Genomic DNA, 144,179 nt, shown 5'->3' on the forward strand with positions numbered 1-144,179 from the left:
GTAGATCCTTTGACTTTCCAAGGGAGTTCACATCAGTTGTTCTAATCGTAGTGTATGTGTTGCCGCGAGTTAATGCTAAGGTAGCCATGGAAACACTACAGCACTCTATTAACCAACAACAAATGGCGCACCTGGACTGTGTTATAGTCGTGGCAGGTGTGTGACCCTTTAGTAAAACTACAGGTGTCACCAGGTGTGACACAGAAGCTGTAAAACTAATGGGAGTAGGGATGGGAATTAACAATATCACTTATTGATTCGGTTATTATTCATACAGTATGTCACTAACATTATTACAATCAACATGACCTGGAAGTTTTACGTTACAATGCTATCAAGTTTTGAATGCAGGTAAGAGTGAAGCGTGCACATGACGCCATCACACAAATGCGTCAGACGTTAGCAGAACCTTTAAACGGGATCGTTAAGCAGGCGGATTCACGATTCCGCGGAATCAAACTACTAGGAGCCGTTCTTGATTCCCATCCCTAAATGGGAGTGAACAAAAGAACAGGGTCTACCAAAATAATACAGCAGATATCAAGACAACGCATAGACACAGTGGTTGGAGGTCCTTTTCAGTGCTCTCCTGGAGTGTTCACATGTATGCTTGTCAGCAGTATTTTCAATCACATGAACCCGTTCTATAGCTGTCAAGATCTGATGATTGTTGAATACTGTGCAAGCAAGTTGTTACAAGTGACTTTTTAGAATTTTACAACATACCAAATGAGAAAGCCAGGCCCTACATGGATTGTTGTCTACAGGAACAGAGACTCCGGTAAGTAGAGAGGAGGGGGGTTATGCTTTTACATCCACAATACTGGTGCACCAACACCCAAATCACTGACACTCACTGTTCCCCTGATTTAGACCACCTGACAATTAAATGCAGGCCCTTTTACCTCTCATCCTCTGTGGTGATGGTCACTGATGCTTATGTAACACAGGATGTTAATGTTAACACACATGGCATTATTAGTATGCAGCTTAATAAATACCATGATGAAGTTCTCATTGTTTCTTCTAATTTTAACCACAAATGTACACAACACATTAAGTAGGGAAGAAAACACATTTGACAAAGCATAATTTAACATCACAAGAGGCTTAAGGTCAATATCATGACCACACTTAGGCCAGTCAGACCTCCTATACATTCTCTTCACTTCAACCTATATCCACCTCAGAAAAGAAATTTAAGCCACCGTAAAGACAAAAGTTGTGGCCTGAAGATGCCTTCTTGCAGCTGTGGGATTGCGTCAAAAGGACCAACTTCGACATCTTTTGAGAAGAAGGACCTGGAGGCAAACACCCTCATGATACTCTTTTACATAAACACTTGTATTGACAATGTCACAGTCAGTAAACAGATTTGTATATACCTAAACTAGAAGCCCTGGATGACTGAAGAGGTCCAATCAAGGAGTGCAACACTGCCTTCTGTCACATTGATTGTTTTTTTTTTTTTTAAAAACTCTTTATTTATAGATAATTTTCATCTTATTAGTAAAACAAAAAACAAATAGAGAACATTTAACAATTACACATATTCAAGGTCCGAGGGTGACCAGTAAATACAAAAGACAAGTATCAAACCGAGTACGTGCATACAATCTCACTCATTGGCCAAATAGGCTTGCCATTTCTGCCATCGTTTTTCACCTAGATCTTCTTGTCTGACTGAGTCTGACTGAGTAAGTCATTTGCTCTGGTACATGTAATTTTTTTTTACAATATTAACAAAATAATCTACAGTGGGAGCATTTTTCTGGAGCCAGCATTTTGTGATGGCCTTTTTACTTGCAGACAGCAGGACCCTAAGTAGGTATATATCAGCTTTACTCAACCCATCTGGCAAATTCCCAAGATAGGGATCTCGGGAATGAGATCCTTCCCCAAGTGGAGGAGTTCAAGTATCTCCGGGTCTTGTTCACGAGTGAGGGACGAATGGAGCGGGAGATTGACAGGCGGATTGGTGCTGCGTCTGCAGTGTTGCGGGCTCTGCACCGACCCGTCGTTGTGAAGAAGGAGCTGAGCCAGAAGGCGAAACTCTCTATTTACTGGTCAATCTACGTTCCCATCCTCATCTATGGTCACGAGCTGTGGGTAGTGACCGAAAGAACGAGATCGCGAATACAAGCGACCGAAATGGGTTTCCTCCGCAGGGTGTCTGGGCCTCCCTTAGAGATAGGGTGAGAAGCTCAGTCATCCGAGAGGGGCTCGGAGTAGAACCGCTGCTCCTCCGCATCGAGAGGAGCCAGATGAGGTGGCATCTGGTTAGGATGCCCCCTGGGCGCCTCCCTGGGGAGGTGTTCCGGGCACGTCCCACTGGGAGGAGACCCTAGGACACGTTGGAGAGACTATGTCTCTCGGCTGGCCTGGGAACGCCTCGGGGTCCCCCTGGAAGAGCTGGAGGAAGTGGCTGGGGACAGGGACGTCTGGGTTTCTCTGCTCAAGCTGCTGCCCCTGCGACCCGACCCCCGGATAAGCGGCAGATGATGGATGGATGGATGGATGGAGAGTTGTGAATATTACATTCATATTAAAGCATAGAACCTTTGAAATAATTTTTGCCACTTCTCTCCAGAAAGACTGGATGGAGAGGCAAGACCACAAACTATGGGCATGATCAGCAAAGACCTCTCTGCATTCTCTCCAGCAGGCCAGTTGTATACCTGTTTGGACTTCTGCTTGGGAGTTATAAAAAACTAATCAAGCTTTTCCAACAGAAGTCTCTTCAAGTCCAGGAGTTGGTGGAGCATGACTGAGTTTCCCAAGCGTTCAGCCACATGTCCTCTGTTATCACAATGTTCAAGGTTTTGAGGTTACCTGGGCGGAGTCTGGTGGCTGCCTGCTGACACACGTGTGGCGCATCTACCAAAATTAAGAGCCCTTCTTAAGGAGCATCAGGAGCACCAGTCTTCGCCAGATCGTTTTGCCATCTCTGCGGTAACTTGGCCTGCTTAAGCCTGAGTGTTTCCAGTTCTAAAGGAAAATATTGTTAACCTTACCTTGTCTCCTAGTCCCAGCCTCAGTTCTGCCTCGTCTTCCTGAGTCTTACGGATTCCCTGGTTCTCTTCGCATTCCTCATATCTCTCGGCCTTCTGGATCTGCCTCACCCCCTGCCTGCTCACCCACCGCTACTCTGGATTACACCCTCCAGCCTGTCAGTCGCTACCTCTCCCTCGTGCCGCGGTTTCCTCAGACCAAAGTAAGGCAATCTCACCATTACGGTGTACATTTTAGGACATCCTCAGGATCAGGCAATTCAGCGTCATACCTCAGATGAAAAGGTGTCACACTCGCACCAAAAGGCTTCATAAAAAAACTTTTCACAATGAACGGCCTCAGAAAAACAAATGTCAGACTCAACGGCTTCAGCTCAAACGTTGTCATTTAAAACGGCTTCAGCTCAAAAGTTCTCATTTAAAATGGCATCAACTCAAACGGTGTCATTTCAAACGGCATCAGCTCAAAAGTTCTCATATAAAAGGGCATCAGCTCAAAAGTTCTCATTTAAAACGGCATCAACTCAAACGGTGTCATTTAAAACGGCATCAGCTCAAAAGTTCTCATATAAAAGGGCATCAGCTCAAACGTTGTCATTTAAAATGGCATCAGCTCAAAAACAACAAAAAAGTGTTTTGACAAGTAATTTAATCGTAACTGTCTGTGCAGTTTATTGAGGTATCAATAACTTGTGTTAGTCTGTCTTTTTTTTTTGTGAAAGTAACGCACGCCACAGTTTATGGAGGTGCTGGTGAAGGAGCAAACATGGATAAAGGGAGGACGCCGCACACTCAACTCCAAATGCAAAGAGTTTTATTTGACGTTTCGGACTGCAACAAGGCCATTGTCAAGTCATGCATGCTCATATAGCCAATATGAGGAGGTGCACTGTGTGCAATGCCACTAATTGCATGCAAGGCAAGGTGAAAGGAAAAAAAAAGGGAAAAACAAATTGACTCAGAACAAGTCCTAACTGCAAAATGAGAAATAAAGCAAACCAATGATAATATACTGACAACACACTGGAAAATCAATAAAACAAATGTTTGTACATAAGTCTTATTCAGAAACAGTAAGTTTACACATTTCAGCATTGTGGATACTTCTTTCTGTCGGGGCTGACATCTTCAAAGAGTGTCTGAAAAAGATGTACAACAAGCAAAATGTTATTGCTCAACCACAGTGCGACATTTTTAAATAAAATTGGGTGCATGCCAATTAGGAGAGTGGGTAAGATTCACTTTTCATTATCAAGATCACTAAATCAACACAGTTATATTATCTTTTAATTAAATTGCGTCTGTTTTTGGGGAAAGTATTTGTTTTAATCATAAACATATTTAATTGTGATGTAATAATTACGACATACACAGTGTCCCCTTTGATATCTTCCAGCATGTATGTGTGAGTCCGCAGGTTTCTGTCTTTGACTGTGTACACTGTTTCATTCCATTTGTCAGCTAGTTTTTTCTTTCCCCTCTCACTTTTGTTTGCGATGAGTACTTTGTCTCCTACATTCAAGTGAGTTCCTTTTACTCTTCTGTTATAGCCCTTTGCTTGTTTGTCTTGTTCTTTGACTGCATGTGCTTGTGCAATCCTGGCTGCTTCGTGGAGATGTGACATGAGTGTTCTTACATAACTCGTGTGATCAACGACCACCGGATCCTGCAGCACTTGCTTGAACATCACATCCACAGGAAGCCTCGGAATCCGACCAAACATGAGCTGAAATGGTGCATATCCTGTGGTCTCGTGTACTGTGGCATTATACGCAAGGTCAGAGTTTGGATCTGTTGAGGCCATTTGTGTTTCTCTTTGAGAGGAAGAGACCGTAACATGTTCCCAAGTGTTCGGTTGAACTTCTCAGTTCCTCCATTTCCCATGGGGTGATAGGCTGTAGTGTGTGATTTTGAAACTCCAGCAAGTGTCAGCAGCTCTGCTATGAGATCACTCTCGAAATTTGGCCCCTGATCAGAATGGACACGTTCAGGGAACCCATACACACAGAAAACGTGATCCCATAGCTTTTTAGCTACGAGTTTTGCAGTCTGGTTTGTGCATGGAAAAGCATGAACTAACTTTGTGAAGTGGTCTGTTACTGCTTACTGTCCTCCGCACTCCAGAAGTCCAGACACACTAACTCCATGGGTGAAGAAGTCCTGATGCTTTCAAGTGGGGCTCGAGCTGAAGGCTCTGGTGTCTTGGCTAAAATGCACCTTTGACAGCACTTGACATACTCTTTCACATCAGACTCAGTCTCTGGCCAAACGAACTGCTGTCTTGCCAGGTGCAATGTCCTTGCCTGCCCTTGGTGTCCAGCAACATCATGGATGCCACGTAATGCTTTTTCTTTGAGGCTGATGGGAAGAACATACTGGTGTCTCTTTTGTCTGCTGATGTGATCTTTAGTGACTCTATAAAGGACTCCATTTTGAACTCTGAGTCTCTCCCACTGTTTGATGTATACCATAGCTTTTCCATCAAGTTTTGCTCTTTCACGCCTGGAAGGGCGCCTCATTCGGATGACAAATGGCATGATGCTTGAAATGGTGGGATCAAGCTCCTCACTACACTGGAGTTCCTTTAGCGTGAACACAGGAAGCAAATCTTGTCCTGGTGGCAATAGGTTCTGAACAGACTGGACTAGCTCCACAGCCCTTGTTTCACTAGCAGCCTCCCACTGGTCATGAACATCAAGCAAAGCTTTAACAGCTACAGCATCACAGTGACACTTAAGAGAATCAACCTGAGACTTGACATTGCCACGAGCTGTTCTTTTCACCTGGTGGCACTGGACCTTTAGCTGGAAGGTATCCTGGATGCCATCCTGACTCACAGCCTCAGCTTCAGCGAGAAGGTGACTGTATTGCTCTGTAATAAGCCTATTACTGACTGTTTTTGCAAAGGGATCTCTGCTGAGTGCATCAGCCACTGTGATTTTGGTGCCAGGTATGTGTTTCAGGCCAAAGTTGTAAGGCGCAAGCTTGGACACCCAACGCTGTTCACACGCATTCGACTTTGGTTTTGTCATTATATAGGTTAGAGGATTGTTATCAGTCAATACCGTGAAAGGATGACCTCTTAACCAATGACTAAATTTCTCGCACACACTCCATTTCAAGGCTAAGAATTCAAGCTGCTCTTACTGGCAAAAGCAATGGGGCGTGCTTTTGCTTCACCAGCTGGTATTTGTGACAGTACAGCTCCGAGCCCATCTAGTGAGGCATCAATGGATAAGATGAGCGGCCGTGAAAAATCTGGATGCGAGAGGACAACACAGTTCAGGAGACTCTCTTTCAAGTCACACATGGCTGCATCACATTCATCTGTCCAATTAGAAGGTTTGAGCTTCCTTTATGAACCAGCATTGGAGTTTTCTCTGACTTTACCACGTTTCTTCTGCCTAGCAGTGAGAGCGAATAACAGCTTGGCCACAGCGGAAACAATTAGGGATAAAGTGCTGGTAATAAAATACCATCCCTAAAAAGGATTTTATCCTCCTGACTGATGGTGTGCAGCCATCTTCCTCCATGAGATCCGCTTTTGACATCTTGGATATGACCTCAATTTTTTCTGGGTCCACCGCCACACCACTGCCATCTATAATATGCCCCAAAAACTTGACTGAGGATCTCATTAGATGACATTTCTTGGGACTCAGTTTGAGGTTGTGGAGTTTAAGCCACTGAAAAACAGTCTCTAGCCTCTCCAAAGCCTCATGTTCTGTTGGAGCAAAGACAAGCAGATCATCCAGATAGCACAACAGACTACTGAAATTCAAGTCTCCAAATATGCTCAGCATCATCCGCATGAATGAAGCAGGACTGTTACAGAGACCTTGTGGCATCCTGTTGTACTCATATAATCCCATGGGGGTTGTGAATGCAGTGTATTTCTTGTCCTCATTTGCCATCGGTATATTGTAGAAACCCGAGGTCAAGTCCATAGTGCTGAAATAGGTGTTCCCACCCAGCGAAGCCAGACAGTCTGATTGGTGTGGCAGTGGGTGAGCATCTTTGAGAGTCCTCGCATTGAGCCACCTGAAATCAGTGCAAAGCCTCAAACTCCCGTCTTTTTTCCACACAAGTACGAGAGGAGAGGCATATTCACTCACTGATTTCTTTATGATCTCCTGTTCTTCCATTTCAGACAGAACCTGTCGCAGCTTTTGGTAATGGGCTGGTGGTACCCGCCGGTAGGGGAGGCGGAACGGTCTTTCATCAGAAGCTGCTAACTTCTGTTTCCCCTCGGGACTAGTATGGCATTTGTCAATATTAATATCAGTAAGCCCAACCTGCTGTAGTTGCTGTTTGAGGTCTGTATGCTTGTCACCATCATGCTTTCCTTCCTGTTTGACTATTTCAGGTTGACTGGCACCCTGAAAAATCTCAAAATCTTCCACAGTTAAACAAGGAGATACATCTGCCAGCTTACTGTTTCTCTTCAAGGTGATGGGTTCGTCTGAAAGGTTAGTAACTTTCATTGGAATCCACCTATCAGCCCACAACGGTGTGATCACACGACCGATCATGATGTTACGAGGCATGGACTTGGATGAGGTAGACTCGACAATCACTGTGCTGCCTGGTGACATTGGAATATTTGGTAATTTACCCCAGACTAGATGTTCTTGTCTTGCCAACAAGGTGACCGACTGCTGGAGCCTAACAGTACCGACCCTGTCTGGGAGCTCTTCACCTCTCCACCGGGATGAGTTCGCCATGAGGTCAAGGAACTGCTCACACTGTGGGAGAAGACTGCCGCTGGAGACAAGACGCCAATAGTCACTGGTTACTTTCAGTTGATGCATAAGGAACCTGATGACATTTGTGCCTATGATTAAATCATCACGTTGGCCAGGCACTACGAGGATTGGCACAATACATGTCTCTCCATACAGGTTCATTTCAATCTCATACATGCACTTAGGTTTGGTCAATGTCCCTCCACATCCCACTAGAACAACCTCTTGAGTCAGGGAAATAGGTTCTGAGAGTACATTTTCATTCAACATCTTTTGCTCTGTCTGCTCGCTGAGTGTACAAGCCATGGAACCTGAGTCAATCATCCCCTGCACCTGAAACATGTTCATGCTGACAGGGGTGTAAAACAGTTCATCATGAGGACCCAGTCTCTGTATGTTTTGGATGATTACTTTAGCACCGGCTGGTGCTGCTGCGCAAGCTTTTACGTAATGTTGCTCATCCACACCACTGTTGAGGGTTTCTTCTTCTCTACCCGCACATCCCCTCACCAAATGCAGGCCAGCTAGTTTAAAGACTGAGTATTTTGTGGTGGAGAGACACCCTGAACTCTGTTAGGCTGACGGTTAGGACAGTTTCTCTTGATGTGATTTGGCTCAAAGCATGCTAGGCATAAGCGTTTCTGTCTGCAATGTGCAAGGGTGGAATGCTCCATTGACTGACAAACCCTGCAGGAGCTATGCAGAAACTGGTCAGAGGGAACTGGTCTTTGTACAGCATGGCTCTTCTGTGAAAGAGCATTTTCAAAGAGGCTGACTAAAACTTTCAGGCAATTATCATTACAAGGGGGTTTGGATGTTGCACTACTCTCACTCTGAACAGGTGACTATTGGCAACTTCTCCCTAAATCGTCAGGCGCAGGAGCTTGCATCTGGACTGTCACTGGCTTCAGATACTTTGATTTGGAGAGAGCCTGTTTTTTCATGTCAGTTTGATAGTGATCAATGTGCTCTTGAATTTCACTGGCTGACCATTTATCTGATGCTTTAAACTTAAAGATAGCAGCGAGGGAGTGATCTGGGCAGTATTTAACAAACATCATAGCTGCCTCCTGACAAGGATCTTCCATATGTCTACCCAACCTCTTCAAACCTTCTTCTGCTGCATCAACTGCCTTGTTCAGACGAAGCCAGTAATCTACAGGGTTCTCTCCCGCCACTGGAACTGTGCTGTAGAAATCAGCCATGGGCATACATGAATAAGTCACCTCACTAAAATGTTGTCTGAGGATGTCGTAGATTCTCTTGAGGCCTCATAGATGGGCTGCTTCTCAGAGTTATCCTTACTATGTCTTTAGCCTTGCCCATTAGTTTAGACATTATTTCTGCATACTGCTCTTTCAGGGGCGAGGCTCGTTTCCTGAGGTACACATCCATCAACTCTTCCCACTCACATACCGTGTTCTTGTCAGACCCATCTCCTCTGAAGACCGGAGGCTCTTTCACATCTGAATGTAGGACTAACTTTGCACCAGTCAAGTTGAGGTAAGTAGAATCACTGGGTGTCTGACCTGTACTGCTCTGAGCTTGTGTGCCTCCAACATCTCTTTCTTCACACTCAGCTCTCAACTGGTCTCTTATAGTCTGTCCTACCTGCTGAGCAATATGCGTTATCAAATTACTTAACATTGGATCAGTTGTGTCTGGAAGGCCTGAAAGTGTGACACCCTGATGGGGGCTAGGTGCTGCACTGCCAGGTATACGTGTAGAGCAGAGGGCTGGTGAACCAACATTAACCACACCTCTGATTGGAGTACTATGTAACTCACTAATAACTCTTCCCCTTCCAACAGCAAAACTAAAGCTGTCAGCTGAAACTTTGCCCTGATCAAGATTCCCAGTTGAGTGTGCCATTTTAAACCTCTTGCATAATGCTTAACTCTGCACAATGAGACATACTAAACACATTTACCCTCAGAACAGGAATTATAAAACAGCTGCTGAACAGAAAACAATCAATATTTTTTTTCTATTTAACACTTTTCAATACAAAAAGATACATAAACATTGATGGACAAGGTGGAGCAACCCCGATTGACCAAGCTGGTGTTGATCCACAGCTCCAGGAATAATGATGAACCAGTCTGAAGCAGTGTGGATCCGGGTCACGGCACCGCTGTAGCCGGACCCTGGCTAAAGTGTTCCTCCCTGCGTTGTGTCGTGAAGAAAGGAAATAAGGACAACCTCTGCTTGGTTTATTCTGTCTGTATGTAAAGATATTAAAAGTACAGCCACTTCACTGTCTCTCACACACACCTTTAAAAGAGATGGGAAGACAGCAGCGGTTTGAGAGGCTACATACGTGCAGTTAGCTAAGCTCACTCTTAACTAACAAACTGCGAAGTGCTATACACACATATCCTAATACATACAAACACTAATATACAGCTCGCTAATGAAAGAATAAACACTTATGACCTAAGCACAGTAACATTAACATCTCAATTTATCACTCCTAACTTATTTCAACAACTTATGTACAGAACCACTTTGTCATCTCACCATTCCTCAGCAATCACAGAGACCAACTGAGAAGATCGGCGCAAATTGACAGGAAGTGACATCACCAGTAAGTCACCAGTAAACCACCTCGGTTTAGCAAAACTGCGCAAAAGTGACTGGACTTTCATAGTTCCCCTTTGGTTCACACTAAATAGCAAATTTTAGAGACAGTTTTGCGTTGTGAAAGAAAGAAAAATAAAATAAAACTTACGTTCGTGTCCTGTTCCAAATATGTCTAGGATCTTTCTGTTTGGAGTTGTTGCCATTGCAGATTCGGTCACAACTTGATGGCGAAGTTGTCTCTGGCCGACATAATTTATTTCCGCGATCAAACCATGGATTATATTACATCCATGGGTTAAACCCAGACCAAAGACTATCATTGCCTAGACTTTGCACCTGTGACATTTTTTCCCGGTGCCGTTTTACAACCTTTTAGCTGATGCCTTTCAGTCTGACGTTTTTTTTCCTGATGACGTTTGAGCTGATGCCGTTTTATATGACAACTTTTGAGCTGAAGCCGTTTTAAATGACAATGTTTGAGCTGAAGCCGTTGAGTCTGACATTTGTTTTTCTGAGGACGTTCATTGTGAAAAGTTTTTTTATGAAGCCTTTTGATGCGAGTGTGACACCTTTTCATCAGAGGTATGACGCTGAATTGCCTGATCCTGAGGATGTCCTAAAATGTACACCGTACACCATACTGTTTGAGACATTTTTCCACTTGGATTTTCAGACTCATTAACCTGTCGTCACCCAGTGCTCCAACCACTCCAGACCCTTGTGATACCTGTTTTCTCCAGCGTTTCCCCAGGACATCCTTGTGATACCCGTCTTCTCCAGCGTTTCCCCAGGACACAGATTCAGCACCTTTTCTAGTCTCCCTTTGTGTAAAATAAAGTCTCTTTGAATTTGAATCTGCTATTGAATCCTACCTGTGTTTTGGCAGTCACCTCGTGACACATAGTCTGTAGAATCCTTCTTATATGAGGTAATGCTGTGGTATAGCTTGCTTATATAAGCTTGCTTATATTCCCAGAGTTGTATGCATCCATAAGTATATGAATAATCACTGGTGGCTCTGCTGAGTTACAACCTTTCACCTTTTTACAAAAATAATCACGGAGCTCTAAGTACTTGTAAAAGTCATGCCCACCTTGTCCATACATTTGGCATAAATTATTAAAGCTGTTAAGCTCCCATTTAAAAAAAAAATTGCATACAGCAGTAACACCATAATAGGTCCATTGTTTATCTCTATGATCTAGTAATGCTGGTGTGCATTCAGGGTCATACGCTGGCCATCTAAGTAATTTTATCTGTTTCTGGAGTTCAATTTTTTAACCATCTTGCCCCATACCTTGAAAGAGCAGTTCACCCATTGACTCTCTGTTTGTAATATTTTTTCTCCATTCCCACACAACCAAGCAGTGATTGTATTGGTGAATCTGTTAATGATAACTCTATGGTTTTCCATAAGAAGAATTACACCAATATGTTAACGGTCTCAGTTGGGCTGCTAAATAATAGTCCCTTAAAGATGGGGGGGGGGCCTTACCACCCCTCTCCTCCGGAAGCTGAAGGGTGGAAATTTTAACCCTTGGTCTCTGTTTATTCCAGATGAATCGTGAAATGTGTTTATTCCACTCTCTAAATTGTTTCAGGGGAATTTCCACTGGCAATTATAGGAAGAGATATAATAACCTAGGGAGGGTATTCATTTTTATTTATCTAATTCTGCTACCAAAGTCAAGAGGCAATAGGCTCCACCCATCAAGGTCATTATATATATTTTTTGTTAATACAGTTATAGTTAATATTGAACAACTGTGACATGTCTTTAGGCAAACTTACTCCCAGATACTTAATAAAGGGTGCGTTCCAATTAAAACTGTACATTACGTTGAGTTCTTCTGTAGGTGTGTAATTAAATATCATAACCTGTGTTTTATGTATATTTAGGGCATATCCTTAATATTCCCCATATGTTTCCAGCATTTTCATTAATAGAGGCAGGCCTGAATTAGGATTTTTTTATTGTGATCAATACATCGTCCGCATACAGACTTATTTTGTATTCCTCTCCTCCCATAGATATACCTTCCAATTCTGTTTCCTGACATATTGCTTGGGCTAAAGGTTCGATGAACAAATTAAATAGGTTGGGGCTGAGGGGGCAGCACTGCCTGCAACCACGTTGTAAAGTTAGTGAATCAGACAGACTGTCATTAACTTTAATTCTCGCAGTGGGGGAGTTGTTATGTGCCTGGATACAGTGTATAAAATCATTACTAAAGTTCAATCTCTTCATAACTAAATACAGAAATTTTCATCCAACTGAATCAAAAGCTTTTTCTGCATCTAAACTAAGAATGATGGCACTAATTTGGTCTTTGTAAATCTGTTCGATGGTATGTAAGGCTCTTCTTATGTTGTCCTGAGTCTGTCTATTCTTTATGAATCCTGTTTGGTACTTATCTATTAGCAAGAGCATTACAGATTCCATTCTATTTGCTATAATGGTGGCATGCAATTTATAGTCTGAATTTAAAACACTAATAGGTCTATACCCTTTACAGTCCACTCTGTCCTTACCTTCTTTGGGGATCACAGATATGAAGGTTTCTCTCCAGGAGAGAGGGAGAAAACCTCCTTTTAGAATATAATTAAAACTGGACTCCAAATAAGGGAGTAGGTGATCTTTCATTGACTTATACCACTCTGGAGGAAAGCCATCCGTGCCAGGTGATTTGTTAGCATTTAAACTTGAGATATCTTTACTTATTTCCTCCTTTGCTTTTGGTGAGATAAGTTTATCATTAGCTTCTCTACTTAGCGTGGGAAGGTCTAAGGAGCTCAGAAATTCAGCAGCTGAGTGGTTATTAACCTGTTCTGATAGAGAATATAAAGATTTATAATATCTTTCAAATGCTTTTTGTATGCCGTCCAAATTCTTAGTAATTTTATTTGTAATAGGGTCTCTAATCTTGTGGATAATGTTTTCTGGCTGTTGTTTTTTGATCCTCCAAGCCAACAAATTTGCAGCCCTAGGGCCAGCTTCATAATATCTTTGTTTCATGAATCTTATATTTTTCTCCACCTCCTCATCTAATATTTTATCCATTTCCTGTTTAGTGTGTCGGATTTGTTGTATAATCGAGGGCTCTTTATTTGTTATATGTATTAGTTCAATGTCTCAATTTTTCCTGTAAACCAATTCATTTTTGGGGTTTCACCTTTTTAAGTGCAGCTGTCCTAGCTATAATATTCCCCCCGAGAACAGCTTTAGCTGCATCCCATAATATACTAGGGTTCACTTCTCCATTATTATTGTCCTGCATGTATAATGCTAAGTCGTTCTCCATTGAATTTCTAAAGGTATGGTTATTTAGCAAACCAGCATTAAGTCGCCACAAAGTTTTTCGCCGTCTACCATCTAAATGTAAAGTTAAAAAAAATCCCTGAGTGGTCTGAAAGATCCCTCTGACATATTCTGCAATATTTCAGCCTACATAAATCTTTGTTATACTTGAAAAAAAAATAGTCAATCCTTGAGTGGACCATGTGTCTTGCAGAATAAAAAATATATATATCCTGGTGTTGAACCATTCAGAGCCCGCCATACATCAATAAGTCCCAAGTCTTTAAGTACCTTGGGTATGTGTTTTTCAATCAAATTCCTTCTTCTTATACTATCAGTTGTATCTAGAGAGGGGTTCAGAAGTATATGAAAATCACCTGTACATATAAGAGTCCCATATGTTTGTGATGTAATTAGTTCAAATATCCTTCGGAAAAAGGTTATATTGCTCCCAGGGGGAGCGTAGACATTAAATAATGTTACTTCTTTCTGATCTATTTTTCCTTTTACCAAGACAAATCTACCTTCGCTATCACTGATTTGAGATAATAATTCGAATTTGACAGCATTAGAAATCAATATAGCTTCTCCCTTCTTTTTGCCCCGTTCTTATGTGTGTAGCGGCACGAGGCGTGGGGTCTGCCTTTTAAGCCAGTATTGATAAATGTAATTGCTGCCAGACAACGCCACCCTGGGAATTTCACCCAGAGAATTTATTTTCTAAGTGGACTAACCCAACTGGAAGAAGGCACTGAGGTCCGTTATGCAAACAGGCAGAGACGGTAGTTTGATTAGTACAAAAATACTTTATTTATACAAGTACCTAGTTAAAACGAATGTTAAAATTATTACTCACTGATGGGGGAAATAAAGGGGACCAATCAGTACTGGGACCTACTGTGAAAGACTGCATCCAAAGGGCAGGGGGATCCTAGGGACACCACACGTGAGGGAAGCCGAACAAACGGGTGAGGCGATCTAAGGTCGAGTTTAACTTGGCTGATACTGGTATAGCTGTGCCATAAACCTGAAGCTGCGGCACTTTACCCGAGCTGCTCCGCTCCGTGCTAACTGCATAACTGTTGCGACGGCACCCTGGTAAGGTATCTTCCCCATTCATTAAAAAGTTATTTCATTGTGGAGTCGTGCGTGATTGACAATTGTGTATTTTCAGACACCGCCGGAACAGGCGGCCCCCGCACAGCCTGCTCGGACTTCACCATAGACTGCTGCTTTGTTTTAGTTAAGTTGCTTTTTTTTTGGTTTTGTTACTTTATTCTGTTTTTCTGACTTTGCTTTGTCTTAGTTTACGTACTGCTTTGCACCGTTTTGTTTTGGTTCGGTTTTGTTGTTTTTTGTGCGTCATTTCCTTTTCAGTCTTTGAATTTTTGTTTATTAATTGGCACCAGGTTAACTTTTAATTTAATAGATTAGGTTGGCTGTTTGCTCCCCGTACTTTCCTCCTATTAAACACACCCCTCGGCGTGGTGTGACGCACCATTCGCGCATACCTGGATGTGGTGATTTCCCTATAAATTGATTTGCGTTGCATTTGGTTTGATTTCTCTGTAGTTGCGTTATTTGTATTACTTTGGGTTTATCTACAGGGATTGTATGTTTTCTTTTATTATTTGGGAAATCCCCTATTGTAGGTGTTTGTATTGTCTAACCATTACCTGTGTAAGTCAATTCAGTGCGGTCTGTCGGAGGACGCACAACCAGTTATTTGTGTTATGGTTTCTTATTTTACCAGTATTAAAAATAATTGAATAAACTTATTTTTATACTGAAATCACGTCTGCCTAGTGTACTACTCGAACCTGTGTGACCTTGAAACTCCCTTGGTGGAGTTCCTGGGGTTTATTTTATTGTCGTATGTTGTTGTTGTATTTTAGATTTCTTCCAGCTATTTGGGTGTTAGGAGGAACCAACAAATAGGATTTTTAAATATGTGCATATTTCCATATATTTTTTATATTATAGATATTTCATTATATAACGTAGATAAAAAAAATATCATTTTAAATAAAACAATCTCTTCTGACACCATCAGATAGCTGTGTAAGTGTCAACAGGTTCCAGTTTTAACAGATTTCAGTTTTATGGTGCAGACAAAAAAGTGACCACTGCGTCTCAGGTTGTTATACTACATAATTATAATAATAACCCAGTTATTCCAATTGAGTTCTCTTATCTCAAAAAGCATTGAATGTAATGATGCAGTCTAATTTACATAGAATTAACTTAATATGACATGGGCTTCCTTATCAATTCCAGAGCTAATGTCATTTGGGTATATTTAATTGGCTCTTTTAAAATTGTACTGGCCTTAGATGTATGCAGAAATGTACCCCACCCTCCTTTAACATGAAATAGTGATTGTGTACAGACTTTGCTTGTTCACAATAATGAAGATAACTTATTTTTTCCCTTTTCCAGTCATTCATGTAAGCAACTGAAATAAATGAAACAGAGCAATTAAAATCTTTATTCAAAAAAGTTTACATAAGACTGCAGCAGCACATCTATAATTTGGAAAAAATATTGTTCTTCAAATATAAGATATTAAAAGATAAGATTAATAAGATTCCCTTTGTTCATCCCACAATGGGGAAATTTTCAGTGTTGCGACGGCAAAGTATACCGAGCAGAGTTTAAATTTAAAAAAAAAAAAGTAAAATATACAATAGTAAAAAAATAAACAAAATATATACTAAAAAAAACGTATATTTACAAATGTACAAACACACAGTTCCATGATGGAGGCCTAATCCTCACTGTTTGTGTCTGGACAGTCATCATCATCTCTCTCTAGCTCTCTCACATTCTTGCATTTGGTACACTGGCATAGATCTGTGCAAGAGTCCTGCTGAGAAACAGGAGCACCTGGCAGTCTCACAGGCACTTTCCTTACAGCCACAGTGGATGGCATGTAAAACGCTGTCTGGGGCAGGTTTTTGTGTCATCCATGTGACATTTAAAGTTTTGTCATCAAAGTGCCACCCATGTCCACCTGGTGATGGAGCACACATTTTTGGCTTGAGTGAGGATCTCATCATGGCAGCTTGGTAATTTGCTCTTTTACAATGCTGCTTGAGGGCATCAATGGTAGGGGGAATAGATCATTCTGGCAGAGCTGATGACATCATGCAAAATGTGTATCTTGCCTCATTTGCATTTGCTGCAGATGGCTGATCATACAGATCACAAACAAATTGGCAGAGACATTCAAACGTTTTGGTGTCAAAGTCATAAAAAATTTGAAAAAATGTCTTTCTCGCCACATCTCTCCTCTCAGCCTCCCGTGCGAGCCTTCTGCCTGCCTTTGAGATTGCATTTTTGTCCGTATATCTGCTTTAGCATGTCGGGTGATAAGCGGCAACCACAGGGATGTTTACAAAGTTGATATCCAGGCAGTTTTGGTAAGTGTTAGCAACATCCCTATAGACACCATCCAAAGAAAGCCAACTTTTGAGGCAATTTTTGTAGGCATTCCACCCTGTCTCCGAGAAAACATTTAAATTTTTGCCCTTCACTGATGCTACATGCATATAGCACTTTTTTTCTTTTACCCGTTTTTTCGAACTTTCAGCAACTTCTTCGCCACTGCCCGTTGTGGAGGGCGCCATCTTCTCATCTGTGTTGATGAAAAGCTGAGGCCGTATTGGTCCAGTTGGTCTTTACGTCACACCACGGAACTGCCGATAAACCTACGCTCTAATTTTGCGCTGAAAATATCAATACGCAGTCATGAAGCTAGTGCGACAGAAACGGCTTCACTACACGCCTCATGTGGGGTTACATGCGCCGAACAACTTATTCTCCTACATTATGCATATTATCATGTGGCTCCTGGTTCTGTTCTGCATTACTCCTTCAGCTTCTCCCGAATCTGCTTCTGGAACCAATGCTTTTCTCTGCCGGATCGGGCCTTCGTTGTCTGCCAGTGTGGAAGCCGAGCCAGCGTCTCCTCCGAGATGTCTTTGCTCCTGGTCCTGCCGCCGGGGATCTCGCCCACCGTGTAGCCTCTCCTCCGCAGGTCTTCTGCTGCGTGTGCAGCGCTGTTGTACGTTACAGTGCCCGTGTCAAAGACAGCACGCATTCTTGTCAGTGAGGTCTGGAAACGTACGCCTTTATTGCGTAGTATTTCCTTGATGGGTATACATTCCTTCCTTTTGTTCTGCACCTTCGATGCATAATCATGGTCAAAATACACCCGTTTGTTTTGGAAACAGAGCTCTTTTTTTTCCAGGCGGCATGAAGGATATTTTCTTTGACAGAGAACTGGAGGAAACAAACCACCATGGAGCGTGGAGGGGCACTTGGTGGCGGTTTTGGTGCCATGGCGCGGTGCACGCGCTCAATCCCCAGTTCACGGCCGAGTTCGCTCCCCAGCTCCGTCTCAATGAGGTTTTCGATAAAAGTCACTGCTGACTGGCCTTCGGCGTCCTCGGGGACACCATAGGTCCTGATATTATTGCGCCTAGAGCGCCCCTGCAGATCGGTCACTTTTTCCTCTGGGTGAGAGTATCTTTAACTCCGATGTCCCATCTTTCCATGACGAGCATGTTTTCCTCCATCTGGCCTACGCGTTCCCCTGCCCCTTCAATTTGGCCTGTCATATCTTGTATTTTCCGGTTTACTTCTGATATAAATTCGTCCGTTTGTTTTTTAATATGCACGTTAGGTAGGTCTTTTTTCAGTTCGGCCTGAAGAGCTGCCATTCCCATACTCATAACTTCACTCACCACTGCACGTATTGAATCCCAATCCCAAGTTTCGATCGCTCTGCGGCCTCCATCTTGTTTTGGAGTTTTGCTAGCATCAGTCTCAGGTTCTCTTTCAGAGTTACTGCGGAGTTCATAGCCTCCTTTCTTGCCTTTGTCCACATCCATCATCAAATCAAAATGTAATTTGTTTGTTTTTGTGTAGTATTACTCAGTAAAGATAATTGAATTTGAGGCTGTGATGGTAAATTTTATGTCTCAGGACTGACAGACCCTCCAATCCACATTAACCATTTGTATCACCCAGACACGCTAATTGTTCATATACTTCTTAATTAACATTCAGACAAGATAATTGTTTTAACCTCCTGTTTCTTAATCATCAAGACTGCATCCTACCCCCCCTGGAGGTGTGGTTACACACCTAAAGAACAAAGCCCCCCTCCTCAGGTATAAATGCTCTGTATTGCTTTTGTTTGTATCTTTTCATACCATTGCCGCTGAATGGTGTGGACTGATCTTTTTCCTTGCAACGAAGAATAAAAACTTAGCCGGCCGGCAGAAAAAGTAAGTTTCTCTATTTCATTGCTCATCAGAGGTATTAGGAAGGAAGCGATTGAAAACTTCCATAACAAGGCTGATGCCCGGAGCTCAGTTACTATGCAGCCATGCCGTGTAGTGTGCCACTGGAAGTCACAGCGGTTGGTTTTGTTATGTTTTAGTTCTTGGTTTTGTCATGTTTTAGTTCTTGGTTTCGTCATGTTTTAGTTTGGTTTCCTTTGCCCTGTGATTAAGTTCACTCACTTCACCTGTGTTTCCCCCTCAGCTGCACTCCATCACTAATCACCTCCCTTCAGTATTTAGGTTCCAGGTTCCCCCATGTACCATGCGAAATCCTCACTGTCATTCATGTTTCAGGTTTGTCATTGGTTTTCTCGGTCATGTAATGTAATGGTCACAGTCAGGTTTTGTTTGTTTTTTACTCGACAGTTTAGGTTTTTTGTAATCCAGCTCAGCCGCAATTTTTTTGTTTGTTTAAATAAATCAAGTTTTTACTTTAAAATATCTGCATTCGGGTCCTAAATCTCCACCACGTCATGTACACCCACCAAACTTGACACCTTCATGTCCAAATCCACTGTCCCACCATGTCTAAAATCTGCTACAATAATTCCCAAGCCCAAGAAACCTGCCATTAGACTATCACCCTTGGGCTCACTCTTTCATAACCATGTACTTCAAGAGGTTGGTCCAACTGCACATAATCAGCCTTCCACCCATCTTTGACCCACACCAGTTGGCCTACAGATGGAACAGGTCCTCAAAAGATGCCATCATCACTGCTCTCCACAATGCACTGTCCCACATTGAACACCAGAGGAGCTATACAAGGACGGTCTTCATAGACTTCAGCTCTGCATTTAATACAATCATTCCCAGCAGACTGTTTACCAAACTCACTGACTTGGCACTCTCCACATCCATTTGTCAAAGGATCATGGACTTCCTGACCAACCAACCCTAGAATGTCAGAATAGGCCCATACATCTCCTCTCAGCTCACAGTCAGCACTGGCCTCCCTCGGGGCTGTGTGCCGATTCATCTCCTCCACTCCTTTATACATGCAACTACACCCTCTCCTATCCTACCAACACCATCTTCAGTTATGCAGATGATACTACTGTGGTGGATCTCATGTCAGGTGGAGATGAGTCATCCTACTGGGAGAGGGTTTGGATAATGGCTGAGTGGTGCATGGACAATAATCTTATCCTGAACACATCCGAAACAAAATAACTCTTTGACTGTTATAATTGGCTTTGTTCTTAGACATTATGTATTAATATTCTGTATTTTTCTAAACAATCTACATTCCTATTTTGTACTTGTCCACTCTGCTCATACTACACAATGCATGTCATTAAATGGTCCAAGACTTTAAGATAGCATGACTGGACTAAATAAATGGTAAATGGACTTGTAGTTGTATAGCGCTTTTCTAACTGACCACTCAAAGCGCTTCACTACATGCCGCATTCACCCCACTCACACAGCACGTCTTAAGATACTTAACTACGTGCTTTTTCTAATCATTCATACACATTCATACCCCAGTGATACACTGGGAGGCAACGTGGGGTTCAGTGTCTTGCCCAAGGACGCTTCGACATGTCAAGCCAGAGTCAAACCACCGACCTTCCGATTGGTGGGTGACTGCTCTTCCTTCATCTGACCCAAATAACTGGGTCAGATGAAGCTTCTCTATCTTGTCAGTAGGGCTGCCACGATTAGTCGACTAGTCATGATTATGTGGACTATTAAATTAATCGACGACTAATTTAATAGTCGATGAGTCGTTTTTTTTTTTCAAACTGAGTTTTTCTCTCAAAACTGCTGTGGCAATTTCCACTGCTGCGTCTGCCTTTCTGTTCTTGACACACATGCGCAGTAGTGGTAACCGGTGGTCAGCCGTAATGTCACAGGAAGTTAAACCAGACGGGCTCTGGTATCATGGCTACCCGGCAACAGAGCTCAAAAGTGTGGGAGCATTTTAAGAAAACTAAAGACAAATGTGTGCAATGGTATATCTGTAAGGCAGAACTTGCCTTCCATGGCAGCACAACGACAATGCACGAGCACCTGAAAAGGAAGCATGTTGTTGTGGCTGATTGTGAAGAGGGACCGTCATCTTGGTAAGCTAACTGGCTAGTTAGCTGCTAAAATTAGCGTAAACAGAGAGTTAACTTACTACTTACTCTATTAATAGCTGTAAACGTTAACATTAGCGATGACAATTTGATTAATTAGCCTTAGCACACATATTTCATGTGTTTTCTGTAACGTTATAACAGTGATGAGTTTGAATAGAAATGCTAATGTTTTCTAACATTACGTTTCAGTGCTAAAAAAGTATGTTCATCTTCAATGGACGGCTTTGTTACAAAGCTAGCTACATGCACACCTCAGCAAGAAAATGTCCTGACTGAGTCCATACTGAACTTGTTGGTGTTATAGTTGAGTCAGTGAGACCAAAACTTTTTGTGAATAATTAGTATTATATTGTGTATAATTAGTATTAGTTTCAGGTGCCTACCTCATTTGATTTAAATGCAGCTATGTTTGATGCCAGAGACAAATGATGGAAAGAAAAACCTAAAAAAAAAAAAACCCAAAAAACGTAAATATTTATTTTTGTGTGTTTGCTACACAGTTAAATAATTGTTTGTTGCAACAAGCTGCATATTTCATCAAAGGGTTCATGAACTATGATATTAATTGTCTTTTTGTTTTAGTTAGCATATACCTTAAACACTCCAAGCTGAAAGCTAATGATGGTTATATAAGAGCAGCTGCATCTTGGTGCATACAGGAACATACAGTTTTACATTCAATATACGTATGATTCGATTAGTCAACTAATTGAAAAAAATAATCAGTGATTAGTCGACTATTGAAATAATCGTTTGTGGCTGCCCCTACTTGTCAGATAAGTTACATTAAAACAACACGCACACACACGTTGTTTATCACACCCAAAGAACATGACGTGGACGGTTGTTGGCCTGGTCATGTCATTAATAACTGGCCAATTATACTCAGTCACATGTAAGTACTGCCTCTGTGAGATAAATGTGAAGAAGATAAATATGAACTATTTCTGGATATCGGGGCTCGGGCTTTGTTCAATTTAAGATTTCTCCAGCTTGTTCGTGGACTTCCAATGAAAGAATCAGGCTAACAATTTGGTGACGTGACCTGGATTGGCTGACTCTGAGACTGTGTCCGATTGAGGACTGCCGGAGTCGATTGGAGGATACCCTTTTTCAGACAATTCAAGGGGCCTAAAACACAAGATGAGCAGAAAACCTCTTGAATATGTGAAATTTCTGCACATTTGACATGCTAAATTAAATTGTCTGATTAACGATCGATCACAGCATTCTGTTACAGAGACTTGAACATGTTATTGGGATTAAAGGAACTGCATTAGGCTGGTTTAAGTCATATTTATCTGATAAGATTCCAGTTTGTTCTTGTAAATGAAGAATCTTCCTCACGCATTGGAGTAAGTCATTGAGTTCCTCAGGGTTCTGTGCTTGAACCGATTCTTTTTACTTTATACATGCTTCCATTAGGTAACATTATTAGACAGCATGGCATAAATTTCCATTGTTATGCTGATGATACTCAACTGTACCTATCTATGAAACCAGATGAAACCAATAGGTTGGTCAGGCTACAAGCCTGTCTTAAAGACATGGATGACTCAGAACTGTCTGCTTTTAAATTCAGACAAAACTGAAGTTGTTCTCTTTGGACCTGAGCGCTTCAGGGAGAAATTGTCTAGTTATATAGTTATTTTAGATGGTATTTCCTTGGCTTCTAGTTCTACAGTGAGGAACCTTGGAGTTATTTTTGACCAGAATTTATCATTTGACGCACATATAAAACTGGTTTCTAGGACTGCCTTCTTTCACCTTCGTAATATTGCTAGAATCAGGAACATCCTGTCTCAGGGTGATGCAGAGAAACTAGTCCATGCATTTGTTACTTCAAGATTGGACTACTGTAATTCCTTATTATTGGGCTGTCCCACATATTCTCTGAAAAGCCTCCAGCTGATCCAAAATGCTGCAGCCAGAGTTCTGATGAGAACTAACAGCAGAGATCATGTTTCTCCAGTTTTAGCTTCTCTTCATTGGCTCCCTGTTAAATTCAGAATAGAATTTAAGATTCTTCTTCTCACATATAAAGCTCTTAATGACCGAGCTCCATCATATCTTAAAGATCTCATTGTAAGATATTTTCCTAACAGAGCACTTTGCTCCCAAACTGCAGGTTTACTTGTTGTTCCCAGAGTTTCTAAAAGTAGAATGGGAGGCAGAGCCTTCAGTTATCAGGTCCCTCTCTTGTGGAATAAGCTGCCACTAAATGTCCGGGAAGCAGACACCCTTTCCACTTTTAAGATTAGGCTTAAAACTTTCCTTTTTGATAAGCTTATAGTTAGGGAAGGCTCATGTAATCCTGAAACATCCCATAGTAAAGCTGCTATAGGCTTAGACTGCTGGGGGACCTCATCTGTCACACCTTTCCTCACTTTGCTCTCTTTTTCCCCCTGTTTAATTTCTCAAATGATATTATGTACATGTGACATTATTGTGGTTATTAACTTGTGTTTCCCTGTTCCAACAGATATCCTTTGAATGGCGTTATGGTGTTTTTCCCCCCTCTTTTCCCTCTTTTCCGTCTTCTCAAACCCCAGCTGGTCGAGGCAGATGGCCACCCTTCCTGGTTCTGGTTCTGCCAGAGGTTTCTTCCTGTTAAAAGGGAGTCGTTCCTTTCCACAGTCGCCACAGGCACGCTCAGGACGGGAGATTGGACTGAAGACAGGTTTCGGTGCAATCTGTTGGTTTCCTTAGTTAGGATATTATTTTTTGAATTGGCTCTATATGAATTAATTGGATTATGATTACAATGAATTGAATTCCAATTGGCTTGAATTGGACTATATTACTTAAGTGCCTTGAGATGACAATTGTTGTAATCTGGCGCTATATAAATAAAATTTAATTCAATTGAATTCAATTACAAGACCGTTTCCAATTAAATTTTGACTGTGCTTTGAGTGTTTACTGTGACCCTGTAAATATATTGAGTAACCTGAGCAGGATGCAAAGCATAACATATAACCTGTTACAAGGATTTCCAGTAATAGAGCTGTAGTAACTATATCTAACTACTTAAAAAGGCCATACGATGGCATTTGATTAATAATATTATTTTTGCACAAGTCTATAAACTAATGCCTCTTATTTTCTCTAGCAAAATTAAGTTTGAATGTAAATGTCATCAGTACTAAAATATCTTTATGCATCCATTCTAATGTAGACAAATTAGTCTGCTATGGATTTAGATTTATTGACGTTATACATATATTTATCCCACAATTTTTCCAAAAAGATGGCAACTACTGTTTTAAATAACCAATAGTCACCTGGAGAGAGACGCTGAAGCTGCTTCTCACTAGTAGCAGATGCTCTGCTGCTGCTTGCTGCATGAGTAGATGCTGCTGTGTAGAACACAAAACCAATGACATATAAACACAGTTTTCTTAAGGTTCCTCTCATACATACTCTCATACATTCCTCGTGTTTAGGCTCTATTCTGAAACTTTTAGCCTCTATTTACTGCACAAGTTCAGACAATGTCAGCTTGGCAGCCGTTTGCAAGACATTTACAATAGTATATTGTAAATGTATAGTAGAGTATAATAGCTAGGGAACCTGTCTGTGAGAAGTAACTTTAGTTGTAGCAACGACAGGATAGTACTGCTATTTAACACAGCTAGCTTAGCTTTGCACTTGCTGTTAGCCAAAATGAAGAAATCAACACCTAATGCTTTAAAAGTTAATTAACGTTACATACCTCTGCTTTGGGCCAGTTTTTCCTCCTCCTCCTTCCTCCTCTTTCTAAATGCAGCACCTGACGGCTTGGGTGCCCTTTTCATCATTAAAGATGAAAAAATAAAAATAAAAATAGCGCGACAGCATACTTGTTTATTAACTGAAGAAGCTGGGATGTGCTGCCCCTCCCCCACCTCCCCTTCCACTAGAGTCAAGTTCAGGGCGCATGTCAGCCGGTCAGCAAATAGATTTTTCATATTGAGCTTTTCTGTTCTTTTTATCATTTATTTAAAAGAAAAAGTGTCAAGAAATTTGAAGGATGGGTTGAATTTTATTATTTGTATCTTCAAGTACAATTTTTTATTTATTTAGATTTTTTTTCCACTTTGAGAATTCAATTTTTGCGCCCCTCCAGCAGATGGCGCCCCAGGCGACCGCCTGGTTCGCCTATGCCCAGAGCCGGCCCTGCTTTCCAACCATATCTTGTGCTGCATACCAGTGCTGTTCTGACCTGATTTGAATTGTTTTATGTTGGTGGGCGCGCCCTTAAGCTGCGTCCGCGTTCCCGTTTAATGGACATGATCAAACAGCCCGCCCTGCCCCCTGATAATAGCCCTCACTGCTTTCTCCACACAGCCACTTGATTATAAAACACTCATTTCACATCTGTAGTCTGTCAATAACAATGCGGGACAACATCCCAATTTGCGGGATGTGTGAAAAGTAATGAAAATATGTGACTGTCCCTCACAAAGTGGTACATGTGGTCACCGTAAAACAGGTGTTCCGTCGAACCGCGTTTCCCCGTCAGATACGGTTTCCCCTGCGTCTCCTCGCCGCTCCGCGCTAAGATGGCTCTATTTGACCCATCAGATACCGTTCCCCCACTTTAACACAGGGGGAACCGTATCTGATGGGTGTTATTTGGTCATCAGTATGCGGTCCCTCACATTAACACAGGGGGAACAGTATCTGACGGGTGTTATTTGGCCATCAGTATGCGTTCCCTCACATTAACACAGGGGGAACAGTATCTGAGGGGTGTTATTTGGCCATCAGTATGCGTTCCCTCACATTAACACAGGGGGAACAGTATCTGAGGGGTGTTATTTGGCCATCAGTATGTCTTCCCTCACATTAACACAGGGGGAACAGTATCTGAGGGGTGTTATTTGGCCATCAGTATGTCTTCCCTCACATTAACACAGGGGGAACAGTATCTGAGGGGTGTTATTTGGTCATCAGTATGTCTTCCCTCACATTAACACAGGGGGAACAGTATCTGAGGGGTGTTATTTGGCCATCAGATACCGTTCCCCCACTTTAACACAGGGGGAACAGTATCTGAGGGGTGTTATTTGGCCATCAGTATGCGGTCCCTCACATTAACACAGGGGGAGCAGTATCTGAGGGGTGTTATTTGGTCATCAGTATGCCTTCCCTCACATTAACACAGGGGGAACAGTATCTGAGGGGTGTTATTTGGCCATCACCATCAGTATGCGTTCCCTCACATTAACACAGGGGGAACAGTATCTGAGGGGTGTTATTTGGCCATCAGTATGTGTTCCCTCACATTAACACAGGGGGAACAGTATCTGAGGGGTGTTATTTGGCCATCAGTATGCCGTCCCTCACATTAACACAGGGGGAACAGTATCTGAGGGGTGTTATTTGGTCATCAGTATGCCTTCCCTCACATTAACACAGGGGGAACAGTATCTGATGGGTGTTATTTGGCCATCAGTATGCGGTCCCTCACATTAACACAGGGGGAACAGTATCTGAGGGGTGTTATTTGGCCATCAGTATGTCTTCCCTCACATTAACACAGGGGGAACAGTATCTGATGGGTGTTATTTGGCCATCAGTATGCGGTCCCTCACATTAACACAGGGGGAACAGTATCTGACGGGTGTTATTTGGCCATCAGTATGTCTTCCCTCACATTAACACAGTGGGAACAGTATCTGAGGGGTGTTATTTGGTCATCAGTATGTGTTCCCTCACATTAACACAGGGGGAACAGTATCTGAGGGGTGTTATTTGGCCATCAGTATGCGTTCCCTCACATTAACACAGGGGGAACAGTATCTGAGGGGTGAAATAGAGCCATCAGATACCGTTCCCCCACTTTAACACAGGGGGAACAGTATCTGAGGGGTGTTATTTGGCCATCAGTATGCGGTCCCTCACATTAACACAGGGGGAACAGTATCTGAGGGGTGTTATTTGGCCATCAGTATGCGTTCCCTCACATTAACACAGTGGGAACAGTATCTGAGGGGTGTTATTTGGCCATCAGTATGCGTTCCCTCACATTAACACAGGGGGAACAGTATCTGAGGGGTGTTATTTGGCCATCAGTATGCGTTCCCTCACATTAACACAGGGGGAACAGTATCTGAGGGGTGTTATTTGGTCATCAGTATGCCTTCCCTCACATTAACACAGGGGGAACAGTATCTGAGGGGTGTTATTTGGCCATCACCATCAGTATGCGTTCCCTCACATTAACACAGGGGGAACAGTATCTGAGGGGTGTTATTTGGCCATCAGTATGTGTTCCCTCACATTAACACAGGGGGAACAGTATCTGAGGGGTGTTATTTGGCCATCAGTATGCCGTCCCTCACATTAACACAGGGGGAACAGTATCTGAGGGGTGTTATTTGGTCATCAGTATGCCTTCCCTCACATTAACACAGGGGGAACAGTATCTGATGGGTGTTATTTGGCCATCAGTATGCGGTCCCTCACATTAACACAGGGGGAACAGTATCTGAGGGGTGTTATTTGGCCATCAGTATGTCTTCCCTCACATTAACACAGGGGGAACAGTATCTGATGGGTGTTATTTGGCCATCAGTATGCGGTCCCTCACATTAACACAGACAGTATCTGACGGGTGTTATTTGGCCATCAGTATGTCTTCCCTCACATTAACACAGTGGGAACAGTATCTGAGGGGTGTTATTTGGTCATCAGTATGTGTTCCCTCACATTAACACAGGGGGAACAGTATCTGAGGGGTGTTATTTGGCCATCAGTATGCGTTCCCTCACATTAACACAGGGGGAACAGTATCTGAGGGGTGAAATAGAGCCATCAGATACCGTTCCCCCACTTTAACACAGGGGGAACAGTATCTGAGGGGTGTTATTTGGCCATCAGTATGCGGTCCCTCACATTAACACAGGGGGAACAGTATCTGAGGGGTGTTATTTGGCCATCAGTATGCGTTCCCTCACATTAACACAGTGGGAACAGTATCTGAGGGGTGTTATTTGGCCATCAGTATGCGTTCCCTCACATTAACACAGGGGGAACAGTATCTGAGGGGTGTTATTTGGCCATCAGTATGCGTTCCCTCACATTAACACAGGGGGAACAGTATCTGAGGGGTGTTATTTGGTCATCAGTATGCCTTCCCTCACATTAACACAGGGGGAACAGTATCTGAGGGGTGTTATTTGGCCATCAGTATGCCGTCCCTCACATTAACACAGGGGGAACAGTATCTGAGGGGTGTTATTTGGCCATCAGTATGCCGTCCCTCACATTAACACAGGGAGAACAGTATCTGACGGTTGTTATTTGGTCATCTATCTATCTATCTATCTATCTATCTATCTATCTATCTATCTATCTATCTATCTATCTATCTATCTATCTATCTATCTATCTATCTATCTATCTATCTATCTATCTATCTATCTATCTATCTATCTATCTATCTATCTATCTATCTATCTATCTATCTATCTATCTATCTATCTATCTATCTATCTATCGTTCTATCTATCTATCGTTCTATCGTTCTATCGTTCTATCGTTCTATCTATACACACATATGAACACTAACCACCTGCACCAAAATTTTTCAATCATGAGCAGTTCCAGCAGAAACCAGTCAAAGGGGTGCTGAGAGGTACTAATGGAAAGCAACAAGGCTATGAAGCTTAAGCTACTTGACCTCGAGAGCGGCTCGGGCCGCTCAAACATTAAAATTACGGGCTTACCAGAAAAGGTCAAAAAGCGAAATCCAATGCAGTTTTTGCCACAACTCCTCGGATCCAACAAGTTCCCCAGCGGTCTTAAGGTGGGTCGTGCTCATCGGATAGGCGCACAATCTTCACTGACTCGCCCTCGCACCTTGATCGCGAAAATCCATCAGTTTTCCGAGAAGGAGAAAATCCTCAAACTCGCCCATCTACAGTCTCCTCTGTCCTTCAACTGAGCCCGGATCAGCATATACCCCGACTTCCCTCTTGAGATATCGGAAAAAATGTCTAGCCTATGATGGAGTAAAAAAGAAACCGAGGGAGGCGGGTATGAGGCACGGTCCCCTCTTCCCTGTGCGCCTGATCTTCACCTTTGATGCTGAACAGAAAATCTTCCAGAATCCCGCAGACGCCGAAGAGAATTCGTCGACAGGTTTGCTCCAGCTGTCTTCTTTTACCCCACCTGTATAAAGTGCTCAGTCTTATTTTGTTCATATATTAGCAGGTGATAAAAACGAGGGTGGGTGTGGCTCCTGGGTGAGATCATCGTGAAGCACGTTACGCCATGTTCATTTCACGTACCTACAAAGTTACTCTATACAGACAAGTTTTTGTAGTGTTAAGCCGTTTCCTAAAGCTTATGAGGGTATTCATGCTGTTTCATTTGGGGAAGTAGATGGGGGAGGGTTTAATGTTAAATGTTTTTTTTTTCTGTTTTGAGTTGTTTTGTTCTATTCTGTTTTCTCTTGCTCTCTTGCTTCCCTGCTCTTATATTCAACACCACTGTCATCATCTCTGCCACTATGGTTACTAGTTGTTCCCCTGTCTCTTCACAAATTTACCAATCCACATGTTCTTTTAAGGCTAGGGGTGTGGCAGTTTTATATCATTGGACCATCCCATTTGAACATAGCTCAACCATCTCTGACCCAAATGGTCACTATCTAATCGTAAAAGAGCACATTTGCTCACATCATGTAACTTTCTTGAATATATATGCACCCAATTACGACGATCCCGCTTTTTTCAGGAAAATTTTCAACCTTATCCCACATTCTTTTACTACTCACTTAATTGCTGGTGGAGATTTAACGTTGTATTAGACTGTTATACCGATAGGCTCTCCACCCTCCCAACCACTCCTTCTAACTTCACCATCACTTTAAACAATCTTATTGGTTCTATGAATCTTGTTGATATCTGGAGGCTTTAACACCCAACCGATCAAGACTTGTCTTTTTTCTCCCATGTGCATAAATCTTATACAAGAATTGACAATTTCTTAACAGACGCCAAATTGACCACTAATATAATTTTTACCAAATATCACAACATTTTAATCTCTTATCACAGTCCTGTTTAACTAATAAACAATCTTGGGCAGAGCTAAACCCACATTTGATGTTTCAACCCATTATTACTCAGTGATTTGCACTTCCGCCAACAAATGGCTAGCTGGATCACAGACAATCTATCACACAACAACACACCTGATGTAACAGATTCCACCGTCTGGGAAGCCTTCGAAGCTGTTATGTGTGGCCATATCATAGCCTACGATACCAAAGTGAAAAAGGACAGACTAAAGGAAATCTCAGAAATTACTGCGCAGCAGTCAGCTCTTGAAAAGGACCACGGAACGTCTCTGTCACCTTCTAAACTGAATGACATACTGACGCTTAAATACAAATATAACATGATTCTTTCCAACCGAGTGAGTCCAAAAGGTAAACCAAAAACATTAGCACATAGGCTAAGCGTGCGATTCATAAAATTAAGACTGAATCAGGCAAAATTTCCACCGACCCAAAAGAGATTAACAAATTTTTTTGCAAATTCCATGTGGACCTTTACACTTCAAAGACTACTGCAGACACCCACACAAATCTCTGACTTTCTCCACTCTCTTCACCTCCCCAAACTGAATCCGACAGCACAATCAGAATTACATGCAGTTATAACGCCAGAGGAAGTTGCGAGGGCGATACGTTCTTTCCCCAATGGGAAAGCAGCTTGCCCACACAATTTTAATATTGAATTTTATAAAGCATACATAGACACAGTTACTCCTATCATGTTAAGGATATTCAATCACTCTATTGCTACTGGATGACTCCCTGACACTTTATATTTGGCTAACATCTCTCTGATATAGAAAAAAGACGAGACTGACCCTGCTTCATACCGGCCTATTGCTCTCCTTATATGTGACCTTAAGGTGTTTACTAAAATTCTTGCCAATAAGACTTGATAAATGCATAGCAAGTGTAATTCACCACGACCAAACTTTTATCCCAGGAAGATTCTCCTTTTTTAATGTTAGACGATTGATGAATATAATGTACTCCAGGTACGATAAAGATTCAAAAATCACCATCCTTACCCTTGATGCAAGGAAAGCCTTTGATCAGGTTGAATGGAAGTACATTATAACAATGATAAAAGAGTGTTCTATAAAAAAAAGTTCTATGCTTGTCCATCTGCTTCAGTTATTACCAATAAATAACAAATAACAAATCACCCACTTATCCATTGCAACGCTTCTGTCTTCAAGACTGCCTTTTAGCCTGTTACTTTTTGGATGGCGATAGAGCCCCTTGCTGTCATTATAATTTTGGGCAAAGTATCTTGCTCTATGCGGATGACGTGGCTTTGTTTCTTTCCCTCCCGAAAGAATCCTTGCACCCTACGTTAGAACTCATCAATAAATTATTATTATTAAAATAAACTATCTGGCTATACCATAAATTGGGATAAGCGAATTTATGCCTCTTAAAGGTTTATTAAACCCAAACTTTATTGAAAATCTAACTTTTCACATTGTTACTGACAAAAATAGATATCTAGGGGTGGTTATTCCCAAAACCCCAAACTGATTTATGATTTGATCTCTTTGAATTTAATTGAAAAACTGAAATCGAACATTGAGCTGGAGACTGCTACCTTTGTCTATGACAGGTCACGTGAATGCGATTGAAATGATGGCACTCCCCAGGTTTCTTTACCATTTTCAAAATCGACCTATATTTATACCCCTTTTTTTAAAAACTGGATTCCGTTATTCTTGCTTTTGTGTGGGGTTTTAAAGCACATCGCATCTCTAAAAAACATCTAACTAAGCCTAAATCCGCAGGAGGGCTCAGAATGCGTCATTTCCGATACTATTACTGGGAAAATGCCAGAGCGTTGATGTACTGGCAGAATGCATATCCCGATACAGTCTCCGATTCCACCCCATCTTTGCTTGCGATTGAACAAGACCTCCTCAAACCTTCTTTTCCTGCCCTTCTTTTCTCGCCAATCACTTCCTCCAAAACTGTCATAGGTAACAACTTCATGGTTTCCAATTCCTTGAAAATCTGGTGTCAATTAAAGAAGGTTTTTAATCTACCTGACACCTTAGTTTACACACATGTTTGCTATAACCACAACTTCACCCCTGCATTTACAGACAACACTTTTCTGCTCTGGTGAACTAAAGGTCTCTCCACTATAGCAGATATATTGATAAGACCTTAGCCAGCTTCTCCAAACTACAGGAAAAGTATACACTTCCACCTTCACATCACTTCCGTTTCCTCCAAATTAGGAATTACATCCGCACAAACACATCAAATTTCGAACATTTCACCCTCCCCCTGTATTGTACACCTTAATGAAGCAGGCTCCTGATGCTAGAGGATGTGTCTCTCGCTTTGTTAACATTTTTTCTGCACAGCATACTGCCTCCACACAGTATCTAAACGAGGCTTGGGAGGAAGATCTTGGTGTCACAATAGGTGCTGATAATTGGGAATCCTGCCTCACTGCCATCCACGGTTGCTCTGTTAACTCTCTACATCAAATTAAACACTTTAAAGTGACTCATAGACTGCATTACTCCTGCACTAAACTGCACTCCTTTTACCTATCTGTCTCTCCAATTTTGACCTTGATGGCAATTTGTAAGTCAGCAGAAGGCACTTTGGGACACCTTTTCTGGTCTTGCCCCAAACTACACATATTTTGGACAGATATTTTCAAGTGCCTCTCAAAAATACATGACTGGGTATCAATAAAAAAATTTACCAGTACGGTTCCTAAACAATACTTTTTTCTATACCAATTTTATAATATCAATTCTAACAAAAAGGAAACAGAAAAAATTTATAACAAATTATTTCCATTTCAAAACAGTTGCAAAAAGGTGACAGGTTGGTGTCTAATACTATCATACATACTGAGGATACTTTTCACTTAGCAGTTTTTCTTCAGAAAAGTCAAAATGTCTGCTTTCTGCAAGTATTAAGTTGCAGTAACATTGAGATTTTGGCCGGATTTCGCTGAACGTTAATTTACCTGTTAAAAATGAACGTTGAAATTAACCGGGGCGGCTGTAGCTCAGGAGGAAGAGCAGTCACCCACCAATCGGAAGGTCGGTGGTTTGACTCTGGCTTCCCCAGGATACATGTCAAAGCGTCCTTGGGCAAGACACTGAACCCCACGTTGCTCCCCCAGTGTATCATTGGGAGTATGAATGTGGTATGAAGCGGAGTCCAGTGGTGGAGATTTTGAATTATGCCACTCGGGCTCTGTAGCATCCACAGACTGACTTGAATGCTGAGAGACGGATGGTTGCGGTCCGGCCTTCTTGCAGTCAAACACGAAGCAAGTTTCTGCTCTTAAATTGATTTTGTGCACGGTCAAATAATTAATAAAATTAGTCGTGTTACTGGCCTTAGCAGCAATGACTTTTTGGCATATATTGCATCGCACACTATTGGCATCAATCTTGATGAAATGGAGCCACGCTTTTGACCTTGATGGCATTGTTTAACCGGTTCGACGACACGCACACAACAACATGTGAACCCTGTGTGTGAGCGTAACCATTTTCCTGCATGCTACAAAGTGTAACATTAATACAGCCAATCGAAGATAGCATGATCAGTTTTTGATCACGTGATTAATCTCTGGGTACCGAAACTTGGCAACGAAAGACGAGGCATGTTTTGATACTCGATACTACCGAAGCATTTTGGTCGGTGCCTTAAAAGAACCGAAGTTTGGTACCCAGCCCTATACATGACTGTGTTATTACACCAGATCCATACACTTCTATACTGGGTGGGTCCCTAGGTCTTTCAGCTCTAACCTATCCCCAACTAAGGATTATACAATACTGCATGATCATTGCGAAAAGGAACATTCTAACCCTTTGGAAAAATGAGGATGTCCCTTCTTTTAAGACCTGGCTGACAGAAGTCACTAACTTATTGCATCTGGAGAAAATACAACCTCCGCAGTTTTTGACAAAATGTGGCAACCTTTCTTATCATATATGTCGACAATGACCTGAGTAACTATACATGTAACTACTAGACAGACCTAGAGTATTCAGATCTCACTCATTTAGTTGACAGTGTGGACCCTTATTTTGAGGTTGGTACTGAACAATTGAACACTAAATGGTATTTTCTAGGAGCAGGTTTATGTGTGTATTTGTGTAATTTTTATTTGTATATATTTTTTGCTTTGTTTTTGTTTTGTGGGTGGGGGATGGGGGCTATGTTTGCAGCTGTATTATTGTATTCCTGTCTTTGTTAAACTGAAAAATGTATAAATAGAATATTGAAAAAAGAAATCTAATATTATTTTCCTCCATACTCCACAGCTCTTTCCAACTAAGCTTTTTTTTCTTTACACCTTCCCAATTCAACGTCTGTCCCTGCTTAGCCTGAGCCACTGCCTTTGAACCTGCTCAACAACTAGCTTTCTCTTCTCCTTGGGACCTGCTCTACTCCACACCGGTTTGCCAGGGCCAAGCCCCAAGCCTCCCCGGCCTATTTGAACATTACCCATAATCTCTAAGAGTTGCTTATAACTCCTGAGCTGCCATTCTTGCATTCCATTTCCTCCCCTTGGTTGGGTTTGGAACCACCTTACTAACTACCACATCTTTACTCCCAGCTAACAGGAGCTCTGTTCTAACTTTAGTACATTTAAACTCTTCTACTAGATACTGGGAACTTGAGTATGCTTTTCCCATACAGTGGCACGGTACTTAAACACCTAGGAACAGCTAGCCACTTCCTAATGTAAAAGCTAACTAATCTTTCCATTTTTTTCTGCAACAGATAATGGAATCTCATACACAGACAGTGGCCAGATCAACTGAGGAAACAATCCAAATTGCAGACACCACAGCTTTAACTTTCCTAGAAGCCCTGATTTATGTATTCTATCCAGTCCTTCAGCAACATCTTTCCGAAACTGCCCTGCCTTCTCTCCATCATTTAGGTCTGCCTGGTACCACCTACCTAAACTTTATTGGAATTTTCTCTTCATTTATTACACACTTACTATCAATTAATTTCCCTCTACTTATTTAGATACCTCTAGACTTAATAGGTTTGATTTTCATACCAGCCCACTTCAAATTTTTATTAAGTCTCTCAATTATTCTCTTCCTACATGACACTGTTGTAGTCACCAGCGTCATATCATCCATGTAGGCCCTAACTGGTGTAAGGCGCATGTCATTCTGACATCGCTCCACCTACAACCCACTTAGAAGCTCTAATAATTATCTCCATCGCCATTGTAAATGCTAATGGTGAAATTGTACACCCTGCCATAATGCCTGTTTCTAGCCTCTGCCAACCTGTTGTGAAAACTGCTGTGCTTAGGCACAGTCTAATATCCTCGAAATATGCTCTTATTAAGTTAACAAGAACTACAGGTACTGTAAAATAATCAAACGCTTTCCAAATAAGGCTATGTGGCAATGAACCAAATGCATTTGCTAAATCCAGAAATGTAACATGCAAGTCTTTTTTCTCACTCTTGGCTGTCTGCATCGGATGCCAAATCATGCTAGTGTGCTCTAAACACCCTGTGAAACCTGGTATTCCTGCCTTCTACACAGTAGTATTACAGTAGGACAGTAGTTGAAGATGAAGCGACTAATCTGTGGCCACAGCATGAGCCAGATTTGCTTCAGATGTTGTCTTGCTCCCCCTTAAGATATGCTGTCCACTGCTTTGACCTTATTTTGCTCAAATTTACTCTCATCATTTAGACCTGCTACTCTTTCAGATCATCAGTTTTCAGTATCCCCCACAAAATCTTTTCATGGTGATGATCTGGGTTCAAACCAGTATGCAATTTGAGTCTTGAAAGGTTTTGAGTAAAATCTAGTAGTTGAAGAAACAATTAGCTTTGCGCTGTTTCACATAGAATTTAGGCACATCTTGAAATTGATTGCAGTAATATATTTTCAATTGTTTGCATTTTTACCATGCAAGATCAAAAATGGCGCAGCATTAGTGGCAGCCTGCTGCAGTAGCTCTGAACATATTTCTTTTATATCTTCTAATGAGCTTTTTCCTTGAAAAACACTTTCTTTTCTTATTTTTTTCTGTGCTGGTTTGGATGCCGTGCTGCTGGAATGATTTTTGCTAGACGATTTACATATGTTTTGATGCTCAACCACGGCAAAAGAAAATTGCTTGTATCTTAGCACAATTGACTGACCTTTCTAAAGCCCCAGAACCAGTCTCATAAGTAAGACTCCTAAATTCAGCTGTGTTGTAGAGAATACATCTGGAAGGCAGTGCAGAAACAAAATGAGGAGAAAGTCTAAACCATTAATTCCCTTGATCACCATGGACAATGTGACATTACCGGTGCAAAAATAGGACGAATATGGAGTGCCGATGAAGATGCAGCAGGTTTATTAGGAGGAGAATATTTTTTTCCAGGAACAGGTCTAATACGTCTCTACTCAGCCTTAAGACTATATGGACATATGTCACGGGGGGAAAAGGAGGGGGGTGGTCGTCGGTGGTCGTTCTCCAGACATAATCGCAAACCACCCCTCTCCACCGATTGCAGCTCCTTCCTTATAGCTACGATGGTGAGCGGTACTGATGAGCCACAGCTTAGATGCACAATTAAAAACATTTATTATAAAAAAAAAACAATGTCCTTAAAAAGAGCTGGGATCCCTCTGTTAAAATAAAAACACAATTAAAAACTTTACTAAAATTGCAGTCCGTGCGCCACGACCATTGTCCTTGCGACTCCTCCACCACGCCAGCCAATCCCGTCTCCTGGCTATTCAGCTCAGCTGGTCCCCGGTGCTCTCCAGTGGTCCCAGCAACGGACGTGGATCTAAAAAAAAGAGAACATGGGCGGCAGACAACTATGCGGACAGGAGGGTCACTCGCTCTCCTCCAGAGTGGGCCTGACCCTACAGCTAATTGTTCCGGCGTCTCTGGCCAGCCCACAAATCCCTCCTGCTGCCGCCGCCTCTCGCTTGCCACCGACCAAACACTCATTCTCGTGTATTTTTTCCCCTCATTCCGGCTACCTGGCCTCCTTAAAAACAAGCTAGGCGCCAGTCCCAGGACCTGATTGGCTGGCGCCGCAGTCAGCCAACAGGTGGATCCACTTACTTGTTAACATAGAAAAAAACAATACATGCAAGAACTCAAATCATAATAAACACAATTGTAACAAAAACACAAAATATAAATAAACATGCATCTTAAACCAAATACACAACGCATAAGAGAACCAAAATATAACAAGCAGTGGATCACACTCGTGACACATACAGAGACTACAGATAGTAAAGGAGAAGGGATTACAGCACTTGTTAACAACAGATAATGTAATCCTGGACATGTCACTGAGAAGGGCTGTCTCTCCACCTCAGATGTCGACTATGAGTTTCTATGCATGTTGTCTACAGAGATCGTTCAGCTGTGTTAACAGACAATGCTGTGTGTGACATCAGCAGCTAAGTTGTTGCCAAGCTACAGAAACAACCCCCCAATCCATTTATGTCGATCTCTGAAAAGGTCTTGAAGTGTCTGATATTTACCAACTGTGCAAAGGAGTTTTGTGAAACGATAAGAAACATCCTATGATGTGTAGGGGAGTTTTGGGCTAAATTAGGATATTTTGAGAATAACACACTCTCTAGTTAGTGTGTCCAAAAGAGGCTCAATAGATACACACCATATCCGGGCTTTGTGCCTGTTGATGGGAACAGGCAACATCTTCAAGGTCACCAAAAACAGGCAGATCCTACTTAATGAAAAGCACACCCACAGTGAGGCAGAGACACTGCGGGGATTCGGGATTGAAACATCTCTCCAGACTTGATGCATCATTTTGTAATTCTGATACGGACCTGGTTGACAATAAAAGTTTCTGTGTTCGACTAAGTCTGTGTCAGCAGAGTTCTTCCTGCATCATCTACACATAGGCTGTTTGAAGATGACCATCCCCAATACACCACAGTCTCTAAATGTTTGTCCATTGATTTTACATTTTTTTATTTAATTTTGCTATTTATATTCAACAATACAATATCTTAGATAACATTTATACTGCAAAAATATAATTTCCCCTTGCGAATTAATAAAGTAATAATTAAGTGAATGAGACATTTTGCCATCGTGACATTCCTCACTTTGAACATGAGATATGTTTTCTATGTTCTGTTGTGGATGAAATATGAGACTTGTGAATCATTTAACTCTGTTATTATTAACAGTGCCCAATTGTTGTTGTTTTGTACACCTGTATTACAGGGTATGTGGGGAGGGTATCTATCCCCGTAATAGATGTGCTGTTTTACTCTGATATCTTTCAGATGGCTTGCAATGATAATCAGTTCCATCTGATTTCTGAATCTACAGCAGCGGTAATCGTTGCTGAATCACAGTCTGTAGGTAAGGGAAAGCTGGCATGACAGACATGGCCCTTTGGAAACCATGGCCCTTTGTTATGTTTTTCCTGGATTCTGCAGAACACTGGTGCGACACCAGTGTGTTCAGAACAAGCAGACACGCAAGGATAGAATAAGCAGGGAATGTTCTTTGTGGTGTTACAGTGCAGTATCTGTCTGCTAAGAACCAGAGTTATTGTTATTCTCTGACTTCATGTAGCATTTTACTTTGTTAATTCAGTTTTATTTTGTTGGGAGGATTGGGTTGCATTGTTATGCAAAGCAAGGATTTCAGAGTGAGGTTTATTTTTTTCAGAGATAAAAAGATAAAATTTTTGAGGAGAGATGGAAAATGATGTCAGTGGAGGGAAAATTATGAAGCTAATGCAGTATTGTTGTCTATGAAGTTTTCACAGGTTGGATTGGGTTAAGAAGTTAGGCAAACAAAAGATTTTAAGTGTTGCAATTTTTTTTTCTTAGAAAAAACATGGTTTAAAATGGCAGTGGTAGGAAAAGGTGGAACAGGTAAAATGGTGGCAGCGGGATACAGTTTATGCATTGGGACAGAGTCTGAAGCTAAGATATAATTGCTGTTAACTATATGTGTCATAGCTAGTTTATCACGGCTGCATCCTGCATAGGTTTATTGTGTCATTTGTGCATGTCCCCAGAAATTAACGATACACGTTTGCAAGCTGCAATATGTAGGTGTCTGTAAGGGGTGTATAAGCTTACTTTTAATATTTTGCTGTTTTGTATGTTAGTGCAATTTCTCGCACTATGCTCGGTTCAGGGGCCTCACATACCATCTATGATATCGGCGCTGTTGCTTTTTCTATCGCGATCTTCAGGTCAACAAAATGCTAACCTTTTCTATTCACTCCATGTTTACAGGGTTTTGGACTCAAAATGCAGAACTTCCAGAGGGATGGGGCAAAGACGGACAGTTAAATGACTAAGGATTTATTTGAATCAAGGGAAAGGTGCTGCAAAGGCAGGACAGAAAACAAAAAAACAAAGCAATAAAACTGGACTATCCATCCATCTATTTCCTATACCCGCTTAATCCAATTTAGGTAAGAGGCAGGGTACACCCTGGACAGGTTGCGAGTCTCTCACAGGGCCTCACAGAGACAAACAAGACAAACAACCATGCACAATCACTCCTAAGGTCAATTTTTAGAGTCACCAATTAACCTAACATGCATATTTTTGTACCCAGAGAGAACTCATGCAAACACAGGGAGAATATGTAAACTCTACACAGAAAAGGTACTAGTTGGGAATTGAACCTGGAATCTTTTTACTGTGAGATGACATTGCCAACAACCACACCACCGCACAGCCGAAGGGTACTAGTGGAGTGATTAACAGATGGAAGGAACAAACTAACTGACAGCTACAAAGCCATTGATGAACTGGCAAGGGGCAAAATAAAATCAGGAGGATATATACTGAGTGAGTGACTACAAAACAAAAGAGGCAATCAGGCAATCCGCAATAGAAACCAGGTGTGACAAGTAAGCTGTAAAACTAACAGAAGGGAACAAAAGAACAGGATCTACCAAAATAAAACAGGAAACAATGAGACATAACCCAAAAATAAACCTGAACATTGGAAAAAACACACACACACAAAAAAACATGAACGATGATAATATGACATTTGTGAAGTAACAAAAATTTAACAAGAATTGATCAAGAGATATTGGAAGATAAATTTGTCAGGCCTGGGTCCTGTTGCATCCACAGGTTGGCTCCTCAGCAAGTCATTCAATGCAAATTTGTAGGGTAGTGGCAGTCTGAAGGGTTTCAATCTTTTGTTAAATTAGGGCTAGTTTAGATTATCACTGTGTATGGTGCACGATGTGCTGGTGTGTGGTTAAGATTGTTCCTCGTACAAGATGAGCTGCAGTTAAGACTCTAATGCCACTGGTTCCACAATTTTGTCCTATGGGTGGAACAGACCACAATAAACTAATTCTGCTGCTAGGGTTAGAATTAGGGGGTAGCGTCTGGGATTAGTGGGCATGGAACCTAAGGTGACAAGAAACTTGACTTGAATGTGGGTGGAGTTGGATAGTGCAACAGCACATTCTCACGGGTTGCAGCAAGAGGCTACTTGTTTCCTTTTGCAACACTGTCTTTGTCTGTGTATTGCCACCAGCTGGTGTAGCTAATATCTGCCTCTCACTTTTGTAAGTTCATTTGTGAAAACTGACGAGTTGTGATACAGAAAAGAGTAAAACCTTTCTTTTTTTGTACAACCTTTTATATTTTTCACGTGAAATAAAGCTATTTATGTACAAAGCAAGTTATACATATTTGTAAATTACTATTTTTGTGGATATGGTTGTACACAAAAGCACATATTTCTTTCTTAGAGATACTTGTGGGCCATTGAACATATTTGTGGGTTCTCTCGTGCCGATTGCAAATATCATCACCTGGACAAGCATCAACTGGACAAAAACCTGCAAACAAACAGCACTTATCTACAAAGGACTGAAATGGATGTACTAATGTGCAAAACCATTCAAATCATTCCATTATTTTTGTGCATATGATTGTACATAACATGGATGAAAAAACAAACAAACATAACATAAACACAAACATATTTCTCAACAGCGAAGTATTGTATCTATGGATCATGGAAAACATTTGTGGATTGTCTTGTCGAAGTTACCACTAATAATAATAATTACTGTGACAACAAATAAAGTTGGTGTTAGGCCTGATGGCAAGTTTCAGATTTCGTTTCACCTAAATGGCCATTTAGAGACTTAGTTATGAACCATAACGCTGAGAAAGTTTGTTTCAAAATTAATATTTGTATTGCATGCATTCGCCCTTGAAATTATGTGATAAAGTGGTAAAGACTTAGAAGATATCGCGAGATTACCTGAGTATAACGAATGGGAGACTGAGACAATACGGAAAGTCCCGAACTACCTACATGCTGTATCGACCCCCTCCCCTCCTTTTTCAACATGGCTGCCGTGTCTACTCTCAAGTAACGCACAGATTGGTGACTGAATAATTCTACCTTTCAGTGCCTCTTATCAATTTGCATACATCATCTTCGTTTGGATGCAAATCACGTTCTTCTTGACCTGTTTCCCCAGGTTTCATAAAGTGGAATAACCTAAATAAATCTCTCTCGGTATTGGGCCTTTTTAAACCTTCAAAACAACTACCAGCCACCAACAGTTTCTATTGCAATGATTTGAGTAGCACTCTGCAATCTTCTTCATGAACAATGTGTGAGAACTGCGCCGAGCTGATTCAGGTTTTAAATGAAAGTAAGTATACAAATAATTTTATTCCCTTTTGATAACGCTGAACTAGCTGCTTGATGTTAGCTTCGTTGCCCACTGAAGCTTAATGGAAACATGTTAGCTTGGTGGCAAGCTATATATAACTTGTTTTTTTTCTTTTTTTTTTTTTTTTTATTCGCTCGCCTCTCCATACAGAGTCTTCATCCATGAAACTACTAAGATACTATTGTGGCGGTGTGTTTTGCAGTCGGTGACATTTAGGTTTTCGTATCGGACTGTGTTTTATATAAATGATGATACCACTTTCCTTTCCAAATTTGCAGTCAGCTTGAGGCCTTACTATGAAGCACACCTCACTCAAATCTAGCCCCTAAATGGACCAAAACGTTCTCAGTAGCCCCTCCAGTTTTATGCGTGACATTCCAGTTGTTAGTTCAAATAAATAAGCTCCGTTTAGCGGTGGGCACAGAAAAGAACGTAAAAGATACAGATGTCGTTAAAACGCGACTTGCATGGATTTGGAAGTTAGCAAGCTAAGTTAGCTAGTTGAGCCAGTGAGCAGGCTGACTTTGTTTGATGTGTTTGTCAGGTCAGTCTGTCCCCTTTGCAATCTGCTGACACGCGTTGTTTTGACCATATTCATAGTTAAAAACGGCCTTCTAATTTCCAAAGATACCCTCGGGGCTTATTGTGCTTATTGTACACCAAGGCACGGATGAAACATTTCGGTGTGTTTTGGCGAGTGTATGAAGCGTTACTTAAGCTAGCAGCAACTAAGCTAGCCTAGAAAATGTAAGGCTGCATGCAGGTTTATATTTAGTCATAAGCAAAGCTTGAATCCTTGGGTGTTTGGACTTATTTTTTGTTAGGTGTCTTTTATACAATTGTTTTATTCCTTGTTTGTTTTGATGGTAGCTGCTATTCTTTTGATGTCAGTAAATCCAGTTTCACCCAGAGGGCTTATGTCAACTAAACCCAGCAATCGCAAGTACATCATTGTCTTTATTGTTAAAAGTTGGCAAATTATCCTACCTTGTATGAAACATACTGAACAAGCTGTTTCTGTTATTGAGATACCTCTGGATATTCCTTTGTATTTTGCGCAACATATTCTGTCGTGTGTATGAAGTGAAAAGTCCTCTTTGGGTCTATGTAGGAAATGAACAGTCCTGCACCTGCAAGGCCCAGTAAATCAGACTAAACATTGGACAAAATAAAATCAAGCCAGTTTCCTTTACTTGTCAGTTAAACATTCCCAAATACATAACCTTTGGGGCTGCATTGGGCTGAATAGATAGGCATCTCTATGTGGCAGTAGTTGTGACTACATGCTTGTGGCAGGGGCTTTTTATTCTCGTTGTATGGCTGGAAATTCTTAACTATAACGACTTATAGTAAGATTTTTTTTGAGAGACTGTGAGCTCAGCCTGTGGCAGGATGGCAGAGTGCAAGCGTCTTTTTAATTAATTTTTATTTTGGTGGTTATGGCCAACAGGTAACCATTCACGCTCTATAATAAACCGAATGTTTGTGGAATAGCTCTTCGTCATTCTTTCAGCACGTCCTGTCGGACGCTACAATATATACAGTATATACATAAGGCTATGCAAGACATAGTTTCCATTTCAAGTTAATGCAGTGACTTTGTATAATAAGAAAAATAATTCCTTTATTTGTCCCACAGTGGAGAAAAGTGATTAAAAAAAAAAAAGAAATAATACCAAAATAGTAAAAGAAAATGTATGGGTCTAACACTGTTTATTAAAGAACAACCAATAACTGCATCATTTTAAAATAATTATTGACTAACAGGCAATAGCTAATAACTGTACTGACAACCTGTTCGCTGAAAATCATGATCGGCTATGGCAAGGCTGTGGCAGCATCTCTGGCACCCTCTGTGGCACCCTCAGGTTGCCACTGCCACGAATTGAGCTCGGTCCTGCTGATCCCATACATTTTGTAACTGGTGCAGAAAAACCCCCCTAAAATTCTTTAATCTCTTTTTTTCATGATAGAGGGGATCTCCCCTTATTTAGGGTGAAATGCAGTTGTATGATTTTAGTTGATGGGTCCGGCTTGAGGTTGAAGCCATTCCCATCAGAGGTGCTGAATGATATGTAGGTTCTGTCCAGGCTTGTCAAGTTCTACAAAAAAAACAGATAGAAAAAGTTAAAAATTCAGATCACACATAAAAATGAACTTATTGATGTTCATAGTCAACCATTTTAGATTTAATTTTTTATTCCAGTGAGCTCCTCTGAATTATCCTCAATATACAGTACAGTGCAATGGATTGCTATTGTTGGATATACTTGATTTGGTCATTTCAGTGTCTTCTACACACTTATTAGTTTGTTCCTGCCTTTGATTTTATGCAGACAGACTTTCACATTTATAGTTTGAGGTCTAGTCAGCAAACCACAATACCACAAATGTGGTGTCTTAGCAATAGCAGTAGGTAAGCTAAATGAATACACAGCTCTCCTTTCTTGACCATATCTTTACCTTATAAACTGACTTTTTGATATCGGAAAGAGGAGAACTCTGCCTGCTGATTCCTTCTCTGATTCTTTTCTCCTCTTTGACATGGTACAGCTAGGTCACAGGAGAGTCTGAATACTTGTTTGTTTTGAAAGATACATCATGAATTAGAATCAACAGGAAATTAAAGAGTGACGGTTCAAGTCAGGTGATACAGATACATGACAACCTGCACGGTTTTAGATCTCAGAAGAATAAAAGCAATGTTATTTTGATGCTGGCTCAGTGTTGTGCTATCAGCATGTGTTTGGCTGCGGGCGCGGGAGGGGCTCTATGCTTGCCCGTCTGCAGTGGTGTTGTGTGAAGTTGTCAACGGAATGAGGAGAAACGAGCACCATTGGTATTGATATCAGTGAAAATGAGCATCCTGCCACATAACAGTAGCTATGTGCTAACAGAGTAATAGTACGTGCTCGTTCATTCATTCATTCATTCATTCTTCTTTTATTGGTATTGGTGAAATAAAGTTATTTAGAGGTTGCATCGTCGAAGCCCTGTTCACCGTCAGTATCATCTCTTTCTCCTCAAGATCATCCATCTATCCATTTTCTATACCTGCTTAAACCAATTCAGGGTCATGGGAGGACCATCTACCATCAGGTGAAAGATGGGGGTACACCCAGAACCGGTTGCCATCACAGGGCCAACACAAATACAAACGAGACAAACAACCATGCATACTCACGCTCACTCCAAGGATCATTTTAGAATCGCATATTAATCTAGCGTGCATGCTTTTGGTCAGGAAAAAGCCAGAGTATCTGGAGGGAACCCATGCATGCATGGCAAAACTCCACTCAGAAAGGTCTTAGTTGGGATTCGAACTAAGAACTTTCTTGCTGTGAGGTGACTAACCACCACACCATGTGCAGCCCTGCACAACATACATTTTTGCATGTTATTTTTCATCCTATTTTTATGATTTGACACTGAGCAAAGTTGAAATGTACAAACTATACTAGTCTAATGGCCGCAAACCGTTTGAGCTCTCATAATTGCTGCTCTTTCCCGTGGGCAATTAAAGCATTGCAGCTGGTTTCCATGAACGGGGGCCAGCAGTCCATCCTGGGAAGTAACCAGGATGAATACCTTGTGGATAGACAAGTGGGTAATTTTAGGTGGGCATGTATGGCTTGGAGGAGGAATGGAATCCAACATGCAGAACATGCTTGTGCATAAGGTTGACATAACTGATACCAAAATCAGTTTCTTATTAGAAGATGAGTATTCAATTAGATACTAATTTTAAACAGAAAATAGATTAAAAAGGAGTATCTATTAGTGATGGTGAGATGACGTCTCATGAGGCATCGAACCACTTGGGTTTATTTCTCGAAGCTTCATGTGCACATGAAACCACCTATTGGCCAAGCGTTTAATCACTGTCAGCTGCAGAATTTGTGATGCATTGAATTTTTGTGTCTTTTAGGGCTCTTGGAAATGACTATTAAATACCAACAATGTTTGACTAAATAATTTCTCTACATGAATTATCACATATGTTTATAGTGAAATAGTTTTTAATGTATTCTGTGTGTAAATTTTCCCAGAAAGGTAGTTCCAGTTTGTGTGTTTTTGTCACTTATAAATTGGCAGGCAGAGGACAGTGAAAGTGCTTGTGGAACTATTCATTTTTATTTTGAAATAACAGTTTCTCAACAGTTTGTGGTTTTACTTGATTTTTTTTTTTTGACACCACTCCTCCAGCCTTTGAAAAACACCCTTGAAGGTACTGAAGTCAGCATGAACAAAAGTCAACATGTAAAAATTGTGATGGTGCGTCTGTAATATTGTAATGACTTACCTTGGCTGGGTGAAGCTCCAGTTTCCTCCTTATTCTCATGCAAGGCATGGTAATGCCTTAGCATGGATGAGGTGCTGTTATTGTAACCCAACTCCTTGGAACACAGTAAACACCTCACCTATGAATAAATTAGGAAACATTGAAAAAAAACAACTCGTTCTCGTTAAGCAAACCTAATGCATCTGAAATACATTAGATTTAGCTTACCTTATTAGGAGATATCAAATCCAAATGTTCCCACATGCGGGAAATCCTCCTCTTCCTGACTGGCTTCATCCTCTTACCTATCCTTCTCTCCTGACTCTCCTCAATCTCCAAACTATGTCTATCTCACTCAACTCTCTAAACTATCTCCAAACTATATTAACGCTATCCAAACTCTAGTATCCAAACTATCCAAAACCTGAACTGACTGCAACTGTCCATCAAAAACCCACATTTTGAATGGAGACTGATGGCTTTATTTGCCTGTCAATACGTGCGGCAAAATCTGAACCACTTCTCAAAGCAGTCACGTGGTACGGCCGGGTAGCGAAGCCTCGGAAATCATCATTTTTGGCTCCTCCCCTAAATCAAGCAGGCCTCTACGCGCTTTGTGGAAACACCCCCCTCTGCTACTCGACACACGCTTTGAAGCCTCGGCACATCTCGTAACATCATTAGCATCTATGGTAGTTTTGTCACATTATTCAGTGATCCACACGACTTGAAAATAAGATAGTTTTATCCCTCGTGTCCCTCTGCTTAATGTCCGAGATGTGATGCTCCATGGCCCAGTCTGGGTGTGATGGGTGGACAGGTGATGAGCATGAGCTCTCTCAGCAGTCTGCAACAACACAGCCAGAAGTGTCTGACTCAGTCGTGTTACAGCAACTCCTTTGCAGAATCAGACTGCCCCCTTCCCCTCTAAAAAACCCTCCATAATCTCATCACTGGTTGTCTTTCCTTGGACCAATTTTGGCAGACACTAATCACTGCACATATGCTGCAGTTTGTCAGCATACAGTCAGTCCGAAAGCAAGGAGTTGCTGTACATGTGGGTCACAGCAGATGTTGACACCTTACAAACCTTTGCATCTCTGAGATATATAATAGATTGATTAAGCAGTATACTGGCAAATGTCCTCCTTAAGGTTTATTTGAATATTTTTCTACGTTGATGTACTTTTGTGTGGCTTTGTATTTGAAACCGGTGGTGCTGACTGCTACAAACCAATCAGCGTTTCACTTGTTGTGTAAAAGCAGCGTTTATTTCGCACAAATGAATTCTTCTGAGAAATATGCAGCTGGTCTCTAACAAATATTTTGTGTTGTGTCCCCTCAGTATCAGATGCAGATGGCAGTGAAGTTGGCTTCCAGTTAAAGAAAGAACATGCCCTGCGGGTACTGGGCTACATCAGCTCCTGGACGCAGAGGTCAGTGCTGTGTGTCTTGGAGACAGTTTCCATAAATAGACACAAATAACACCGTACTTATCGCTGTGCCTTTCTTGGTCTTTTATGTTCTCCTAAACTGTAAGACAGCTTCACAGGTTCACGTGCATAATGCTCATCCGCTGAGGGAAAAAAAATGACCCAGATTTGATCTCCATGCCATAACAGTATTTCTTGTTAGTATACCGATATGCTTTTCAGGTGAAGTACAAATATACATTTTTCTTGGTACGTCCCTTAAGCAGAAGTGTAATTGCTGGAGGGATGTAGTCTCTTCAACCCAGCTCTGTTTGATGTACCTTTTTCATGCAGAATTAGGGGAGAAGACTAAAATCTGTTTAACCTTTATGTTTTTTTTAAAAAGTTTTCTTAACCTCTGGGAATGTCTGATAATGCAGCCAAACTTAATTCATACTGGCTTTTTATGATCATGGAACATCCAATGAGGGAACATTTCTAGGTATTGTCCTTCAGCAATTGGAGTCCAAAACTACGGAAGCCGAGAACGGCCATGAATTAAAAAAAATTATCTCGTGATAACAGCCTGTTATTACTTATTCGTTATCTCGATATAACAAACATTATTTTCTCATGATAATGAATTAATTTGTGTGTTCATCTTGATTTCAACCTACAAGAGCTGCCATGAACGGCAGTTTTGTGGAGTCCAAAATGTTAGTCTGCCAAACAACCACAGCTTTACAGAAAGGAAAGAGATGCATTGGACCTGCATCTAACAAAAGTTCCAGCATCATTTCCATGTGCATGCAGAATGGGGATTCATCATCTACAGTCAATTAGTGCTTTTTCTAAGACCAGTGTATCCGTTTCTACTTTTTAGGTGTTAGTAATGGTTAATGTTTGGCTCTTCTGTATGTAAATCCCATTTCCTTCTGCTGCTATTTTACAGATTAGTCACAAACATTGACTCCTGTTTCTGTCCATTTGTTTTTCGTTTTTTGTCGTGCAAGTTCTATTTTGCTGGCATAATGTTTTGAGTTTTCTGTCCTGACACTTTAATGTCTTTGACCAGCATGTTTGTTTACCTTTTACAACCTTCCCATTCTTTTTTCTTCATTCCTTATTCAAGACACAGCTGACTACACTCTCAGTTGAATTACCTTCTTGAAGAAGTTTCATAATAAAAAACGCATTGTATATATTGGCAGGGGATGTCACATCTTTTAAGTGAGCTAAAGCCAGTTAACAGGTTTAGTTTTCCTGATGTACCAGATCTGTTTTTCAATCAATCTGTCCAGAATACTTTGAAGCCATCCAGAAGTTGTTATTTACAGAATGGCAGCCATCTAAAATGCAGTGAGGGAAAAAAACAAAAACCTGGCTATTAGAGGAAAGTTATTATTGAGATTATGCCTGTGAAGTGTTGTCATCATCATCTACAAAACAAAAATTTTTAGGTAGGAATAGACACATACTTCATTTTTATCAGGCTTGTTATATTGTAGACAAGTCTGTTCTTTATAACAAACCAAACTGCTTGAAAATTGTCCATGTTGTAATGATTTCAGTAGTTTGTGCATGCCTCCATGGAGGCTGCACCGTTCTGAAACACTGTCTGGTTATAACATGTTTTACTCCAATTAAGGAAGGAATATTTGACTAGTCCTTTGTTTTAACTTAGCCTTTACAAATGAGTTATTTACAGCTGGAAATGACTTGCACTACACAGCAGAGATGCTGCTACTGAGAAGGAGAAAGAGGGGGAGGAGCAGACAAAACTACTATGTGGAATCCGAGAGGGTGTTCTCATCCTATGAAACCTTCCAAATTTTTTTTGTAGTCACTGACTGTATCGACTGCCACTATTCTCCCTCCACCCATATAACACACCAGAGCTTTCAGACAATTCTCTCTTCTTCCTCTTGATTATTTTAAACAAACAAAAATGTTGTTTTGCTATCCATAAATGAAAACAGGAGCTCTGTTTTTTTATGGCTTTGTTGTTAGTTCTTGTAAGGAATTCAAAGACTATGAACTCCCAAATGCTTATTAAATAAAAATAATTGTTGTGTAGCTGATTTTTAAAGAAGATTCATGAGATTCTGTCTGTGCATTACCGTATTTTCCGCACCATAAGGCACACTTAAAAACCTTAAATTGTCACAAAAATCTGACGTGCGCCGTATAATCCGGTGCGCCTTATGTGTGCACCGGTGTAAATCCAGGGTTAAACGAATCCCAGCCATTCACTCTGAATGGGGCGAAGATTGTATGGAGCTCGTACTGAGCGGTTGAATCGTGTCATCATTAATGCTTCTGCCCATGTCCCAGTCAGTGCCTGTTCTTCAGTCTGAGATGGGTGATGCAGACCGATGTGCAGTGTAAAAGTGTAAAAACGACCGACGATGTTGTCCTTGACCGTCAGACCATGTTTTAGCATGCGCCTCATAATCGGATGCGCCTTTTATATGAGTTAAGTACAGAAATGGACCCCATAATTGAGGGTGCGCCTTATAATCAGGTGAGCCTTATAGTGCGGAAAATACGGTAGTTTTCCCTGGATAATGCTATGGTAATGTTGTGGCCTAACTCAACAGAGTTTAAGCAGAGTCTTTCCAGGCTCTCAGGACGTGCCCCTTTCTTGAGGGGCTGCTGGAATCTGTTTTCTTCTTAAGAGGCATGTCTGGCAATACGGGAGTCAGTATTCCTCCCCATAGTGAGACACAAAACAAATGCTATGAAAAATAACTTAAAGGTTATGAATATAACCCCAGTTCTCTGTTTAGCTTGAATGAGTGTCTCACCAGACCACCCTCCTTGCTGTGGAAGTGAGGCAGAGGTGCCCGTGTTTTGAACGACAGTTGATGCTATCACAGTCCTTTATATGTAGGATATGTAGGTTCAGGTCCCTCCTGACATAGACACCACTAGTACACTCCACTTAGGGCTGGTGTAATAGTATTTGAGCTTCTGATGTGGTTACGCAGGAGGCCTTCCCCATAGTGAAAGACTCACTCATGCTAATCGGAGAACAGGGCTTATATTCACAACCTTTGTGCCAGTGAAATGTCAAAAAGGGAATCACAGTTATATGGAAATGCTCCAAGGTTTTTATCCTGTCACCTCTTAGTGAGATCCTAACAGATCTAGACTGAAAATATAGCTCTTTTTATTTTAAATTGTTTGTTGCTTCTTCTTCTTCTTCCTCTTTGTCGATTCTCCAGGCAGTGTCTCTGCTGCTTCAAGGAGTACAAACATTTGGAGGTCTTTAATCAGCTGGTATACGCCCTCATCAACCTGGTCATTGCTCAGGTAAGCAGCCTAAGAGACAGACTCTGCAGTGCAAAGGACCCAACACACAAAGGAGACGTGTCCGGGACAGAGGGGGCAGAGTTCAAATGGGGCAGAGACGAATCTGGACCTTGCACCATACCCCAGCCATCCTCGCCAGAGGAGGATGAACCCGTTAATGTGGAAAGAGACTCTGCTGAAGAGGACATATATTCACCTGACCGTAACCAGAATAAGACTCAGAGCCAGGATCAGGGGCACATTCAGCCGGTTAAAGTCCAGGTGGAAGCGCTGGGACCTGCAAGTGATGGTGTTGATGAGTCTGGGGAGGGAGGCGATGGTGCTGGAGATGGCAGTGACAGCAGTGTTGACAGCCAGAATTCCTTCAGCTCTTGGAGCACAGAGGAGAGAGAGAAGCTGCTGCTGTGTGCAGCCAAGATTTTCCAGATCCAGTTCCCCCTCTACACAGCCTATAAACACAACACACACCCAACCATAGAGGTAAGAGGGAGTGGGGTGTGGGTCACAAATGTGTAGATCAAACATGGGGGGCCCTCACCATTCACCTAATCTTAACAAAGAAAAGGAGGGCAGTTGGTTAACCAGCGTAGGTTAAACCGCAGCACAGCGTGGTTAAGGTTGAGGACTGGGCTGGGGCTGTTATTGCACATGAGGGGCGTCCTGTACTCTTCCTTAATACTCTTTCCATTATCCAAACCATTAAACTACTGGAACAGGTCAACAGAAATCCAACAGATAGTGAGGCCCTCAAGGGTGCTTTGAGTACATGCATTAATTTAATTCAATTCAGTTTTTTTATGTAGTGCCAAATCACAACAAATGTCATAATCCAATCAAATCCAATTCATTCAGTTAAAAATTTGTCCAATTCATACACACAGAGCCAATTAAAAAAAAAAACAAAAAAACAATTTCCTATCTAAGGAAACCAACAGATTGTATCGAAACTTCTCTTTAGGCCAATCTCCCCCATCCTGCATGAAGCAGCTGTCTTTAAGACAGGCTTATAGTCTGACCAACCTATTGGTTTCATAGATAAGTACAGCTGAGTATCATCAGCATAACAATGGAAATTTATGCCATGCTGTCTAATAATGTTACATAATGGAAGCATGTATAAAGTGATAAGAATCGGTCCAAGCACAGAACCCTGAGGAACTCCATGACTTACTCTGGTGTGTGAGGAAGATTCTTCATTTACAAGAACAAACTGGAATCTATCAGATAAATATGACTTAAACCAGCCTAATGCAGTTCCTTTAATCCCAATAACATGTTCAAGTCTCTGTAACAGAATGCTGTGATCGATCGTATCAAATGCAGCACTGAGATCCAACAGGACAAGCACAGAAACAAGTCCGCTATCAGAAGCTAACAGGAGATCATTGGTAACTTTCACCAGTGCCGTTTCTGTGCTATGATGCACTCTGAATCCTGACTGAAACTCTTCAAACAGATTATTTCTATGTAAATGATCACAAAGTTGAGCTGCAACTATTATTTCAAGATCTTGTGACACTGAATGAAGAGTAGGTTTTTTAGGTAAAAGGTTTAATTACAGCAACCTTAAAAGTCTGAGGTACATATCCTATCAACAAAGACCGATTGATCAAATCCAATATGGAAGTGTCAATTAAGGGGAAAACTTCCTTGAACAGTCTGGTTGGGATTGGGTCTAACATACAAGTTGATGGTTTAGAAGAGACTATTGCTGTTGTTAGCTCAGAAAGATCAACTGGACAGAAGCTGTCTAAATACAATTCAGGTTCGAAAGATACTTCTAAAGCTGCTGGACTTGATGATACATCAGTGATAATAGTGGGAAGGATTCCATTAATCTTCTCTCTGATAGAAACAATTTTATTGATAAAGAATCTCATGAAATCATCACTGCTGAGAGTTAAAGGAATACATGGCTCAACAGAGCTCAGACTCTTTGTCAGCCTGGCAACAGTGCTGAAAAGAAACCTGGGATTATTCTTATTCTCTTCTATCAATAATGAATAATAAGCAGTTCTAGCTTTATGAAGGGATTTCTTATACATTATTAAACTCTTTCCAGACTAATTGAGACTCTTCTAAATTAGAGGAACGCCACTGTCTCTCCAGCTTTCTTGCAGTCTGCTTTAAAGCACGCAGCTGTGAATTATACCAAGGAGCCAACCTCTTCTGACTGATTACCTTCCTTTTCAGAGGGGCAACATTGTCCAGTGTTGTACGCATTGAAGCTATAGTGCTGTCAACAAGAGAGTCAAGTTCTACTGGAGTAAAATTTAGGTAGCAGTCCTCTGTCATATCTGCACATGGCAGTGAAGGAAAGGATGATGAAATCAACTCTTTAAATCTGGTTACTCTGATAGATACCTTCTATATGTAAAATTCTTCTCAGAAGCCGTATAATCAAATAATGGGAGCTTAAAAGTTAAGTTAAGTTAAAAAGTTGCTGCTGTGGTGAAAGGGGAAATGACAGAAGCCTAGTTGGTGGCCGACACCCATGCACCTTGGAAGATCCTCTGCAGGCTGCCCGGGGGACGGCTGCAGAGATGAGAGGACTGCAGCTTTGTTTCTCTGATGCACACCTCTAACAATGGATCTGATGGAAGTGTTCATACGGATGACATATCCATGGTCCCGCAAGAAAGCATTACTGCTTGATGAGAACTATGTTGATAACTTTCAGTACATGCACACTGAAGAATGAATGAATGAAAAAAGTTAGCATTACATTTGTGGCGACTACGTACCTAGTCAGGATTGGTCAATTTGTTCCTTCATACTTGTTGTTTGCTTCCAAAACGAGCTCAAGGGTGTGAACACTCATGTTTATTCTTTTTTTCATATTATAAACCCCTTTTTTTCTTTCCTTTAAACAAGCTTTGGAAAGTGGACACTTAACCTCAGAAACCTATGAATACATTAACTGAACAGCATTTAGATGACTCTTTAGTTAATAAAAACATTTTGTTCCACGCAGATTTTCAGACTTGGCTATTAACATATGTTTCTTCTCTCCCTAGGACATATCTGCTCATGAAAGCAACATCCTTGGCTCCTTCTGTGACATGAACGTAAGAAATATTTCTTAATTATACCCACTTAAGTTTTTTCATAGTGCTTGTATTTAGCTCTAACTTGGTTCTTCTTAATAAACTTTTACCAATGGCAGGAAATGATCCCGCAATTTTTTTTTCTAATTTAGTTTCCTTTAGGCATTTTAAACACTTGAAAATTAGTCTCAGTCCTTTTCATGAGAAGAATTAGAAGAGTCTCACGAGTTACTGCTTTGTTTTTCTTTTTATTCGGAAGCTGCAGGAACAAGTTCTTGTTCTTTACTTAACAATTGTAGAGCATTCCCAATAGGAGAGAAGATGGGGCCAGGAGTAATGAAAACTAGATGTTGGCTGTGGTTATTTTAAAGATTTGCTGGAAGAGAAGAGCACATAAAGGTCCTGCATGTGCATACAGCTTTGAATAAACTTTTGCAATCTTTCTGTGTCGAGGTCACATGTGCTTCTTTGTAGTTAATCATATTTTGTGCTTTATCCTTTTTGCCATGATACCTGTTCTCGACCCCTCTTGACTCGAGCTAACTTTAAATTGGTCAGTGTAATTGATCAACACTTGGCTTCATCTTCGAGGCCTTTGTTCATGGGTTTTTGGAGGACTGCACACCTTCAGTCTGTAAGGGCTGAAAGCGATGCGGACAGAAAACTATATCTCACCATAAACTGTCACATGACAGCGAAAGAGGCTTTTTGTTACTATCTGGGATCACTGTGAACATGCTACGGAAATCAAGTTTATCAGTTTTGAACAGACACAGGAATATATTAGCAAAAAAAGAATAAACAAACTGCCTGGTCTCCTACTTTGGAAAATTGTTAATGGTCAGTCGCAAATATCTTGAAAATTAGCTGCAACAGTTTTCTCCACTTATGTTTCAAATGTCAAAAATAATAAGACACTGCATTAATTTAAGTTGTATAGCTGGTTGCAATCATTCATTCAAGACAGTGTTTCTTGGAATTTGGGACAGTTGATGTGTGGACGTGAACTATTTAAAGCGTTTCCTCGCCTGGCAGACACTCTTTGTAAGAGTGGATTACCGTCCTCCTTAAAGCCATAGCTGTACCTGACAATTCACAAACGGCTGTCTTTGTATTTTTCAACAGGAGGAAAGTTTGGCCATTCACCACCTTTAGCCAGCATTTCCTTGCTCACTTACCAACCTTTCTTTCTGCATCGTCCTCAGCCCCCTCAGATGGCCACATTCTTAATGCAGATGTGCAACCCTCCAAAAATCCAACATGTATAGGCTCCGGCGATGACTTTACATCTTAATCGAGTGTTGATTTGTTGAAAGTTGGCTTGAGCCTGTTAGATTTGGGACGAGCCGTGGACAAGCAATTTCACAACAAAGAGGATGAGGCACCAAAAACCATAGATTGCAAAGAAGCACATGTGAAAAGCACAAACAGCTGCTGCACTGGACAACCTTCATTAACTCAACACTTAATTCACAAAGCAGATCTTTGTCCATCTCGATTTCTGTCTTTTCCACAGCAGAACAAAGCTAAAGGAACAGCAACGGCTCTAACTAACACAACTAAGAGGCTCTTAGTTGTGTTAGTTAGAGCTCATATTGTTCCACATATCTATGAGACTGCTCCCATGTGCTAGCAAAACGTGCTATAACATGTAGACATGCTTTTGTAAGGCATCAATGGAGAGCGTACACAGTTCTATGTTCAACCCTGAAAGGTAGCGCACGCATTAAGGATTTCTTCCACACGTCAACAAAGCACAATTTTCACTGAAGGACATGACAGGGCATGACAGGAGATTTTACTGGCTGTAAAACCGTAGTATACCATGACACTGGCCCGTGCCCTGGTTGATATTTAACATCTGAATTGGCCAAAGAAAAAAGAAAAAAAGAACGAAAAATTCCTTGAAAGGTTGCAAGCATCATGATTAGCCTTCACTGTGAAACAGCTGTTAGTTTGTTAGGGTGTACAGTTATAGCTGGCCACTGATTGTAGGTGTAAAACTCATCTGTTACTTCATAGGTTCAACGTGAAGACTCTTACACAGAATCTGTGTAATCTTTTGTAATCTGTGAACTTTTTACACAAAAAGAGAACTCAACCTTATAAGGTTATCATTTTTTTCCTGTCATCTCTGCTGTGTGGTTTGACTCTGGTCTAATTAATTTCTGTTGTATAGAAGATCTTGAAATAATTTGAATAAATTTTTATTGATCCAAAAGGAAAAACTCTGTCTGCACAAAGAAGAACCATCACCAACATGTCTATGTAATGTGAGAGGTCATCTGATCAGTTATTAAATCAGTGGAATCTTTATTGTCGCTGTATCATGGTTATTGAATTAAATACATTTATCTGTGTCGGCAAGTATCGCCAACATTTCTTTCCCTCTGTGGTTATCTGTCAGTGCCTACATTACCAAGATGTGCTAACCCTCAGAATGCTTAGCATGTTGTTTTGTATGCTTTGTTTCTCTGTAGATAAAGTTATTGTCACCCAGAGAGCAGTTATGTTTCCTTAAATGATTACTGTATTGGATAGCTTTCTGCCCAAATCTTTGTGTGTTGATGCAAAAATGAACTGGCTGACTGTAAGTCTGATGTGTTGTTGATCAGGATGTGGAGGTGCCCCTTCATCTTCTGCGTTATGTCTGTCTGTTCTGCGGGAAACACGGCCTCTCTCTGATGAAGGAGTGCTTTGAGTGGGGCACTCCTGAGAGCCTCCCCTTTCCCATCGCCCATGCCTTCATCACCATAGTCTCTAATGTGAGTCTCTTTAAGTGACCAGTGACTTTCCTGTCCAGACTAATAATTGCAGCTCAGATTCTAATACCTCTGATATTAATCACTGCTAGATTAAATCTGGAACAGTTAAAAAGCACTACCTTCACAGAGTTGATATTTTATTTAAACTTCATGATTATTCTGGAGGTTTGTGGTGCAAATGAATTGTTTCTTCTGCACTTTATGCTGTGATTAGTTGCCTCAAACTCATGTTTTACATATCAAGTAGCAGTGTAGTTTGTGAGTGTAATGTTTGGTAATTTGCATTTTATTTTTGGACCTTCCCACAGATACGAATTTGGTTGCACATTCCTGCGGTTATGCAGCACGTCATACCGTTCCGCACCTATGTAATACGGTGAGTTTCCATAGGTTAATAATAGCTGTAATCCGTGACAAAGTAGGGGAGCACACGCTGGTTAATTTGACAGGTTTAGACTCCAAGTCTAATTAAGCATAGACAAATAAGCAATTCAAAATGTAGGCATTTCCAGTTAAAGATCTTTATCCATAGTGCTGATCCAAGCTAAGATTGAGGATCTGCTGATCTGATTTTCTTAAAGCACACTGAAGCAAACGACACATCACAAGTACATTAAACTTTAATGATTAAAGTTATTGAAACATTTTTTAAATGAAGAAAACCTTGTAAAATTCATATGAATAAGATGTTTTTACAGACCGCTCTTAACAATTGTGTAAAGTGAGCATGAGTTTTCAGTTATTTTCAAACAAAACTGCAATGTCAAATAAAAGTTAAAACTGGGGAAATTTAAAATAATAGTTTTTATTGTAAAATTGTAATTCTTATGTAATGATTTAGAGTGTGGCCTTTTATGTTGCAGTCATTGAACGCAGCATGTCTGGGCTACTGTTGAATGCTTCACTGGAGCATACTATTGTGTTGCTGCCCTCAAGCGTCCATTTTCCACTGATTCAGTGATACTGGTGCATTGCAGATGTTTTATTCATGCGAGAAAAATACTTACTGGATATGTATTACCAATGTCATAATAAGAAATGACATTGGTAACTGCATCTTCATTAATGTGTTGATTAGCTTACATTGAGCGCAGCTGATATAAAACAACAGAGACAGGGAGCTGATGTGTGCTTGTTGACCCCGATACCGAGCAATCCAAAAATGCTTTGATTAGGACTTTAATCCTTAATCACCAATTTCTAAGAAGTCTTCCCTAGAGTAGACTTTGGGAAAGCATTGAAGGTTTGGCACAGTTCATATTATAACATCACAGAGTTACAGAGTTACAGCGAGACAGTGCTTTTTTCACACATTCACGCACCCGTGGACACATGGGGTTCAGTGTCTTGTCCGAGGAAACTTCAGCATCTGGTTTGGAGAAGTCGGGAATTAAACTGCTGACTGATCCTCCTCAACTACAGTGGCCCCTCGTTTGATCTTGTTTTAATTAGCAAAACTCAAGCTTATTTAACGTAACTGTCTCTCGCTGAGAGTTCTCCCCCTTCTTTGTTCTCAAAAATAATCATGATCCCGTAGCACTTAAAATAAATAAATAAATTTTTAGGGAAATGCAAAACACAAACGGAACAACACAAGAGCTCTCTTGTTTCATTATAGTTGTATATTAACATCTTAAAAACGTGTTATTTTGGTGGTGTTTCTAGCTGTCATGTCAACAGAGGGCAGATCAGCACATATTCTGACATCAAAGCAAGAAAATAATGCCGCAAAGTGTGACATGGCTGGCCAAAAACCTCAGTTATCCTGATACACGACAGCACTGTAACTGCAGGATTTAAATATTATTATCCTGGCTGGAGAAAATCAAACTATTCGTGTCAAGGGGTCACGAGTTGCGTTTGCATGTGGACGATAGCCACAAATACATCAAAAAATCTGCGTTTGTCAGAAAACGTATTTGGCCTAAGAAAGGTGTCTCAAATTTATTGTGGTTCAAAAGAAGATTTTCAGTTGCGAAACTCAATTCTTGTTCTGTTAGTACAGTCAAGTTATTTTGAACTATTATGTCTTTGGTGTCGATGAAAAAGTAGTCACAGTGGTGTTATGTCATTGCATGCTGACCAAGTCACTGAAATCCTTAATTGTTAACATTCCTATATAGAATATTGGGAAACGTATCTTTTTGGTAGTTTAATCTTTTGACAGTGATGGAAATATTGGATTTTTGTCTGCAGGTATCTGTGTAAGCTGTCGGACCAGGAGCTGCGACAGAGTGCTGCACGCAACATGGCTGACTTGATGTGGAGCACAGTGAAGGAGCCGCTGGACAGTGCCCTGTGCTTTGACAAGGAGAGCCTGGACCTTGCCTTCAAATACTTTATGTCTCCCACTCTTACTATGCGGCTGGCGGGACTCAGCCAAATCACAGTGAGTAACACTGCAGACATGAACAAACTCACCCGCACACCACCTCATGGGAAATGTTTTCCGTAGATGTTTAGTGCATTCGTGTTTTAACTCCGTGTTTGTGTTTCCTCAGAATCAGCTCCACACCTTCAATGATGTGTGCAACAACGAGTCTCTTGTCTCTGACACAGAAACGTAAGTTAACTGTAAGAATTACATCCATGAGCTGCATCTGTGGAGCGCACATTATCTACTATAGTACTTCATTGAATGTTACTGAACATTTCAGTGAGATTGTCCCTCCTTTCAGGTCCATAGCAAAGGAACTAGCCGACTGGCTGATCCACAACAACGTAGTGGAGCACATATTCGGACCTAACTTGCACATTGAAGTGAGAATTTTGATCCTGTTATGTGAACAGCCTTCAACAGGTTTATGTTGATGTTTCACTGGGTTTAACCTTCTTTATTATATTCCATGGTGTCCTCAATGTAAGCTGTACCCTCTGGTTATTGTAATCGAACAATGTGACAGACATGAGAAAGTAGAAGACATGTGTTTGTTTTCTAGATCATCAAACAGTGCCAAGTGATCCTTAACTTCTTGGCTGCTGAGGGTCGACTCAGCACACAGCATGTGGACTGTATTTGGGCTGCAGCTCAGGTAAGACAAGATAGATGTTCTATAAACCTGATTGTTCTCAGCTTCCCTTTCATTGACCTGGTTTTTTACTCTTTGGAAACGTATTTAGTAGAATGATACATTAGATGGATAGAATTATTATTGGGTTGATGAACACGGCAGATACGAGCAGCAGTGTTGGCTGGTTTGCTTCTTAGTTCTGGATTAAAAGAATGTGCATTTGTAAAAAACATTTGTACGTGGTTTAGGTTCATCAGTCTAATATTTGCTCCCTTGATATAAAAGCATGTATTTTGTTTTTATGTTATTAGCTGAAACATTGCAGCCGCTACATCCACGACCTTTTCCCATCACTCATTAAAAATCTGGACCCAGGACCTCTCCGTCATGTCCTAAACCTGGTTTCCACTCTGCATCCGAGTGCCCACACTGAGCAGGTGCTGTACAGACTCACACAGCCCTGAAAATAAGCCCAGAAATCTAAACTTTACCAAACTGTGTGTTAGGATGCAAAGATTTTCAGAGGTCTCTGTTTAGTTGTTTTTCCACCCAGGCATCAAAATAATGTATCTCCTTTTTCCTCAGACGTTGTACCTGGCCTCGATGTTGATCAAGGCTCTGTGGAACAATGCCCTAGCTGCAAAGGCCCAGCTCTCCAAACAGAGCTCTTTTGCCTCCCTGCTGAAAACCAACATCTCCATGGGGAACAAGAAAGGTCAGCCTGGATTCTCTTAGTTTGAAGCCTGTAAAAGCAGTAATGTCATATATTCTCAGGTTTTGAAAGAGCACCACTTGCTCATATGTGCTTGTTTAGTTTGGGAGACAGCTTTTTGGGTGGGTCTAAGTCCTTAATTTTGTCTGGTGTCAGGTTCAACAGCTGCTAGTCCAGATAGTAGTGACAACAGTGACACGCAGCACAGCGGAGGCAGTGACATGGAGATGGAAGATCAGATGATGGTGACTGGCAGTAAGAGGAGCCAGCAGAGGCTGTCGGATACAGAGGTACATTCACAAACTTGCATGAAATGTTAAAGATTGATACAATTAAACCAAGGTGTTCACACTGCAAACAGTTCATGTGTTGGTAAATAATGTTTTATGCATTTAGCAGACGCTTTCATCCAAAGCGACTTACACTGGCGGGCAGGTAGGCTATGGAGGTAGTACCTTTGAACCCAGGTCTCCCACATGAAATGTGGCATTCTCGCTACAAATAGCTACTTTTTCCAGCTGTAGACTTTGATGTAGGATGTGTCTGTCAAGCTGTCAGCTGCCTGAGCTGCGGCTCATTTTCTCAAGAGGAGACGTTTAAAGGGTGTAGGTCTACTCACACAGTAGGATCCTCCATCCCAGACCCTTCCCTTTGCCTGTATATTTTTCGTTTGAATTGAAAATGTGTGGATTTGGCTATAACATTTAGTAGCTGGAATATGTCCTCCACAGTTAAGTTTGTGCTTTTTTGTAATGTCCTGTCCATCCTAAGGTATTTTTTAACTATGTTCAGTGTGGCTTCCGCTGATGTTTTTGTGAACAGTGATGACACGTCATATGATATGAACATTTCATCCGGTTTAACCTTCAAGTTGCTCTGTTCTGGTGCCAGTTGTTTTGAGTTATTCTATTTTTGTTCAGTCTGACCTAAGAGAGGTTTTATGATCTCTACCAAGGCTTTCGGTAGCTTTTATGTGACAGAGCCCACGCTGTCCACAGTAGGGCACAGCAGGATCCCTGGTTTGTGTATTTTGTGTATAAAGTGATTATATGAGTCCTTATCTGTCTTGCCCATCTGTAGTTATTTTTTCATTGGGTCTTTCAGTTTCTTTTTCTTTTCCTCTGTTGGGTCCTGTTCTATGGCTTGGTATGTGTTGTTGTCGTCGCTGAGCATAAATTCCATCTGTTCCTCATATTGTTCAGTGTCTGCTGGTAGGATCCCGATGGATAGGTCTAGATGATACCTGCATGGCTCTCTGCTTCACTTGGGCTACATTTGACTGTTGTGACTTGACTTACTTTTAACATCACCACTACTTCATTTCATAGCTCTGCTTTCTGTCCTTGATCTTGAATCCTTTGACATGCTAACTCTGTGACTGCTATGCAATCTTCACATGGAGTGTCTTTCGTCATTAGAGTATATTACGTTCCATTTCTGTGGGGTTGCTTTTTGATAGGTTACATATCCATCTCTCCTTTGCAGTCTCCTGATACTTCCCTGTCTCCCTTTTTAGCAGATTGTCCAATAGGGATGGAGGGGTTTTCGATCTGATCGTCTATCGCGATCGAAGGGACGATCTTTTTTTCAAATGGCGATCTTTAAGGCGATCTTGAATTAATTTATTGCCATAAGATGTTAAAGAAAAAATCTCTAGAACCTGCGCTTTACTGTGTACTTAAAGATGCTTCTCATGGAGCAACATGTGCATAAGGAGCCCTTTGATCTGTGCAACCGAGGAGTGAATATTAAACTCTTAATTAGACCCTGTTGCATCTTTTTTTTCCGGAGGTTCGCACCATGGACACAGGCTTCTCTGCGCCACAAGTGGTGTGCTGTATTATCTTTCTCGCGCCAGGCAAGGTTTTTTTTGTTTGTTGGGTTTTTTAGCTGACGTAACTGCCCTCTCTGCGATCGGATTGTCTATCGGCGATCGACAGTGACCACGATGGAACGATCTGAAGACGGGCCCAATTTCACATCCCTATTGTCATTTCTAAATAAAGCAATGAAAATTCACCCACTGAATGATGGAAAGCTGTAACTTTAACTGCTTAATTAAACCAGCTCTGTCACTTATTTCAGGCTTTATAAAGGGCATCTGTTGTTTCCTTAGGAGTCTATGCAGGGCAGCTCTGATGAGACGGCTAACAGCGTGGAGGAGGGCAGCAGTGGGCCAGGCAGCAGCAGTGGCCGCAGCGAGGCCTCCAGTAATGAAGCTGCCTCGAGCCGAGCCAGTCAGTCAGCTGGGAGCCCTGGCAGTGAGATGCACTCTGATGACATGGCAGACAGCGAGGCCTTAAAAGAGGAGGAGGAGGATGAAGAGGAAGACGAGGATGAAGACGAGGATGAGGATGAGGAGGAGTGTGAAGGGAATGGCTCAGGGGTCAAAGGCAGCCGGCAGAAGGAGGCCAGGGAGCAAACTGAGTCGAGGAAGAGGAAGGCTGAGGAGGCTCTGGGTGAAGGCATGAGTCATGGGGTGGGTCACCCCTCGGGCGGAGGAGTCAAACCCAAAGGCCTTCCCTTCAATCCAGACACTTCTGCTGTCATGGTCACAGCAGTGTCGACCTCTTTAGAGGGCCATATGAGGATGCTGGATGCTTGCTCTGCTTCATCATCTGCTCGGCCTGGGGGGACAGAGCCCCACCCACAGCCAGCAGACATAAGCCCCTCAGAGATGGTCCAGGGGCCACAGGAGCCTCCCTGTATCCCAAGACCTGGGGACTTCCTTGGAGAGGCCATGGGTAGTGAACTCTTCAGCTGCCGCCAATTCATTGGCCCGCAGCATCACCACCATCACCATCATCACCATCATGAAGGGTAAAATTGTAATAATTATGTTTCCTTTTTGTCTGAGTTCATCGAAACCTTCTGAATTAATACCGTTGCGTAGTTGCACATTTCGTTGTCACAGTTCGTATAGTTTTTTGTTTTTTTTAGGAATGTGCTTCTCTCTTTGTTTTTCAAACCTCCTTTCCTCTTTCAGTCCTATGGTGGAGGACATGTTGAGTGCTGATGACGTTAGTTGCAGTAGCTCCCAGGTCAGTGCCAAGTCAGAAAAGAACATGGCCGACTTTGACGGGGAGGAATCGGGTTGTGAAGAGGAGCTGGTTCAAATCAACTCCCACGCTGAGCTCAGCTCCCACCTCCAGCAGCACTTACCCAATTTGGCCTCCATCTACCACGAGCACCTGGTGCAAGGTAAGCACACACAAAAATGTGGGTGGTTTGGAATATTAAGCTTATTAGTTTTTAGTCTTTGTTTGAATTTCCAAAATGTGACCAAAGGTCACCCTACCAGAACCAAAAAGGCTGACTTTGTTAACAGTGTGTATTTCTGCAGGTCCAACTGTTCATAAACATCAATACTCCAGCCACGCTGTGACTGACATCAACCTGGATAATGTTTGTAAGAAGGGGAATACCCTGCTCTGGGACCTGGTGCAGGACGAAGATGCGGTACGGCATGTCTTTGTTTACAGTGTCTTAGGTTTTTGTAAATGCTTGATAGATGATGGCATCACAACCAGCAAACAGCTGCAAGGCTGACTGACTTTTAGATTTATTGTCAGCTTCAACTTCAATACAGTTAGAACTAGTTGTTGTCATGGTGCTTAATCGAGCTTCAGTCGAGTAATTCTAACAATGTGAGAAATTAATTTAAACATTTAAAATGTTCAGAGGACATAAAATCCTTTTTGTTCATACACTTCCTCCACACCTTGAATATCTACCCTCATCTGGATTTATTTTTAATCTCATGACTTTTACAAGGTGAAGTAATAATATTTCTAATAGGGAACTGCTTGGTCAAAGCTTGACATGCAGCAACATTGAATTTTCTCCCTCTGAGCTTCCATGTTACTCTGTTATTTAATTGAGATTTTTTTGCTTTTTTCTTTAGATTCATTTGTCTGAGGGTTTGATTAATGAAGCAGAGAAGCTGCTATGTTCGCTGGTCTGTTGGTTCACTGACAGACAGATCCGAATGCGCTTCATCGAAGGCTGCCTCGACAACTTGGCTCATCATCGGTAAGAACGGCCCAACTGATGTCAAAAAGCATTTTAGATTGCACATATGTCAACAGTAAAGAAATAAAAAATTTAGATAATCTTTGTCAGGAAAAAGCACGACATTTATTTTAAATCGTCATTTTAAATCATTCCTCGTTTTCTTTACCGTATTTTCCGCACTATAAGGCGCACCTAAAAAACTCAAATTATCTCAAAAGCCGACAGTGCGCATTATATATGGACCAATATTGAGCCACAACAGGTCTCGCAAATATGGTAAGCAGCCGCCGACTTCATTTTCTTCCGTAGAAGAAGAAGCCTGCGCGCTGCATGTTGGATATATACTGGTATATATATTTAATTTCCATTGGTTTTTTATGTAAAGACCCCAAAATGGCTCCTATTAAGAGACACGCATATGACGCAGAGTTTAAACTCAAGACGATCAGTCACGCAGAAGAACACGGGAATAGAGCAGCGGCGAGAGAATTTAACATTAACGAATCAATGGTGCGAAAGTGGAGGAAGCAACAAGATGACCTACGCCAGGTAAAGAAGACTAAACAGAGTTTCCGAGGGAATAAAGCGAGATGGCTACATTTGGAGGACAAACTCGAACAGTGGGTTGTTGAACAGAGAGTAGCAGGTAGAAGTGTCAGTACAATCACTATTCGAATTAAGGCAACCGCGCTAGCAAGTGAACTTAGCATTAATGACTTTAAAGGCGGTCCTTCTTGGTGCTTTCGGTTTATGAAAAGACGTAATCTCTCCATCCGCACACGGACTACTGTTTCACAGCAACTGCCAAAAGACTACCAAGAAAAAATGGCCACTTTTCGCACATATTGCAACAACAAGATTACTGAAAAAAAAATCCGGCTAGAGCACATCATCAACATGGACGAAGTTCCACTCACCTTTGATATTCCCGTGAACCGCACTGTGGATAAAACGGGAGCACGTACGGTAAATGTTCGCACCACAGGGAATGAGAGGTCATCCTTCACTGTAGTCCTCGCTTGCCAGGCTAATGGCCAGAAACTTCCCCCCATGGTTATTTTCAAGAGGAAGACTTTGCCAAAAGAAAACTTTCCAGCCGGCGTCGTCATCAAAGCTAACTCAAAGGGATGGATGGATGAAGAAAAGATGAGTGAGTGGTTGAGAGAAATTTACGAGAAGAGACAGACCCGTCCCTGTTGATCTACGACTCCATGCGCGCCCATATCACAGATGGTGTCAAAAAACAAGTGACGAACACTAATTCAACACTCGCCGTCATTCCGGGTGGTTTGACAAAAGAACTGCAGCCGCTAGATGTTGGTGTCAACAGGGCTTTCAAAGCTAGACTGCGAACTGCGTGGGAACAGTGGATGACAGAAGGCGAACACACGTTCACCAAGACAGGTAGACAGCGCCGGACGACATACGCCACCATCTGCCAGTGGATCGTAAATGCATGGGCTGATATATCAGTCTCAACTGTGGTCCGAGCTTTCAGGAAGGCAGGAATTGTCACTGAACTGCTGGACAGCAGCAGCGACACTGACTTGATCAATGACGACTTGGAAGAGACGGAGCCGGGCATGTTGGATCCCGTATTCGCCCGGCTGTTTAATTCCGACACCAAAGAAGAAGAATTCCAGGGATTCGTGGATGAGGAATAACTTAGTAAAGTGAGCTTTACGTGTTTATTTTGTGTGTTGTGTGATATTAATGTTTGAGCAACGTTGAGTTATTGATATATTGTTACTGCTTTGCACTATTTCGAGTGTTACTATATTTTGATTATTATTATTGAATCGAGGTGGTTTAGATGCACATCGAGAAGTATTGCAACGGAAAATGATGATGGAAACACCATAATTCGAATTAAAATCCCCTGATTCGCACAAATGAAAATGGCGCCTGACAGCGCACTTTCACCCCGATCTCTGCTTGGGCAGTTATGGGCATTAAATAACACCTCTTGCCGGTAAAACGTTTACAAGCTGGTTGTCGTGCCAACCTGCAGAAAACTCACACGAGTTAGTAGTTTTCACCAAAGTCTGTACTTTTGATGGAAACGCGCGATTCGAATTTCTTTTAATGCGCATGATTCCCAATGATTCAAATCACTTTTGGATGGAACATGACTACTGGCTTCTCAGGTTAGATAATCAGATTGGTTTACTAACAGGAGAGCTCCAGCTAAAAGCTAGTCAGAATGCGGACACCGTAGAAAGAGTATTTTTAAACATTTTTGCCATAGAATCGTTAGCATAGGCTGTATTGTGGATTTTACCCAGACTGGCCCCACATAATACGTTCCATTTTTCCATACGGTGTTGCAACTCCGACCACAATGAGTCGAACCATGAGCTGCGTTGCTACACAGTTGTACACAAAGTGAACAACTGTCTGTTGTGAAGTGACAGAGTAAAAAGTCATCGGGTGAGAAGCGGGGTACACCCTGAACAAGTCTGTCTTTAATATTGCTTATACAGCAATAACAGGGACTTCTCTAAGTACTTCCATTGTTTTTCCTTTCTGTGCTTATCTCGTTGTTTGACCCTTGTGGAAAATGTCATTCCTTTTCCCCCTCAGGTCAGTTGTGATTTCCTTGCGACTACTACCAAAACTTTTTGGCACTTTTCAACAGTTTGGCTCCAGCTACGACACTCACTGGATCACCATGTATGTAAAGCCGCCTCCCTGCAGAATCACCATATCCTTTAGGTTCAGATCAAGCACAGTAAAAGCTCTGACTATTTCTTTTTCTCTTCTTGTTCTTGCCAAGTTTTCCTTAGATATTAGCTTGCTTATTGCATCACTTTCAAATATTTGTATCCCTGAATATGTGGGAATTAAGGCAAAAATCAAGATTTTCTTTTGAATTTGAAAAATGACTTGACTCATTAATACTAAACAGTCAAAATAATTTCACTCTTCCATGTTAAAGGAGCAAATCAAATTTCTCTTCCCGATCTCTTTACTTTTTTGGTTTTGTCAGGTGGGCTGAGAAGGAGCTGCACATGATGAAACTGTTCTTTGACAACCTGCAGCATTACATCCACGAAGTGCGAGAACACCAACACAAGTTTGCACTGTGAGTCTGTCAACTCCTCACCTTATTCAGAATTCAAACTTCGGTTTCCTGCAACGACTAGTTATGAGGTAGTGTTATCTCTGTACACTCTGAACAGCCCGCACTGGAATTCAGTCGAGTTAAACTTGAACTTAAAACCTCAACTTCAATACTAGAGTTAAAAGATGATCATCATAGGGGTTTGGAGTTTTTTCAGATGATAATTTAAATAATCCCCACACGACCTAGTAAAGCTTTATTACCTGTTGAGCAGTCTTTGCTCTTTTAAGCTTGCTGTCATATTAATCGCATGATGTGCGATTGCTCAGCAGTGCCATATTTTTGGAGTAACCTTAACAGCAGACAAGGATTTTGGAGACTAATGTAACCACAACTGAAGACACTTGTTATTCGGCCACATCAGATTCTGTTGAACGTCATACGTTTGTAGCTCTCATCCTTGTGTGACTTGTGTTGCTCAACACACTTCCAGTCGCTTGCTATGTGCCCTCTGTAATAGGGATGGGAATTGTTAAGAATTTAGCAATTATGGTTCCATTATCGATATCGATTCGGTTCCTTATCAGTTCTCTTATTGATTCTCATCCAGTTATATAGTACAAATGGCTTTGGTTGCAGTGCACTTTAATTTCAAGTATGCACCAACATGTTATCTATTTTCGTCATTTTACTTTTCCCGCCTCGATGAAAGGGGCAGCTGCAGGTATACCGACCGGAGCCTCACTCTTGCAGTCCTCGTCAGCTAAATGTTAATATCAGATGGAAATTTTACGTTGCAGACATTTTGAATGCAGACGAGAGTGACGACAACTAGTTTTGTCCTTTTTGGTGAAATCTAACCAGACTTCTGCCTCGACGCCATGTTGGAAAAACATTCTGAGCCAAAATATGAAGTGTGCACATGACATCATTGCACAAATGCGCCAGACGTTAGCGGAACCTATAAACAGGATCGTTACGCAGGGGGTTTAACGATTCCATGGAATCGAACTACTGGGAGCCATCCTTACTCTGTAATACTTACCTTGTTCACCTTAAGGATATTTGTGTACTGTTTTGTTTTATACACACAGTTATTTATAGCGAAACTAAATTTTTTGCTGCTAATGCTAACACACAGTGTTCATCAAATGTCTTCTGTTGCAGCTACAGCCACAGTGCAGAGGTCCAGGTCCGTCTGCAGTTTCTCACTTGCGTCTTCTCCACACTCGGATCACCAGACCACTTTAGTAAGTCATTTACTCTGCTCGATGAACCTAATGATTCCTGGTTAGTTTTGTGTTCTGTTAGATTTAGTTTTCACAACAAAATCCCACTACAGTTGTAGAGTCACAGACACTTAAAAGGAAACTACAGGTTTTGTGGATGATCTGTTTCCATCCTCACACACTGAGGGGTGGGATTTATTTATTCATTTGCAATTTCATTACTCGTGAAAAAAACAGATGTCACAAAGGTTGAGGTTTCTATCATTGGGGAAAGGCCATAGTAGCTTTAGCATTAATGAATTTTTTTCACGCTTTTTGAACTGGAACGAGCTGTAATTCTTTGTGTGCATTTGTCTTTGTCTTTCAGGGTTAAGTCTGGAGCAGGTGGACATACTGTGGCATTGTCTAGTGGAGGATGCTGAATGCTATGATGATGCGCTGCACTGGTTTCTCAATCAGGTCCGCAGTAAGGATCAGCACGCTATGGGCATGGAGACATACAAACACCTGTTTCTGGAGAAGGTATGCAAGACTGAGAAGTTTCCAACACCTGTTGGATATCTGATGTCTTTAAGTCTTTAAACTACAGTAGTCTCAGTTGCATAGCTTTCTAGCTGTATGTGTGTGTGTGTATATACACATATGCGTGTGCGTGAGTTTAATGACATCTTCGGCAGCTCTCTGGAACAGCAGTTGTATGTTGATCGCTGCTGATATAATTGTTTGCAGATACCTCAGCTGAAACCAGAAACCATCAGCATGACGGGCCTCAATCTCTTTCAGCACCTCTGTAACCTGGCTCGGCTCGCCACCAGCACACTGGATAATGCTTCCAGCTGCGAGGTGCACAAACCTTTCATATTAAGATTCCAGAAACTGAAACATGCACTTTGATACCTGCAACCATTCATCTTGTTCATAGTTGTAGATGGCTAATTTACTCCTGTGTGTGTCCAGCTTTGTGGGATGGATCAGCTGTGGGGGATTGCTCTGAAAGCCCAATCTGCTGACATCAGCCGTGCTGCAATCCAGTATATCAATTCCTATTACATCAATGGTCAGTAAACTTGTGTTTACTCATAGACCAGTTCCTAACACCCTGTAACTGTTCTGACATGGAATATTTTCCATATTACCTAGCAAAATCCACAAAGTTGAAGTTAGTGGGTTAGAGAAAAATTTGTATCTCAATGAATTAACGTTATTCCTTAACAGTTGACTGTGGATTTTAGAAAATTCTAATTTTGTGTCCACAGCTGGTAAGACTGGCTTGGAGAAGGAGCAGGAGTTTATCAGGAAATGTATGGAAAGCCTTCTGATTGCTTCAGCTAACCTGGAAAAGGACGCTTACTCCAGCCTGACGAGCATCGAGAGGGGGCTGCTCATGCTCAAAACTCACCTGGAGGCCTTCCGACGCAGGTACATAGAGGATTAAAAGGGGACCCATAAAAACAATGTTGAAAATGACTTTATACAATATAAAAACCACCCTCCCATCCTCTGTGGACCATCTCTGGCAGGTTTGCATACCACCTGCGGCAGTGGCAGATAGAGGGGACTGGAATCAGCAGTCATCTGAAAGCTCTGAGTGACAAACAGTCTATGCCACTCAGGATTGTCTGCCAGCCAGCTGGACTGCCTGACAAGGTGACATTTTTACTTTTAAGCTACAAACTACTAATTTCAGCTACTTTGGACTTATTTGAAACGGTCACATATCTTAAATCTGAGCAATCTAAATCATTAACAGTTTAATTAGAGGATCTAATGCAAGTCTCCATGTTGTTTTGTTTTTTGAAGATGACCATTGAGATGTATCCAAGCGACCAGGTAGCAGACCTGCGAGCTGAGGTGACCCACTGGTACGAGAACCTGCAGAAGGAGCAGATGAACCAGCAGGCTCAACTGCAAGAGTTTGGCCAGGGCAGCCGGCAGCCAGGAGATTTCTCAGGTCAACCATCTCAACTTTTTCTCCTGCAACTGTCTCTGCATCATTTCAGCAGTTTTTGTACTGTTAGGAGCCTGTGCAAGAAGTCTTTTGCTTGTGTTGCAGGTGGTTTGATGGGACCAGTCAGAATGATCTCCTCTGGCCATGAACTCACTACAGACTACGATGAAAAGACTCTACATGAGCTGGGCTTTAAAGACATGCAGGTAACTTTCTGGTTTCTTGCTCCACATCCTATCCTTTTTCTTTCTGATCACACTCGGGTCTAAATATAATGTTACAAAAGCTGCTTTTCATTTCAGTTTTCCTATGCAGATGATGCATCACTATGTAATATGTCTGTTTGATCCCAGATGGTGTTTGTCTCTTTGGGAGCACCGCGAAGGGAGAGGAAGGGGGACGGGGTTCAGCTGCCAGCCTCCTGTCTGCCGCCTCCTCAGAAGGAGCACATTCCCATGCTACTGCTTCTTCAGGAACCACACCTCACCACCTTGTTTGATCTTCTTGAGATGCTAGCATGTTTCAAACCTCCTAGTCCCAACACAGACAAAATCAAGGAGAGCCCACAGGTGGGGACTTAGCAATGGAGGAAAATTAGTGGCGATGTACAGTACATTAGTGTCTGATATACACTGTATTAGTCACTACATGTGAAAAATCTTGAGCTCTGTTCTCTTGATGTATTTGCATCTATAAGATCAGGCATCCGATAAACAAAAAATAAAGGCTGTAAAATGTCTGCAAATCTAAAGCATAATTACCATTCTTTATAACATGGTCTTCTGTTAGGCCGTAAGCTAAGAGGTGTGTGTGTGTGTGTGGGCTTTTTAAATCCAGGGTGCACGGTGTGAGGAACTTCACCTTCATGCAGAGAATCTGTCCCGTCGAGTTTGGGAGCTGCTGATGCTCCTTCCTACATGTCCTAAGATGCTGCATGCCTTCCAGAACATCTCAGACGAAACAGTCAGTCACCATGCTTAGCAAAGCTCTTTCATTACCTTGTTGTTGAATTTGGCAAACACTGTATCACTGCGTTTTCATGTTTGTAGAATGGAGATGGTCTGTGTTGGAGGGAGCTGTTGAGGATCAGGAGTCCCCACAAGCTGCTGTATGCTCTGGAGATCATCGAGGCTCTTGGCAAGCCCAACCGACGCATCCACAGAGAGTCGACTGTGAGAGAGCTGCAACAAACAAAATGGCTTTCATCTTTTTGTTGCCGTTTTTGTGTTATGTGTTACTTTGTGAAGAAAACTAAGCGTAAAGTCGAGATCATGATAAAAGCGGAAAGAGATTTCATTGTAAGATTCTCTTTAGAGATTGTTCCACAGCTTTCAACCGCAGCTCATGGTCTAAATCACTGAATGGAGTTGTTGACTCTGTTGCTTGGACCTTACAAATGTAAGGATAATGCGATCCATTCTTGAATTAAATTTACCATGTAAAGTGGTTGAAAAGCTACTACTTGACTTTTTTAAATTCCCCGTGAAAAAGGATCTTTCACTTGGAGAATTTTTCACAGTCCAATTATAATGACTTTAAATCCTTTTAACTTAATATTTTAACACACAGATACAAATAGTCATTGTCAATACATTTAAAGCGCCTTATTAGATACGGACATGTTCCACTGCCAAGACAAACTTGGAAAATTGATTTTTTTCTTCAATTTGATTTATGATAAATAGTATAGTCTTTCAATCCTTTGTTTTTTCTAGGGCAGCTACAGTGATCTTTACCCTGACTCCGACGACTCCAGTGAGGATCAAATTGAAAACAGCAAAAACACCTGGAGCTGCAAGGTACAGTGCAGCACTAAACCACTGAAAACAAACTGATAAAAGCTAAGCTAGAAAGAAAACCCAGAGGGTACAAATGGCACTGACCCCTGTCTTTAATTGATTTTGCACTTCTCTGATCTGCTGTTTCAGTTTGTTTCGTCTGGAGGTTTGCAACTGCTCTTGGAAATTTTCAGCTCGGGCATCCTTGAACCCAAAGACCAGGAGTCTTGGACTGTGGTGAGACAGCCAAATTTAGTTTACACATTTGTAGTGCACATCAGATTGTATTTTGTGAGATTATTGCATTCACAAAATAAGAGCAGTCTGAGATTTGAAAACTTCTTTAAAGATTGAATAGAAATAGTCCAGACTGACATCAGAGGTTTATCATTTTATTTTTATTTTTATTGCTGTGTAAGTACAATTGAACAAATAAACCATGTCAACCACGTCCTAAATGCTGTCTGTTGCTAATCATCCCTGTTTTTTTGTCTATAGTGGCAGCTGGACTGTTTGGCCTGTCTACTGAAGCTGATATGCCAGTTTGCTGTGGACCCCGCTGACCTCGATCTGGCTTACCACGATGTCTTCTCCTGGTCGAGCCTTGCCGATAACCAACGCAAACGGGCTTGGCCAGGCAAATCCCGCAAATCCACTGTGGATCATGGGAAAGGCCTCCACATCCCTCGCCTGACAGAGGTAAATATCCTGTCATTTGCCTGTTTAGGAGCATTATGGCAGATATAGTGTATATCTCTCCCTCACCATCTGCTTTGTCTTTCAAGGTGTTTCTCAGTCTAGTCCAAGGCACCAATCTGATCCAGCGACTCATCAATGTGGCTTACACCTACGACAACCTCGCACACAGGTAATTACATTGGATTTGAAGAAGTGTTCTTTTAAGGAGGCATTCTGAAGAAGGTATAGAAATCATTTATTTTTTCCCCCTACAGAGTTCTTAAGGCTCAGTCTGACCACAGGTCTCGACATGAAGGTAAGAATTTTTTAGATTTAATTTTCTCTGGCAACCTTGTGGAACAGGGCTGTCTTAAAGTCTCTGCCCTACTTCAAAAACTGCAGACACAGTATTTGTCAACCAGAAAGAGTCCTGGTTCTGCAGCAGAAAACAATTAGTCTTAATTTGTACCTGCAACATGATAATGAGGTTTGGTTGCCTGCAGTGACGCACTACTCCATGTGGCTTCTGGTAAGCTGGACTCATTGTTCCTCGGCTGTGAAGTCCAGTCTGGCTGATAGTGACCACCTCCATGACTGGTTAAAGAAACTCACCCTGCTGGTGCCTGAGGTGAGCCATTCCCCATATCCACAATCTGAGTTTGATTTATCCAGGCTAAAAAACAAACAAAACAGAAGCCTGTTTAGATTTGTAAAGCTCAACTTCATATTCAGTGGTGGGCAAAAATGCTGCCTTTTCCACTCATCATTGCTACTAGCAGAGCTTGAGTGTAGGCAAAAACTTTCGTTAAAGAAACAGGAAAAGGACTGAAGAGGAAGTGAAAACGTAATCTCTGTGGGTTAGAACTGAAGCATTGTGTAAGTATAACTGTTTTCAATCGTTTGATTTTTTGCATTTATTTTTAGCCGGCAGTGAGGCACGAGGCATGCAATGGCCTCTACAAGCTCTCTCTGTCTGGTTTGGAGGGAGGAGAGTCTATTAACAGGTCCTTCCTGCTGCTTGCTGCCTCTACGCTGCTCAAATTCCTGCCTGATGCACAGGCCCTCAAACCTCTGAGGGTGGGTCTCTTTTATTTCTCTCTCTTACACACACACACACACACACACACAACAACAACTTGACCTTCAACTCATTATAACGGCTACACTGTTTCTGTATTTCTCATTATTTCAATTTGAGCTTTGCTACTCTAATCTTGTTTATTTGTATGAGACATTGGGATTAAAGCTGGTGAAACTGGGATACACTTGTTTTTAATTCACTTCAACTTCAATACCAAGATTTTATCACCCCCAAAGAAATTCCCCATTAGACTAAGTCTGTACCTTTTCTTTGAATATGAATATAATGAATATGAAATGAATTCATTATGTGTTTTTGCAGATGGAGGACTATGAAGAAGAGCCTCTGCTAAGGACCGGCTGTAAGGAATACTTCTGGCTGCTCTGCAAACTGATAGATAATATCCATGTTAAAGATGCCAGCCAGGTGGGAAGCCAGGTTACAGTACAGCTGATCAACTTGATCAGTCGCTGAGTTTATTGATTTAATTTCTTAAACAGTTTGTTGTATCTTTCTGGTTTTGTATTGAACTGTTGTTAGTGTTGGTCTGTTATAACTCACAGAAGGTCTCTTCCTCTCTGTCGCTGACCGGCTCGATACAGACCACCCTGCTGGACCTCGATGCGCTTGCCCGGCACCTTGCTGACTGCATCAGGAGGTCACATCTTCATCTCTTTGACAGATAAACCAACCTCTGGCAAATTGTAGAGCAAATTGTTCACAGTGTGGTAGTTAACCAACAGCCCAGGACTCATCTCAGTGCTTTTCTTTTCCCCAGTCGAGAGATTTTGGACCAGCGGGATGGGGCCATTGAGGATGATGGGCTGACGGGCCTCCTACGTCTTGCCTCCAGTGTTCTCAAACACAAGCCTCCCTTTAAGTTCTCTCGCGAGGGGCAGGAGTTTCTGCGGGATGCCTACAACCTCCTCTTCCTCCTCCCCAGCTTGGCCGACCGTGCTCAGCCCAAGTGCAAGTCCCATGCTGCCAGAGCCGCAGCCTATGACCTGTTGGTGGAGATGGTGAAGGGCTCAGTGGAAAACTACCGTCTGCTCCACAACTGGGTCATGTCACAGCACATGCAGGGTGAGGTTACTGGCTCATTCACACTTGACAAGTTGATTTAGTGCTTGGTGGAAACTACCTTTAGCAACATTAAGGAAACAAAAAACATTTGTGAACATGTTAAGTTAAGAGCATTACTTTATGGGGTTTTAGAATGGGGGCATTTTGCATTTTAGAATATGAAATACTGTTGTTCACAAATGTAATAAACCTAAATGCTAGCTGCACTATGTGTCAGTAGTCCTTTGAGACAAAGACGACTCAATTGTTAAAGGGGAACTCCGTTTTTTTTAAACTAGACCTTATTTCTGGCATGAAATACGATCATCTACTCACCGAGAACAGTTTGGTGAAAGTCGGCGTCCTTCGAAAGATATATAGACTTAACTATTTGGCAATAGTATGTGTTCGTTCATTCATTCTTCTTAAAGTATTGGTGAAATAAAGACAGATAATGCCTTATTTAGCGGCTGCATCCTCTAAGCCCCGTTCACTCCGTTATATGGATCTCGAGTTATCTAAATATCTTCCGATATCTTCTTTCACCAAACTGTTCTCGGTGAGTAGATAAATGTATTTCATGCCAGAAATAAGGTCCAGGTTTAAAAATACTGGAGTTCCTCTTTAATGTAGATTCTCAGTCATACAGGTCTTGGCAATCCTAAGAGCTTGAATAAGGGCAACTGGACTTCTTTTTGGATCTTAAAGACGTTTCACCTCTCAGCTGAAAGGCTTCCTCCAGAACTGAAGAAGCCTTTCAGCTGAGAGGTGAAACGTCTTTAAGATGTAAGGAGTCTAGTTGCCCTGATACAAGCTCTTAGAAACTGACTCAATTTGAATCAAGTTTGCCCCCACATCAGGCCACAAGTGGGCCTGATGTTGGAGAAACTAGGACAACCTGCTGTAGCTGAACTATGTTGTAGATGTTTTTCTTAAAACAGCAACAATGAGTTTATAGTGGCTTTAAAGCCCTAAAATACAGCAGAATTTGTGAAACACCTCTTTAGATTCATTACAGTGAAGGAGCTTCATGTGAGTTTAGTTTTAGAGATAAATTTGTCACAAGATGCAAAAAGAAAAGCCACTAAGAGTTCAAACTTCCCTCTGATGTTTTCCCTCCAGCTTCTCACGCCCCGTATAAGTGGGACTACTGGCCCCATGATGATGTCCGGGCCGAGTGCCGCTTTGTCGGCCTTACTAACCTTGGAGCAACCTGCTACCTGGCCTCCACCATCCAGCAGCTGTACATGATTCCTGAGGCCCGCCAGGCTGTCTTCACAGCCAAGGTTGGTACCTGAAACACAGACAGCACATTTAGGACATAATTCGTCATTCAAATTCATCATCATTCAAACTCATACCAGAGTGTGGGGTCTCATTCAGTGTGTGTCTGTGTGTGTGCAGTACGCTGAAGACATCAAACACAAAACTACACTTCTGGAGCTTCAGAAGATGTTCACATATCTCATGGTAAGTTACAGTTACACCTACAACTCTACTACAAATCCTCCTATACTTTGTGTTTCATTGATAGTCCCTAAATACCAAAAAATATCTGGTTGTATAGTTTTTGTCAGTAACATTCTGAAAAAAAAAACTGTCTAAACTGGCCTTGTAGCTGAGAACAATAGATGGGAGCGGGACTGACAATATGAGATGGACATGGTGCTGTTTTTGCTGATCCTTCTCTCCATCCATGTATCTTCAGGAGAGTGAAAGGAAAGCCTACAATCCCCGGCCGTTTTGCAAAACCTACACAATGGACAAACAGCCTCTAAACACTGGCGAGCAGAAAGACATGACCGAATTTTTCACAGACCTCATCACGAAGATAGAAGAGATGTCTCTGGAGCTGGTAAACTTTTCAGATTGTCAAATTTAGTGTTCAGGAATTAAATGAAAACACATGCAAAAGAGAGATGTGGACATAGGCAGGAATCTGTGGACATCATAACCAAACAAAGTTCTGGAAAGCCCAGACTGACATAGACTAATAACATGAATAATAACATGTTAAATAGAAATATGACACTTAACCAGAGAGCCTGATTTAAAAAAAAAAAAAAAAATGTTTTGGTTTTTTTTACAGAAAAACACAGTGAAGACTTTGTTTGGAGGCGTGATTACCAACAATGTTGTGTCTCTGGTGAGTTGAAATTGAGTCCTTTGGTTTGAAGTGAGAAATATTGAACTTGGACTGTAGAGGAGCAGAAGGTATGCCAGAAACTGTGAAGCTTATCTTTTGATCATTTCAGCTGTATTTTCTTTGGTTTTACAAAGAAAGTTTTACATTGTTTTCTAATTATTCATATATTTTTTTCTCTGTATTGATTTGTATCTTTATTTTCAGTGTATTTATTTCTACAGTTATTACACTTTGCAAAAAAGTTGCAAGGCACAAAAAAGTCCCTGTCACAATGCCAGGGAAAAGTAGGAAGTGGACATGGTTTTCTGCTGTACTGACAACTTGTTTCACTCACGAGTTTCATCTTGTGTAGTATTTGGTTTGCTCTTTAGAGTGCATACCTTCACATCAGGCCAAAACAAATTGGAATGCAATCTAACTTTGAGATGATTTCATTGCCCTACAGTCGTGTGTGCTTGCTGTGCAGAAATGTGAGGATGGCTTGTGGATACCATTCTCTAAGCTTGTATCATATTTGTACACTCTTTTGTTTTCTGTGTGCTCCCCTTGTTGCAGGTTTTTAAACTAATTAAACCTCTATGTTCATGCTTAGATAAACTCCTCATGATCAATAATCAAAATTGGTTAAAAACTGGTTTGACTGAGCCTTTAAGCATCTCTAAATCTTCAGATCAATTAATTTTCTTGATTTAGTGCAAAGGTTAAAGTAGCTAAATGATTCGTTGCAGATGGTAAATACTTTTTGTCTCTTTTCGGCCCTTCCTGCAGGATTGTGAGCACGTCAGTCAGACTGCAGAGGAGTTTTACACAGTCAGATGCCAAGTGGCAGATATGAAGAACATCTATGTGAGTGTGTGAGATGGAAGTTTCTTCAAAACAGACTTCCAAATCTTGAAATCATGATCCAACTGTTGTCATTCTGCAGGAGTCTCTGGATGAGGTGACCATTAAGGACACTCTGGAGGGTGACAACATGTATACCTGCTCGCAGTGTGGCAAGAAGGTTCGCGCAGAGAAAAGGTGGGAACATTTCCAAACGCCTCGAATCTAAATACAAAATTAGTTCTGTCATCTCTCATTGTGCACTCTTGCTCCCTACACAGAGCTTGTTTCAAGAAATTGCCCCGCATCCTTAGCTTCAACACCATGAGATATACTTTCAACATGGTGACCATGATGAAGGAGAAGGTCAACACACACTTCTCCTTCCCTCTGCGCCTGGACATGACGCCATACACCGAGGACTTCCTAATGGGCAAAGGAGATCGCAAAGAAGGTTCAACCTAACAGACTAAACATATGCAAACTAAGATATAAAATATAAATATAAAAGCACAGACGGACTGGGATTAGAAAAAAGTGGCCCCTGTCTTTGCAACAGACTGACCCTAAGATCCCATCAAAATTTTGAGTTAACAACGTTAAGAATGAAGAGATTGAAGCTTTTCATTACAGATGAAAGGCTCCGCTGTTGTGTGCTGCCAACAACTTAACATGTCTGATACTCTCCATTTGGGGCACAGTTTGCACAAATACAAACATGAAGGCACAGAACATCAGCTTTTTGTTTTGAAAGATTTATTTGTATACATCGGTGTGTTTCTACACGTACATGTGCTGACATACATGTGCGTATATGTACCTTGGCATATATTGGCAACATTGAATTAATTGAATAAAATTATCTTCCCTGTTTTTCAGGTTTTCCGGAAGAGGGAGAGGCAAACATGACGGAGAGCTATGAGTACGACCTGATTGGCGTCACTGTTCACACGGGCACAGCAGATGGCGGCCATTACTACAGCTTTATCAGGGACATTGTCAACCCACATGCCTACAAGAACAACAAGTGGTACGACAGACATGTGTTCTAGTCTAACTCTAAACAGCTTTCAGACCTTCATCGCTCAGAAATGGATGACCAATGCATTGCAACCATTCCAGGTTTCAGTTTCAGGTGTCATTTACGTGGGGTTGTGTGTAAAACTTGCAGGTACCTTTTCAATGATGCAGAGGTGAAACCTTTTGACTCTGCCCAGCTGGCTTCTGAGTGCTTTGGAGGAGAGATGACGGTATGGGCTGAAACCAGATGAAAAATACAGCTACTTTATTTCATGTCTCCACATACTTCAGCCTGTTTATTCATCTTTCAGACTAAAACCTATGACTCTGTAACTGACAAGTTCATGGACTTTTCCTTTGAGAAGGTGAGGAAAATGTCCTAGTTTAATTTAGTATCAGTCTTTGTTCCTATTGGAAAAAAAAAGAAATCCTATATGGGATCTGCATGAAAACATTGAGATGATGATTTGACTTACAGACACACAGTGCCTACATGCTCTTCTACAAGAGAGTGGAGCTGGTGGAGGAAAATGGGAAGGACTTTAGTTTTGATGTTTCTCCTGATCTGCTTGAGGTACCGGAAGTCTATTTTTCCCATGTAAAACAATGGAAGTACATTTCTGTTTACATTTCAGTGTTACACAACCCTGTAATATGAATTCCTGTCGCTTTCAGTGGATTTGGCATGACAACATGCAGTTTCTTCAGGATAAAAACATATTTGAGCACACATACTTTGGGTGAGTGTTACTTTGTCAGAATTCATTCTTAACTTTATGATCACTACTGACTCTTCCATTATTAGATGATTTACCATTGCTTGTTTTCAGGTTCATGTGGCAACTATGTAGCAGCATCCCCAGCAGTCTGCCAGACCCCAAGGTTGTCTCCCTCATGACTGCCAAGGTCAGTCATATTAGAAGTGCAATTGCTTTAATGACAACTTGGGATTTGTATGAAGTGTTCTAGAATTAGATTTTGGAATTTTCCTGGTTTGGAAAGGAAGACGGTGCTTTTCTTTCACCCTTCCCACTGTGGTCAAACATTTGTCCGAAAACTAGATTTCCAACCACAACAGCATGCATTGATGACAGTGCACTGATAGCTTTGCAGCACATCTACCAGCTCCATTTTTAAGGCAGAAATCAACTCATTTATGAAGTCCAGCAAATTTAGAAAAGTTGAAAAAGTGAGTCTATGAAATCAAACAGTACTTTCATTGATTTGCAGTTTTTAAGCATGGAAATGTGTATAACAAGGTAGGTGTAATAAACAAGTCAGAGGCATGTAGTTTTATGGTTCACAAACTTCTTTAGTGTTGCTTTAAATGAATCAGGATTGATACATTCTGTTACTGGCCTCTTTATAGCAAAGTTATTTATTTCTTTAGTTATTGTTAATGCAGTTAAGGTGGAAAATATGAACTAGTGTTGCCATAACGTTGGCTCCTAAATGTTGTACTTCTGCTGGAAACAGGACTCCCTTTTTTTGTTAATGGCCTGCAGCCAAACTGTTACCTGTGTTGTAGTGAGTGTGCTCTGGAGCCGACTCATCAAAACCAATGCAAGAAATCTGACGTGTTACAGACACACAAGCAGTCTTTGGAGCCTGCCACATGGCTCTGCAGAGAGTCCTTTATGTCAGAAGTTAATGTTTGAAAAACATATTTATTGATTGATTTAAGTGTGGTAAATTGGTTTATTTCTTATTGGTTGCTTTCTCTTTATGATTCATTGCTGCTCTCTGTCTGGTCCCTCAAAAAAAAAATAATTAATTTGATGCATTACCTATCTTCTAATGTCTTTCTAAATGATAGTAATTAAAATTAAGGCTGGGCACATTAACGCGTTATTTTTGCGTTAACTAATGAATTCATTATCGCGACAATTATTCGTCTCTCATTAACGCAGTTTTATCATTTATCATTTATTATTGTAAATGTCTGTTTCTCACTGGCTTTTATTTTGAAAAAGTTCATTGTGAGCGAGCCTAGTATGTTGCTTTCTGCTGCAGCGCTCACAGCAAACAGTCATAAAAGAAAAGAATGACGGATGAAGTGGACTAAACAAACATGGAGAAGGTTACGGAACTTTTACACGACCATTTTCATTTCAAAGTTCTTCCAGACGACGCGGTCGACAGAGCCAAAGTTTATTTGGAAGCACTGCAACGTTGAATTGTCTTATCACCGGAGTACTTCGATCAAATGACTGTACAGTTCCAATAAAAGTGTGTTATATGCTGTGATTAATCACAGCAAATCATGCAATTAATGCTATTAAAGAATTTAATATTTGCCCAGCCCTTATTAAAATATTGATATGTTTTTAATATAATTTTAAGAGTTTGCTGGAATTAACTAGAAATGTATTTAAAATGTATATGCCTCTTCCTGCACTGTGGCCTATACTAGCTTTGCATGAAATGGCATCTCAGAGTTTAACTCCAAGCAGTTCTGGTTTGGAATGATGATCGGTGCCGTTGGGTTTTCTTTACATTTTTTTACCTATTGGTTGGTTAAAATCCAGTATGATATAGAATGATATAGAAGTATTTTCATGTGTTTTCTTTCATTTTACAGCTCAGCACATCTTTTGTTCTTGAGACTTTCATTCACTCTAAAGAAAAGGTAATGTGCACTCATGCTTTGTTGTTAATCAGCTGAGGCAGTGATTCAAGAAAAACTGACTTATTTGTATCCTTCCTGATCTGCTCCCTCCAGCCCACCATGTTGCAGTGGATTGAACTTCTGACCAAGCAGTTTAACAACAGCCAGGCTGCCTGCGAGGTTTGAGCTTAGAATACGTTTTCCTCCTGTCTTCCAGAGTTCTGTTATTCTAATTGTCTGCACATCATATATATTGTAAATTATTTTGTTCATTCTACATAGTCAGTACTTTTAATCAATGTAAACGGTGAGTTTACCGAGTGTACACGTGCTTCTTCTACAGGTTGCCTGCAAGATCTATAATTTCATGTTTTTTTTTCTTTCTGTTTTAGTGGTTTTTGGATCGGATGGCTGATGACAACTGGTGGCCTATGCAGATCCTCATAAAATGCCCCAATCAAATTGTCAGACAGGTCAGTTAGTTATAATTCCTGTGCAAAAACCTAACAAACAAAAATGAAAAATACACAACCGTGCCCAAAGCACACATCAAACAACATGCCAGAGAGTAAACATTATAAACAGCGTAAGACAGCATGACAGCTTATACGAAGCTATATATACAGTATTGTATGTTTAGATAACTAGGTTGTGACAAGAGATGTCAGTGAAAATGAAAAACACAGGAATTATTTGACCATGTTTATTTTGCCATCACATTCTTTGTCAGTGTCAAACTATAATTAATTTAGAGTAAAAGGAATTTTGCTCTTAAATGACTGTACATTCTGTTGCTAAACCTATGGCATGCAAGCCTTACCTGGAACAACACTTTTTTATTATTGTGAAAAAGTTCCACAGAGAAGTGTTGATAGCTGCAGTCTTTAGCTTTTCATGTTTCACTTGTTGGAGCACCATTAGCATCTAAGCTCACGCATAGCATATTACCTGGCTGTAGTGGTAGGGATGCAATAGTAGCTGCTGTTTGTCAAAACAAAAAAGCCTAAATCAAAATGATAACTAGAAAAACTGTTCCTGTGGAACAGCAGTGAGAATGCTGATAAGCTTAATGTGGATACCTGACAATGCTAAAAAACACTTTCAGGAAGGAATTTGAAGCTGAAATGACAATAGTGGAATGATTTGAAGCTATTGGAAGAACTGAAGAATTGATTAAAGAGTTGAAAAAATGAAGAAGCCTCAGCAGTAAAAGGTGGAGGGTTAAAAACAACAGAGGGAGAAGAAGAAAAGAAGGCAAATGCAAACCAAAAGTTTCTCTTGCTTCGAGGCTCATAGCAGAAATTCTGTAAATATCAGCTCTTTGGTAGTAACATCGGCTGAAAGAGGACACATTTTCCTACATTTTAAGGTAAATTTTGTGTCTGTAAGTTAAACTGTATGAAAGGTAGAGGAATTTGTTTGAAAAAATGTAGTTGAATATCAGAAAAAGCTGAAAGTTATCAGTGCTCACTCTATTGACTGCTCATTCATAAAAATCAAGAAAGAGCAAAATTGAAAAAGCTGAACAATTTGGTAATAGCTGAATGTTTTGTGACCCGTTTAAAGTTTGAATGGTGTCTCTAGCTGAAAATATGCAGAAGCGTTTGGGTTGGAAAGAGGAATAAGTTTCTGAAGAGTTGAAAGCACTTTCCATTCATTTGAATGATGAGAAAATTTGAATAAAAGTTGAATATTTTACAGCGATCTCACAATTCATACAATTGATTCCTTGACTATTAGAGTTGTTGGAAGTCGTTGCCCCTCACTAGTTGTGGCATGACTTAGCATCTCATATCAAAATACTGTTTATACCTGTTTTCCAGATGTTCCAGAGATTGTGTATTCATGTGATCCAGAGGCTACGACCAGTTCATGCTCACCTCTACCTGCAGCCTGGCATGGAGGATGGGTATGACTCACCTAAATGCTTAACCTTTAAAATCAGATCCATACATAAGCTGTGTAGCTCCACATTACCAAGAGACTGAAAGTTTTTGGAGTGTGAATTTATGAGAGCAGTTTTTGTTGAGGATGTGTCAAAGGGGATTCACCCTCAGAGCATCTCTCTTTGTATTCAGCTCCGATGACATGGATGGTCCTGTGGAGGATATTGGAAGCCGCTCCTGTGTCACTCGCTTTGTTAAGACTCTCCTGTCCATCATGGAGCATGGCGTCAAGCCACACAGCAAACACTTGACTGAGTACTTTGCTTTTCTCTATGAGTTTGCCAAGATGGGAGAGGAGGAGGTAGGTCTGAACAAAATATTAGTTTGTCCACTAAACCAAAGGTCTGATTTGATTTGATATTTATGACTGTCAGCTTAATAAAGCCACTTTTGACTTAGTATCTGCACATGTGAATTGGGAATAGACAAAGGACTGAATACATTTGGAAAAGTAATTGATTGTGATGGTAATCAGAAATGTACAACAAGAGATGCTGGATCCTGTGATACATCACTAACACTCCACTTTTTTGCCTTTGACCACAGAGTCAGTTCTTGTTGTCACTGCAAGCCATCTCTATCATGGTGCACTTCTACATGGGAACCAAAGGCCCTGAGAATGTAAGTTTACACCCAGATTGTTTTTTTTTTGTTTTTCTTTAATTTTTTCAGCATCTATTTAAGGTGAAACTACAGGTGCCAAAACAGGTCAGAAGGGTCAAAACTAGTAGGTATCGCCATTAATCTTTCCACCCATAGAAATGTCATACTTGGTGTACTGGCTCATGATGCCTTCCTGAGCACCCATAGGCTTGCCTGCTATGTTGCTAGCATTCAAGTAATTTAACTTGAATGTCCTAAAGTTTTACACATGAGATTTAGTCTTATTTACCTTAGTCACCTAAAGGGTCCAGTTTACCACTCAGAGGAAAAGTATGTGCTGCAAGAATAGAATAGATTGCATAAGACAAATACTAAATGAAATGTAACTTACTACTTATGTGTTTCTGGCAAGTTGTTGAGATTGAGTATAGGTATTTCAACACAGCTGCGTAACCTTGTGCAGTGTGTAACCCGATGCGCAGCACCATTCCTGGTCACAGTTAAATGCCCTCCCTTAGCCACAGGTGGAGGTACTGTCAGAGGAAGAGGCAGAGGAGGACGATGAAGAGGAAGACATCTTGTCTCTGGCGGAGGAGAAATATCGTCCTGCAGCTCTGGAGAAGATGATTGCACTCATTGCTCTGCTGGTGGAACAGTCTCGCTCTGAGAGGTACAGGACGCAGATTTTATGGGACAGATGTTCTCTCATTCCAGCAGAATGACCTACAGTGCCTCTTGTTTCCAGACACCTGACGCTGTCCCAGAGCGACATGGCAGCACTGACGGGGGGAAAGGGTTTCCCCTTCCTCTTTCAGCACATCAGAGATGGCATCAACATCAGACAGAGCTGCAACCTCATCTTCAGCCTCTGTCGCTATAACAACCGACTAGCTGAACATGTGGGTCGATGGAAATTTGATTAGCATTAGCAGCAATGAGTCCAAACATTTATTTTCCAATTTTAATGTGGAATCGACTTTGTGCCCTCTGCATAGATTGTGTCGATGCTCTTCACCTCCATCGCTAAGCTCACTCCTGAGGTAAGCAGCATGAAAGTGAAACTTTTTTTGTAGCACAGTAAACTCTACACAACTGCTCCTCTGCGAGCTCTCAATCTATTTTCACGTTATTCAGCATAAATATTTTAGGCTGTAAGATTATTTTTAGAGAAAAAAGCCATTTTTAAACATTTTCATGTTTTCTGTTATTTCGTCACTCAGGCTGCTAATCCTTTCTTCAAGTTGCTGACAATGTTGATGGAGTTTGCGGGTGGACCTCCAGGGATGCCTTCTTTTGCCTCTTATATCCTCCAGAGGATTTGGGAGGTAAATAGAGCCGGTCACAGAAATTCAAATGAAATCAAAACATTTAATCACGTACTTTTAATTAGTTTGATTCATCCATTCATCCATCCATCCACCCAGGTCACATTTTATTTGATTGAATTTATTATTTGAAATTATAGTTGCATACATCTGGGAAGCACAAAGAATGGCTATAATTTGTGCTGGGTTCCTCATACTTTGATACCATGTCAAATTTGATTGTGAGAGATGACTCAAATTTTAAAGATTTTTAAGAGACCTTAAAAACGTTAAAGATTTTTAAAGAGACATGGACAGCAGATTAATAAAGACACCATAAAAAATATAAACTTGCTAACTGATGTGTCCATGAAGCGTTTCTGAAGTCATTTTGAAATACTTCCTGTGTGCTTGGCTGTAGGTGATTGAGTACAATCCATCCCAGTGTCTGGATTGGCTGGCTGTCCAAACTCCCAGGAACAAATTGGCCCACAGCTGGGTGCTGCAGAACATGGAGAATTGGGTGGAACGCTTCCTGCTAGCCCACAATTACCCACGAGTCCGCACATGTGAGAGCCTCAACACACGACGCAGCCTGTAACAAAATAAAGAATACATTTCTCTTTTGCTGAACATTTCTTTGATTTGGAGTAAAACCAAGTACAAATGTAAAATGTATGTGAGAACCTTTCTGACCATTCAAACATAGCCCGAGTTTCTGCTGTGGCCAACACAAAGTAAACAGTGATTTACAAAATTCATAAAACATAAATAGAGATGTTTCACATTTTTGTACAACTACTCAAACTCGGCCAAGAAACAAAAAAGATTAAATGAATCTGTTCGATCATGTACTCTTTAGTTATTATACACATGTCATGTGGAGTCAACATAAATGAAACATCTTTTAGCTTAAAGGTGTGTGTAAAAGACATCATGACAACTAATTTGACACATTGAAGGCGATCTGAGATTTGTTTGTTTTTTATCTTTTGGAAAAACCTTCTCAAATGTAACCTAATCAGTTTCTCCTTTCAGCCGCGGCATACCTCTTGGTGTCCCTCATCCCCAGTAACTCCTTCCGCCAGATGTTTCGTTCCACACGCTCCCTCCACCTGCCGACTCGCGATTTGCCGTTGTCACCTGACACAACCGTGGTCCTTCACCAAGTCTACAATTTGCTACTGGGGCTGCTGGGCCGTGCAAAGCTGTACGTAGATGCCAGTGTTCACGGCACCACCAAACTAGTGCAGTATTTCAGCTTCATGACCTACTGTCTCATCTCTAAGACTGAGAAACTCATGTTCTCTGGGTACTTCATGGACCTCTGGAACCTTTTCCAGGTATCTTTATTTTTCTGGACTGTCCTCGTTTTCAAGATTGTATGATGATTACTTTGGGTTTGTGGAGAGTTGGTCAGAAAGAATATTAATTCTGAATGAATTTTAAAAAACTGTTAATTAATTCTCATATTCTGTTTGTTTATGATGGATGTTTTCCTGTTGCTTATGTTGGTCCTTCTATTTTCAGCCCAAACTATCAGAGCCCGCCATCGCTACTAACCACAACAAGCAAGCGCTGTTGTCTTTCTGGTACAATGTGTGTGTGGACTGTCCTGAGAACATCAGACTGGTGGTGCAGAACCCAGTTGTGACCAAAAACATTGCCTTCAACTACATCCTGGCTGATCATGATGACCAGGAGGTGGTACTTTTCAATCGTGGCATGCTTCCAGCCTACTACGGCATCCTGCGCATGTGCTGTGAGCAGGCACCTGCCTTTACCCGCCAGCTGGCGTCACACCAGAATATCCAGTGGGCCTTTAAGAATCTTACACCACATGCCAGCCAGTATCCAGGGGTAAGTGGACAATCAGACCTTCAGCAGAGATGTTTTTGTCATAGTTACGCTGATAAGGAAACATTAGACACTGCATAGCCTGGATGATCTGGACATAGCATTTTGGCAATATTTTTTCTTTGCTGTCTTATTTTTAGTTCTTTGCAATTCTTATTCAATGAAATTAAATTTATGTGTATAGTGTCAGTTAACAGCAAACATCATCTCAGAGTCACTTCTAAGACAAAGCTGACAAGTTATATACTAGTTGCTTATCAATAGCAATAACAAAACTAATGCTTCATCTGTTAACCTGGATTGACCCAGCTGGTTGAGGCGGATGGCCACCCTTCCTGGTTCTGGTTCTGCCAGAGGTTTCTTCCTGTTAAAAGGGAGTCCTTCCTTTCTAGTTGCCTCATGCACGCTCAGGACGGGAGATTAGACTGAAGACAAGTTTCGGTGCAATCTGTTGGTTTCCTTAGCTAGGCCATTTTTTGAATTGGCTCTATATGAATGAATTTAATTATTTTGAAATGAATTAATTGGATTTCATTGGATTATGTTGTTGTTTTTCAGCAGTAGAATCCTATCTGATGTTTGTAGTTGTTCTGTGTCTAGCTCGCATGCTTGATCTAATTTCCTCACTTCCTCCCATAGCGGTGTCTTGGGTATCTTCATGTTATGTGCCACACAGTAATGGCAAAAGTCTTTCTTTTTGCTGTCTTTATCATAGTAAGTGTATTGTTTAGTTGCTGTTGTATAACGTGGTGCCATAACGCAAAATGGTGTTTGTGAACCATGATATCTTAGCCCTGAGGTGGCCCAGGGTAGTTTTAGACCTGGGAATTTGCATAACTAAAGTCATAATGTAGTTTTAAGCTCTCAGTCTTCTTTAGTGTTGCTTTAACAGGAAGATATCTCGAACAAAAGCAGACTCAGGAAGAGCAACCATGTGCCTCTGCAAGTGAAAAGGTGATAGGACAGAGACATCAACAAGGGACACATGCTTTGACAGAAAAAAAAAGAGGCACAAGTTCATGACAGCAAAAACAGCATATATATACATACATACATATGTGGCAAGGAGTGAGGTAATATAAAGAATTGTCCTGTCGACAACGCCAAATGTGGCAAGGAGCGGGGTAGTAGAAGGCTCAGTAAGAGCCTCAGTGGGAAGCATACTACGGGGCGCGTGTGTCCCTCCTCCTTAACCTGGGATGCAACACTACAAACAAAAGAAACCACTACAACCACACTTGAAGTGCCCCAGTGTCTACTTGCATGCAAAATGGGAAGTGAGGTCCTCACCACGGTGCCTAGCCTCCCACCTGATGACAATCAGGCCACACTGAAGCTCAAAGGAACAACAAACAAAGAGGGTTAACAAAACCGGCAACTTAATCCATAAAACAATATTACAATTGTGAATGGGACAAAAATATACTCAAACTAACCAAACCGAATAAACAAAGAACTACACAAAACAGAACAGTACAAAGGGAAACAAACCAAAACTGTATAAAAGAACTGCAGCAAGTAAACCACCTTGATCAGGTAACGGCACCAGCTCAGCAAAAGGCTGAATGGAGCCATTTTGAGCCTTTATATAGTCACCCCGCACAACATGGGGAGGAGCTAAGGGAGGTGCTAAAGAGGTGGCTACCTGAGTTGCATGATGTATATACATACATACATGAATACATACATGCATACATGAATACATACATGCATACATGAATACATACATACATACATGCATACATGCATACATACTTACATACATGCATACATACTTACATACACGCATACATACATGCATACATACATACATACATACATACATGCATACATGCATACATATATACATACATACATACATACATACATACATGCATACATGCATACATACATACATACATGCATACATGCATAGATACATACATACATGCATACATGCATACATGCATGCATACATGCATACATACATGCATACATGCATACATACATACATACATACATACATGAATACATACATACATGAATACATACATACATGCATATATGCATACATATATACATACATGCATACATGAATACATACATGCATACATACATGCATACATACATGCATACATACATGCATACATGAATACATGCATATATGCATACATACATGAATACATACATGAATACATGCATACATACATACATGCATACATGCATACATGCATACATACATGAATACATGCATACATACATACATACATTTATGCATACATGAATACATACATGCATACATACATACATACATACATACATGAATACATACATGCATACATACATACATACATGAATACATACATATATACATGAATACATACATGCATATATGAATACATACATGAATACATACATGAATACATACATGAATACATACATGAATACATACATGCATACATACATGCATACATGAATACATACATACATGCATACATACATGCATACATACATACATGCATACATGAATACATGCATACATGCATACATACATGCATGCATACATACATGCATACATACATACATGCATACATACATACATACATGCATACATACATACATACATACATACATGAATACATACATGCATACATACATGCATACATGAATACATACATGCATACATACATACATACATACATGAATACATACATATATACATGAATACATACATGCATATATGAATACATACATGAATACATACATGAATACATACATGAATACATACATGAATACATACATGCATACCTGCATACATGCATACATGCATACATACATGCATACATGCATACATACATCCATACATACATGCATACATACATACATACATGCATACATGCATACATACATGCATATATGCATACATATATACATACATGCATACATGAATACATACATGCATACATACATGCATACATGAATACATGAATACATACATGAATACATACATGAATACATACATGCATACATGAATACATACATGCATACATGCATACATACATACATACATATATACATGAATACATACATGAATACATACATGAATACATACATGCATACATACATGCATACATACATGCATACATGCATACATACATACATACATATATACATAAATACATACATGAATACATACATGCATACATACATGCATACATGCATACATGCATACATGCATACATACACGCATACATACATACATACATATATACATAAATACATACATGAATACATACATGCATACATGCATACATGCATACATACATTTATGCATACATGAATACATACATGCATACATACATACATACATACATGAATACATACATGCATACATACATGCATACATGAATACATACATGAATATTTACATACATTTATGCATACATGAATATTTACATGAATACATACATACATACATGAATACATACATGCATACATACATGCATACATTTATGCATACATGAATACATACATGAATATTTACATGAATACATGCATACATACATACATGCATACATGAATACATACATGCATACATACATACATTTATACATGCATACATACATTTATACATGCATACATGCATGAATACATACATACATGCATACATGAATACATACATACATACATATATACATAAATACATACATGAATACATACATGCATACATACATGCATACATGCATACATGCATACATACACGCATACATACATACATACATACATACATATATACATGAATACATACATGCATACATGAATACATACATGCATACATGCATACATGCATACATGCATACATACATACATACATATATACATGAATACATACATGCATACATACATGCATACATACATGCATACATACATGCATACATGCATACATACATACATACACGCATACATACATACATACATATATACATAAATACATACATGAATACATACATGCATACATACATGCATACATGCATACATGCATACATACACGCATACATACATACATACATAAATACATAAATACATACATGCATACATACATGCATACATACATGCATACATGCATACATGCATACATGCATACATACATACATACATTTATGCATACATGAATACATACATGCATACATACATACATACATACATGAATACATACATGCATACATACATGCATACATGAATACATACATGAATATTTACATACATTTATGCATACATGAATATTTACATGAATACATACATACATACATGAATACATACATGCATACATACATGCATACATTTATGCATACATGAATACATACATGCATACATACATACATTTATACATGCATACATACATTTATACATGCATACATGCATGAATACATACATGCATGCATACATGAATACATACATGCATACATGCATACATACATACATGCATACATACATACATACATACATGCATACATACATACATGCATACATACATACATACATGCATACATACATGCATACATGCATACATGAATACATGAATACATGCATACATGCATACATGCATACATACATGCATACATACATGCATGCATACATACATACATGCATACATGAATACATACATACATGCATACATACATGAATACATACATACATGCATACATACATGCATACATACATACATGAATACATACATGAATACATGCATTGGCATCCCAAACCCATACTAGGAGCTGTTGTAAAAAGAGAGGGCCCCAATAACTGAAGGCACCGCCTCCCATTCTACTTTTGACATTTTGGTGATTTTACTAATGTGAAAGAAGGTAGTCCTGGGAACCTGTTAAATATACCAGTTAAAGGACATACACGAGTCAATAATAGCACCAAGAGTCCTCACAATAGTACTGGAAGCTTCGGTAACACGCTGCATGTGTTTGTGCGTATGCACTGTTCCTTGCAGGCGGTGGAGGAGCTGTTCAACTTGATGCAGCTGTTTGTCGCACAGCGAGCTGACACCAGAGAGGAAGAGGTGGAAGACATCAAACAGTTTAAGAAGACAACCATCAGTTGCTACCTGCGCTGCCTGGATGGTCGCTCATGCTGGACCACTCTCATCAGGTCAGCACACACACAAAGACACAGATTCTCATCTGAAAAATTAAATCACCAAGGTTTTTTTTTTCCTAAATCCTGCTCTTGTCTGCTCTTCCTTGCAGTGCCTTTAGAGTTCTGCTGGAGAATGATGAGGACCGACTACTTGTGGTGTTCAGCAGAGGACTCATCCTCATGACTGAAGTATGATCAGGATCAACTCTTTACATCAAACCAGAAAATCTTGAATGAAAATGTACCTTTTCTAATAGTCTCTGTCTGGCCCCGCAGTCCTTCAACACACTGCATATGATGTACCATGAAGCAACGGCATGTCATGTCACTGGAGACCTGGTGGAGCTGCTCTCCATTTTCTTGTCTGTCCTCAAGGCCACCAGGCCGTACCTGCAGCGAAAAGGTCAGATTACCTTACTGATGTCTAAAAATGATAGTATTTAAACAGAATAAAAAATGTATGGTTTTAAAAGGATATGATTTATAGCTGACTGGTAGATTTAGTTTATTACTTTAGCTTCACTTGACCCATGTGTTGTTCATGATTATGCAACTATCAGCCACAGCATCCACACCACCTGTCTGCCATTATGTCGGATTCTCTCATGCTGCCTTTGTGAACTACTGTCTTCCTTTGTTTACTCTGAACAAACTTCAACATTCCAGATCATTTAGGAAGACCAGCAACCAATCACACCCTGGTGTGATCCATTTTTCTGTTTAAAGCATGCCGCTTTCATTGAGATACTGTATCTTTGAATTATCGTGTGACATTAAACTCTAAACAACACAACTTTAACACATTAATTGGTCCCTCAGATGAGGTTTATACACATAACTATGAATCCCATGAGAACCCTGCTTGGATGGGTTGCTTTCATGTGAAAGGAAAGTATGCATTCTTTCAGTTGTAAAGTTTTACATATCAGGACATGATAAACAATCATTATGTCATTACTAGGCCTTAGACTGGTAGATACTGTATAATCTGACAGCAATGAACAACAACCTCCACCCTATCTTACAGAACTTGCTTTAAAAGCAGTCAACGGTATTCTGTATGATGATGTGAGTTTCACACATCACTGCAACACCTATATTCTTTTCTTTTTAAGTCGTTATGTTGTAGATTTAGTGGTGTGCTTGGCATTGTTGTCCTGTTAACCAACCCAATTTCGATGGAGCAGATGACCTCACACCGGACTTCAGCATACTGTGGTACACAGAGGGGTCCGTTGTCAACTCAGTGACTGACAAAACATTTCAGCACTAACAGTGAGAGCTTCTAAGAGGGGTGATTAATATGGACAGACATATCCATGTTGTTCCAGAACTCTTGTAGTTTATTCAAATGAAACATTGCAAACATAAGCCATGCTGCCACGCCCTTTTAGAGAGATGGGCTTTTCTCCTGATTGTCCTTCTGTTCAAACCATGGTTGTTCAGTTTCTTTCTTTTTCAAAAATTCTCACATTTAACATGCTAACTGAGGTCTGTATAGTTTGATGTAGTTCTTCGGTTATTTGCAGCTCCTCTTAGGGTTGCACAGTGTGATCTTGAGGCACTTGCTGGCACATCCATTCCTGAGATGATTGGTGACAGTCTTGAATGTTTTCTTTTTGTGAATAATCTTCATCACTGTAGAATGGATTCCATGTTGTATGGAAGTGAGCTAAATTAGCTTGAGTGTTGATCAGCATCAGTTGCTTCAGTAGTGCACGCAGGCATGTTTTCTTTTTTGTGCTGAGCAAGTGTCTCTTTCTCTTGTTACTCAGATGTGAAGCAGGCTCTGATCCAGTGGCAGGAGCGGATTGACTTTGCACACAAGCTGCTCACACTCTTGAACTCCTACAGCCCTCCTGAGCTGCGCAATGCCTGCTTAGGTAATGTTCTTCTTTAATCCCTTTCTTTATGTGGCTGAGTGCAGTGCCTAAAGTCAACTCCATATAAACCAGAATTTACATTCTTTGAGCACTTTTCATGATTACCGAAATCAAAGCCAGCAGATTTAGAAACAATTGTGTCATTTGTTGCTCTTCTTATTGTAGATGTCCTGAAGGAACTCGTGCTGCTGAGTCCACATGACTTCCTGCACACCCTCGTCCCTTTCTTACAGCACAACCACTGCACGTACCATCACAGCAACATCCCGAGTAAGTGTCCACCTCCTGGCTTTCTTCCGTTTGGTACATTCAAATGAATAGATTTGAACTTTCAGCTTTTCAGTTTTTCTAATTTTCTTTTAGAAGAATACTAAATATATGTTGAAACTGAAAATCAAGTTCTGATCTTGAAGTTTGGAAGAAAAAAAAGAATTTGACACATTTTGGAGATTTTTCTCTGACATTTTATGTTTTCCGATTCAGATCAGATTCTTTTGAGATTTTATTTTTCACCCGCAGATTTATTTGGTTGGGCTAAAAGGGAATCTCCCGGTTATATTACATCTGGGATTGCCTCATGGGAACCACAATTATTTATAAGACACCACCCATACTCAGTTTAAGTTATTGGTTGTGAAAATAAATTCTTCAGAGGATTCAAATCACCTCATGTCACTTATGTCTGAGAGTAGAAATGTTGCTTTTCTTTTGCAAAATGTGGCGCCTCAGTGCTGGATCAGGCGTGACATAACCTTGTTCATGATAAGCAACGAGCTTACATCCAGCCCGTGGCAGGACATCTTAATAAAAAAATTCTGCTTTTTGATACGTTAGAATTAAGGTTTTCAAACAACAAGGTGAATTTAGTTTTCTGCTTATGAATCGGGAGCGGTTTTGTATATACACAAAAAGTACTATAACCCCAAAGATTTGAAAGTGGATTTTGATGTTAAACCTCGTTTATGAATAATCTAAGCTATGTTTTGGAATAAAGAAGTGTATTAACAGGCTAATTATTTGAATGCCTATCTTGTGAAAGATTATTTTGTGGTACTGACAGTGGGCCTATTCCAGTTAGTGATTATCTTGGCTTTTGCAGCCCGATTGCTCTTATGGAGTACAAATTATGACGGCCATTTTCTTCTGGATTTACATTTTCTTTGTTGAATAAATAAGAAGTAGGATTTTGCCTTTGACATAGTGTTTTTGTTCTTTTGATGTGTAACTTCTATGATGTACTTGTTTAAACTTGTTTAAATTAAATTTTCATAAATATACTTTTGTACACAGTGGCTAATAGTCTGAAGAAGGAAGGAAGGCTTAAGGACAAAAGCTCTTTCATGCTGGGAGTGATGCATTCTTTTTCTTGGATAGCATTAATGACATCCTTATTCATCCATCTGTCCATAGTGTCATTTGGCCCCTACTTGCCATGCAGAGAAAACATCAAGCTGATGGGAGCAAAGAATAACATCCGACCTCCGAGACCAGAGCTCAACATGTGTCTGCTGCCCTCCTTGGTGGAGAGCAGCAAGGTACACATTATCTGTTAAAACAGAATCTTTTATGTATTGTCAATGGAGAGGCACTCTTCTAAGCAGTGGTCAACACATAAAACCCTAAAAAGAGCTTGATGTTGGTAGTGAACTGGATTTGTGTGTTTCTCTCAGGGTAAAGACGAGGTGTACGACAGGATGCTCCTCGACTACTTCCTATCTTACCATCAGTTCATTCACTTGCTGTGCCACGTTGCCATCAACTGCGAGAAGTTTACTGACACACTTGTCAAATTAAGTATGTTTTAGAAAGTTGTCCAAAATGATGCCTGCAAACATAAGCCCTTTTCACACATGAGATGCGTAACATGAACAGCTTTATAAACAATCTGCAAAAGCAGCATCTTTCAGACATTAGTCACTCTTTGTTTACTCTTCCGGGGTAGGCATGTCTATGAAAGTGACAGAAAGAACCACAATGCGTGTGTCACAGTTTACAAGGCTATGATATAACAGTTTTCGTCATGAAAAGTGTCCCAAGTTTGCGCAGTTCTTGTGTGAAATAAAGAGGTGGTGGATGGAAGCAGCTGAATGTTTAAGTTTGATTAACAGTCAGCGACACACCGTAACTACTGTACTATAGAGTAACGGTGTAGCTCTCATCAACTTAAGGAAAATGTGATGTTTACTTCACCTGAGGACATCTCTCCACACAGTCATTATTGCTCTGTAAACAAGAAACTGTACCACAAAATACTCTAAAATCTTCTAGAGTTTGTTTAATTTTGCATGATCAATTTTCATCAAGCAGGTGAAATAATGATATATGGTCAGAGAGTAGAAGCTTCAGGTGCACTTTTGTGTCATTCACTTGACTAATAACTGTAGATAAAACCATGGCAGAGGAGTGTTAGAACGCTGCTGTTATTTAATCTTTTCTGATTGCGCTGAACAGCTGATATGTCAAATTAACCCACCTCTGTTGTGCATACCATTCCACAGATGTGGCTGAGTTGAAAGTGATATGGAGGTTTTTAGGTCTGACCTAGTCAGTTTTCCTTCTCAAAATGTTACATAGAAGCACCAGAGTGGGTAATTAACCATGACACCCACACAGTCAATCGCCACCATGTTTGAAAAGGGCTACACTGATTTATATGAATATCTATCCATCTCTTAATTCTGTATTTTCTTTGTTATTTTGTTTACATATTATAACACTGTCCCTCTCAGGTGTTTTAATAGCATATGAAGGACTTCCTCTTCATCTTGCTCTCTTCCCCAAACTGTGGATGGAGCTCTGTCAGTCTCAGGTACGTCCTGAGTTTTGCTCTGTTTGTCCGCTCATTTACTATAAGCATTGAAATTGTGCTGAGATATATACAGGTGTAATCCAGCCATCTTTATGGATTCCATGCCCTTTAATCCATTACTTTCTGATGCCACATACAGTGGGGAAAGTAAGTATTTGATGCATTGCCAATTTTGCACGTTTTCCCACTTACAAAGAATGGAGGGGTTTGTAATTTTCATCATAGGTACACTTTAGCTGTGAGAGACAAAATCAAAAAAAAAAAAATCCAGGATATCACATGCATTTTATTGCAGAAAATAAGTATTTGATACAATAGAAAAATAGAACCTAATATCACAATTACAGAGGTCAGGCGTTTCCTGTAGTTCTTGACCAGGTTTGCACACACTGCAGCAGGGATTTTGGTCCAGTCAAGATTTTCTATTGGGTTCAGGTCTGGAGACTGGCTAGGCCACTTCAGGACCTTGAAATGCTTCTTACAGAGCCACTCCTTAGTTGCCCTGGCTGTGTGTGTCAGGTCATTGACCTGCTGGAAGACCCAGCCTCGACCAATCTTCAGTGCTCTTCGTGAGGGAAGCAGGTTGTTGCCCAAAATCTCGTGATACATGGCCCCATCCACCCCCTCAATACGGTGCAGTCGTCTTGTCCCCTTTGCAGAAAAGCACCCCCAAAACAGGATGTTTCCACCCCATGCTTCACCGTTGGCACCGTTGGTCTTGGGTTTGTACTCATCCTTCTTCTTCCTTCAAACTTGGCGAGTGGAGTTTATGCCAATAAGTTCTATTTTGGTCTCATCTGACCACATGACCTTCTCCAATGCCTCCTCTGGATCGTCCAGATGGTCATAGGCAAACTTGAGACAGGCCTGGACATGTGTTGGCTTGAGCAGGGGGACCTTGCGCGCCCTGCAGGATTTTAATCCATGACAGCGTAGTGTGTTACCAATGGTGACCTTCGAGACTGTGGTCCCAGCCACCTTTAGGTCATAGACCAGGTCCTCCCGTGTAGTTCGGGGCTGATCCCTCACCTTTCTCATGATCATTGATCCACAAGGTGAGATCTTGCATGGAGCCCCATGAGGGAGATTAACAGTCAACTTGAGTTTCTTCCATTTTCTAATAATTGCACCAACAGTTGTTGCCTTCTCACCAAGCTGCTTGCCTATTGTTCTGTAGCCCATCCCAGCCTTGTGCAGGTCTACAATTTTGTCCCTGGTGTCCTGAGACGGCTCTTTGGTCTTTCCCATGTTGGAGAGGTTGGAGTCTGATTGATTGCTTGTGAGTTTTTTTTTAAGATTCTGCGACTCACAGTTAGTGTACCTACGATGAAAATTACAGACCTCTCCATTCTTTGTAAGTGGGGAACACTTGCAAAATCCGCAGTTTATCAAATACTTATTTTCCCCACTGTATATGTACTTATCTTTCATTCCTGGTGGGATTTGTGCATTGCATTAACAATGTTTAGGTATTAGTAAATATGAGAGCAAAGTCATACAATATACAATTAAACCAGAAACTAACCTATATAAATATTTACAATAGAGGAGAAATAATTCCGAATTGTTGTCATATTTTTGCTTTTTCAGTCTGTTATGGCTAAAACTTGTGTGAAGCTGCTGTGTGAAGACCCAGCCTTCAGTGAGTACATCAAATGTATCCTGATGGATGAGAGGACATTTCTCAACAATAATGTGGCCTACTCCTTCCTCACCTGCTTCATGCACAAGGTAAAACACAAGATGTATCTAAATGATGGCACCATAGCAACTATTCAAAGTCTACATTTACTAATAGAAAAAATGTGTGTGTTGGTGTGTAGGTCCAAGTGCTGTCTGTTCCTAGCTTCTCCAACCTCATTGGTGTTTTGGTGACAAACCTGCTGAGTGAACAGAGCAACCTTCAGCCTGAATTGGCAGCTCACCACATGGAGCTCAACAAGACTAGCAGCCTGCTCAATGCCGTATGAAAACACAAAGATGCACGTGTGCCATGTGCTCCAGGCTAAAAACGAATGTTTGATTAATTCTTTCATCCCTGTGTAGGACCTAAGGGCATTGGTGTTGCTGCTGTCTGTCCAGCCACCTCAGGCCATTGACCCCGCCCTCTGCACGGCCCTGCAGGAGCTGCTGGGTCGCTGTCGTCTTTGTCTCCAGCAGCGCAGTGCTCTCGAACTGGAAGCAAAAGACCACAAGGCTAAAGGTATGACACCTGCACTTTTTTTTCTCTATATTTATATGGGGCATTACATTGACATACCACAGGTTATCGCAATTGAATGCCTAAATTTGATCTTGTCCAATGTCCAACCCTAAAACCTATTTTAATTCTCAAAAAACTGCGCCTGTAAATACATGTTTATTCCCCACTGTTTCATATATGTTTATCCCTCAGTTTCATAGGCTGTATACTAAAGATTCTACATACTGAACGAACTTTATACTTAATTTCCTCATTCTTGTGTTTTTATGTGATTCGACCGGAAATCTGTTCATTCATGAGAGTCAAACACATTTTCGACCTTTTAATTAGTTATTCTTCCCTGGTACTGGTATAAGAGTTTTTAGATGGTTTGGAAACGTTTGGCTGTTCCTTTGGCCAACATTTAACTTCAGGGAGTAGATCTGAGCAAGTTTAAAGTTATTCAAATTGTCAATGGGCATAAAGAGGCATTATTTTAGATTACCTCAGTGTGACCAGTAACTGTGTTTGCGTGGCAGCTGAGGATGAGGGTGCAACCCCGGTGAAGCGGCGGAGGGTGGGCAGTGATGACGGCCGAGTTGGAGATACAGCAGCTGCCCTCTGTGTGCCCTCCACCTCCTCCTGCTCAGCTCTCCCACCCTGCAGCGAGCTTAAGCCTGACCACCAGGAGGCACTGACCCCCACAAGCACCTCGGACACTGAAACACGAGACTCCTCCTCCCTGATAGATCCAGGCACCGAGCAGGACCCGCCCTCTCCTGATCCCATCCCCTCCACCTCAGAAAACCTGGACTCTACCGTAAAAGAGGAGAAAATAGAGGCCTCTTCATCATCCTCATCTTCATTCTCTTCCTCCTCCTCTCTGCTGCAGGAGGCGGGAGAGGGGTTTGTACAGGGGGAGGAGCCAGAGCAGCAGGACAATGTAGGCACAGTTGAGGTGCAAGAGGAGGAGGCAGAGCAGAGGGAGGGGAGGAGTGGAGAGGCTACATCTTCCTCCTCAGTGGAATCAAAGGAGGAGAAGGATGTGAGCTCCAAGATCAGCGACAGTTCTACGCTGCCACTCTCAGAAGACACTGTTGGGTTAGTGGGGGAGGGGCCAGACAGCTGCGGTGGCCACACCTCCTCCTCGCAGGTCTTCCCCAATGCTTGCCCCCCAACTGACATGCTGGACATGCTGTACAAAACAGTCGAAGCCACAATCGCCATAGTTACCAAACTACCGGTTAAAGGCCCACCATCTTCATGACATCATCATCTCACAGCTGCTATGAGATCAGTATGGAACTTTTTGCTCTCTCTCCCCCTCTCATTGAAGATTTAAAGTCTGCTCAGAGGAACCAAACTTTTTTCTGTCTTTCTGTTTCTTCTTCCTCTGCTATTTCTGTGCTGCTGTTTGTTGCCTTCTGCTGATGTTGACTTGGTCGGTTTCTCCAGCTTCAGTGGCTTTGCTCTTCTTAGCTTTGTTCTAATAAAACTGACTCCATGCAAAACCAACCCCCTCGTTTGAAAAAGAAGAGAAACGGAACAATTTGTACAAGTTGCAGCACATTTTTTTTTTTCAAAGGGCAAAAAAATACAAATTTTTTTTTAATCAGTTTTTTGTTTTGTGTGTGTGTTTTTTACACTGAATTAAATCCGTTTTGGAAAGTGATTTTATTTGTTTGAGGTTTGCTGTAACGGGGAATGGTTTACAGAACTTAATGTAATTTAATTTTATTGCATTTTTACTGTGTATGAAAATGGTTGTCCTCTGTGCCAGTTTTGTACTTTATGAACAAGGCAAAGGAAAGTTGCCTTGAGTTTTTCTGTGGTTTGATTATTCAAAAACTAAGTTTACCTGTAAATTAAGAAAACCACATGAAACTTGATTCTGTAAAGAATCCTCTCTAGTCTTTGCCTGAAGGTGTATATTGAAAAACTATAGAAATTATACATGCATATATATATATATATATATATATATATATATATATATACACACACACACCTATATATATACACACCTATATATAGGTGTGTGTGTGTGTGTATATATATATATATATATATATATACACACACATATATATATAAGCGGTGCTTTATTGGACTGTAGTTTAAATAAAGCCCATACGTTGGACCAGCTGGAGCTTTTATTTTCTTTACTAAAGTACATTCCATTATCTGCTGTTTATTTTTGCTGCTTCTGCTGTGTTCTGATTGTCCCCTGATTTATTTTAATAGAGAATAAATTAATAAAACTGTTTTAATATGAAGAATTACTTACTGAACTTCACGTGGAGGTTTCTTTTCTTTTCAGTTCTAATTGATTAAGCATATAGAAGTTCTTAACTGCTTCAGGCACCTGCTGTAAGGATAATACAGGATGGTAAATTGATCAGAAAGTGTTGTGTGTAAGCACAGTGTACCTTTTTTTCTCCCTCAGTATTGGTGTTGCTGGACAGCCTTCAAAGGCTCCAGGTCTCCCAACATTCAATTTATGGTGTAAATGTACAGGAATCTTTAACCATCTTTGCTGAATTTTGACAAGAAGGATCTTTCATTACAATGTAAGTATGTAGTGTAAGATTGTAGTAATTTTACTTGACTTAATTGCCCAGCTAATAAAATAAACTGTACATAAAGATTAACCAATCTACTTGTAAGCTGAGCTGGTAAAAGTGAATGGTTGTTGTAAACAGGAAAACTCTCAGAAAACTGTTAAAAGTACAACAACAAAGATAAATCATGAAAAAGTGTCATTGAGGGAAATTTGATCAGGCTTTTTGTAGTTCTGTTTATACAAAAGATTCCAACCAAATGAACTTCATTGAGTAAAATTGTACAGATGCTCATGTTAGTTATTTTTGTTCAAGGAGTCAAAAATTTCAATTCTTCTTTTCTTTTTTTGCTGATGTCCACAGTGTTCAGTGTAAGCTGTGATCATATAGATTTCTGTAAACAACACTGTCGTCAGAGACATTTCAACCTGAAATTAAATCAGTTTTAAATGTCAAACTGCGGAAAACGCCAGTTTAACCAAGAACCATGAAGTAGATTTTCCTTGGTTGTTGAAGCTTATTTATGCCCCGTAAAAATGAATTATTTTCCTGTTAGTTAAATTCCAAACCAATTTACTTTCAAAATGTAATCAGTCTGTTTTTTATGCCATGGTATTCTTTATTGAATAAAGCCATACTGTTATGTTTTAATAATGTAAATACAAAAAATGTGACAGTTGATGCCTTGGTTCACTTTCTCACTCAGAACTGGAACTGCTGAATGTGGACGAGCAAATAACAGTAATATCAATTTTAAAGTGCCACTACTGTGCACACTACTTGATTCTGCTGCACTCCAAAGGCTGGAAAATGTTATTTCAGATTTAACCTTAGATCGTATGAGGAAGGACGAACATATTTTGGCCTCATGAATAAGCCTTGTTATGGAAGTTTTCAATCGCTTCCTTCCTAATACCTCTGATGAGCAATGAAATAGAGAAACTTACTTTTTCTGCCGGCCGGCTAAGTTTTTATTCTTCGTTGCAAGGAAAAAGATCAGTCCACACCATTCAGCAGCAATGGTATGAAAAGATACAAACAATAGGAATCCAGAGCATTTATACCTTTTAGATGTGTAACAACATCTCCAGAGGGGGGCAGGATGCAGTCTTGATGATAATTAAGAAACAGGAGGTTAAAACGATTATCTTGTCTGAGTGTTAATTAAGAAGTAAATAGTTTAAAACAATTAGCGTGTCTGGGTGATACAAATGGTTAATGTGGATTGGAGGGTCTGTCAGTCCTGAGACATAAAATTTACCATCACAGACTCCACAACTGTCATCCTAAATTTAATTCAGTTTTATATAGCGCCACCACAAATGCAGTTTTTTTTTTTGTTGTATCCTTTATTTCACCAGGGAAAAAAAACATTGAGATTAAAACCTTTTCCAAGCGTGACCTGGGCAAGATAGCAGCTTAAAACCAACAACACACAAGACCAAATACACATAAACAACCGTGAAAGCACTTCAAAAGTAGTCCATTTTTAATAATGCCAATCTTAAAAGAAAGAAGTTGGTCAATTTCAATTCAGTCCCGTCCGGATGCTGGCGGTGACAGTGGACGGGAAAACTCAGTTATCAGGAACAAACCCTAGCAGAATTAGTTGTGCAGAGTGTGGCCATTTGCCTCGACTGGTCAGCGTTGAGCGGATAAAAAGGAAAGAGGGCGTACTCACAAATGTTAAAGTAAAAATAACCATTTAAAAAAAGCATGCAAAGATAAATCCACATGTACAACATTATGTGCACACCTGGGGCCTCATGTACAAAGACTTGCGTGGATTTCCTACTGAAACATGGCGTACGCTCAAACCAAAATATCCGGATGTAACCATTTCTTAATGGTAACCGAAAGGTTTTCGTTTGGACCAGAGAAAGCCACGCTCCAACTGATGCTTTGATTGGTGTTTATTTTTTGTCACAGCAATCAGCAAATCTTCTTGTCACTGGACATGACCAACAAAACACCATGAAAAACAAAAGAAAAAAATATATACATTTTATCAGTAAAACACATATGAAACCAAAATATTCAATAAGATCAAATAAAATTACCGTGTGCACCTTCTGACCAAACATTCAGGAGTGGTTCATCCATTTTCCATTCGGGATATTTCTCTGTGTACATGCGGTCTCATGCAAGAGTTTCTTCTCTCATCCCGAATGACTCCCCACTTAATGAGCACGTGAACGGTGCATGCGCATGCAATTCCCCACTCTACCATAAGAGGTTAGCGCCAGAACACAGTATATAAAGGCTTTACATTTTCCAAACTTAAATACAAATAATAGTCATAAATTAAACATTTCTTAAGACAGCTGTGGCTGTTTGAACCGAGAGGCACAGCTATGTGACACTGCTCTCTCAGGGATGGTGGGAGCACATGTGGGTGGCTCTGATTAAAGGTAAATACCTATATTTGTGTAACTCACAACAAACGTGTTCATAAAACCGGCTCTCGCTTCAAATTGTGCTTCAATGTTGGCCTGTTCAGCTGCATTGTGGGAATTTGATGTACCTGCTGAGATGCAGATAATTCCGTCCCACTCGGCTGCCATGCCTCAGCTCAGGGTCGACTGGCACAGTCCCAATCGGTTGGCCAGCTCCCTCTGCAATGCCTCGGTCGCTTGGAACCCCAGTGTGCACATCACCTGTGGCACAAGCAGCGTATGACTCCTCGCTGTGTTGCGCTACAACGCCGGCCGCAGCTCTGCACAGTTCCAGGAGGATTGCCCTTGAAACGGCTAATGAGCCAGTTGTCATCATGTACCAGTAAATCCCCTCAGTCTCTGAACACATGCTCTTTTCCAATTGCACCATTTACAATGTCTTCCAACACCGCTAAAGCAGCCATTGTTTTTAATGGTATGCACTGCAACACTTTGTGCATGCTTTTATATCCACTCGTGTATTTGCAGACACATGGGTGTGTTAATTGTTCATCAGTGTTAATTGTTCATGTGTCTCAGATGTGCACATCACTCAGTCTGAGGACAAATTGTGTTCACATTTATTTATTATAACAATTTCCCAACCTCACCTCTAAGTGTCGCCAAAGAATCAACAGCAGTAGAAAAGTGTGTACGCCAGCCCTGAAGTTTGGTGAGGCACCGCACATTTCCACGGTCATTTCGCTCTTGATACATCTGATCGTTGATCAGTAACTTCCTCCATAAAACAGTGACTTCTCCCATAAAATACTATCCATCCATCCATCCATCTTCCATACCCGCTTAATCCATCGGTCGGGTCACGAGGGGGCTTGAACCTATCCCAGTGGTCATCGAGCGAGAGGCGGGGTACACCCTGGACAGGTCCATAAAATACTAATTCACTTCATTTTTCCCACTGGTCAATAAGATGCCACTCATTCTAAATAGTGAGATTTGGATCATCCTGATAACATTGTTGTTAATATCTAGATATTAGCCAGAAATCACCTGAAATATAGTTATTTTTATCCAACCAGGTTCACTTCTGGCTCCAGAAAGATGGGTTACAGTCGTAAAGGTAGCTTGAAAAAGAATGGCTACAAAGTGTCTACTTTGTGGTACTTTCTGCTTTGGGTGCTACTGTGAAAGAACGCCAAAGCATACACAAGTAAGAATACACAAGCAACGCAGTGCTGTGCTGCGGGCACTAATGCACCTGGGCGGTGCGGAGCATAATGATTTAATTTCAGTTCCTAGCCTAATTTTCAGGTTATTTCAGCAGTTGTCTGTTACAGCTCTCGAGTTACAGCAAGCCAATTTTAATTTCAATTCAATTCAGTTCAGTTTAATTTATATAGTGCCAAATTACAACATTCACATTTTTTGTATTTTTCACCTGAGGCAAAACATTTTTCATATTAACCACTGATTTCACAAAACTGTGTATGGTCATCACTCTGCTAAAATCAATTGTGCAGGAACCTGTGGTGCCATAGCAGAGACACAGCAGAATGGTTGTTGGTTAGAATCCAAACATGTAACCTTGATGCGGTAGTTCACCAAAGTACATGCTGCACACACACGGGTTCTGGTGTATTTTCCAACTGTAGATTAACTATTAGGTTGAAAATTGCAGGCTTTGGTCAGTTGTGTTATGTCCAAAAGCATCACAATAACTTCCATAGTTGGTAGCCCACCATATGTTAGTTGTTTTCTGATAAAAAGCCTAAACTTACATTTTTGTCTATCTCACCAGTTAAGGGACAATGCAGGTAGCCAATCAATTAATTTTAACAAGTGGCATAGCTGAACCATTTATTGGGATTTAAAATTAACTTAAACTATAAAACACAATTACATTACAAAAGTATTTGTGTACTTTATTAACCATTAAAACACATTGTTAGTCATACGTTTAAACTAATGTGTGGGTATACACTACTTAAATTGATTACTTACAAGAAGAACGACCCACAATTCTGGCATGACATCCCATCAACCCCAGTAATTAATCTCTGCTCATCTGTTTTTCAAAAATGTTACAGGAGAGAGCAGGGAAGAAAAAACATTTTACAAAATGCCACAACACATAAGCCACAACGGAAAGTTACACTACAACAGATGTTGTCTCCGGACAGAGAGGGACGCCATGTTCTAAAAGTGGCTAATGGTAACTATTAGCTACCTGTAGAGCTTGGGCCTGCTGCGGGCGGACAGACAGAAGAGAGGAGTCCAAGAACCTTAAGAAGTAAGTGACACACGTGAAACATTGTCCCTTACATAAACACAACACAATGAACAACATTCCTCATTTATAACGACGCATACCGATGGCTTTTTTTCCCTGTATCATCAGGAAACACAGTATAAATTTTCATTGTGATGCTGATGACACCCAGCTATATCTATCAATAAAACCTGGTGATACCAACCAGTTATTGAAACTGCAGGCTTGTCTTTCAGAAATAAAAACCTGGATGAGCAGCAATTTTCCTGCGTTTAAATTCAAAGAAAACTGAGGTAATTGTTTTTCATCCTAAAAACCTCAGACAATCACTATCCAGCAATACAGGCTTCTAGCTCTACTGTAAGGAACCTTGGAGTAATTTTTATATCATCCAGGGTTGTCGTTCATCAGCGAAACTTCACAAAAATAGGAAGTATCTTGTCCCAAAGCGACGATGAAAAGCTGTTCCAAGCATTCAGTAATTGTAGACTTGACTACTGCAACTTTAGCTGTCCAAGAAATTCCATAAAGATGCTTCAGTTAATCCAAAATGCTGCAGCCAGAGTACTGACCAATACTGCCAAGAGAGATCACACAGGATAGACTTTAAAATCCTTCTCACAGCATACAAAGCCCTTAATCCTAATTATCTCCAAGACCTCATTATTCACTATCGCCTCACAAAATCACTCTGGTCTACTTGTTGTTACCAGAATTCTTAGGACTAGGATGTGAGGCAGAGCTTTTTGTTTATGGACTCCCGTCCTGTGGAACCAACTACCTGAGAGGCCGGAACACTGACATCCTTTCTGTTTTTAAACTGAAGCTCAAAACATGTTCCTAATTATTGATATGTTTCAATGTGCCTGTTTTGTTTGTTTTCATATATCTTGTGTATTTTAAAACAATATTTACAACTATGTATTCAACAATTCCTTCATTTACCTCTTGCTTTCATTGCCATTTTTATTTTTTTTCATGAATGATCTTGAGTTTTCTTAAATTTTCTTTTTACCATGACTGTTTTGTCTTTATTTTGTTTTTACCTTTTAAAGCACTTTCGGTTACACTTGTGTTTAAAAGGTATATAAGTAAAGCTGGGGCATTTATATAAGTAAAGTTGGGGCAGATGCAGTAAAGAGACTCAAGACTTCAACTTCAGAGTTCTTTTTTAAAACTGAATTTATAATGACAACATTGTCTTTTTAATATCTTTTTACTTTATTATATAATTTTTTACATTATTTTATTGCTTGTGCATTATTTGTTGACATAAAGTTTGTTTTGGCTCCAAAAAAATAGGTGTATGGTTCACAAACTAAAGCTCTAATCTGTCCCCTCGTCACAAGCCTACTAATAGTATATAGTGAATAAGGTTTTTTAAGGTTCCGTATCTGGGATGTAGTGACAGGATTATGATAACCTGGGTGACTGAGAATGCATAGACCTAAGTGCTTGTACAGAGAGTAAGTTTACTTGTTTTCTTGGTTCTTGAGGAAATGTCATCTCTCATCCAAAACAATTCTACACTAATGAAAATACAGTTATGGATACAGTTCATGTTACTTGCATGTTTTAGACTAATTTCTGATGCCCTGGTGGCCTTTAAGTATAGGAAATGCAGTGAAGTGTTAGTGATGGCTGAAACAGTTTTGATTTGCAATAAAGAACATACATGGAGATATTTCAGAAGAACACAGTTTGCGGTTCCAATACTCATTTGCTTTAATTTAATTTTACTATCATAAGGAAAGTGTGCCATTATTCTGGTGGCTCTCAATTTATTGTTTAACTGAGGGTTTCTCTGTTCAGGTCACAGAGCAGAAGTATGGCTATCATCAGTATCACTCTCTTTGTCCTGTTGAAGTCTGTCTGTCTTTATTGTTTCCTCTTCATCTGCCCATCTGTTGCACTGAGCTGTCTCTTTGTCCATCCTCTGCTGCTTGCCCTCAGTTCTGCTCTCTTGTGGGCTCATCTGTGCCTGTAACATACAACGCTAATCAACCACTTATATACTTTTTTCCCCCTTCTTAAATATTCAACACTTTGATTCAATCTGAGTGATATTTTCTTACCTGCTCAGAAGTTTGAGACCAGTTCCTGTTCCTTAAACGCAAAAGAAAATCTCAATTTAACTACTGGAACTTCTCATGCAGAACTATGACAGAGACCGGGGAGTTTTTCAAAAGACTTACGTGTAACCTTGACTATGTTGGTCAATGTCAAAGGTCTCTTTGTCAGAGTCCTGATGTGTCTTCTTCTTGAACCTGATAGCAGAGTAACACCGTTTAGTTTTGCTGGATGCCATCCAGTAGACAACATCAACCAAATCACTTTGAAGACCATTATTTTTACCTGATAATCAATGTAACGGTAACAATCAATCCCAGGATGCTCAGGGCCAACAAGACGCCCAAAGCAATGACTGCAGCTTGGTTGGAGGTGGAACTTTGAGGCCTTGTCTCTACATCAAAATGAAACCCCTCTCCAAACACAAGAGCCAACTGTGCATTCACAGCAGCTGATTGGCTCTGCAGTTTCCTGGTGGATCAAACAGAGGAGTCAAAACACAACAACATCATAGATTTAATAAGCTGGCAACACTAAAAAATTTTTTTTCAAACCCTTACTTTGTGACTTCCTCAGAGGAAACAACTTCATCTCCATCTACAGCGACAAAGCTGACTGATGTCCTCACAGACTCCCTCAACCCTCGAGAGTTAGTGCTTCCTTCGCTGGAGCTGGACACCTGCAGGACATTCACAGTCCAGTCCAGAACTTTACTTAAAGACCTAAGAGAAAAAAATTGTATGTTCATTTCAATACAATTTAGTTTTATGTATACAGCGCCAAATCACAGCAAATGTCATCTTAAGGCATTTTAAAGACAGTTCAAATCAAGCGAATTTACAATCCAGTTAATTTTGATACAATCCAATTGATATAATCCAGTTAAATCAATTTCATTATTCCAAATTAGTAAAATTCATAAAAAGCCATTGAAAAAATAAAACAAGTTGCCTTTCTAAGGAACTAACAGATTGCATCGAAATGTCTCTTCGATCCAATCCCCTGTCCTGACAATGCACATGGCGGCTGTGGAAAGAAAATCTATGGAAGCGAATTGTGACCATAATTCAAATTAAAATGCATTTGCAGAAATGCTTTTTCATTTTAAGAATGTGGCTCCGTTATTTGACTCATAAATGAAATTAGTAATCAATCATCCTATTTGCATTTTTTTTCTTCAAGAGTGCTCAATCTTTTACTTAATTAAAAAGAAAAAGAAGTAGACATTTGAGATTTAATTTTCAAAATATGCCCCAGCAAATACATACCAAAATTCAATTTGAAATGTAAAATTTGAAAATTAAAATGCATTTTCAGAAATGCTTTTTCATTTTAAGAATGTGGCTGCATTATTTGACTCATAGATTAGTAATCAATCATCCTATTTGCATTTTCATTTTCTTCTTCAAGACTGCACATTTTAGCTTTTTCTGCCTGCAAAGTACTGCCCATGATTTGAAAATGAAAAGGCAATCTTAGCAGCGCAGCAGTCTGACGTCAGCTCTTCTTCAGCTCCCTGCTGACCGAACTACCCATCTTGTTCGGTAGGGGACGGTGTGCACATCTGCATTGCATTACATTGCAAATGTGCCGGGGAACTGATTGAATTGCCGGGTCTTTAGAGGACGCATCACAGATCATGGCGCTCCCTCAAATTGTGCAAACACTGCGCAGGTAAAATCTAATGATATATCTGAGTCTGATGCCCGTGACCGAGTAGAACAAGTCAGAGCTTGGCTGCATACTCTGCCGTCACAGATTTACACATTAATGAGGTTGCCATGGTAAACCTCTGTTCAGTCCTGGAACAGCTGGATGCTGTGGAGCCTCAAATGGGATGAGGAAAAAACTCCCTTTTAACAGGAAAAAACCTCTGGCAGAACCCAACTCAGGAAGGGTGGCCATCTGCCTTGAGTGGCTGGGGTTTGAGAGAACAGGAAAGAGGGGACAACAGACATCATAACACCAGACCGGGGTGTAACAGAAATGGATCGAATACATCAGAAAATAATCTTCGTTCTTGGTTAAACTTACTTCTCCAGCTCTGGAAGCTTCTTCTCCACAGTGTTAGCAGGCTGATTTAGTGAGATGATCACAACGTCACTGCTGCTTGCACTTCCCTGAACCATCACCTGAGGCAGAACATTTTGGTTGTAAGAGATAATGAGATGCTGATAAAAAGTGGGTTACTGGAACAAACATTCATGGACTACTATATCAGACTACTGTAATACTAGTGTACAAGCAACCCTGGTGTAAAGTCCTATATGCAGAGGAAACAGTATGTATAAGAAGTATAAATACTTCAAAACCCAACTACTAAGCTAACAAAGAAACTAACCTTATCAATAGAGCTGCTGACATAAGATGGCAAAGTAATAAAGTACCTTGTGAAAGTCTGTGCATGGAGATGCATTGCTTTCAACTGGGACTATCACAGAGACCAGTAAGTTGATGTATAACACCACAACGGTGATCCTAGAGATATTTGGTTTCAAGTTGTACACCATAAGGAGTCATAGGCTCCATGAAAAAAAAGACTATAAGCGAGGATCAAGACAACACAGAGATAAGTCAACCAGCTGTAGAGCAATAGGAAGGTTGAATAAAGAAACAAAGTCCTAAGAAATATAACATAGTGCCAGTCCTCGAGCACTCGAGACTTGAAAACAAAGACTCAAAGTTCTGGCTACCCACCTAAAAAAGTACATTAGAGAAGCATAAATCAGGAGAATACACAGAAAAAGTGACATAATATAAAATTAATGCTTCGTGACTAGTGGATGGCAAAGATGACTAAAGTAGTCTCCCAGAACAAGAAATGGCTCAATGGCAGACATCTAAGACAGAGTCTCAAGTATAAAGATTTGGACCGCAACAGGCCCTGGTATGATTCAAACTGTCTAGCGAAATATATTAACTGTTCTCTGTGAAGCTCTAGCAGCACAAATGAACCAGCTGCTAAGGGATGGAACCCACACAAAGTGGTTTACTCCAGACCAGACAGTCCTGATCATGAAGGATCCCAAGAAGGGGGCAAATCTATCCAACTTCCTGCAAATAATCTGGTTTAGCACAATATGGAAACACAAAGAAGGCATCATAGCAGCCAGGATGAGCAGGAATACGGCTCAATACATGAATACATGAACAGGGCCCAGCTACAGAACAATATAACACTTTGTACACACACACATTTATACATACATGTATACATACATACACATAAATAAATGTGTGTGTGTATATATATATATATATATATAGTATATCTACTCTCTCTCTCTCTCTCTCTCTCTCTCTCTCTCTCTCTCTCTATGTATATTAATTTACTATTTTCCTATCTGTATTATTTTAGTAGAGTATAGATGATATACTGTATATGATAAATAAATAAGAAAATAATTATTTTTCATCCACGTCTTAGACACTCACCTCCACTGTGGCTTCAGCATACAGTCCTTGGGAGTCTGTGGCCTTCACCTCCAAAACAGTTGTTTGCCCAGCTTCACCCATTGCCGAGACCACGAACACCATACCTGAGACTGGTTCTACATCAAAAGAAGGACTATCTGCTGACAAACTGTAGACCAGCTGATTCTGATCCCCAACATCTGGGTCCGAAGCCTAGAGATGGACAGAGAGGATGATGACACAGTGGTTAAAAGAAATATCAGAATAGTATAGTTTTGATGCCAACAACATCTAACAGTAATACAGCAGTACAGCCATAGAATTAATTGCGAGGTAGGGGAACATTTGATGATGAGCCCAAAGTAGAGAGTACAATAATACAAATACATACAGTAAATATAGGCAGGATACAAAATGTCAGCAAAGCATACCGGGTCTTTGGATGTTTTTTATTTCATTTGGCTCACTGGGACTATTGCTAAACTATTAACTCATGCATAGTTAATGTTTTCTGGGCTGTTGTGACTCAGCTTGGAGACTGGATTTCCTGGAAAGTGCTTGGAAAGTTTAATGGCCAATCAGATAACACCGTCTCCAATCGGGAAAAAAATAGTTTCCTCCAGATTCCCTATGATGTGATGCGTTTCCCTGACACATTAACCACATTGCATGAACTTACTGCTGAGTGGGTTCCAGCTCAAAGTACACAAACACTCTTTCATTACAACCACAGCAGCTAAATGTTGCAATCATATGACTGAAAAAGTATATAAAAATTCTTCAAACCATAATCTTTCTCAAAAAATTGGAAAGTGATAGAGGCTGGGTGTGTTTACCTTGACTTGGATGACGGGGGTTTTATAAGGGGCAATGCTGTATACAGAGGCTTTATAAACCTTGTTGGGGAACTGTGGAGACTCGTTCACATCCTCCACATGAACTCTGATCTGAGAGAGGCAGAAGCAAGTTATTAAGCAGTTGCTGTTGTTAATTAGTTAAGGCTGAAGAATTACACAATTTCAAGTCCCTCTTTAGTAAAGGACATGTTTATAGTATTGTTTTGAAGATAATTAGACAGGAGCATGAGTGTTTGGTCTTGCCAGTAGTTGAGTGATGGTTAGCATGAGCATGTTAACATGCTCAAAATGGAACAATAACATGATTTATCCCACATTACTATTTCACCAAGCTGCAAATTAAATCTTAATGGTTTATACTGTTGTTATGGCTGATGTAGGAGGTGTCCGTGTGTCCATAGCCTCCACATCCAGGATGTACCACTCCTGCTGTTCTTTATCCAGCTGTGTTGTGGTCAGGACGGCACCATCGCTGTTGACCGAGAACAAGTCGGTGTATGTTTTCAGTTTGTAGGCAACTTCATAAAGATCGCTTCCTGAAGAGGCCCAGACCTCCCCTATGGTCTCCCCCTCTGGCTGGTTCTCAGGCACGCTGAAGTTGTAGGAGGACCTTTCGAATGCTACGGCCTCCACAAAACTGACAATCCTCAGATTTACCACAACGTGAGCTGCAGGACGACACAATATCACAGGAACAATCGCTTAAGCTTGCAGTCAGAGCTGTGTGGTGAGAGTTGTGGTAGCGCTCAACGCTGCCTTCACACTGATTTTAGGTAACTCCTTTTTTTGATTGGCATTGTATGAATTGGACTAACTTTGATTTGAATTAAATTGATTTTATTGTATAACAGTTGTGATTTAGCACTACATAAATAACACTGATTTGAATTTAATTGTTACAACTTGTCATTTTGTAGTATTAGTAATAATGTTTGAGCACAGTCAAAAATGAATAGTGTGACCAATTTGTGTATTTAATCAAGCTAAGAATGGGCAATATATAATATAATATTGTGTATAGTTGCAAATGTATTTAAGTGCATTTAGTTGTCCCTTTTTTTGAGACATCAGCAGATTATTTTAATGGAATAATTGTCTATTTTTGATTGAAAGAGATTAGTTTCCCTAATACCAGGAGAGGAATCTTAATAGTTTAAAGTGATAACAACCTCAACCTTTCAACATGAAATGGTAGAGAGAACAGTTTAAAAAGGTATTTATTACATGTTTATTTTGTTTTGTACGTATTGTCAGTGTTAGATATCAGATATGTCAAAACAAAGAGTTTAGAAGGATTTTTTATTTTAAAAAAACTATTTTCTTCTGTAGTATCTTTTTTTCTCCACTGCCATAATTTAGGTAGTTACATGTGGTTTTCTTAAAACTTATAATGCTCGTTTTAGTTTTACATTATAAATCTACTGTCAAGTTAATTTGGAAAGGTTCTGTATTTGAGACAATTTAAAGTCAAAAGTCTAAGTTAAATTTATTTGTATAACTGCTATACAAATAAATTTGACTGAAATAAATGTGTTATACTGTAGCACGAGAAAATAAATGTTTTTAACCTGGATTTAAAAATGTCTACATTTGGTGACAATTTAACCTAAGTGCATTAAGTGCATATTTACAAAATATGGGAAAGTTCAAGAAGTACACACAAATAAAAAGATTTAACTGACCCGTGGAGTTGAGAGGAGGATGGCCGTGGTCTGTGGCCATGGCTGTCAGCACCAGCGTGGTGTCTTCTGTTAAATCAGCCGAGTCAGAAGTCAAAGTCACTGCTCCAGTCTCACTGTTTAAGGCCAGATATGGAGAATTTCCTGTAGAGAAACTACAAAAAACCAAAACAACAAACGTTCAGCATTTACACATTTTTAGGGCTGTATGGTGGTGGTTCCTAATTTCTCTGGGAAGATTTCCAAGCTGTCAAGGTGCAACACATCCTAAACTGGTTTGAACTGACCTGTAGCTGATGCGCGAGTTGTTCCCGGCATCTTTGTCAGTGGCGGACAACGTCAGCACCAGCTTCCCTTCCTCTACATCCTTCAGCAGGATACTGCTGACATAGCTGCTGGAGCTGAACTCAGGCGGGTTGTCATTGACGTCGATAAGGCTGACTCTGATGGTGGTAATGTTCTGGTGTAAAAAGTTTAATAAAGCCCATATTCATTAAAAAATTTATATAGTTATACTGTAATTGTGTTAATCAGTCTAATACCATCTATTGCACTTTTTTTATGATATGTTTATGATGCTCAACAGCCTTTGTACCTGACTGATCACTACAACAATTACAGGTTAAGTCCTGGCTAATATAAGCCTGTCTAATAGGAAATGCTCTTTTAGACTATACGATTGAGCACTGATAAGTTGAATTTTTTTAACACTTCTCTGCTAATAAGTTAATTTATTTATTTTTAATCCTTCAAAATGTTATTTAAAGAAATTATGATTTAAAAACGTTTCTGTAACTATTGTGAAGTTGCAATGTTTTCCTTTTACATTTCCCGTACATTTCTGTCTCCTGGTAAAATGAAGCCACCAATCTGATTCAATATTCAATGTCAATGTGTAATTTTTTTTCCCCCTGCACAAATCAAGACTTTGTCATCAAAACTAGTCCTGTCTCCCTCCTTCTGTCTTGCAGTTGTATCTTACTTCTCTTTTTGGACTGCCTTTGTCTGAAGCCTTTACAACCAATTCATAAGTTTCCCTGCTCTCCCGATCCAGAGAACCAATGGCCAACAATGTCCCATCCTGCAACACAAGGCACAATCACACAAACTACAGAAAACATCCCAGCTAAACGTGTTGCATCAATAAGACCCATGATAACTAATGAAGCCGTTCTGGCTGCTCTGTCTATACACTTGTAAAACTTTACAATATTTTATGTTGCCTTCAAATGTAGATATACTGAGGTTATATAAAGTACCTTATATTGATGTAACTAACTATGAAAAAGCCAAGCCATTATGTATCTGTGTAACTAACAGCTCATTTTTAGAGTGACATTACAAAGTAAAAAACTTTGTTGTTATGAAGTTGCATTCGGGTCAAAGTTATTTGGCTGTTACTGAATGAAAAACAAACGACAAACCAGAACATCATAAGCATTAGGTTTCTTTCAAACTGCACAGATGTCTAAGCAAAAGCTTTGGCAGGCAAGTTGATTTGAGTTAAATTAGTACAATTGTACAGTTGCTATTACAAAGTCATAACGGTATTATCACCATTTGTAAACATGTCTTTAACACTGGCTTAAAATGGCTATTTAAAAGCAATTTTTTTGGAAGCATACTTCTGAGTGTCTCAATGCATCCTGTCCCACACTTGAGAATAACGACTATTGTTTGCATTTTGTATAGTTTTTTTATTTGACATATGTGTTTTTGTTCTGCATCTTAATTCCACTAATGACTCCAACCTCTGGAAGCAAGTGAACCCATCAACCATAAAAAGTACACATGGTTTTAATTTTCTGATTCTGATGTCACTAGCAGAGAGACAGAAGCAGCTCCATATGCTAGCTGAGATTTCAAGATATTTCCACATTTATTTTTTCTGGTCTCACCTCTCTGAATCTGAAGAGTGGGTTTGGGGATGCAAGATAGAGGTTGACCTCTCCGTTGGGGCCAATGTCGGCGTCAGTGGGCTCGATGGTGAAAACTTCTCCTGGAACTTCCACTGAGTATTCACCCTCAAAGATCTGCAAGGGGTCGGGGATGCTTGGGAACTGTGGAGCATTGTCATTGTAGTCCAGGATTGTAATGTTGAGCTGAGCTGTTCCTCTCAGACCATCAGTGGGCTGATCCACTGCTACAACCTGAAAAAGGAAATAGAAAACAACAAAAACAAACACTCAGTTTAGAAGTTTTTAAATGATTTTTAGCTCAGATTTTTCTCTGGCTCTTCTTTATTGAGTGATATTGTTTCAAAAGCAAAAGGTTGGCTCTTGCATGTGATCTTTAGATGCAATACAAGCCCTTTGGAAGAAATTGCTCAAGGCTTTACAATCTCTGATTTGGCCTCTGATAATTTCAGAGTAACAAAGTACACTGCTATTATATCGTAAATGAGGTCTTTGATAACACTGTGGGTGGATTTATACAGTTTATCTCATCAACAATGTAGATGTGCTGTAAATTGACTCAATAAAAGAAAATGACAGCTCAGCACTTTATACAGCAACCTGTCATAAACATTTCTCTATACTTAATCCGAAGAGGGAGGGGATCCTTTTACTGTCACTACTGTGATCATGTGGAATGATTGTCATCACCAACATGATGATTGGTATTATTGTAAACATTTAAATGTACAGTCATACCTGAAATAGGTAGCTGTCGATTGTCTCTCTGTCCAAGATAATATCTTTCCTCAGGGAGACAACACCTTGCTCGTTAATGTCAAAAGTATCATTGGTATATAGGAAGTGACCTTTGGAAAATCCACCCTGAGCAGGAAAATAAGTGTGTTAAAAATCAGCCAGCTTTAACGTCAGAGTTATTTTCAGCCATGAAACAGCCGTAAGAACTGCAATAATACTGATTATAAAACAATAGTTTCAAGGTCCAAATTGTGAAAAAAAACATACAGGTCATCTCATTTGTTTTTTTCAATTTGACACAAATCTAGCAAGTATTTAAATATATTTCATGCAGAATCTAGTCCAACACATAAGAAAATAACACTATCTGACTACTCCACACCAGGAATTTGCTCTTACAGGGCACTACAACCAAATGATGTAACTCACCTCATCTCTGTCTGTGACCTCCAGGGTCAGGATGGATGCCCCTGTGGCCAGGTTCTCAGAGACAGCCACATTATAGCTGTCCTTACTGAACTCAGGTGGGTTGTTGTTCACGTCCTTCACTTTGACCAACACAGAGCCATTCCCAACTAGAGAAGGAACCCCCCCATCAGAAGCCTGAACCATCAGAGTGTACATCTTTACCTCGCTGTAGTCCAGAGGCTTTGCCAGCCACAGGGTGCCAGTGGAGGCGTCCAACTCAAAAACAGCAGGGTCTGATGTGGGACTTTGCTGGAAAATACTGTAGGTGAGTCTCCCATTTGCTCCTTCATCAGGATCTACAGCTGATAAAGTTAGCAACCTTGTTTCCACTTCTTTGGTTTCTAAGACTTCAACCTCATACTCAGACTCAAAGAACTTTGGGACATTATCATTGATGTCAGACACTTGGACCATCAGGGTGGCTGTAGCAGACCGTGCAGGACGACCTTGATCTTCAGCCACCACCAGCAGGCTGTAATTTGCTGTGGTCTCCCTGTCAAGTGCACCAGCTACACTTACCATTCCAGAAATAGGATCAATAGAAAACATCCCCTCTCCTCCTCTCAGTGAGTATCTGATTTCTTTGTTAAAGTTGCTGTCTTTGTCTGTTGCTGGGACTATAGTAACGTTGGATCCCACCTCTGTGCCCTCTGGGACAGATTTTGTGACAGTTGTGGAAGCAAAAACTGGACTGTTGTCATTGATATCGGTGACATGAACCTCAATGATTGCGCTGTCACTGGTAATTCCATCAGAGATAGAGATTTCCACAGAGTAGTTGTGTGGGGAATCATCGAAGTCAAGCTTCACTTTGGTGGTAAGTTCACCATTGGAGGAGATGGAGAACTTATCAGCTTCTGACTGAACTTGGAGGGTCACTGGAATCTCTCCAGTTGTTTGGAAGTTAACCTAAAAACAAACAGATGAGTAGTGGGATACTAAATTGAATTCACTAACTTCTAAATGATCAACAAAATCTGAGCAGCAGTGAGTATATATATCCAATTTGACATCTTCTGTCAGATTAACAAGTTGCTGATAAAAATCTTTTGGTCATTCAAATTCACTGTTATACTCACTCTAAGAATAACAACTCCTGGGTCCTGCTCCTCCTCAACAGTGCCCTGGTAGACTTTTTGTAAAAACTGAGGTTTTGAGTCACCAGGAGCACTAATGGTCACCTGTGCTGAAGAGGAACGGTATATGATTGCCCCTACAGAAGAGGTGGAGAGGGACATGATTGTAACTGACTTTAATAAATCTTTCTTAACTCCACTCTGTCTTGCTGGTGGTAGCATGCATGACAGAAGTAACTGGTGTACTTTTTTCTTCCTTCTTATTTTAGTAGTTTGTTTTAGGGCATTTCATATTTCACCAAAGCTTTGATATACTTCAAATAAACTGGATTGCATGGTTGGCACGCTGTCCAACCATGTGTCAGTTGAATGATCGTAACCATAAGGAACTCTTTTAACAACCTTTGTGGTGTTGTGGCACTTGAGTGAGATTGATGACTTTTATATACCTGACAAACTGCCACAGAAAATGTTTGAGAAAAAAGATTTTAAGATTCAGTAGGACAATTAAAGCATTAATTTAGAGTACACTGACACTGTAAGCATTCTCTTTGCCCACAGCTTTTACACATTATCTGCCAAAAAAATGTTTGTTGTATTAATATATAATAGTATTACTACATTTAAAAGCTTCTGCTGTAAACTGCCCTCTGAAAAACAAACTTGTACCAAAATCAAATCAGTCAGGATCTGACTTGTAATCAGTTAGGATCAAACAAAGTTACTGTCATCCTCCAATATATCATTTTCAAGTAACAGAGCATTCTAAATTTTAAAAATGAGTCAGCAAACAAAAGCAACAATGTGTATATTGGTGCGATAACATTATTATAATCACTACATTTGACAGCAGCCTGAATAGTATCAACTAAAAGTTTCAGCTCGCAGAGAGTAGGTCACTGAAGATATTCTGTGCTGTGATTCAGTACAGACCAAATTTGTAGAAAAAAGATTTTAGATACATGACTGGATGAATGATTTGTTGCAAACATGTGCCAAAGAACCAGGCTTGTAGCTGTAATTTGGTGCTGATTGGCTCTAACATCATAATTCAAGTCAGTGCAAGTTCAATTCAATTCAATTCAATTTTATTTATATAGCGCCAGATTACAACAATTGTCATCTCAAGGCACTTAAGTAATATAGTCCAATTCAAGCCAATTGGAATTCAATTAATTGTAATCATAATCCAAGTATTTTTTTAAAGTCACTGATTAGTTATGGTAGTAGACAATGCAAGAAAAATAAAATTCAAATCTACCATCTCTGGCTGTTATGTAAAGAGGGAACACCAAAACCCTGTTTTCCACCAGGGGGATGGTTTTAGCCAGTGTGATCTCTCCAGTGTCTTCATCAATTGAGAAGTATCCTTCATTGTTTCCAAAGTCAATCGAGTATTTGATATGCCCATTTACATCAGCATCTGGATCTTCTGCTTTAACCTTTAAGTAAGGTTAAGTAAGATGATACAAATCAGTCATAACAGTGATTCTTAAACCACAACAAGAAAAGAACTAAGCAAAAAGATGTTAAAGGCCAAAAAAGAAAAGAAAAAAAGACAACATTAGTAGTCAAAAAGAAAGCTTGCTTATGACATGTACTCTTAATAATATGATCATCATCAGCATAGCAGTGGCTGGTTAGGGGTGTCAGCAGCTAATACGTTACATACATTGAACCTGTAGGAACAGTACATTCCTTTTATGCTACAAATACTAGATTTTTAAATGTAAAAAAAGAAATTATTTTATCATATCATATCACTTTAGAGATCCCATTTCAGATACGTCTATTGGAATATCATATTCTAACTTAAGACACCCAGAGAACTCTCTTAACTGTGGATTTGACAAACGTTAATGAGAATTTTGTCAAAACTTCTGAATTGATTTAGAATATTAGAATAGAATAAAATATAGGAATAAATCGTGAAAGGTAGATGGAATAATTCACTATGGCAACATTGATCAATTCTTCAATTATGTATAGAGTAAATGTGTAAATAATGTTAATGACAGAGGTGTTTCAGTCACTCACCTGAACCAGCAGCAGTCCCACTGTCTGATTTGCAAACACCTTTCCCTCGTATTTGCTACTGGTGAAGATAGGACTGTTGTCATTCTCATCTAAGAGGGTCACAGTGACTTGTGCTGTTGCATCCTGGTTGGGGTGATCTCTTTCTCTTGCTTCAATCTTATCATTGACAGAACAACACCCAATGGTAAGCCTTACAGTGTATTCAGGCCCAAATACAGCACACTGTAGCCTTTCAAATAGTTAGAATCTGCTTTCATAGCTAAAGTAGTCGTCAGTGAAAAGTAGGTGGTTCACTTGTGCCTTCATGTGTTCAGAGTTGCTATATCACACTGAAAACAGCAGTTAGTGTAAATCATTTAAGAAAAATAAGGATTCAGCTATATCTAGCTGTGTGTTTCTTTATAATTTTAATATCATCAAAATGCACTTATGCACTATTTTCTCGAGTATAACTGATGTAAAAAAACAAAGAAAAAATAATAAGCATTGAAAGTCAATTTACATTACAGAATTACAGAATGTTGTCTTTAATGGGGACCCCAGTGCGTGGTTATTATGAAATTCAGTCTACCTGAAACACGATCCTTTCTGTGACCTCTCTGTCCAGAGCTGTGGAGTTTTTCACTCTGACTGTCCCATCAGGACTGATAGAGAAAGGGGCAGAATCTGGAACAATCTGCAGAGTTCCCACAAATCCTCCCTGAGGGATGGGTAACATGTGAAATCGTAAATGCCTAACAAGGTCAGTAGAAACCTCCAATGGCAGATACTGTATGTACTGTGTGAGTGTTGTTTGAAGTAAAATCCACCTGGTCCAAATCAGTGACAGCAGCTTGAAAAAGGAAAGCATCAACACGTGAGTTTTCCAGGAGAGTTACAGAGTAGACAGTTTGATCGAACTCTGGAGCGTTATCATTCACATCTTCAACTGTGATGGAGACCACAGCATTAGCTGTTTTCAGATCGTTATCTGTTTGGGCTGCCTATGGGTAAAGTAAATTCACATTAATTCAGTGTTAAGTAAGCTCTGCTGAACTTTTGACTGAGCGTTGATAATGTCTGAAGAATAGAATAAATCTTAATCAGAGTCCGCTTATGGAGTAATCTTTCCTAACAGACATGTTTCATAAGATTTTTCATGGGCTAAATGAAAATGCAAAGCAACTTCTATCTCAAAATTATATGCAATATTGTACTGCAATATACTTTAGAGGATCTCATGACCATGACCATTCAATGTGTAATACAAAAGTGTTCTCAGTAGCTGAATGGCTACAAAAGATAACTAAGCACTGCAGTGCCCATGAGCCACTGTTGAATTGTGCTTCTCTTCATATATGCATAGTTTTTCTAATTTCTGAAAAAGGTTTTCTGAGTAATAATTCAAATAAAATGATTTACAATATTGTTTTTTAAATCAATGCCATACAGCTCTCAGTGTTCACAGAGAATTGCCTGAGGACTGAAAAAAAGCAACAACTGATCAAAACAGCTACTACAAACAAAGTGTGTGTAGATGAACATGTCATTACCTCGATGCTAATAGAGATCACACTGCTGTTCATCTCCTCCCTGTCAATAGCTGTCATCAGAGACAAAACTCCACTGCTGGAGTCAATTTTAAAGTTCCTTGCATACTTGTCAGGAGACACTGAAAAAAACATAAATAATGGTACACTAAGTTTTTATTCTACATATTTTACATATGTTCAGCCTGAAAAAAGCCAGTTGTCATTTACCAGCACTGATGCTGTACGTTACTGCGATGTTGATTCCGATGTCTCCATCCTGGGCTTTGATTGCATCAGGTTGAATGGAGTGAAAAACCCCAACCTAAAATATGCAAGATTGATAGGACTAAAATTCTGTAATTCAAATTCAAAAGAAACATTTTTACGTAACCTCCAAAATTAGAGGAAAGAAAACACATACACTGTACACATACATTGAAAATCTTGAAAACAACAATTTTACAATCAAAGATTTTAAACCTATTCATTATTCATGCCATAACAAAATGTTACACATTTGTGAAATTGTCTATCACGAAACCCATGAAAACCCACATTACCCGGGAGAGAAATGCAGCAGTAGTCAGAAGACTTACCTGATTCTCTGGGATAAAGGCCTGGTACAGGCTGTGGCTGAAATAGGGATTCAAGTTATCGAAGTCCTCTATGATAATCACCACAGAAGCGGTGTCATTCAGTCCACTGTTATCCTGCAGTAAACAATGGTGAGATTATGTACACGAATAAGGCAGATATAAATGACCAGCATATCTTTTGGCTCTAAAATAACTCTGTATTAAACTATGCTACGTGTTCATTTGCCCACTTACCTTGGCTGTCACCATGAAGTTGTACCTCTGGACAACATTGTAGTTCAAGGGTCTCTTCAAAATAAAAACCCCTGAGTTGGTCAAAATAAAGTCTTTTGTTGCTGGAGCCTTTTGACAGAAAAAAAGGAATCATATTTAGCATAATATTATCAGTGCTGCCACTTTATTTCTCTTCCAGTCTGTCTACATGTTGTCAGATAGTTAAGTAGTTTTCATCATAACTTTTTGTATTTTTTTGTGTTTGCCATATTTATGGCTATACTGGCTATAGGGACATGGAACGTCACTTCACTGGTGAGGATGGAGTCCAAACATGCGTAGGAGGTCGAGAGATGCTGACTAAATATAGTGGAGCTCGCCTCAAAACACGGCAAGGCAACAGTCTTCCAGAGAATAGGCTCACATTTCTTTGTTTCTGGAGTTGCCTTGGGTAAGAGGCAGTAAGCAGGGGTTAGCTTACATGTATCCTCCCAAGCGCTAAAGTGCTTGAATTTTTCTTGTTGGATAGCAAGGTTGTTTCCTGTGCCTTTGGGTTAGGGAAAAGGCTTTCATCGATGTTTTTTGTGTATGTGTGCCATCAGCTTGGTGCTCAAGAGTCTAGTGAGGGTGTGCTGGGAATATTTGGCAGAGGCCCCAATCCAGGAGATGTTCAACTCCCATCTTTGGCAGAGCCTCTCCAATATTCAAAGGGAGGCTGGGGACACTGAATAGGCTATGTTTCAGGTCTAAATTACTGAGGCAGCCATACAGAGTTGCAGGTCGTAAAGTGGGTGGTTCTGGCAGCAATTCCTGAACCTGGCGGTGGACAACTAAGGTGAAACTCTGTAAGGCTGAAGAAAGAGCCTTACAGAGTTTGGTTAGCTTGTGGGAGCTTGGAGGCAGTAGACAGATGCCAACAGTGGAATCAGAATGTGGCTTGGGCAGTTGTGAAAGCAAAAACTCAGGTATTGTAAGAGTTTATGGATCTGGATGATGGTTGATTTATTGATCAATCTATATTCCGACCCTCAGCTACAGTAATGGCCTGTGAACTATTACAAAGAGAACGATGCTGAAATGATCTTTCTGTGAAGGGTGTCTGGCCTTATTTTTAGGGATAGAGCGAGGAGCTTGGAGAATACTTGTTTTCCACTGCATCAAAAGTAGTCAATCTAGGTGGTTTTGACATCTTGTCAAGGAGGATGCCTTGGGGCAGACCCAGGACTCGCCAGAGATATGTCTTGTCTAGCTTGGGAAAGCCTTGGTGTTTTCGTCCAGAACAGCTGGAGGAGGTTCCTGGGAAGAGGAAGGTCTGGGAATCTTTGCTCATACCAGATGGAGAAGCAACCAGGCCGCCTTTTTCTATTGCTTACTAGTCCAGTTCTCGTAATCAGTGTAAGCTTTGTTTCCCATTGTAAGCACCTGCTCACCCTTACCAGTCTGCGGCTACACAGCCACAGATGCAGCAAATTGCAATGTATTGAGTTCTAACACCTTTTGATGGCAACAAGCACTAACTTTTACCAGCAATTTGAATTTCAGTTTCCCTTGTATTGGAGTAGACAAAACAGACAATCCTTTGCTCTCCACGCACTTTAAAGCCTTGGGCTTTTTTTTTTGCTTTCAACACATTGATTTCAAGGAAAAAATGTTCACTTCCTGATATATACCACCCATGCCAGGTACCAGCATCATGTGATATCAATGTTTTTCACTTCACTTGCCATTTGTCAAAATGTTTGGCCAATTAGTGTACAGTTACATCAACCTAAATTACAAATATTATGTCACTTATATATTAGTTGCGTCACTCTCAGTATCAACATACAGTAAATCAAAACATGCATTGTAGCTTTCCAAGTATAATTAATCTTATTACAAAAGAATAAGTCACTCGGTTGTTTTCTGGGGTGCTGTCTGCGTCCACAGCTCTGACACGAAGAACCTCAGTTTCCACACTATGAATCTAAAAGAAGAACAGTCAAACAAATTTAGCTTGAGGATAACACTTATTATTAAATGTATATTTTGATCCTGCTTCACTGTGGCCTACTTATTGATAACACCTTCGCTCACAGATTAGCCAGACAGTGGGAAAATAACTCTTGAACAAGATAAGACAAATGAAAAGCACTATTCTTAAAGCTGCTAAGTCAGTTAAAGACAGACAGAAAAACAGAAGTTTTGCATAGCTATTGCAATTTGGCTTCGTATTTATTTACTGGCTTTTTCCTTTTTCCTTTTTAAAACCTCTGAACAAAGCAGTATCAACAGTTTCATCTTCAAACCCATCCATCCATCCGTCCATCCATTTTCTATACCCACTTAATCCAATTCAGGGGGGGCTGGAGCCTATCCCAGCTGCCACTGGGTGAGGCAGGGTACATCCTGAACAGGTCACCAGTCCATCAAAGGGCCACACAGAGACAAAGGGAACAAACAGCCATGCAAGTTCAGACTTCTCGGATCAATGTAGAATTCAGGAATGGAAGTCAGAGCACCGGGACAGAACCCATGCATGCACAGGGAGAACATGCAAACTCCAAACAGAAAGCAGGGCCATGCATGCAGCCCTGCCAACCCCCCCGGTCCAAATACTGTTAATTTTTAAAGGATTTGTGTGCAGTATTGACATTTATTTGACAGTAACTTAATAGTCAGAGAGTATTATTTGAGTATTAATTAATTGATTAATAGTGAAGGAATTTCTGAACATTATGTTGCTACAAATGCTGCAGAGCATCAGTTGACACGTATACTCATATGCAGAGATGTATCATACAAGAGGTCCACTGTCTCATTCCAGTCGATCACAGAGACTTACCTCAGAGACATTGGTAGAGTAGAGCTTTTCTGTAAATACTGGGCTGTTGTCATTGAGATCATTGATTCTCAGTGTGCGAGTGTTGTTGAACTATAAAAGTACATCATAAAATATATCACAAAATGAAACATTATTTGAAAAATTTAGTTTTTAAAGTTATCGCATTGATATTGAGACTTTGAAAGTAAATCCACCTTGAAAATGCCATCACACATGACAGAGTAGTACAATGTGCTGTCACTCTGTAACACAAAAACACACACACAACAATAATTTTAATCTTTTTAAATGGCATCCTCCCATTTAACCAAGATGCATCCTTACTCTTTAATAAACACTTCAGGTTCAACCAGAAGACAAAACCTGTAAGACAAGATATTTTAGGCTGAATCAGTTACACACGCTTTTGTTGTCAGTGAACTGTTGGGAGCTGAAATAATAAGTTCAATAAAAATGTTGCCTAAAAGCTGATGTGTGTACCTTTCAAATGGAAACTGAGGCCCGAAAGCAGCACCATCTGGCACGGAATTTACATATTTTCTGTTGTTTTGTAAAAGTTGGAAACTAGAATGTATTGTTTTCATAAAGTAAAGATGGACACTGTAGTTCAACATAGGCTCTATGATAAACTTTTAGGATTATTTTTCAGTTAAATAATGAAAGTGGCTTTAATGTATTTAAGTTTAAAAATCTGGCATTTATGTTTAAAACCCTTTCCATTTATGTAATGCAGCAAATCAGTGGTTAATAATTCATCATTTCAAGAAAGAAATGCTTGGCCAAACTCACAGATGCCAGGGCGTCTGCATCCAGTGGCTTTTTGGTGCGAATAGTTGCACTGGTGTCCCCAAGTGTGAAGCTCAACTCCAGAAACTCAAGGTGGACAGGAAATAAGTAGGGCACCAGCTTCACATTGCTTCCTGTTTCGATGCCATTAACCACCTCCACATCCCCTGTGGGAGCAGAGGACTGATGTAAAGATAAACTTCATTACCTCAGTAATTACATGTGAACTTTTAGTTTCAAAATTATGTAAAGGGAATTCCATTATATGTTTAACATGCAGTTAAGTAAAGATAACAAGATAAAAAAGGGGGGAAAAAAGAGATGCAGCTGATGAATAAAGTGTATTTAATTGAATCCATTTTTGGAATGTATGATTCAAAAAGATTGTTCTAACAGCTTACCTATGTACCCTTCATCAACTGCACCCAAATGTATAGTTTGCATAGCCCCAGTGCAGTCTATATTTGAAGTACCTGCAGAAACAAAAGTAAAACAAAATACTTTGATACAAGACAATACAAACAAGTTTCCAAAAAAGTTGAAATTCTGTGTAAAAATATTAATTAAAATAGAATGCAATAATCTTTAAATCCTGTAAACCCTAAATCACATCAAAAATAGTAAAAATTCTCTTCGTAGTACAATAATTAAATTTTTTTTAAAAGAGACATATCATATGCCTTATAAAGTATAAATATATATATATAAAATGCATAAAATAATGTATCATATGCCAATTTTGAATATTATGCAAGAGGAACATTTAAAAAGTTCAAACATTGGAAACAAAAGACTTGCAAATTTGTGTAAAATGCTAAAAACAATACCTGGTGGAACATCTCACAACTACATGTTTAACAGAACTAACATAGCTGAGTAAAAAAAAACAGAGGCTGAGTGTTTGAGAATTAAAGATGTGGAAGATTTCAAAACAATATAAGTATATAACTATAAGTATAAATCTCTATATGAAAGGTACAATGCTGAAAACAGCTTTTGAATGACCAGCCAGAGGCACTTAATTATAAACAAACTAAATTAGTTTATGGAAATCCCCATACATGTGCAGGACCCTCAGAAAACAATTTGGCATTAACACCGTTTGTCACTGCATTCACAAGAAATAAAAAAAACACTGAAACGCTGATGCTATCTCTGGCCCCCAGTCCAGTAAAGATATAGACAGTTGTTCTGTTTTGTGATGAATCAAAATCTGAGCTGAATCAAAAATCATGGATGCCATGTTCTCCAGGCTAGAGAAGAGAGGGAACCTAATCTCTTTATCCGTACACATTTCAAAAGTCATCTGTGGTTGCATTAAGGTGCTTGAGGCACATGACATCAGAATCCAGCATTTGTTAAGGTTCCATTGATGCTGAATTATATATTGTATTTTTCAAGGAAGGCTTAGCCTGTTTCAGCAAGACTTTTCTGAACCACATGCATTACAGCGGCAAAGTACTATGTTACAGTCCAACAGAAATGTCAAGGACATGAACATGAAAATATTTCTTTTTCTAAAACTACAGCTGGTCTTATAACATGTACAGGTGTTATTAAAAGAAGAAGTGATGTAACACTTCAGTAAACATTGGTGAAACATTATTTTACACCAAGGTGTTATTTTGTCCCAACTGTTCAAAATAAGCATATCTTTACGAAAAGTTGATTCAATTTCTTAGATTAATCATTTTCATATGTTGTCCGTGCAGTTTTCAACCAAATGTTTTATACGGTTTGAAAATGATTGCATTTTACCTATACTGACATTCTTTTAACAGTATGTTGACTTCTTTTTGGCCCTTTCTCACAACACTGCTTCACTGACTAGTTATCTCATTGTGAGATTTATGCTTTCATATCAAGAAGGGCGCGCAAACATTCACTTACAATGCTCACAAGATTGAACAAAAAAAACATTTGGATAAGTCTTACTTTAACATATTTTCTGTAATAATGACCTGTCTTGAAATGATCTTGTATAAAAATTTTGATAACCGTGGTCATACCATTACACTGTACAGAAAGCTCAGTTTATTATGGTGTTGAGTATATGGAAAGTGTTTGAAGAAGGATCAACCAGACTTTGTCATGATCCGGGTTGTTTTATGTCTTTTGGTGTTTGCTTTTCCATTCTGTTTCTTATTAGGGTTCTGTCACTTCCTCACTTGTTTCCTTGTCTCTCTCCAGTCTCTCTTTTTTTCTATTTTGGTCACTCTGTCTGTTTTAGTTATTCATTTAGTTTTCCATGTTTTAGATTGTATTTCCGGGTTTGTTGGGCCTTTTTTGAAAAATAGATAGTTTTGTTTAATTGTTGCCTCCTGGCTCTCAGTCAGTGTCTGCACCTGGATCCTTCTTCCACTCACCACCCACATGTGACAGACATGACACTACAGTCAGAATGGATCAAGTAAACAAGTTCAGGTGATTGTCATTTCATTGGTGAGAGTAGATATTAGACATCTCAACTGTATGATTATGTTTATACAGGTATAGAAAACATGTGCACGAGTCATCCACTTGATAATTAACATGATGTATTTCAGTTAGATTCTTTGCCATCTGCTTCTGAAGAGAGCAGACGTGTCTCTGCTTGCTCCTGCTGCTTACTATTTTATTTGCTTTGAAATTATTCTACTTTTTTCCACAAGTCTTGGATATGATTTTATTCTTTTTCTTTTAAGACTTAAGGAGTAATCCAAACAAAATCTCCCTGTGAAAGCTGTCGGATATATCAACAAGAAATTCTTGCACTAAAAGAACGGATTTTTGCCTTAGAAACTGAAAAACGACTTCATGAAACGCCCCGATGGAATCCGGTGGTAAGAAGTCCACATTTACTTCCAAAGGAAAGGGTGAAAAAAATGCCACTTACAACTTACAAATGATACTATTTATTTTCCCAACATACAAGAAGTTTTGTACAGATTTACGTGCATTATCCTACGAATATCCAATGATTCACAGGCTTCCATTCGTTTCAGCTATTGAACACGCCCCTTTCTGTCAGCGAAACAGAGTGGCAGGAATGATGTCTAAATTAGCATTTTTTTAAATTCTATATTAGCATGTTTTCATAACATAGCTTTTGTCACGACATAAATGTACTTATTAGGGTTATACTTTTTCATTTGAAGAATGCGCAGATATGTTTTTTAAACCCTAATTTTGCAATACTAACCCGGAAGCATGATATAAAAACTACAATTTGTACTAAATTGCCGTACACAGTGGCGGGCAGCGCCATATGTTTTGTAGTTCAAATGTGTTTCCTCTAATATGTGAAATTGTGGCCAGGAAACTTTCAAAATTATTACAGGTTTTGGGGTTGAGAAGCACATCTGTTTGGTCAGATTTGATCTGGCTTATAGTTAAAGGAGTGAAATCACGTTTTGTCTGGGTTTTGACCCTACTTAGTGGCGTCCCCTACAGGTGTCTCACAGGTGATGGTAGTATAGGTCAAGAGCTTCCCAAAACTGTTTACAACTGGTCTGTAGCCCATTTTGTTGCTGCTCTGTAAGCCTTCAAAAGTGTCTCGAGTTCAAGATTCAAAGGTCACCTCTGAGGAGCAGGAGCTGCCCACAATTTTCATACTGACATATGTTACTCCCTAGGTCAAGACCTTTCCAATGACTTTTGTCCTACACCAAAGTTTAATTTTCATCTCGCTCCAAGGCAAGGCCCTTTGAGGTGTACTTTCTCAGACCCTTATTAAGACCAAGCTGGATTAAACAATTCAAACAAAGGGGTAGTTTAAGGGGTAGTTAGTGACCACATGTATTCAAAATATTGACATCTGCTTAATACACTCTAAGACTTTTAAATTTGGACCAGTTTAGACCCGGTTTTCCCCAAAATTTACAGTGAGTTTCATCATTATATTTTCCTAATATTATCCTATAATGACCTAATATGGCCAATTATATCTACTGTATTCCTTTCCCCAGGCTGACAGGATGGTCCTAGATGACCAAGACTTCAGTAGTGCCAATACTTTAACTGTTGCATACATAGCTTTACAAATGTTGTTTTTTAGCAAATGTTTCCGTACACTTACAGTGTTTCTTAATACTTCGATCTTGCAGTAAATTCAGCCAGCCTGGGTCTCATTTTATTCGCTCCACCCTGTCCAAACTGTGTTAGTTTAGCTCAAAACAGAACTGCTACGAGTGTGTGGTGTCTGTCGCTGTTTATTTGTTAGAGCACCTATTTAATGATAATTTTTATTCTCTTTTATCCCTGACCATTTTTATCTGTTTTGATTCATTTATCCATGTTTCCTTATTTATTGTTGAAATGAACTGCACTGATCTCCAAACGGTGGATGTGTGAAATACAATTTTGTTTTTATGTGACGCATAAGAATGACAAATAAAACCTATCTTTATTTTATTTGTCTATATATTAGCTGTCTGTGAATACATCCTCCTGTAAATATAATTATTCTGGCTCTCTCCACTCGCCTCGGCGCTCCGATTCAATGCAGAAGATGTCAGTGGGCAGTGATCTTGCAGGGTGCGCTGTTGTTCATCCAAAACAAACTTATTTCTCTGTTGCCTGCCTGTGTTTCCTTTATTTATGTTGAAACTATTTTAAAATGTTTATTTTCCTCTGAGAATAAAAAGCACATCAGCGTGACTTCAGGCTTTGCGCAGGCACACTGGTTGCTCATGTTGATGAATATTCGTAGGATTATGCACGAAAATCTGTGCATAACCTTTCATATGAGCTGTTGGTGAGAGCAGCCTGATTTTCCAAGACTCTGCAAAGACACTTATAATGGACTTGGTGCTAAGCTGAAACAATGTCAAACTGTTAATATTAATGGAGGATATGTAACATCACCCGGAATAAAGTTAACAAACAGATTTTTACCACTGTCAGAGCCAAATGTGACTGAGTGTAACAAACAGAGAGACAGTACAAATCAGCAGATGGAAAGAAAAACTGTGCTGTGTGTCAAGGTCAAAGATACTCTTGTGCTTGGAGACGGAGTCATATCTAACATAAACATAATCAGAGTAGTTACATGTAGCTATCCAAGTGCCACTGTCTCTGACGTCACAAAACTACTACCTGAGCTACTGGAAAAACACCAAGGGGTGAAACAGCTGATTGTGGATGTGGGTGCAGAGGACATCAGAGAGAATCAGTCTGAAATCTAAAATAAAGACTTTGAGAAACTATTTGAGAGTCTTGATAAAGTGGCGATACCAACGCTCATTAGTGGACCTCTCCCAAACATCGACAGGAGGATAAACAAATTCAGCCGGCTGCTTCAGTTGAACACATGGCTGTCCAAAGTCTGTGAGTCCAGAGGACTGCATTTCATTCAGAACTTTACTCTTTTCTGGCAAAGAGATGATTTGTTGAAAGGAAAAAGCCCACACCTAAACAGAGGTGGAGTGAGACGACTGACAGATAATCTCCTCTACGCTCTGTGGCATCAGAATGGCCCAGGAGCGGGTCCTGTGGTGCCACAGAGAGAGAAGAGGAGCGAATGCCTCACCACTCAGCCCCCCCAGCTTGGCACAAAGCTGTTATTTCCAACAGTGTCAATGCTGTTGTCTTGTACGCTAAGGGCCTCTGTGTTGGTAAATCCCATCTCAACCAGAGGTTCAGGTTGTGAAGAGAGGGACAGACAGACTGTCCAATCACAGAAATCTTATCTATATCCCTTGCGAAAACACAGCGTCCAGTTCAAATCCAGCTAATCTCAAACATGCAGTACTTAATGTCAGATCTTAAAGTAACAAATCATTCTTAATTAATAGTTTTATTTCCCCTCACAATATTGATTTTATGTTTTTCACTGAGACACGGCTCAATAAAAACACAGCTGATGCAGTCCTGATTGATTCTTGTCCATCTCATTTAAATTTTGTGTCTGAAACACGAGGAAACCTGTCACAACCAGTGGGAGGTGTGCTGTGGCTTGGCAAAGATGTTAGGGAGGACCCAAAAATTGTCATTCTGGGTTTTTTGATAATTTGAGTATGTGCCATTCAAAATGGAGATAAAACAATCTTCCATACTTTATATCACCATTTACAAACCACCACAGAATTGTTTTATTGATGATTTTACTGAATTACTTTCAGTTGTGTGCACTGCTTTTGACTGTTTAGTCATAACAGGGGACTTGAATATGCATTTGGATGTAGCCCAAGATAAGCACGCTAAAGAACTCATTTCTGTCCTTGAAATGTTTGGTCTAACTCAGCATGCAAGTGAGCCCCCCCACAGCAGAGGGCACACTCCAGATGTGCTCATTTCAAAGGGTGTTGTTATCTCAAATGTGGATGTCGTCGATGTTGCTTTATCTTTGCTTTATTTTTGTGTTTATTTTTGTGTTTTCTTTGACCTGTCTGTTACACCCAAACCAGCAGTTGGGTCTGCAGTTATTCAGGGAAGACTCATAAATGACAGAACAGGAACACAGTTTATGGAAATTATTTGGTTTGAAAACACCCCGTGTTCTAATGTTGATGATCTGTTGAACTCTTACACATCAAGTCTCTTAAATGTTTTGGATACCATTGCTCCTGTCAAGGTTTGAATGGTTAAAAGTAGGCAAAGGGCGCCATGGAGAAAAGAAGAGTCGGTCAGGGCACAGAAAAGGGAGAGCCGGAGAGCCGAATGGAAAAAAGTCAAAGCTTTGAAATTTACGAGATTTACAAAGAAAAGCTATGTGTGTTCAACCAGACTTTGCGTAGAACAAGGGAGAGTTATTTTTCTGACATCATCGAAAACTGCAGTAACAACTCTCGTGTCCTGTTTGCTACAGTAAACAGATTAACAAACCCTCCAGTTTCACTGCCTTTAGAACTCATTTCTACATCTAAGTGTAATGACTTTGCAATATTCTTTAATGACAAAGTTCAAGGCATTAAAAATGCAATCATTCCTACAACACAAACAACTACTCTGCAGCCAGCTAGACACCTAGAGCTGACACATTCCACACCTGTCACTGACAAAACAGTCGAAGAGATCATCTGCAGTCTGAGTTCATCAACATGCTGCCTTGATAAGTTGCCCACTAGATTTCTAAAGTCTGTGTTGAGCAGTTTGTTATCACAAGTGGCTCATCTAGTTAACGTCTCACTTCAAACTGGAACATTTCCAAAGGCCTTAAAAACTGCTGCAATTAAGCCTCTTCTAAAGAAGAGCAATCTTGATGCCACAGCATTGAACAACTACCGGCCCATATCAAACCTGCCATTCTTAGGCAAAGTCCTAGAAAAAGTTGTATACCAACAGCTTTCTGACTTTCTCCTGTTTAACAATGCTTTTGATACTTTCCAATCTGGCTTTATGCTCCACCACAGCACTGAGGCAGCTCTGATCAAGGTGACAAACGATATCCACCTGAACACAGACGCAGGCAAAGTCTCAGTCTCAGTTCTGCTGGATCTGAGTGCTGCCTTTGACACATTTGACCATGAGATCTCATTACAGTTTAGAAGACTGAGTGGGAATCTCTGGTAGTACTTTATACTGGTTCAAGTCCTATCTCGAGGACAGATTTTTTAAAACAAAAACTTTAACTGAACAAAAACATCAAACTATTAAATGTGGTTTGCTGAATATTAGATCTCTCCTTTGGAAGTCTCTGTTAGTGAATGATTTGATCTGTGATCGTCATATTGATATATTTTGTTTTACAGAAACCTGGCTGCAGCAGGAGGATCATGTTAGCATTAATGAATCAACTCCCTCTGACTATTTAAATGTTCACGTTCCTCCAACCACAGGCAGAGGAGGAGGAGTGGCAGCTATCTTCAGATCAGGGTTACTAATCAGTCCTAGACCCAAGATTAGTTTTAGCTCTTTTGAATCTCTGATTCTCGGTTTTTCCCACCCAAAGTGGAAATCACAAAAACCTCTCGTGTTTGTTGTTGTGTATCGTCCACCTGGTCCTTATTCTGAGTTTTTATCTCAGTTAGTGCTGAGTACAGATAAAGTCATTGTAGTGGGTGACTTTAATATTCATGTCATCTTGTGCTGACTTATGGGATTGAGAGTGAACAGTTAACAGTGTTCCCTCATAACCCTGTCTTGTCTGACCATTTTTTAATCACTTTTGAATTTACATTACTTGATTATACGGCTTCTGAGAAGAATTTTACATATAGAAGGTGTCTATCAGAGAATGCTGTAACCAGATTTAAAGAGTTAATTTCATCATCCTTTTCTTCACTGCCATGTGCTGATATGACAGAGGACGGCTACCTAAATTTTACTCCAGTAGAACTTGACTCTCTTGTTGACAGCACTATGGCTTCAATGCGTACAACACTGGACAATGTTGCCCCCCTGAAAAGGAAGGTAATCAGTCAGAAGAGGTTGGCTCCTTGGTATAATTCACAGCTGCTTTAAAGCAGACTGCAAGAAAGCTGGAGAGACAGTGGCGTTCCTCTAATTTAGAAGAGTCTCAATTAGTCTGGAAAGATAGTTTAATAACGTATAAGAAAGCACTTCGTAAAGCTAGAACTGCTTATTATTCATCACTGATAGAAGATAATAATAATTCCAGATTTCTTTTCAGCACTGTAGCCAGGCTGACAAAGAGTCTGTTCTGTGAGCTCTGTTGAGCCATGTATTCCTTTGAAGGGGAACTCCGGTATTTTTAAACCTCGACCTAGACTACTCACCGAGAACAGTTTGGCGAAAGTCGGCGTCCATCAGAAGCTATTTAGATAACTCGCGATCGGCGTATATCCATATAACGGAGTGAACAGGGCAGGGACGATGCAGCCTCTAAATAAGGCATTATCTGTCTTTATTTCACCAATACTATAAGAAGAATGAATGAACAATAAAATAAATAAAAATACCGGAGTTCCCCTTTAACTCTCAGCAGTGATGATATCATGAGATTCTTTATCAATAAAATTGTTTCTATCAGAGAGAAGATTAATGGAATCCTTCCCACTATTATCACTGATGTATCATCAAGTCCAGCAGCTTTAGAAGTATCTTTAGAACCTGATTTGTACTTAGACGGCTTCTGCCCAGTTGATCTCTCTCTGAGCTAACAACAGCAATAGTCTCTTCTAAACTATCAACTTGTATTTTAGACCCAATCCCAACCAGACTGTTCAAGGAGGGTTTCCCCTTAATTGACACTTCTATATTGGATTTGATCAATCGGTCTTTGTTGACAGGATATGTACCTCAGACTTTCAAGGTTGCTGTAATTAAACCTTTACTTAAAAAACATACTCTTGATTCAGAAGTGTTGGCTAATTATCACCCTATATCCAATCTCCTTTTTTTTGTCTAAAGTTCTTGAAAAAATAGTTGCAGTTCAACTTTGTGATCATTTACATAGAAATAATCTCTTTGAAGAGTTTCAGTCAGGATTCAGAGTGCATAATAGCACAAAAACAGCACTGGTGAAAGTTACCAATGATCTCCTCTTAGCCTCTGATAGCGGACTTGTTTCTGTACTTGTCCTGTTGGATCTCAGTGCTGCATTTGATACGATCGATCACAGCATTCTGTTACAGAGACTTGAACATGTTATTGGGATTAAAGGAACTGCATTAGGCTGGTTTAAGTCATATTTATCTGATAGATTCCAGTTTGTTCTTGTAAATGAATAATCTTCCTCACACACCAGAGTAAGTCATGGGGTTCCTCAGGGTTCTGTGCTTGGACCAATTTGTTTTACTTTTTACATGCTTCCATTAGGTAACATTATTAGACAGCATGGCATAAACTTCCATTGCTATGCTGATGATACTCAGCTGTACTTATCTAAGAAACCAGATGATACCAATAGGTTGGTCAGACTACAAGTATGTCTTAAAGACATAAAGACCTGGATGACTCAGAACTGTCTGCTTCCTAATTCAGACAAAACTGAAGTAATTATCTTTGGCCCTGAGCGCTTCAAGGAGAAATTGTCTAGTTATATAGTTAATCTAGATGGTATTTCCTTGGCTTCTAGTTCTACAGTGAGGAACCTTGGAGTTATTTTTGACCAGAATTTATTACTTGACTCGCAAGCAGGTTTCTAGGACTGCCTTCTTTCACCTTCGTAATATTGCCAAAATCAGGAACATCCTGTTTCAGAGTGATGCAGAAAAACTAGTCCATGTATTTGTTACTTCAAGATTGGACTACTGTAATTCTATATTATTGGGCTATCCCACATATTCTCTGAAAAGCCTCCAGCTGATCCAAAATGCTGCAGCATTAGTTCTGTTCTCTTGTTAGTTCTGATGAGAACTAACAGGAGAGATCATGTTTCTCCATTTTAGCTTCTCTTCATTGGTTCCCTGTTAAATTCAGAATAGAATGTAAGATTCTTCTCCTCATATATAAAGCTCTTAATGACCGAGCTCCATCTTATCTTAAAGATCTCACTGTAAGATATTTTCCTAATAGAGCACTTCACTCCCAAACTGCAGGTTTACTTGTGGTTCCAAGAGTTTCTAAAAGTAGAATGGGAGGCAGAGCCTTCAGTTATCAGGCCCCTCTCTTGTGGAATAAGCTGCCAGTAAATGTCCGGGAAGCAGACACCCTTTCCACTTTTAAGATTAAGCTTATCATTTTTGATAAAGCTTATAGTTGGGATATAGTTATAGTATGGGATGTCTCAGGTGATCCTGAAACATCCCATTGCTAAGATGCTAAAGGCTTAGACTGCTGGGGCACCTCAGCTGTCACACTTTTCCTCACTTTGCTCTCTTTTACCCCCTGTTAAATTTCTCAAATGATATTTTGTACATGTGACATTATTGTGGTTATTAACTTGTGTTTCCCTGTTCCAACGGGTATCCTTTGAATGGTGTTGTGGTGTTTTTTTCCCCCTCTTTGCTGTCTTCTCAAACCCCAGCTGGTCGAGGCGGATGGCCACCCGTCCTGAGTCTGGTTCTGCCAGAGGTTTCTTCCAGTTAAAAGGGAGTCGTTCCTTTCCACAGTCGCCTTAGGCACACTCAGGATAGGAGATCGGACTGAAGACAAGTTTCAGTACAATCTTTTGGTTTCCTTAGCTAGGATATTATTTTTAAATTGGCTATATATGAATTAATTGGAATATTGAAATTAATTAATTAGAATTTCATTGGATTATGATTACAATTAATTGAATTCCAATTGGCTTGAATTGGACTATATAATTTAAGTGCCTTGAGATTACATTTGTTGTAATTTGGCACTATATAAATAAACTGAAATGAATTAAATTAAATTGAGGAAGTACTTTGTTGAAATTGGTGACTGTGCCTCAGACCAAATGGCTACGACCTGTGGGGTGCCCCAGGGGTCTATCCTGGGACCCCTAATGTTCAATCTGTACATGCTTTCACTAGGCCAGCTAATACACAGCTATGATGTGTCCTCCCACAGCTATGCAGATGACACTCAGATCTATGTGTCACTGACTGCAGGAGCAGGAGAACACAGGCCTGTTGATACATTGTGTCACTGCATCGAACAGATCAGTGTGTGGATGCAAAACAATTTTCTCCATCTAAACTCAGACAAAACTGAAATCATTGTCTGTGGCCCACAGAAACAAAGAGAAAGTGTTATCAGTCACTTTGAGACGCTCTCTCTAAAACCTAATAATCAAGTTAGAAATCTAGGGGTAATATTGGACTCAGACCTGAACATTAACAGCCACATTAAATCAATAACATCAACAGCTTTTTACCATCTAAAAAACATTGGCAGAGTCAAAGGCTTATGTCAGAACTCAGTCATTCCGGTCGTCACAGGATTGTTGTCTAGCAGTGCCTACACCTGTCAGGATTCATTGACACTATGTTTTGAAATAGGTGTTGTCTCATCATTTCCGGTTTTATTTTGAAATATTAACTTCCCTCTCGTTTGAGGTATCTTGCCCTTCCTCCCGTGTCAAATGTCTAATTGTCTTCCCTGATTCCCAAATGTTTCCACCTGTTCCCCTTGGCTCCCCATGTGTTCAAATAGTCTGCGTTTCCCTTGTCTTGTGCCAGTGTGTCGCTACAATCTTATGAGAGTTTGTCATCCTAGCCATTTCCAGTGTTCCATAGTCGCGATTACCTTGTCCTTTGAAGTTGAGCGTTCCTCCTTCAGAGAGATCTTTTGTTTGTAAAGTTTTGAACCATAGTCTGTTTTGGTCTCCTCCATTTGGGAGTGAACTTTTGTTTATATTGTTTCATAGCACCTCCGTTAAAGGAGTGGTTGTGTTTAGTGATTTGTAATTTCATAGAGCCTCCATTAGACGGAGAGTGTTTTGTTTTCTGTAAAGTTTCATAGTGCCTCCGTTTTCGGGAGAGCGTCATTTGTTTGTTCCGCCTCGTTAGACGAATGCGTAGAGTTTAAAGATAATCTTTTATAGTCTTTCGTTTTCCTCCTGGCATGGAGTGAGTTTGATTTTCATTAAGTTTTATAGTTACACTTGCCTTAAGCCTAATTATTGAGGATAGTGTATTAGGATTTAATAGCCCCTCGTTTTCTCTGTCAGGAGACCCATAAGAGGTTTATTTAATAAACTGTGTCATACCGGTTCTGACAACACCATGCTTAAGATAATCCAGACTCTTTTCATGTGTCATTCCATGATTGTGGAATGACCTACCGAGCGCTACTAGAACTGTCTATCTTCAAGAAACTTTTGAAGGCCCAGCTCTTCAGAGAGCATCTCCTATTCTAGCACTTACCCTGTACTTCCCTAGCCCCTCTACTGCACTTTATCTTTCTGTACTTCCCCCATGCCTGCACTCTATCTCTACAAAGTCACCCCTGTCACCTCTGACACAGTCTGACTAGTGGTTCCCTTCTATGTAGCTTATTGTTAGCTTTGATGTTAGCTGTAATGTTATATCCTCATTTGTAAGTTGCTTTGGATAAAAGCGTCTGCTAAATGCATAAACATAAACAAACCTAAACAAAGGAATAAGGTGTCTAAACCAGACTTAGAAAGACTAATCCACGTGTTTGTCTCCAGCAGGTTAGACTACTGTATTGGCCTGCTCACTGGGCTTACTAAACGGGCTGTAAGACAGCTGCAGTACATCCAGAATGCTGCTGCTCGAGTCCTGACTAGAACCAGGAAATACGACCACATTAGTCCGGTGCTCAGATCTCTGCACTGGCTTCCTGTCGCTCAGAGAATAGACTTTAAAACAGTTCTGCTCATGAACAAGTCTCTTCATGGTCTAGCGCCAAAGTACATCTCTGACATGTTAGAGCCATATGAACCAACTCGGACTCTGAGAACCTCAGGGAGGGGTCTCCTGCTGGTGCACAGAGTCAGGACTAAACAAGGTGAGGCTGCATTTCAGTTTTCCAGAAGATGTGAGACAGGCCTCAAACTCTGACCATGTTTAAATCCAGGCTGAAAACAGTTCTATTTAGCTGTGCATATGACAACTGAAAGTATTTTATCTGCACTCTTTGCTTTTAATTTAATTAATTAATGATTTTTTATGTTTGACATTAATGACATTTTTATGTTGATTGGAATGTTTTATTTGCCTTTTGTGATTTTATGTAGCTGTAAAGCACTTTGAATTGCATTGTGTACGAATTGTGCTCTACAAAAAAACTTGCCTTGTCTTTCCTTGCCTTGCCCGCATACATGCTTTACATTATGGAGCCCTGCTAAGCCCTTAACTCTAATCATCATAATTGAATGCCAAACCCTGACCTTAACTAAAGTCTAACCCCCAAACTTAACCAAAGTTTTGACCCTCAAGAAAACATTTAACTTGTGGCATTCAGAATTTACATATAAAAATTCATATAAATTCATATAAAAAGACAAGAACGCAAACACACTCACTAATGTAACCACCAGTATTATGAAAACTCTGTCAAGAAAATACTGATCCTTCAATACTTAAAACAGCCAACTGAATTCTTTATTTGGTTTAAGGTTTGAAATAAAATCTGTCACTTTCATCCTGTTTAATCTCTAGAAAATCAATTGATTCTGTTTGCACTTACCAACTGGACTTCCACTGACGACTTGCAAACAAACAGCAAGAATGAGACAAGTCCAAATCCATCCACAGGTGTCCATGTTGATACAGCTGTGTTTTCGCAAAACCTAACACTGGCTTTATCTGCTGAATTACAGGTGCTAAGAAGCGTCTGCAGTTTACCTTGTCCTCTTTCCCAACAATTGCAATTTATGGCAGGCTATAAAGCTTTTCAAGGTATACAGTGCCAAAGGTTGGGACTGAAACTGAGTTTCATTTCCTCTTAAATGTTGCAGAAGAGTAGTTTATTACCTGTCCAGAAAGAAAATTAGCCCTGAATAAAAACTAGTCCTGTGACTCTGCATTTTGTTTTTAAGGTACATTATAATCTCTTTATACTTAATAATAGTATGCTAGTATTTCCTGTTTGATAACTACACAAACTGTCAGAGCATCCCCAAAGTCTAATATTTCACTGGCAATAACTTACAATTATTGCAAACTTTAGTTTGCATCTTATAAAATATTGGAACAATTTCTATGCAGTTTTGAAATGGTGTAATTAATTAATTATATTTTTTATCAGATCTAGACAACTGTAGTTCAGAATTTTGTTTTTTTTGTAGGATAATCTGGGATAATGATGTTTCCATGGTTTTGTCATCTTGTCATCCACATATTTATCCATGTGTCAGTATCAGATGCTATTCTACTTGGTTTTATGATTACAGGAAAATAGCTGTTACTGTTCATTTTAATATCTAAATAAATTTGTCTTTATTTGGGTTTAACAAGCCATTGTTAAAATCTCCAAACACAAACTGGACATTGTTTCCATTTGATTAGCCAAGTAGGCCTATTAATCTGTTACAGAATGTATCAGCGCAGGCTCCTGGAATTCTAATTACACAGCTAATTTTTACTTGTTTTAACATCATGGGTTCATCGCTGAATGGTATAGAACTATGCGACAGAAGCTGATTCTAACACTATTGGCACCCTTCAATAGTGGATTCTAAAGGAAAAGAAAATTCCACCTTCATGGAGGGAAGCAATAATTTCTTTAATTCCTAAGGAAGGAAAAGATAAACTTGAGTGTGGTAGTTTTCGCCCTATTAGTATACTAAATATAGACTGTAAACTATTTACATCAATGCAGAATAAACACGATTCTACCTAAATTAATTAATCCTGACCAGACACAAGATCATTTGAGAAGGACCCTACATATTATCAACCATATTAGGGAACAGGGCTCAGAGGTAATGCTTATAAGTCTAGACGCAGAAAAAGCTTTCAATTCTCTCAGGTGGCATTTCCTATATAAAGTATTAGAAAAATTTGGCTTCCACAAGTGTATTATTGAGACATTTCAAGCTCTATATGATAGCCCCTCGGCAAGGATTAAAGTTAATGGTGCTTTGTCAAATCCCTTCATATTAGAACGTGGAACTCTTCTGGCTCTCAACGAAGGCGGTCGCATTTCTCTTCTCTCCTGTATCTTCCCTCTCCCTTTTCTCCCTGCTTCTCTTCTTCGTCTTGTCCTGTCCTGTCTCAAACTTTTGGTGCCTCTCTCCGCATTGCTCTCAAAACTAAAATCCTGGAATTGGTCAACTGGTCTCTCAATGCAATTGACAGAATCTTTTCTACGAAACGTTTGCACCCAGGGGAACCCACCTGCCCTGATGGAACGTTCGCGCTGGTTACATGAGGGACTCCTGGGAGCAGTGGAGAGTCGTGTGCCTGGCGATCCTTTCCATTGAGGATATTGAGGATCTTTACATATTCGGAACCATGATAACGGGCTATCTGCTGATTGGATTAGGCATTGCCCTGGTGTATCGAAAAATTTGGAAGTCGGAGACAGCGGTCAAAGGCCCCAAGCTGCCAGACATGTTTGAAGCAGTGGGCAGAGCTATCGGCGCTCAGACTGTGGTCATTAACCGCAATATGGATAACATCTTGGAGAAACTGGTGGCTTTGCAAAGGTGTACGGATCGTTTTTGTGACCAGAATGGACAAACAGAGTAAGTCATGTCCATTGAAATACGACTACTCGCCCTAACCCAACAATCACAATCTAATCTGCATTCCTGCTCTCCTGTGGCACCGGCCTCTCGATGAGATCGCTGCTGCGAGACGCTCAGAACTACTTCTCCCCCCTCCCTTTCTTCACGAACACCTGGTGATTGTTGACTCCGACTTGGACCCAATCAAGGACTTCTCCATGGTAACCTGCTGTGGTATCACACAGAATCAGGAGAGAGGAGAAATGCGACCGCCTTCATTAAGAGCCGGAAGATAATAGTAGATAATAGAAAAGGAGCATAGTCTGGACGCTGTGTTTTTTCCCCTCCCCTCTCCCTTGTTTTTCCTCCCTTTTCTCCCCTCTCTCCCCACTCTTTGCAACTCTTCAAAGTTGGCGCATGCGTTTGCAAGCTGCCGGGCTAATTTCATTATACTCATGTATAATGACAATAAAGAAGATTTAATTTCATTTAATTTCACAGTCTCTCCCCTGCTCTTTGCTTTGTTTATCAAACCTCTGAGTCAGTGGATAAGACAGAATCATAACATTAAATGAATAAATTTGAATTCTGATGAACATAAACTGGCATTATTTGCTGATGATGTCCAAGTATACCTCTCACAGCCCACTTTTACATTTCCTAAATTGATGGATCTCTTAAAGGAATATGGTGTTATTTCGGGATACAAATTGAAGGTCCAAAAGACCCAAGTGCTTACATTAATTATGAACCGACTAGTTATTTGGTGTGTTTCCACCTGTTCCCAATGGCTCCTCATGTGCTCAAATAGTCTGCGTCTCCCCTGTCTCCCTTGCCAGTGTGTTGCCACATGTCTCGTGCCTCACTCTCGCGTCCTTGTCCACAGAAATCCACAGCCATAGAATCCACGAGCCTGAAGTTGAGCGATCCTCCTTCAGAGCCATCTTTGTTTTAAGTTTTTCCATAGCCATAGTTTATTCCCACGATAAGTTTCATAGCCTGTTTTGTTCCTCTGTTTTTTGGAGTGATTCTTTGTTGTAACCTTTCATAGAAACCTCTAATAGAGGAGTGTTGCATTTTTTTAAATTATTGTTAATGTTTCATAGAAGCCTCCATTAGAAGGAGAGAGTTTTGTTTTCTTATAAAGTTTCATAGTGCCTCTGTTTTCAAGAGAGCGTCTTTTGTTTAAGTCCACCTCATTCGGAGAGCGTGAAAGTTTATTTTGTTATCTTTTGAGAGATTTTGATAACTTTTATAGCTGCACCCTCCTTTTATAGGTACCTCCAAGTGAGACACCACTTTAATGGAAACAT

The 144,179-nt window shown here is 40.2% G+C and overlaps 2 protein-coding genes across 6 annotated transcripts; one reads left to right on the forward strand and one right to left on the reverse strand.

The window, feature by feature from the left end:
- Window positions 1-41,467: 41,467 nt before the first annotated feature.
- usp34 (ubiquitin specific peptidase 34) lies at window positions 41,468-101,531 on the forward strand. Of its 5 annotated transcripts, none has more exons than XM_072383637.1 (78): window positions 41,468-41,798; window positions 47,447-47,537; window positions 50,741-51,308; window positions 53,846-53,896; window positions 56,491-56,640; window positions 56,949-57,016; window positions 58,837-59,029; window positions 59,142-59,203; window positions 59,319-59,400; window positions 59,580-59,672; window positions 59,963-60,088; window positions 60,237-60,366; window positions 60,520-60,653; window positions 62,480-63,183; window positions 63,350-63,564; window positions 63,707-63,822; window positions 64,268-64,395; window positions 66,961-67,050; window positions 67,367-67,462; window positions 68,609-68,691; window positions 69,038-69,192; window positions 69,400-69,513; window positions 69,628-69,727; window positions 69,927-70,089; window positions 70,191-70,317; window positions 70,471-70,621; window positions 70,724-70,824; window positions 70,972-71,187; window positions 71,456-71,581; window positions 71,668-71,790; window positions 72,334-72,417; window positions 72,547-72,633; window positions 72,895-73,095; window positions 73,182-73,264; window positions 73,350-73,390; window positions 73,578-73,702; window positions 73,999-74,151; window positions 74,477-74,581; window positions 74,719-74,813; window positions 74,934-75,238; window positions 76,340-76,503; window positions 76,601-76,687; window positions 76,926-77,072; window positions 77,307-77,363; window positions 78,132-78,209; window positions 78,289-78,383; window positions 78,467-78,639; window positions 79,065-79,215; window positions 79,357-79,435; window positions 79,517-79,570; window positions 79,684-79,779; window positions 79,881-79,945; window positions 80,036-80,111; window positions 81,787-81,834; window positions 81,928-81,993; window positions 82,206-82,286; window positions 83,637-83,722; window positions 83,892-84,060; window positions 84,306-84,380; window positions 84,881-85,032; window positions 85,108-85,261; window positions 85,358-85,402; window positions 85,583-85,687; window positions 86,088-86,235; window positions 86,705-87,009; window positions 87,197-87,526; window positions 92,505-92,662; window positions 92,761-92,839; window positions 92,927-93,053; window positions 94,426-94,533; window positions 94,699-94,803; window positions 95,944-96,068; window positions 96,204-96,327; window positions 97,263-97,342; window positions 98,933-99,073; window positions 99,166-99,306; window positions 99,389-99,545; window positions 100,064-101,531. In XM_072383637.1, the coding sequence occupies exons 1-78, from the start codon at window positions 41,756-41,758 to the stop codon at window positions 100,789-100,791; spliced, it is 11,037 nt and encodes a 3,678-aa protein (XP_072239738.1). In that variant the 5' UTR covers window positions 41,468-41,755; the 3' UTR covers window positions 100,792-101,531. The 5 variants fall into 5 exon arrangements, with proteins under 5 accessions (XP_072239738.1, XP_072239740.1, XP_072239739.1 ...); XM_072383639.1 differs by having other exon boundaries at window positions 76,622-76,687; XM_072383638.1 differs by having other exon boundaries at window positions 74,722-74,813.
- Window positions 101,532-108,004: 6,473 nt separating this feature from the next.
- LOC140305162 (cadherin EGF LAG seven-pass G-type receptor 2) lies at window positions 108,005-119,130 on the reverse strand. The gene is made up of 16 exons (XM_072383918.1): window positions 118,972-119,130; window positions 117,854-118,801; window positions 117,425-117,550; window positions 116,669-116,920; window positions 115,753-115,851; window positions 115,058-115,230; window positions 114,753-114,925; window positions 113,452-113,759; window positions 113,071-113,181; window positions 112,256-112,447; window positions 110,855-110,952; window positions 109,381-109,542; window positions 109,106-109,291; window positions 108,946-109,017; window positions 108,826-108,856; window positions 108,005-108,731 (listed from the first exon to the last, which is right to left on the reverse strand). The coding sequence occupies exons 1-16, from the start codon at window positions 119,128-119,130 to the stop codon at window positions 108,564-108,566; spliced, it is 3,258 nt and encodes a 1,085-aa protein (XP_072240019.1). The 3' UTR covers window positions 108,005-108,563.
- Window positions 119,131-144,179: the final 25,049 nt, after the last annotated feature.

The sequence above is a fragment of the Leuresthes tenuis genome, unplaced genomic scaffold (genome assembly GCF_036924035.1).
Source record: "Leuresthes tenuis unplaced genomic scaffold, fLeuTen1.0.hap1 SCAF_4, whole genome shotgun sequence".
Taxonomy (NCBI): Eukaryota; Metazoa; Chordata; class Actinopteri; order Atheriniformes; family Atherinopsidae; genus Leuresthes; species Leuresthes tenuis.

Bases quoted from the DNA above. Each gene is read 5' to 3' on its own strand.
- usp34 (XM_072383637.1), top strand. From the start codon at position 41,756: ATGTGTGAGAACTGCGCCGAGCTGATTCAGGTTTTAAATGAAA. The intron at 79,571-79,683 runs GTGAGGAAAATG...TTTGACTTACAG, and splicing joins TGGACTTTTCCTTTGAGAAG to ACACACAGTGCCTACATGCT. The intron at 80,112-81,786 runs GTCAGTCATATT...TTCATTTTACAG, and splicing joins TCTCCCTCATGACTGCCAAG to CTCAGCACATCTTTTGTTCT.
- LOC140305162 (XM_072383918.1), bottom strand. From the start codon at position 119,130: ATGTCCCTCTCCACCTCTTCTGTAGGGGCAATCATATACCGTTCCTCT. The intron at 118,802-118,971 runs GTGAGTATAACA...GTTTGTTTTTAG, and splicing joins CAGGAGTTGTTATTCTTAGA to GTTAACTTCCAAACAACTGG. The intron at 114,926-115,057 runs GTCAGTTCAAAC...GGTTTTTTGTAG, and splicing joins AACTCGCGCATCAGCTACAG to TTTCTCTACAGGAAATTCTC.